General features: G+C 38.7%; 8 protein-coding genes and 10 pseudogenes across 11 annotated transcripts in view; 9 read left to right on the top strand and 9 right to left on the bottom strand.

Moving 5' to 3' along the window:
• The first annotated feature begins 2,716 nt into the window (after positions 1-2,716).
• LOC149099126 (uncharacterized) lies at positions 2,717-3,778 on the top strand. Its single transcript, XM_089276760.1, has one exon. It carries the CDS (start codon positions 2,732-2,734, stop codon positions 3,776-3,778), a length of 1,047 nt encoding a protein of 348 aa, XP_089132886.1. The 5' UTR covers positions 2,717-2,731.
• Positions 3,779-7,425: 3,647 nt separating this feature from the next.
• On the top strand, positions 7,426-10,179 carry LOC149099125 (uncharacterized; annotated as a pseudogene).
• A 1,009-nt stretch (positions 10,180-11,188) lies between these two features.
• On the bottom strand, positions 11,189-12,925 carry LOC149099124 (uncharacterized; annotated as a pseudogene).
• A 7,839-nt stretch (positions 12,926-20,764) lies between these two features.
• LOC149099123 (TNF receptor-associated factor 6-like) lies at positions 20,765-23,251 on the bottom strand. The gene is made up of 3 exons (XM_089276759.1): positions 22,971-23,251; positions 21,381-21,429; positions 20,765-21,025 (listed from the first exon to the last, which is right to left on the bottom strand). Exons 1-3 carry the CDS (start codon positions 23,249-23,251, stop codon positions 20,789-20,791), a joined length of 567 nt encoding a protein of 188 aa, XP_089132885.1. The 3' UTR covers positions 20,765-20,788.
• Positions 23,252-29,101: 5,850 nt separating this feature from the next.
• On the bottom strand, positions 29,102-36,236 carry LOC149099121 (uncharacterized; annotated as a pseudogene).
• On the bottom strand, positions 33,392-34,466 carry LOC149099122 (uncharacterized; annotated as a pseudogene).
• Positions 36,237-49,714: 13,478 nt separating the features above from the next.
• On the top strand, positions 49,715-50,915 carry LOC149099120 (uncharacterized). Its single transcript, XM_089278218.1, has one exon. It carries the CDS (start codon positions 49,730-49,732, stop codon positions 50,909-50,911), a length of 1,182 nt encoding a protein of 393 aa, XP_089134344.1. The 5' UTR covers positions 49,715-49,729; the 3' UTR covers positions 50,912-50,915.
• A 6,509-nt stretch (positions 50,916-57,424) lies between these two features.
• LOC110069324 (uncharacterized) lies at positions 57,425-60,455 on the top strand (annotated as a pseudogene). The gene is made up of 6 exons (XR_016203434.1): positions 57,425-57,598; positions 57,683-57,944; positions 58,272-58,488; positions 58,791-59,145; positions 59,411-59,608; positions 59,966-60,455. The product of XR_016203434.1 is annotated as an uncharacterized LOC110069324 (transcript).
• A 1,135-nt stretch (positions 60,456-61,590) lies between these two features.
• LOC149099119 (uncharacterized) lies at positions 61,591-62,417 on the top strand. The gene is made up of 2 exons (XM_089276758.1): positions 61,591-61,608; positions 61,923-62,417. The coding sequence occupies exons 1-2, from the start codon at positions 61,591-61,593 to the stop codon at positions 62,415-62,417; spliced, it is 513 nt and encodes a 170-aa protein (XP_089132884.1).
• A 13,042-nt stretch (positions 62,418-75,459) lies between these two features.
• LOC149099118 (uncharacterized) lies at positions 75,460-81,204 on the top strand (annotated as a pseudogene). The gene is made up of 4 exons (XR_016203758.1): positions 75,460-75,943; positions 76,085-77,774; positions 78,629-78,846; positions 79,706-81,204. The product of XR_016203758.1 is annotated as an uncharacterized LOC149099118 (transcript).
• A 2,924-nt stretch (positions 81,205-84,128) lies between these two features.
• Positions 84,129-85,432, bottom strand: LOC149099117 (uncharacterized). Its single transcript, XM_089277927.1, has 2 exons — positions 84,740-85,432; positions 84,129-84,575 (listed from the first exon to the last, which is right to left on the bottom strand). Exons 1-2 carry the CDS (start codon positions 84,827-84,829, stop codon positions 84,219-84,221), a joined length of 447 nt encoding a protein of 148 aa, XP_089134053.1. The 5' UTR covers positions 84,830-85,432; the 3' UTR covers positions 84,129-84,218.
• Positions 85,433-91,702: 6,270 nt separating this feature from the next.
• LOC149099114 (uncharacterized) lies at positions 91,703-105,069 on the top strand (annotated as a pseudogene). Its single transcript, XR_016203433.1, has 11 exons — positions 91,703-92,074; positions 92,166-92,496; positions 92,920-93,110; positions 93,362-93,495; positions 93,541-93,633; positions 93,774-93,998; positions 94,220-94,405; positions 94,586-94,850; positions 103,243-103,414; positions 103,583-103,734; positions 103,812-105,069. The product of XR_016203433.1 is annotated as an uncharacterized LOC149099114 (transcript).
• Positions 96,276-98,136, top strand: LOC149099116 (uncharacterized; annotated as a pseudogene).
• On the bottom strand, positions 98,410-101,739 carry LOC149099115 (uncharacterized). Its single transcript, XM_089277932.1, has 2 exons — positions 100,945-101,739; positions 98,410-100,743 (listed from the first exon to the last, which is right to left on the bottom strand). The coding sequence occupies exons 1-2, from the start codon at positions 101,356-101,358 to the stop codon at positions 98,410-98,412; spliced, it is 2,748 nt and encodes a 915-aa protein (XP_089134058.1). The 5' UTR covers positions 101,359-101,739.
• On the bottom strand, positions 104,646-106,378 carry LOC149099113 (uncharacterized; annotated as a pseudogene).
• A 2,971-nt stretch (positions 106,379-109,349) lies between these two features.
• Positions 109,350-112,839, bottom strand: LOC149099112 (uncharacterized; annotated as a pseudogene).
• A 3,790-nt stretch (positions 112,840-116,629) lies between these two features.
• LOC149099110 (uncharacterized) overlaps positions 116,630-125,000 on the top strand; it is a 19,833-nt gene continuing 11,462 nt past the window's right edge. Inside the window, exons 1-3 of the mRNA XM_089276757.1 lie at positions 116,630-116,866; positions 117,728-117,813; positions 118,238-118,320. Coding sequence (XP_089132883.1) covers positions 116,630-116,866; positions 117,728-117,813; positions 118,238-118,320 — 406 coding nt within the window. The remainder of the gene's footprint in view (positions 116,867-117,727; positions 117,814-118,237; positions 118,321-125,000) is intronic.
• Positions 123,345-125,000, bottom strand: part of LOC149099111 (uncharacterized) — a 2,226-nt gene continuing 570 nt past the window's right edge. The window contains exon 1 of the mRNA XM_089277931.1: positions 123,345-125,000. This exon is cut by the window's right edge and continues 570 nt beyond it. Within this exon, the coding sequence (XP_089134057.1) occupies positions 123,345-125,000 (1,656 nt within the window).

Below are 125,000 nucleotides of genomic sequence, written 5' to 3'. Positions count from 1 at the left end.
GACTTTAAGGAATGTGCAAATTACGGAGTGACAAAACACTTTTATATTCATTTATTAATTTCCCCTGAAATACAAGTTAAAATGTGATGCAGTTGTACTCCACTCCTGCCTACTTCTCCAGATCAATGATTGAAAATAGTTTTAACATAAGAGATAGGCAGAAATGTCGGCAAACAATATTCGAAGGTGAGGTAACTTTTCGCTTCGTTATTGTTGACCAACCGTAGTATATGCATATTCAATTGCTGTGTGTGAACACAAGCTACGCAAATTTGCATATTACGCACTAGTGAAATCATGGAAAATCCTTTGACAAGATCTTGAAAAGTGGTTCAGTATACTGTCAGTTAAATGAATACATCTCTACTTCACTGTTTTTTTGAATGAAATGTCCATTTTACAGACGTTAATAACCTAGGAGTCCTTGACTTATTAGTTTGCATCTCGGTTCACTGACAAGCGCATTCTTCTTTAAGCGCAACAATCTACGTCGGTAGCTATAGGGTCGAATCTTAATTGTTTGTTTCACTTTCCTCATATATTTATAAATGCTTGATCCATTCTAAGTTTATAATTTAGATGTATTTCGTTCCTCAAAGATGAAACTCAAAGAGCAAAACAATTTTGTATTCAGAATGGCCATTGAGGAACACGGCCAGATTACAGGCGACCTCTGGCATGCGTGTGTTTTTATTAAAATCCACAAATATATGACTAGTTCACCAGTTTGAAGCCTCAACAATCTTCTTCACGTCGTTGTAGAACGAGGTTTAGTTTGCTATTGGTTTAAACAAGTCTCTATTTCAAAACGCGATGCCTTTAATTTACTGTGTAATTTTGTCACCTAAAGTTTCATCTGGGACTTGTGTCAGAGGGTCGTTCGCATTCAAAATAGTCAGATGGCTTCCAGCTTATCCCAAATTTGTGCCTTATGCAGTACCTTGACAATTTCAAGCTTTCCACTAGAGATAGAGAAGAATATACAGGCCATGAAAATCTCTAGGTTTTTACAGTAGCGGTGAACCCGAGATCGAAGAATCATCAATGGCTCCCTGGCTTTAGCTTCACACAGATCAGCCCACTTCTTTGGTCTTTTTCTCGTTTCTGGTAGAGTTTCATCAAGATAGAGGTATTGAATGAAGAGGAATAGTCTATTCTACACATCCTGTATTGCTATGGCCTCTAACACACACTATCACATGTTTGCGTACATTCCTCTCAGAAACAAAATATTGTTATTCCCAAAGTGATGTCAAAAACCAACTCATCCCATTCTCCGCTATTCCTCGGTCGTGAACATGGAAAAGGGCAAATTTACAAACTTTAAAAATCCATAGGAAATGAATGAAATAGCTACAACAATAACTTTTTCGCAGTGGTGATCTTCGCACTTTGCTTGGCATCATGTATAAGTTGCCAAACATGCAGAACCCTTGTCTTCCCTTGTGTTCTCAAAGAACAAAACTCTCCATCTGAAACAGTGCCTGAAGAGAAACAAACATTGACTTGTATAAGGTAATAAAGAAATTCCATTCCTCAATTACTCTAGAGTTACAAACAATACCTAGACTTAGGCAATAAATTCAAAATTTCACACTGACAATCAACTTGAGAATGCCAAGACTGCCCAGAGTATTTTGCCCAATTTCACTTAAGAGTCCCTGTCCATAAAAATGGAAAATAACTCGGCAATGGTCAAAAATTCGATTTCGCTCATATTTTCATGGTAGATAGGCTAGGGCATGACAAAAAGTACTGGATAGTTTTTTTGGCAAAATATCCTTTTATTTCAAAGAAATATGCAAATTACCAAATTCCGTTAAAATCGTCATTTGATGCACCATTTTATTAAACAAGTTTGAGAGCCTCGCATGCAAAACCACATCATTCTTCCATCTTTAAAACACTCAAATATTTTGTGCAATGTTTAAATGTGTACTGGCTTGCTTTTAGGGAATGTTGCGTTGTCTTTTTGGGTGCAAAATAATTAAATTTCGAAGACATGTATTTCAGTCACTTAAAAGTACTTCGTAAATATAATTGATTTTCACCATGTGTGAAACCTTCGAATGGATTAAGCTTCTGGTGGTTGAATCGCAGAAGGATGGTCTACAGATTCTTGTAAAAATTTCTTTGGGCAAATGATTCTGAGTGACGCGACAGCTTTTCAAAGTATGTTCAAAATGCAAATATTTGATCATTCCCTCGTTAAATTTCAATTTACGGGTTAGACGTATATTTTAGCATGCGCCACATGACTTGACCAATGTTTAGTTGAAATAGACACAGAGCTGATAATTTTGAAATGTTCTAACCTCATTTGCTGTAAAAGGCAGGTCCAAAGCCGATTTGACGTGTTTCTCTCACCATTCGTCGCACATAAAGCAGAAGTTTGCTTTTGTTTACATAACGTCCGATGTACATCACCAACTGTCAACTTATTTAATGGTCGAATACCATGAATCTGTGACCCTCTTTCGACATGTTACACTATGCACATTCGCTTGCACCTTTGTATGTTTTAATCATATACACTTGCACCTTAACTGCACTATACAACATTGTCACGCACGTATCCAGATAGCATGTATTTATTACTTGCAGCAACTTAATAAATTCAGTTTTTGAATGTGTTACCGAACGACAAACATGGTGGCAGCGGTGGGATCTTTTTAGTAATCTAACGGATCTAGTGCTTTACCGACTCAACTATTCTTCAGTCTACAGCGATATGGCTTCGAACACCCCATTTCCTGAGTTTAAGACAACAGGAGATGACAAGCACGACCTGGAAACATACATAGAAGATTTGACAGATTACTGCATCATGCAAAATTGGTTCGATCCATCGAAAGAAACTGACGCACTGAAATGGACCAAGCCTGATAAAGCCATGGCATGTCTCCGGGCATCTCTATCTCCGGCAGTGAGAACAGTTTATAAATACAGCTTGGGTTTGGATGAAGCCAACCAAAAGAAGCCTCATTGTCTTGTCGCCGCATTGAGAGAGTATTATGGCGCTAGCGTTGGAGTGTCAGGGGAGTGGCAAAAGTTTCTTCGTTTGCTGCAGAACGAAAACGAATTGATTGCTTCCTGGGAGACGCGAGTGCGTAATCAAGCAACACAGTGTGAATATGAAGACTTCGCTGACGAGCTTATGAGGGACCAATTTATCGCCAGTTTAACGTCTGATACTCTTCGAGTGAAACTTATCGGGAAAGGGCATAAACATAAAAACACTGCCCAAACAAAGGTTACGCTACGAGAAGTTGTCGAAGTTGCCAAAACGTTCGAAGCGATTTTGTTCGCGAATCAGCTCATGAAAACTGCCAGGAACACACAACAGGAACAAGTGAATTTTACGAGCAAATCAGCATTTGCAAATCCGCGGCAAAATCTGAAACCAGTACAGCAATTGTCACAGTGTTTCTGGTGTGGCAGCAACCATCAACAGCCCCGTCAACAGCACTGCCCAGCATTTGGCAAAAGATGTGGAAAGTGTGGGATCTCTGGTCATTTCGTGCGCGTCTGTAGAGGTGGAGCAAGGCGACAAGGACGACAGCAGCAATCAAATTTTGTCGATGAAGACAACGGTGAAGAAGCATTTGTGGTGGATTGCGAGACACCCTCACAACCTGCAAGGAAATTCTTTGCCCATTTACATCTCATACATGGAGAAAAAACAAAAGTTCCAGGGACCAAATGGTCGCTACAACTACACTCGCATGCCATTTGGGATCGCCTCGGGACCGGAGGAGTATCAACGGCACCAACATGAATTCTTAGACGGCTTACACGGGGTAATAAACATTGCCGACGACGTCTGTGTTTTTGGATGCGGAGATTCAAAAGAGGAAGCTGACATCAATCACGATAAAAATCTTACAAGCCTGTTAGAAAAGTGCAGCAACCATGACCTGCGACTTTCGGTGAAGAAATTACAGTCACCTTTATGGGGCACAAGCTTACCGACAAAGGCGTAGAACCCGATCCAGCTAAAGTAGCCGCAATTACAGAGATGCCAGCGTCCACTGACAAATCTGGGGTACAGCGATTTCTTGGCATGTGCCAATACTTAAGCAAGTTCTGCCATAACTTGTCAGAAACAGTTCTTCCATTGAGGGACTTGACTAAGGACTCTGCATTCCTGTGGTCAAACAATCATGAAAATGCATTTAACTTGGCAAAGAACCTCATCGCTTCAGCAACTACATTACGCTACTACGACGCAACCCTTCCCGTGACGCTACAAGTGGATGCATCTGAAGATGCCATCGGTGGCGTATTGCTACAAAATGATCAACCTGTTTGCTTTACATCACATACCCTCAACAGCACAGAGAAGAACTATGCCCAAATTGAGAAAGAGTGCCTTGCAATCGTCTCTTGCATGGATAAGTGGCACCAGTACCTATACGGAAAGCACGACATAACGGTACATACAGATCACCAGCCACTTGAGACAATATTCAAGAAGCCTCTCAACAAAGCTCCTCGCAGACTGCAAAGAATGATGCTGAAGTTGCAAAGATATCAGTTCACTGTCCGATACAAGAAAGGAAAGGAACTCTACGTTGTGGACACCTTGTCTCGTGCAGCCGTCACTGGTCAGCCCTCCTCCACTGCCAAGCGAGAATGCGAAGTGTTCCGTTTGGAAATAGCTGAGATGGATCTTGAACCAAACCGAGTTACACCCGACACACTCAAATTAATAAGATGAGAAACCGCCAAAGACCCAGTTCTAGCAGCCCTACACACGGTGGTATTGAATGGGTGGCCTTCAGAAAGAAAGGAAACCCCAGAGCACCTGAGACTGTACTGGAATTTCAGAGATGAAATTTCAGTTTATGATGGTGTCCTCTACAGGTCCCATCAAGTTATTGTTCCAGCCACTCTACGAGACGAGATGTTACAGAAAATACACAAAGCACACCAGGGAGCTGACAGCAGTATAAGATGGGCACGCGAGTCCCTGTTCTGGCCAGGAATGCAAGCAGCAATCAGAGAAAAATGTTTATCATGTGGACTTTGTGCCCAATACCTAACTGAGCGACTGCAAGAACCAATGAAATCCCATAAGATACCCACTAGACCGTGGTCCAAAATAAGTGCTGACCTTTTTCAGCTGGATGGAAGCAACTACCTCGTTATGGTCGACCATTACAGCGACTTCTTTGAACTAGACCCCCTCAGCGGGAACACATCAGCTAACACAGTTATTCGAGCCATGAAAAGACAATTTGCTCGACATGGAATTCCAGACGAGTGCATAACCGATAACGGCCCACAGTTTGAAAGCCATGAATATTCACGTTTTGCTCGAGAATACGGTTTCATCATACGCAAATCATCACCACCATACCACAGCCGAGGAACGGAAAGGCGGAGTCCACAGTCAAAATTGCAAAGAACATTCTGAAAGTCTCGCCATGAGGACCCCTATCTGGCCCTCCTAGCATACCGAAACACACCCCAGCAGGGATACAATTACTTGCCAGCACAACGCCTAATGTCTAGAAGACTGCAGGACATCATTCCCACAGCTCCGCGTCAACTTGTTCCACAGACAGTGTCTGCAAGTCTAGTACAAGAAAAAATTGCGGAAAGAAAACAGAGATCTAAGGCTCAGTACGACAAGCGGGTGTCGGCGCCGCTAACCGAGTTCTCAAAAGGAGAAAAGTGTATGTGAAACCTAGGCCTACGAACAAACACCAACCCTGGATCTATGGGGAGTTAATTGGAAGACCCGCACCAAGGTCCTGCCTCGTGAGCACAGCAATGGGACCAGTCCGGCGAAACCATGCACAAATCAGGGAGGCAAAGGCAGAACCTGCAGTGGGCAACTATGATGAAAAATTGGACCGATTGGAAACTGCATCCCTACCATCTGAAAGTGGACAAACAGAGGAAATGGATCAGCCGTTGGACCAAGAGCCTACACCGCCACCTCGCCGTTCAACAAGAGAACGTAGACTTCCCTCACGATTCAACGACTTCCTTATGGAATGAACACTTTAATGACTTTCTTGCAGAGATGTAAAGACTTTGTTTACATGAACACTTTAGTTTAATGACTTTCTTGCGGAGATGTAAGGACTTTGTTTACTCATGAACAGTTCAGAGAAATTATGTTTAGGTCCACTATATAATGGACATTCTATTATTGATTTTATCTTCCGAAAGGGGAAAGGTGTTACACTATGCACATTCGCTTGCACCTTTGTATGTTTTAATCATATGCACTTGCACCTTAACTGCACTATACAACATTGTCACGCACGTATCCAGATAGCATGTATTTATTACTTGCAGCAACTTAATAAATTCAGTTTTTTGAATGTGTTACCGAACGACAAACAGACACATATGATCACCACTGCATCTAAGTCAAAAATGGCTAAGTCATTTGTAGATAGTTGCTTGCTTTGCACTACACCAAAATATTATGTTTGATCATCATGGTTTGATGGCTCGAATCCTTGCTTCCAGCGGTTCCTTGTTCGTCGCGCAATGCTGTCATCCCATTTTAGGGGGTAGGGGTAGGACAATTTCTATCCTCATACATAAGGCTCTGTAAGGCTGGGAACCACTGGAAGCACACAATCGTGTTGAGTAGGAAGAGATTAAATTAAGGAATGAGACAAATGAATAGTTTACCATTGCCCCTGTTTTTATCTTTTACTCGACCACCGTTACCTACATGCCCTGGGTAATACTGTAACGCTAAACTCATACCTAGGTCTTTTCGCGCTGTGCAATTATGTTTGGTTTACATGTAATACAGTGGGCTACCCCCGGGGAAATGGGTGGTGACCGTTTAATGGGGCTAGCCGCTTAAATAGAGGTTGGTGTACCTTGAATATTTAATTTTTCACTATTGGGTTATAAATTTCTTGGTGAACATGGAGTCAATTCAAGACAATCATGATAGACATGTATTTGAATTATCACTCGTCATGCACCTTCAATTCCAGACTCTTATCTGCCATCGCCCTTTCCAAAACAGAGTTTTTAAATTTTGGGTGGCCACTTAATAGGGGTAAAGACAATAATGAAACCCTTATCGGAACGACCAAATGGTGGCCGCGGAGGTAACCAGTCAATAAGTGTTTTATTTACAATATTTTACTGACAATAAATTTGGACTGTATTGACAACAGTCCTTTATTTTCTGTTACAAACATACCAATGCCTCACCACTAGGCAAACAAAATACGCCAAATAAAATGGCATGGCCAGGGTTATTTACTGACATAATTACTAATTAAATATAGTCTGTTTTTCTCACGAATTAGACATGTGATTTCCTACTTTTATTTCAGTTAGTTCTTGCTTCATTGATCTGTAATTTGTTTCATGGCGATTTTGTTAAAATTCTAGTGAGTACAGGCACTAGCTTTATCAGCTGTTGTCTGAAACATCAAAATGTACAACAAACGTGATTTGGACCAAGGCCAAGTACACTATAGAATACGATTATATAAATATACACATATTATTATATACATGAACAAACAGATGATTAAGTTGTTTCATTTATCCTGAGAGTGCTCTATACAAAATATATCAAAATGTGCAGCATATGGCGTGACAGCATTGTGTGACGAACAATAACGGCTGTAAGTCATTGTGCTGCGCCGACACACTTATCAGCAATGGTCAGCAGTCGAACAAACGTATTATTTTGGCGCAGTGCAAAGCAAGCAACTATCTACAAATGACTCGGCCGTTTTTGACCTAGATGCAGTGATGTTCATATGTGCAGAAAGATGGTCACAGATTCATGGTATTCGACCAATAATAGGCTGACAGTTGGCGATGTACATCAGACGTTAACCTTGTAATAACGACATGGATCGACTCTCTTTTTGTATATTTCCCACAAAGCAAGGCCCACAAATGGAACAAAAACAGACTAGAGTGCTCAACAATAGAGTTCTTTGAACATACCGCATTATGCAAATTTGAGAAGAGACTGTCGCGAACTTTTACATTTTACCTGTGTGAACCTCGATTACCCAGAAATTTTTTCCATATTATTATAGTAGAAACGACACTCTTTCGCACAGTACTTGTTTTAGTTCCATATCGGACATACCAAGATGCGTTTTAAGCCCGTAAAACTACGCAATTTTTGCCGTTTTCATAGGGGCTTTAGAAGGCAATTCTTCAACGGTCGACGGAATCCTTCAAAATTCTCAAAAAATTTAAAACTTCCTATTGTTAGATAGAAGAAAAGTAAAGCTCTTATGCTAAGTTTACCCCAAGTTCTCGTTTTGCAAATTGTTTCGATGCGAATACCGAGAACTTTGTCGATTTTCCAGATGTTTTTTGCGTATTTAATGAGGCAAAAAGCTATATTTTCGTTTTTTGCGAATTTCTTGAAAACTTTAAATTCTAAGAAAATCGGAATAATATTTTCGAAAGTGGCTCCCTAAAAGCGTTCTTTAGGCAAAGTTTCAGGATCTTCGATTTTTCTATCCTGGCCAGCCATTCTCAATATTTTCAGTCAGTGACTCTTAATTTTTTTTAAAGCAGTTTGATGTTTATTATTTTCCATTGTTTCCGATATTTATCATAATGAGTATAAAGCAATGGAAAATAAACATCAACCTGGTTTAAATAGGCCTTCTTCACAAGTGTTACACCATCAATGCAGTAGGATACATTTTAACACTCAAATACAACAAAAGAACAAGGAATTTTATTGATAGTCATTTCTGTGGTAGCTAATAATAATAATAATAATAATAACAACAACAATAATACAGTTATTTTTATTTCTATTTTTATTTCTTTCAAAAACAAAATATAATAATAACAATAATAACCACCACAACAATAATCATCATCATCATTATTGTTATTGTTGTTATTATTATTATTATTATTATTATTGTGGTTCTTTTTGTTGTTATTAGTAACAGTTTATTGTAATTGTTTTCCAACAGCTCATATATTCCAGATTCTTCAGTGGAAAGTCTGATGTGGATACCTGTACTATGTTTGCAGACCATACACTTATCAACAGGAGGAATGTGACTGGTGACACACATTCATCACACCATGCAAACAGGGACTTTCTGTCTGTTGTCTTCCAATCCAGAGTAATTGCAGCAGCTATGAAAGTGTTGGGTTTGAAGACCAGTCAGGCATGCCTACAAAGCATCAATTACCAAATTTTGAACTGTTGAGAAAATCAGAAAAGCTTGAATGTTTGCATGAGCTTGCTGCTAAGGTTGTTGATGAATTTGTGTCCCAGAGCAGTTCAGTGGTGAATGACATTATAGACAGTGTTTTAACCCAGCAAGGAAAGGATAATCTTTTACAACAACAAGAACTAACACCAGAAGGAAGATTTCCATGCAGGTTTCCTGGTTGTGACATATCATTTAAGTACAATGGAACGAGCAGGAGAAGTCATGAACTTTCCCATGAATCACCAGTACAGCTTGAAGACCAACCCCCAACCCTAACCCCTTCAAAGCCTGTTTCACCTCCAAAAGAAACCAAGGAAAGCGATGATGTATTCAACTACAACTGTTCATTGTTGACTGACAGTTTTCTTTTTTTAATGTCCTTGATGGAATCAAAGAAGGGGATGGGGCAAGAATTTTACAGCAGTATAAATATTTTATGCTTTACTGCAAAGCAGATAGGGCACACAGCACTAAGTATGCTCTCAAATGTTTGTACCAGTTTTTTCTTGTTTATGCTGTGTTGTCACCAAGGGACTCTGAACGGTTTACTTGGAACCAATCAGTAAATAATACTGGTCAAAAGGGTGCAAACATTCCACTGGATGAAGATACTGAACATAGTAATAATTTCACCAAGCAAGGTATCAAAAACCTGGGACCTAATTTGACAGAGGGGGCTGTTCAACGGCTATCTCATGCTCAAAAGTCATCAAGATCAATTCTTGGAAAACTTGATGAAACTATCAAGCGCTCAACAAAATCAGGTCAACACTCACAGGGATCTACAGCAAGGGATTTTGACAAGCTAGTAAAAAGGGCAGTCCAATTTGACATCTCAGAAATTGAGGGAAGGACCTACAAACACTTCCATGACTTTCAAAGGGACAGATTAGACTCTGTTAACTTAAAGGCCTCAAGTGTATATCAGTAGATCAACAAACACAAAAGATATATTACTTGGGGAATCAGAGCCAGATAAATATGTTTCCTGCATCATTCCAATCTTCTCCTGTGACTGAAGGCTAGAGAGAACATGTTTCTCACTTGATTTTTCAAATAATGTAAATTACATTTGGGCCCAGTTAATGTGGATACATGTATATATGAAAAATATCCTCAGTGGAATTATTTAATTAACAGATGAGGCTTCCAACAATTTATTTCAATATAATTATGAGTCATCCATAGTGTTGTTTTTGCTTTGGATGATGTTTTCCATAATGGCAAATGCAAGCAAAGATGCCAATTCACAAAATGTTGGGACACTTTTAGTTAATAAGCAAAAACTAAGGCAAACATTTCAAGTGTATCTTTCTATTATAATAACCAGAAATTACTTTTTTATTAATTAAAGCAAGCAGTATCACTATTCTGATGTATTCAGTGACAAATATTGTCTATTTTGCTTAATAAGGAATCTTGACCTTTAAAACTTGCGTATTAAATGCAAAAGATGAGATATTTGCTTACCTAATAAATGTGATAAAATGAACTCTAGAAACATTTTGGAACTCTAGAAACAAATTTAACCCTATTATATGCTTTTTTATGACATTGCTTCCATATATAAAATGAGTTAAGAGCAAAGCCAGTAGCTGAAGTCTTCTAAAAGTGTCAATAAAATTATTAAAAACTTAGATAAATAATTATTCAAATGACACTAGTCACTGAAATTCATTGCCTTAATGATTTCTAAAGCAGCTGATGGTAAACCAGCCTCAATTGATCCATCTGGAATGTGTTCCTCTTAAAACATTGAACTGTGCAGTTGGGACAATGATAAATTGTCGACAATCATGTCAAAGAGTTCATCATCCTAAAGAATCTCATTCCACTCATTCAGCAATTCATCTTCTCAAACTCATTAATTATTCATGAGCTGATGACCCAATCAGCTCGCATCAATTGGGTCAGGTGCATGTATGTTGATACCCAATGAACATACTGATCAACACACGGTAGATTAGTTCAAAAACTGATCAAGACACTGATCAAGAAACTTGAATTTTAATCAGTCTTAATTATAATTCTAAATACAGCATTTTTCCCGCTTAAATCATTGCTTACAACAACAATACAGCAACATATTCCTTCTTAGACATCGTTACATTAATTGTACAGTTTTTGAATTTTCCTTTCTGGAAAACAACATCCGTTAAAGATTGATCCTGTTTCTCTGTGGTAAAACATGTAGTTGTACTAACAACACTTGGACCTAGGATCTTTGAAACTTTAGACACATTTTCTTCTGTAGGCTTTTCATACTGCAACAATGCATTAGAACGATGCCCCAACCTTTCGCGAATCAATTTTTCTTCAACCCCAGAATTGAACAGGGAGGAAACACAAGTAACGCGCAAACTGTGAGCGATTTTGCGTTTAAAGCCTGCCGCGTCGCACATGTCAGGCAAAATCTTGTTCAAGCTGTTGATGCCTACGGGCGCTTTATCGAATGCGAACCTAGTTTTTGATGGCTTAAAGTAAAATGCAGTAACTTCCTTTGCATGAGTCTCAACTAACCCTACATACAATCTGAATATCTCAACAAGGCACGGCTCGTGCTTTTCCTCAATAGAATGACAAACGTGCTTGACCACTCGCGGCACATACTTTAGATCACAAAGACCTCCATGATAAGTTTTAGAGGTATTTTCTTCAAACTTAATAAAATTTGGACCAATTTCAAAGTTGTTTACAACAATATTTCTGTGATCTCCCCCCCACAACCCAAAAACTTTTCCGTTGTAGAAATAGATCGTGTTCAATAACGACTTAGCTGATGTAGTTCCCAGCAATTTCTTTTGCCAGAATACTGCTTCTTCTTGCTCGCTCACAAACTCCTTTTCCTCTTTCTTACACTTAATGTGAAGCCCTTCTCGAACGCCATTCTTCATCTCGGCATCTAAGCAACGTCGGAAAAGGACAAACCTTCAAAAAATAACACACAAAATTAAAGTCCTGAAACAGTGCATTTTAAATTACTAACCAATTCGCTCTAAAAGTTGTCAAGTACCTTTTGTCACTAGCGTCCAGAGGATTCAAAGCTTCTGATCCATTTTTCTCCTCCAAATAATGCTTGAGGGCACAAATGATACCATAAACAGACTTCGGAGGGTATCTTTCATCGGACTTTTTAGCTACCTCCATCACAAATTTTGACAACCAATAGTTCAGCGACAGAGCGTCCATTCCAGCAATATCTACACTCACAGCGGTAACATTGTGTAAATTGTAGTCCTTGAAGAGACCGCCACAATCTAATACCGGAACTTTAACCTCTCTCAACCTCTGCCATTCGGCAAAAATGTTCACAGCCCACTTGTTTTTATACTCAGTTGAAACTGGAACAGCATCATTCACCAAAACATTTTCTCGAGAAGAGGTTTTTGGACCTCAAAAACGTTCTGATCTCCACTCGATCTCCATCATGCGGCATAATGTTAATTTATTAAAAATTCAACCTTTAAGACTTGCCCACATGGCCGCATATAAAAGATTCATTTCATTTACCATATGAATAAAAAACAGACAATAGCCTATTGAGCACGCCTACTAATTACCTATTCTTCGAAAAAAATTCTCATGCTACTTTGAGAAGCCAGCTCAAAAACTCGTGCTTCGTTTTTCATCACGGGTTCCAAACACCTCGAAACAATAAAAGCACTCCGCCTTCGGCGTCGTGCTTTCATCTGTTTCTCGGTGTTTGGAACCCCTGATGAAAAACTCGCACTCATTTTTGATCTATTACATCAAAAACATAGTCATCGTCATTGTCATCTGGTGAAAGACAATGTGACTGTTTGTCCTCTTTGAGATCTTGAAACACATCATTGATAACTGACAGGATTTTGCAAGCATGCCACTTATCCCATATCTCAATAAATTGATAAACATCTGATAATGTGAAAAGCATTCCTAAGTTCTCAACAACTTGAGATATCTGGTGGTCTGTAAATCCTAACATGAACTGCAGATTAGTAACAGTTTTAACATCACCATAAGCAGTTGTGTTGACTAATTGTCTGACTACTGATTTGTGATGTTTTGTCAAACTTTCTTCAATGATTTTCTTTTTTTCTGGAGGCACTTCCCTCTCTCTCACAGGATACAAACTTGTTTCTTCAATTTGATGCGCAGGGTACTTGGCATATGTACCACAATCTGTCATTCCACATTTACACCCAACTGAACAGTTGTCAAAACAAAGATGAGCCTTTTCTGGTTGCATCAATGCTGAATCAAAATGTCTCATAAATGCTTGTCTCCTGCATTCGCTAGTTTTAATGAATGATTTCATCTGCCCTTCGACGTGGTTTAGGAGAATCCCATGGTACAAAATATATGCAATGCTTTGTTCTCCATCTCTTCCAGCTCGTCCTGTCTCTTGGACGTATGCTTCCATTGTTTTGGATGGTCCAAAATGCATAATTCTGTGAACTCCTTTGCAGTCCACCCCCATTCCAAAAGTAATAGTTGCAATTAGTAGACGTATTGACCCACCTTCTGACTGGAAGGAATGGAGAATGTTCTGTTTGTTGGCAGCAGGTGTGCATGAATGTAGCATCTCTACAAGGACATTTTTCTCATTGCCAGCATACAAGTTCTGTCCTAGCATATCTTTTATTGTTCTGTAAACAAATCCACATTGTTTAATGGTTTGACAGTAGATAATTGTTCTCTGGGAAGAACACTCATCAATAAGCCATCCAAAATAAAATTCAAGGTCAGTATCTTTACTCATGCATTCAACAACATAAGTAAAAATTCAGCTTATTTGGACTGTCTTTAATTTCATATGGGTCATCCATAAGCAAAACATTTAGGATTGTATCCTCGGTGAGCTTGGTTGCTGTGGCAGTCAAAGCAATCATTGGAACATTGGGGGCCAGTGATCTTAGCTCGTGCAGATGAGAATAACATTCTTGAAATGCTGCCATCTTGCCATCTTGTGATGTTCCCCTTACAATTTAACAGCAATACCATTTTAAACTCTAGCATAAACTAATGCTTGAAATTAAATATTTATTGTGTACAATAAATGAAGTACACTTAATATATTGATAATTCGAAGTATAAGCGAGTTGTAAAGGAAATTCACATAGGAATTGCCCAAATCCACTATTCATCAATAAATAAAGCTCTGGCCTGTGTATTATGCTTATGCTTTTTCTTTTTCTTCTCAGGTAAGCTTAATAAAAACATCCCGGGTGCGAAAAGTGAAGTCATCAACTCACAAGCTTAAGATTTCAATTCCTACAGTATTTGTAAATTAATTCACCCAGAATTTCCTATCTAAAATGTAACTTCAGAAGCTGAATTGACAGACAAAAACAGTGTCCAATTGACTCTTAACTTACCACTGCTTTATAACATGAGCTTCAGCAATAGCCACGGCACATAAGTTTCTACTGTATACATCATTGCACAACATGGTTCTCCAACGATCATTCATCAGCCACGCTTCTGGTGACTCGAAAACGATGGAATATTCTCCCTCCTCAATCCTAGACAATTCAATGTCAGCCTGGGAACTTATGTTGACAGCACATATTCCATTGTCTTGTAACTGCTTTAACTGGTCTTCCACGAGGCTTATCAGCGGAGAAACAACGACAGCAATGTGCCCCGGAAGGTTGGTGGTGTGATCAAACACAAGTGGAAGAGCTTGATAAATAAGAGATTTGCCAAAGCCGGTAGGCAGGTTTACAAAAACATCTTTTTTATTTGAAACTATTTTTACAATTGCCAACTTCTGATGATAATTTAAAGTGGGGATTTTGACCTTGGAAGACACCAAAATACAGGCTTCTTTGAGTGACACCATGTTGGTTTCACTATCAGTAGCCGATAGAACATGAGTTGTGATTGGACAATTAGTCCTGACGCGACCGCCTCAGGAATATGTTAAAGATGTTGATTGGCTAATCGCAGAAACAAATGGGGTTTGGGTTTAAGCAGTCATTGTTGGGGGAGAAGCGTTGCGTGACGACCCTAATAATGGCTGCGGAGGAGACTAACAGCCTCTATCAAGAAGTGAAACACTACTTTGAAGATCTACTCAACAAGCAGATCATCACAAAATCACGGTCATCATATTCATCTCCAGTAGTGTGGGTCAGAAAAAAAAGATGGAACTTCACATCTGTGTGTGGACTAGAGAGAATTAAACCGTCGTACCACTCCTGACCAACACCCGATCCCAAGGATCCAAGAAACTTTGGATAGTTTAGGCAGGAACTCTTGGTTCACGGTATTGGATCAGGGAAAGGCCTACCATCAGTGGTTAATTTCACCAAAGAGCCAACCATACACCATACGGTTCTACCTGCCAAATATGAAGGAAGAAAGCCTTTATCACAGCTCAGTAAGCAGTTGAATTGAACAACGTGTAGGCATCGTCAGGCCGATGATGATGAAGACCTTCTGTCCTTCACACCTGACCAACTGCAGGTTGAACATCCGAGTAACACTGTTGAACACCCAGAAACAGGAGAGTTAACTACACAGGATTCTATGGCTACCGATGGTACCGCTGATCAGTTACTGGAAGTAGAACCTGAGCTACCTGACAATGACTTGGAGAATGAGTACACACCTCATGTAGAACCCGAGCAGTCCCAGTCTCCTACATCTTAACCTGTCGAAACCCGACAGCAACAAATCAGAAGACCACCTGTTGATATGACATATGATATCCCTAGCCAGCTCTCATTCTAACTACTAATATGCATATAGTTTCAGCTGCACAAAATCTGCCTCCATTGTGGCTAGGCATGCCACCTCACCGCCAACCACTTTGGTACTGTACACAGTATGGATTTCCAGCTATGCCTGTGTACCCAGTTGGCTGGTAATCAGTAGAACAGTCTTGGAGGATATCTGAACTATTACCAAGACACTGCATGAGAATATTTTTTTATCTTTGTTGCTTATCAAAAAATAGGACCAAGTTAACATGTCTGCATTGACATTATAAGTACTTTGTGCCATTGAAGGAACAAGGACTTCTGTCCACACTTTTGCAAAGTGTGATAACTTGAAGATTAGCTGTTAATCTTGCATTCTGTGGACCTGCGCAACCCACAGATAGCAAGTTGATTTACGTCTACCAGAAGTATTACATGTAGGATTTGTAGGACTCAGGTTTGAGGGGTTTGAGGGGAGGAGAGTGTGAGGGTCGTGACCCATAATCCCTCTAGAGTTGTAACTCCCATAAGCCCTTGCGGAATAAGTGTAATAGACAAGAAAGTACATGGTCGAAATGTTGCTATTTTTGTGGACTAGTTCACTGTTTCCCACTCAAAACACTGTCAAGATCCGGCTTTGAAGCTCTATCGGCGAGCAAGTAACATTTGTTGCCAAGATCCTTAAGTTTTATTTGCTCACTGTAAATCAGGAATCTGTTCCCCTTGTGACGGGTGATTCTTATAGAACTGCTGTTGATGCTAAAGGTAACATGATGAGGCATCCTCCTAGTGACACGCCCATCATCAAACCATTTGAGACATGTTCATGCTTTCAAGTGAAGGATCTGAATAGGAAGGTGATGCTGCATCCATCTCAACCTGGAAAATTTGCCCTTGTGGATTCAATCAGAGCAAGAGTATCAATTCCTCAGGTTGTTGTACCGGTGTTTCCCCAAGTGGGTGATATGGTGTTGGTACAAGAAGGTGACGATGAATTGTGGAGAGTGGAAGTGCCAGGTATCGACCACGTACATAAAATAGTCAGGGGTTACTTTTTTGTCAAGCATCATCATTGGGGAGAAAATCAGGGGAATCAATGAGTCACGCTATGGACACCATTCACCATTGTTGGCATGATTGAAGCACAGTGGGAGGGGGCTTACTGGAAAGACAGCCACTAGACAAGGGCATATATTTTTTGAAACTCATGCACCTTATGACACATCTTACAAAAAAACTCTTCTTTATTATTGGGTTGTAAGGAACTTGAAGGAAAAGGTTAATGTGGACACTTTATACTTACGTCAACCTGACACTTATGCTTTAGGCTTTATATTCTTTCAAACACATTGTAACCCACTCAAATATGTAAGCTATTTTTGTCACTTAATCATAATTAATTATGCATGTTTCGCCTAGTTGTTGTATAGTCCTACCGGTTTTTTAAATATTCTGTAACTGACGATGTTAGTGACATCGAAACGTCTTATAAATTAAAAAATGTTGTAATCTTCTTAAAAATTGGGATCTTTATCAGTAGCTGGGCATATACCCTTATATAAAAACAGTATCAATGTATAACAAAAATACCCTTAAGTAATTTACCTCAAAGAAATTCCCTTATATAACAAATTGCTAAAACCGCCGGTTGAAGACTCCTTAAAATGCCGGTTATAACACCCCTTAAAACCGCCGGTTGTAAGACCCCTTAAAATTGCCGGTTATAAGACTCCTTAAATCCGTCGGTTACAAGACTCCTTAAAACCGCCAGTTATAAGATTCCTTAAAACCTCCGGTTGTAAGACTGCTTAAAACTGCCGGCTCTAAGATTCCTTAAAACGCCAGTTATAACATCCCTTAAAACCGCCCGTTATAAGACTCCTTAAAACTGCCGGTTATAATATTCATTAAATCCGCCGATTATAAGATTCCTTAAAATCGCCGGTTATAAGACTCCTTAAATCTGCCGGTTATAAGACTCCTTAAAACCACCGGTTATAAGATTTCTTAAATCCGCCGGTTATAAGACTCCTTAAATCTGCCGGTCATAAGACTCCGTAAAACCGCCGGTTGATTATAAGACTCCTTAAAACCGCCGGTTATAACACTCCTTAAATCCGCCGGTTATGAGACTCCTTAAAACCGCCGGTTATAAGATTCCTTAAAACCGCCAGTTATAAGACTCCTTAAATCCGCCAGTTATAAGACTCCTTAAATCTGCTGGTCATAAGACTCCGTAAAACTGCCGGTTAATTATAAGACTCCTTAAAACCGCCAGTTATGAGATTCCTTAAAACCGCCAGTTATAAGACTCCTTAAATCTGCCGGTTATAAGACTCCTTAAATCTGCCGGTCATAAGACTCCTTAAATCCGCCGGTTATAAGACTCCGCAAATCCGCCGGTTATAAGACTCCCTAAAACCACTGGTTTTAAGACTCCTTAAAACCGCTGGTTATAAGACTCCATACCGCCGGTTATAAGACTCCTTAAAACCGCCGGTTATAAGACTCCTTAAATCCGCCGGTTATAAGACTCCACAAATCCGCCGGTTATAAGACTCCCTAAAACCGCTGGTTTTAAGACTCCTTAAAACCGCTGGTTATAAGACTCCATACCGCCGGTTATAAGACTCCTTAAAACCGCCGGTTATAAGACTCCTTAAGTCCGCCGGTTTTAAGACTCCTTAAAACCGCCAGTTAATTATAAGACTTCTTAAAACCGCCGGTTATAAGACTCCTTAAATCCACCAGTTATAAGACTCCTTAAAACCACCGGTTTTAAGACTCCTTAAAACCGCCGGTTATAAGACTCCTTAAAACCACCGGTTATAAGACTCCTTAAATCCGCTGGTCATAAGACTCCTTAAAACCACCGGTTAATTATAAGACTCCTTAAAACCGCCGGTTATAAGATTCCTTAAAATCGCCAGTTATGAGACGCCTTAAAACCGCCAGTTATAAGACTCCTTAAATCCGCCGGTTATAAGACTCCTTAAAACCGCTGGTTATAAGACTCCTTAAAACCGCCAGTTATAAGATTCCTTAAAACTGCCGGTTATAAGATTCCTTAAAACCGCCAGTTATAAGACTCGTTAAAACCGTCCGTTATAAGATTCCTTAAAGCCGCCGGGTATAAGACTCCTTAAAACCGCCAGTTATAAGACTCCTTAAAACCGCCGGTTATAAGACTCCTTAAAACCGCCAGTTATAAGACTCCTTAAAACCACCGGTTAATTATAAGACTCCTTAAATCTGCTGGTTATAAGACTCCTTAAAACCGCTGGCTATAAGATTCCTTAAAACCGCCGGTTGTAAGTATAAGACTCCTTAAAAACGCTGGTTATAAGTCTCCTTAAAACCGCCGGTTACAAGACTCCTTAAAACCGATATAATTCCATACAATTGTTGGTTAGACTCTTTAACTCCCACGACCCCTCGAACCCCTCCTTATGTCCGTACTTGACCCCACGGATGTACTTGTTACCCCCTGAGTGGAAGTATTTGCAGATTTTCAACCCCTGGAAGTACTTGGAACCTCTACATGTAAAGGTAACTATTGTAGGTAAATGCTCTAAAAATTGAAACTAGGTGTAAAAAACAGTAGCTCTTTATTGTATGGTTTTTGTACAAATGTATATTAATAATGTCATGTCATAGAACATATCACAATCAACCCCTAGATCATCAAATCTCAATAATTTAAATCATTTAGCGCTCTGGATAACAGATCTCATCTTTATTTCAACAGGTCCCAGTAGTCATGTTTATTTAAAGAGATTTACATATATTTCGTTTTCCAATAATTCACCAAACTAACATTGTCAACACAGAACACGATTTTATGCAAGCAAAAGTTTTGGGATATTTTCAGTATTGCAGTGACCATGTTATAACAAAACCAGCAACTATGTAGGTTGACAATCAATGTTTTATACTGAAGCCAGGTTAACTCTTCAAACATTTAATTAAAAAGAAAAATTCAAAAGCTCAAATGGAAAGATTAAATTAACTTGTGTATTTCTCTTAATGTTTCTCTTAATTTCTCGGGCTGAAATGTTAATTACTATTCTTAGAGCTAACATGAAACGGAAATGTCGAAATGTTGCAATAAAATATATTTACCTTTAGTAATTGATATAAACTGCACATTTAAAAGGAAAGCAAATGTTCCCTAGGTGTCAAAAATGTCAAGAGTTTGACGTTTTAAAAATCACAAAAAATAATATTGCCGAAATTTATGCTCCACTTAATAAAACAACATGGAAATAAGCACTCAAAAATCATCTCCACTTAAAATCAACGTTAATTCAACGTTATAAGGTATATAGGATGGAGAATAATGGAGATACATTGAATTATTACCAAATTGCTCTTTTGCAATTTACACAACCATTCTCTGAATCACTGTTCCATTATTTCTGGCTCCATTATCTCAAGTTTGACGGTGATGGAAGTCATGTGGGAAGGAATTTTTCCAAGCTCCACCATTTTGCTTTCCTCTAGGTGTACTATGTGCATTACATTGATCACTCTTTTAGGTGCTTCCATAATGCAGCTGTTGCAAAACAAAAACCACCTCCTTACTTCCGCTCCACATAATTATCTTGTGATTTGTCTAGTGATAGCAAAATTTATAGACATGTACTTGTAAATGGCCAGGCTATGCAAAATGTCCCATTTAGAAAGCTTTCCTATCTTGTAATTTGTCTTCTGTAAATTTTTCTTTTATACTGAGAATTTGGGCACATGCGTCATTATTTCCTCAAACTTTCAATTAAGTGAGTTTGTGTTTGGTACGTGTTATTTGGTAATTGGGTCAATGCTGCTTGTAATTTTGTATAATTCAGGAGTTTTAGTGACCTTGGCATACTAGCCTTGAACTTTCAAGGTTGATGCAAATAATTAACATTGCTGACTTGAAATAGTTTGTACAAGATACCTTACAGTCAGGTGGACTGGATCAACACCCTGTGAGTATTGAAGATATGTTGACCCATCAGTATCGGTTAAGATGCGCCAATTTCTTTCCCACTTATTGAAGCTCGGGGAGCATACCACTGTGTTTGGTCTAACTGAGGGCAATGTCCACGTGAATGCAGTCACCATTCCTGTGGCTTTTGCTTTTACGCTTAGTGGTATCTAGAAAAAAAAATATATATATCTTCCTTTTTAGCTGAGACTAAGTGAATTTAAAGTTACTGCACGAGTAAAAGTGGATTGTGTGAAATTTTTTACTTCTCTTACAGATTGTTTTGTATTTGTTTTGCTTTTATCATTAGTATTTTTATTTATCATCACATTATTAGCCCGAGAGAAAAAAAAACATCTTTGCAGGCAAAGATATCTTGTGTTAATCTACCAACCCTTTTAAGAGCGGTCCAAAGGAGGTTCTGGCGGTCTTTGCTCACCAGCGAGAAATGGCACATTTGTTTCCTGGCGTTGTGGTCCTTTATGTCAGCCCTTCTTAAAGTTTCCTTACACCCTCTCACAGCACACACAGTAACTGCGCACCACAGTCCATGGTATGCGATGGAATCAGATACCTTGAAACAAAAAGGACGCCTCCTTATTGCAAGTAATGAATGATGCGAATGTTTAAAGATGATTTACATGACACGGAACAGTCGGCACGAGCGCTCTTAAAGTTTATAAGCATATATTACCGCTTTTTCAGGCCGCATTTGTAAAATTTTAACTGAAATGAACTGCCAGACCGATGAGGGAGCCAATCAGAATTTTCCTTTTCCTCTCAGACCAGTTCTTTGTGTAATAAATTTATGCAGGCAAGAAAAAATATAATGATATAATGTGCTGATGTTTCGACGCCATTATCAAGGAAAGAATAAAAGGAGCGAGTTCAAAAGAGTTAAGACGTGTAATTTCACATATATAAAGTTACTAAATACTTTTGCGCGGATTGAATCTGTTTGCACATTTGAACGTGGTCTTAATGTTTTGATGTAAAGCATTTCATTAATTAGACGGTCGAATTTGTTTTTATGCAGTGAAAACAGTTCATCTTGGCCTGCGAGCAGGCTCACATTGGAGCACAAGCGCGCACGGCATTGTGTGAAATCGAGCGGCGAAGTTGTGAGACTTATTTCCACCCTGGAAACCGCAGAAAGAATAAGTCAATTAATTTTTACCAGAAGTATGAACTTTGGCAGCTCAGAATTTTCGGGAAAATTGTAACTCGCTTTTTCATATAAACAACATGCACACGCGATATCCGTTGTTAAGAAAGTTTTGCCGAAGAAAAACTGGTAAAGTTTGTCTATTAAGGACACACACTTGATTCTCAGTGACCTTACTTTGGCAGTCTGGTCTTTGATGATGCTGGTAAATGGCCAAACGCCTTCGTGTTTTTTCGCTGCCCCCTTGCAATCATATACATTTCTAATAATCAACTCTTCCCATATGCAGTTGGCAACACGACAAGTACGTATTGATCATACTTTCAACTGCTATTTCCTGCTCCCTATTTAGTCTGAAATTTAACCAGAAATAGACTGGAACTTTGTTAAAACATCATTAATATGCGAACTCAACCCTTCCTCTGATTCCAAATGTGGACGAGTTTTTTTTTTTTTGTGCGGCAAATTATCGACTCAATGGAGATTTAATCGCTCGTCATCAAACATAATCGATTGACAGTGTTCTCGCCTTTCCCGCTTTTCGACCAATGGTATTTCACTTCGCTCAGATGAAGCAGAAATGAAAAAATTACAGAAATCCAGGCAGGCTCACTTTCTGGGCGCCTCTTCACCAGACTGGTGAGCTAAGTTCGTCTTGAGTTTAGAGTTAAAAATGCACGCTGTTTTTACCAGAAAAAAACAAGAAATTTTGTCGCCAATATGACCGGAAATTCACGCCAAGTTGTAGTACCTCGTGATATGGTATAACTTGTCCTGGTAAATGCCACAGCCAATCACATTGTGGGTAGTGACAAAAGCCTGCCAAAGAGTCTGGCAATAGTATTTACCAGGCGCTCGTATTGTGGTTTTGTTAATATACAAAAATTTTTGAGTTTAGAGTGTCGTGAGTGGTGTGCTGAAAAATAGAGCATGATAAAGACTGAACCCACCTTTTGACTTTTTTCCCGCAGTGAAGTGGGCAAGGTACCTCTGTCAAACAGCACGTTGTTTCCTTGTGGCTTTCTTCGTTTGCCCTTCTAAAGACGATTCCACATCCACACATCATGTCTGCCATTAGGCATGTCACTTTGTGGGCGTCTCTATCCTTGCGTTTTATGGCAATGCGGCACTGCTTGCAACTGATTTCAATTTCTTGACAAAGTTCTATATGATCTCTTGCCGAATGTAACGGGAATGTCCCCTTACACCATTTACATTGCCCGTCAACCATAGTCAGAAAATTGTTGGCCAAATGGTTCTTACAAAAGGCTTTCACAGGGTCTCGACACTTCTCACATTTCATCTGCTTCCCTCAATCTTATGACTTAAAAATGTTGACACAGAATCCACCAAAGGTATGCCCACATGGTATAACCAATTCAGCGTCTAACAACGGATTCTTGCTGTAAAAGGAAAAAAGAAAACATTTAATGTCCGGAAATCACTGCATACTGGCATTCAGTTTGCGTTCCGATTATCCATTCTCCCTGCACCATTCGGATTTAACTTATCAAACATCACACAGGTACTGCTCTTGAATTTGTTCCTTGAAAGTGATGTGGTTGAAGACAATTTTTGACGGAGAGAGATCCACGCCTGTGCGTTTCCCAATGTCTCGACCTTTTCAGTTTTTCTCGAAGACCGAATGTAAAATGATTCCCTGCCAAACATGTCACATTCCGTCCAATAACAGTGACATTTTACAGCTAGGTGTTTGTACGGAGCACTGTTTTTAGTGCCGCACTCTTTATCGCCCTGGCGCCGAAAGCGCGAGGCCTTTTTTGTAAAGGGGTCTTATATTAATTGCTTTGCGTAAAAAAATGGTTGACTTGACCGGTGGCTCCCAGGCAGATTCACTTCAGTGAAAGGGGTTTCCTTGTGGTCATGAAACAGAAACTGTAAGTGCATTAGTCTATAGACAAGGCATATAATATTGAAAATATAATTAAAAAGCTTTTTACAATAATAAAACTATAACAAAAATATAAGAAAAAAAATAGCTTCTATGGAAGGAACAGTCCCTAACTGAAGACCAAGTACAGAGATGGTCTATATCAAAGATAGAACTTAATAGTGAAAAATAAAAGTTTATGACAAAGGTCTTGAAAGTTGAACACTAGAGAATCAAGAAAAGGGAGCAACAGGGCAAATTATATGCCATAACTTAACAATCTCATGGAAATAGGAAGCCTGAAATTTTATCGTTTTTAAAAAAAACTAGTTTTTGCCGTAATACTGTGGTTTTGCATTAAGTGTGCACTCCTGTGTTTTACAAAGGTATTGCAGTCATTAATATTTAAATTTATGAGTCCTTAAAGGGCCTTGCAAAAAACACCAGGTCTTTAACTTCTCTATAATAAATTTGTGGTAGTAGCGTAACGGTCACACAACGATCATTGTAGGAGGTGTCACTAAGGCCTGCTCCAAACGTGGTGCTAATACTGTGCCAAGCTCAAATGACTGAATTTGGCCCAGCAGTGGCATGACAAAAAAAACAGCAGTGGTTTCAAACTTCGAATTTAATTCAGTCGCGCCGAGGATCGGAAAGAATTTGCTCTGCTGCAGACCATTTGAAAGGCTAGAAAGTAATGGCAGATGATACAGCAGATCATGCATTCAATTCGGCACCGCAAGAGCACGCCCTTTGATGCCAAGTCGCGTTACTGCCGTGCAGCACGGCAAGGCCTACGGTGGTGAACTGAGTTGTTTTAAATGTCGCGCTACTGTCGTGTTAAGTCGAACTTAATTTTTGAATTTGGTTTGGCACGGCGGTAGCACGTTTGGAATAGGCCTCTGGTTTTCAAAATCCATGTTGTTGCTCGCCTCTGTACGCTCTCGATTTTGTCTTTTTTGCATGGCACGAAAAGGAGACCACACCCGTGAGGCATAGGAAAATTTGAAACTTGACCAAGGACAGCTACAAGGAAAAAGTTGTAGGTCAACACTGGTAAAAGTTGTAATTTAATTAATGTGACTTTCGTTTTTTACTGACGTGTGATTAAATTTGGTCGCCTTGACAATACGTTGATTCCGAGTAGCGCATCAATTCTAAATTGGAGAGATCTTTGCTGTATGGTTGGATTCTGCGATTTCAGTGCTTTCTGATCTACATCGCGTACAAGTATAATTCTCCGTTCCTTGCTTTTCTTAATATGTATAACACCCTTAGGAATTCCTTCCCATTTAGAATGATCTCGAGACATGAATGAAATATTTGGATATAAGATTCACTTTTTCAGTTTTTAGTTCTTTTTTTTTTCTGCTTGTTTAACATCATTTGTTTGAGTTTATTTTTAACTTAATATAAGATTAGATATTTTCAAAGAGTATTGCTACACTTGAGATTTGTTTATGGCGTAATATTCGTGTGCATCATCATTAAGCTCTTGAGGTTCCAGCTTTCAGCAACATGGGATATGTGGAAAATACGGCATCCCGCTTGTTTTAGCCAAAATATGAATTTGTCCTCTCTTCTTCCTCAAAATTTCAACTTGGCAGCGAGGCCTAGCAGACACAAACAAAGGAAATTGAATGACCGATCCATTTCCATCTTGTTCGCTCTACCTGCCGTGAGATGGCTTCTCTCCTTGTTTTTGGGTGAAGTTCGCAGTTTGGGAAAAAAATTGTTGAAAATGTTTCCCAGACATCTGGTCTGGAAAACTTCCTCTTTGTGACCGTGATGGTCTTCGTCATCCTCCAACCAATTTCAATGTATAATAAAATGATCAAGGTGGTATGGTACCGTGAAATGGACCAAAAAGTTTGTTTAAATATGGTGAAGAAAGATCATTTGTGTGCTATTGCACTCAACAAGAGAAAATAAATTTTGAAAGTTTTACTCAAAATGGTTGCTATGTAAACCAGCCACAGCCTTTTGAGGTAGTGTTTTATGGTATTGACGCCAACACTTCCTGCTCTTTTACAGAACAAGATTTGACTGTCAAATAAGCACATTGTGCAAGTTTCTATTTTGTTCTGTGCAATGAACCTAAGTTTTGACAGTTAACTCTTATTTTCAGTACTTTTTACAGGTTTTATTTGGAAATAACCTTATTTTATATCACACCCAGTGGACAAATCATCTCATGTCAAGTGACAGATGTGGAAATGTTACGATTTTGTTGGTTTATCTATTGGTCTTTGATCAGCCCAAGTTTCAGAAATTCTACTTGAACACCTTACAAAGTAGAATTGTTGGCACGAAGTCAGGCGGTACAAAAGAAAACCGGTGAGAAAAATGCACCTTAAGTTTCTTACATGAAAAATTAAGCATTTAACAAGTCACAGATAGCAGGGGGAGGCAGATTGGATCTCGGGGGAGGGGGTGCAATGGTTGCTCTATTTTGTAAAAAGTTTCCGCAGTTGTGGAAAATATTCCTTTTCATAAGGGAAATGAATGAGCCTGTGATGGCAATTCGAGGCAACACTTTTCACAACTAATTATACCAATCGAGTTGCACATGTCTTTAAGGTTTTTTCTAAATAGTTCCATTCATGTTTTAAAAGTAATCTATATTTTTGGTCGCGTTCTTATAATAAACAGCCATTACTATGGCCGTTGCTACATGAAAAAACTTATACCACTCTGTACTTTCCTTAAATTTCACACTCACCTAGAGGAAAATTCGGCAAGATCATTTCAAAATGTTTTTGACAAGTTCTCAAGGGTCTTAAATCTTGTATTACCAAGAAATTGAATTTTTCAGGAACATCGCCATATCTTAGGGTACCATACCCCCTTAAGGCGTCGCTCTTGAGTAATCTTGAAGGATCTTATTGTGGTTTTCTGGTTGATGCTCCTCAAGCTATACAATCACCAAAGCAAGACCAAAACCTGGCATCCCTTAAAAGTGCGAGTTTGTATTTCTTGCTCTCAATCTCCGCCGGTAGACTCCTTTAATTAAAGGTAAGTAAAGTGTTCAGCCTCTTCGACCGCTTTACAGTTCTACGTGTTTGCTTCCCTGGTCCTGATATTTTTTCTTACGGTGTGTTTGCTCAGCAAATGACCAATTACAGATAAAGGAAATTAAAATATTATTTTACCTCCATGACTTTTGTAAAACTTATGATATTGCACTGTTATCGTTTTGTTTTAATTAGTCGGTACACGACCCCACAAGCTGAAAGCATATCGTGTTTAAATTTAAGCATTAGAGCACTTTCTCCGTGTTTACATAGCTCATGCAAACATGAGGGAGGTCGAGAGAATTCTATTGAGTTATGCAAAACCCAAGATGCAATAGAAGACCTGCATAACTTTCCAGGGTTCTCTCAACAGTCCTCGTGTTTAGATAAGGCTATGTAAACACAGAAAAAGTGCTTTATTGCTTTTGTTTTAATATTTATCAAAAGTACGTGCAAATGGAAAAGCTCACAATTGCATTTACATACTCTCATATAAACACACCTATTGACCAATTAGAGCGTGCGCAGTATCTCAATTATTAGTAAAACAAGTTTGACAACAGAAAGAGAGATTCTGAATCCTACCAAACCTTTGCTCAGGGAGGGCTTTTATTTCGGTTTAGGAAGAAAACTATTGGGGTTCTGCGGTTTTGGGTGATTTTTTGGGCGGGTTTTCGGTCTCTAATAGGCCTCTATGTTCCCATGCTCCTTTATCTTTATCACGCTATTTCTGGTTGCTAACCAAAATTTTCACTCGAAGGTTAAACTGGTAGCTACAATTATTCAATACAGCTGCTTTAACGGGTAAGTACTAATAACGCAAGGTGTAACTAAAGACTCTTGAGTGGTCTGAAACCCAAGTTTCATTGAATAAACGCATAGATTACGACTAAATTATTAGCTGTTCTATGAAACTGATGTAAACATGAAACAACACCCAAGTTGCCAAAAATTCTGAACTAAAAATGGATATATCTAGAGGATACATCAAAACTTTGTTTTCTTGAGTTCTTTGGTTCATGCATTTTATGAGCTTTGGTAAATTAACTAAAAGCATATTCATAATTATCCATAAACCTCAAAACGGAGCCACCATATCCCGAAATGGATGGAGCAAAATAAGCCAATTCCATTATCAGTAAATACTGGTCACGTAGAAAATCGGGCAACTTCATAAAAACTTTGAGAACGAAAACTCGTCAAAGGTAACTGGATTCCAGTAAAATGGGCGCTGCCTATACCTCAGTCGAGTAGCTACAGAAATATTGATTTTATTCCACCAATGTTTCATTTTTGTGAAAGTGATTTGATATTTGATATTTAACAATGATAGAAGTTACCAAAAGTTTTTAAATCGCTAATTGCTGTAAATTCATATTTTCAATGATCTCACATAATTTTTTTACGTAATGAAATGCAATTCATCCTGCGACACTTGGGTCTGCTTTTTGTTTCTTGGCAAAGCAGGGTTGTCGCTCAACGACTTATTGTTTTGAAAAAGGGTTATCTCTCTCCCAAAGAAGAAATTGATTTCTGCTTAAAAATTAGTTCTCGCGTGGTTCCAGGTGCTGTACTATTCAGAAAGTGGCTGTGTGTAGTGACAATGTGCCAGAATAAAGACTACTTTTGCTTGGAAAGGTGGCATTGCTGGATTTCCTATTGAATTCCAATAAATGCAAGTTTTTTCTGGCTGTGTTTCTTGACCTAACGCTAAAATAGTTGCTTGCTGGCAAGCCACTTTTTTCGTGGAAAACAAGATAGCCCCACCCCAACGTCAGCATGCTCAAGGATTCCTTTTGACATAGAGCAGCCAACTAAGGTTGGTAGGGCTACAGCTCAACCCTTTTTGCTCGGGTTTACTCTTTAAGGCCCCAGATGGCATGGATAATTTTTTAATTTCACAACTTGAAGACAAGACTCAAAACAAATATTTCTTTTGTGAAAGTTGTGAATTTTATTTCATTTATTTAAAAAATGGAAGCATTTTTGTATTCGATAATTAATACAATCATGCATAATGTGTACATGTGGACTGAACTAACCATTAGATACCATTTGTTCGCAAACAGATGTTTGGTGTACACGCTTTGTTGGTCTAAGTACAATATTTTTTCTGATTTAAGTACTCTATTCTTTACATTGAGGTACAAGAAAACCACTGATTTGTTTTCAGTCACTACAGAGGATAATAATTAACAAGAACTGCAATCAAATTATTGAAGACGTTGTCCAATCCTCTCTAATCCCTCCACATTTGCTCATTAAGAAAAGGTTGTAAGTCCCCTCCTCTGATACCTTTCTCCCGTTTAATGTGGTACTTCAACCTAGCCCAAGCCGATTCTATTTCTTGGGTGTGAATCCCAGTCACGGGATCCACAAAATTGTTCCGGTGAACAACAGTCCTGTGTAATACAGCATTAGAGGCATGACGTGGCAGGTGATGGTAGGCAGCCCAATCATTGGAATGCACTTCTGAGCTTGGAAGGGAGGACTTGCTGCAAAATCTGGGTCAGAGTTGCTTGGTCTCTCCGTGGCACCACCTGATAGTACCCTCTACATGGGCGGTGTTCAGTTGAAATGACACCAAACACCCACAGTCCGCCCCTCGCTCTCCTTCCTCTTTGATACTGTATAAAAACAAACATATTTACTAAGTTTATTTTCAGCAACTATAAAACTGGTTTCGTTTTGCACAAATGTAGGCCACAGATTAGACAGAATATATTGTATTGCACCTTCATAAGGATATATTCTGTTCTGCTGCAAGTTTCCATTCTGTTGGTATCTTTATATTTGTGTGTGTGTGTGTAAGTGTGTTACCGACCGATAACTGTATGAATGATCTATGTAAATTAATGTCTGCCCATTCTTTTTAGCCCTTATGGTTATTTTGGGCAGGCAGTACTCTATAGTAATTTAATGTTTATTGTAATTATTTTATAAATTATGAGTACAAATAAATGGTTTTTGTTGTTGTTGCACCTCCCTCCGACCAGATTTAGTATATTACCAATTCGAAATCAAGTACTGAAGGAAAAGTATTGAAGTAAATTGGTTTTGTTGGGTCTTTCTAGTTTAAAGAAATATTCTTTATAGAGCACGAATATTTCATTTACTGTAGTGTTAACTACTCCGGATGGCAAAAGTTTTATTGCTTGAACACACACACTAATAATGAATGAAATGCCGAGCTAAACCTACAAGTTTTTATACTTATGTAAATCTTAGAAAGTTCCAGAAGCGTCTCTGCATATATTTGGGCTTGCGGGACAATGCATACTAATTATCAAACACTCTGCATTACGACTACGCCTGAAAGTTGACAGAACGAATAGAACTACATAAGCTGATTATGTAACATCTCCCCTCTAATCGAAAATAGCTTAAGGCCTTAAATGAAATGCTGAAACTAATTAAATTGTCTCTATAAGTCATTTAGGTCTTGTAATCACACGTCTTGGTCGTTCACTGCTAGTGCTGTCGTCACGCTTTACACTCTTGGCAGGTATCGGAACAGTCTCTTGAGCTGGACGAATGAAGCGACGATTTCTCACTAACTGGGCTCCATTAGTAGTTTCGACACTGTACGATCTCGGTTGAGACGCTACTGGCGTTTTGGTAACGGTTGCTGGGGTCCATTGGTTACACTGGGGGTGAACTTGTACGTACACTCTCTGATTCTGTGGCAGTGAAGGTAGATCCCTTGCAGTCTTGTTGTAGTGCTTGCACATTTTGTCCTTGTCTTTCACCATTTGCTCTTGGACAACCTGACAATGGGGATTCTGGATAGGGGATCTGGTTGGAAGTAATGCTCTGTACCTTCATCCATTCAATAGCTCTGCAGGTGATGGTATGCTGGTAGTAAGGGGTGTGGCTCTGTAGATCAACATAGCTAAGTTTGGATCATGTCCTGTGGCTGCCCACTTTCTCATGCACTGCTTGACTGTCTGCACCATACGTTCCATGAAACCATTACTCTGCGGGTAACGAGGGCTGGATGTGATGTGGTCAAATTGGTACTGGTTTGCAAAGGCTGCAAATTCCTTTGATGAGAACGGGGGGCCATTGTCTGTCATAACGATTTGAGGTACTCCATATTCGCTAAACACCTGCTTCAGAATCTCAGTGGTAGCGCTTGCAGTAGTGCTGGATACTTTTCTAACCACAGGAAACCTACTGTAATAGTCCGCTATCAGGAGATAAGTGGTAGACTGAAACTCAAAGAAATCAATTCCTAACTTCTCCCAAGGTACTTGAGGAACTTCATGGGGCAACAATGTTTCACGTTGTTGGCTCCTCGAGAACGTCTGGCACACTTCACAGCTCTGGGCTGTCTGTAGTAAATCTGAGGTTATTCCTGGCCAGAATACTGCTTCTTGGGCTCTCAGCTGCATCTTCTCAAAACCAAAATGACCTTCATGAATGGTTTGGAGGACTCCGCTACGCAGTTTCTCAGGAACTATGAGTCTATGGCCTTTGAACAACAGACCATTCTCTGCGCTGATCTCTTCTCTGTACGTCCAGTACAAGAAGTGGGTGGCAATCTTTCTTTAATTCAGGCCAACCATTTATTACCACTTGCATCAGTAAGCCGGAAATAGTGTCTTCTGCAGTTGCACGTCTGAAAACTCCAATTCTTGTGGAATCGGTGGGGATTTCGTCTGTGAGCATGTGAACTGGGATGAATTCTTCCTCGTCTTCTCCTTTAGGTGATGGCTGAGGAGACACTCTGGATAGTGCGTCAGCTCCGACATTATCCTTTCCTTTCAGGTATTCAATGCTCACATCATACTGGGATAGTCTCAGCAATAGCCTCTGAAGGCATGGTGAGTTAGACACTATGGATTTCTTCCACACGCTGACCAATGGCTTGTGATCTGTTTGCAACGTTGCTGTGTATCCATACACATAATGATGAAATCTTTCAAGGGCAAAGATGACACTGAGCAGCACTCGTTCAATGGTCGAGTAACGTTGTTCTGTCTCGGTGAGGGTTCTTGATGCGTAGATCACAGGCTTACCATCTTGGAGTAGGACTGCTCCTAAGCCTTTCTTGGATGCATCTGACTGAATAGTGCTAGCTTTGGACTGATCAAAGTATGCCAACACTGGTGCACTCGTAATCTCCTTCTTAATAGCCTCAAATGCTGCTTGCTGTGAGCTCTCCCAGGTAAAGAGGGTGTCCTTCTTACAGAGTGCTCTAAGCGGTGCTGTTACATCTGCCAGTGCTGGACTGAACCGGTTTAGGTAGTTCACCAGTCCTAGGAAGCTTTGCAGATCTTGAAGGTTCTCTGGTGGTTTCATTCCTGTGATGGCTTGCACCTTTTTAGGGTCCATCTTGTACCTGGCTGGGGTAAGATTTCCTCCAAAGAATGCACAATCTTGAGACTTGAACACAAATTTGTTTGCATTGAAGGTGAGATTGTTAGCTCTTGCTGTTTCTAGCAGGGTGATGACTGCAGCATCATGGGTAGTTTCTTCGTTACCATGGCAAAGGATATCATCAACGATTCCAGCGCTATTGGGGACACTTCTCAGCACTCTGTCGATTCTTTCCCGAAAAACATCTCCTGCTACCTTTAGCCCAAAGGGTAGGCGCAGCCATGGGTACTTCCCACAGGGTGTATTGAAGGTTGTCAGGAAACTGCTCTCTTTGTCAAGAGGGACGTGCCAATACCCCGACTTCGCATCAGGCAAGCTGAAGTACTTGGAATGTGCTAGCTCCGGTAGGATGTCATCAACTGTTCTGCTGTACCACTGATTCCTCTTTATCGCTTGGTTGAGATCTTTTGGGTCAAGACATAGCCGTAAGGAACCATCTGGTTTCTTAACTGGGACAATCGAGTTAATCCACTCAGTGTGCTCCTTTACTTCTTTAATGACTCCAAGCTGTGTTAATCTCTTCAATTCTGCTTTGTAGGGCGGTTTCAGGCTAACTACAACTTGGCACAGTGGGTGTTGAACGGGTTTGTAGCCTTCTTTTAATTGGATGCAATAAGGTCCACCTGGCAAAGTTCCTATGCCTTGAAACACATCAGCGTATTCCTGCAGTAAATAATCCTTAGTTGTAGGCAACGAGTGTGTCTTTCTATTAATAGTGATCTCTTGAGAATGCTTTTGGATCACTGGTACCACTGGATCAGTGCATTTCTGAACTCTTGGAATTGCTGGACCATTAGTGGTTTTCGCCGGCTCTTCGAAGAGTGTCTTGATAGACCTATCTGTCTTAGCCTGGATAGCAGGTTTCTGGATCTCAGTGAAACTGACGTATTCCATGACTAACGCTTGTTTCCTGCCTAGGATCATATGGCCTTTGCTGTCTGTGACTTCGCACAAAACTCTGAATGTCTTGTTACCATGGTAAAGGCACACAATGCAGGATCCACAGTTTTCCACTGGACTGTCATTATAGCCTTTGAGATTCACGGTTGGTTTGTCCAACTTCAAGTCTTCTCCGAAGAGTGCTTTAGCCTTGTAATGGCAGAATGTTGCAACTTGCTCCGGTATCAACCTCACAATCAATCTGGAAGATTTGTGATGAAGATTCCTGGCTGATCCATAACAGGCAGATGTGAGATTCTGATTTTGGATGATTGAGACTTTCCACTGTTACTGTCTTGAGGTGATGAATAGGCACGTCGAAGTAAACTGGATCGTATTCATGCAGTACGCAGTCCACACACTCGGGAGCTGTTGCAGACTGGACTTGTAACTCATTGACACATGCATCTTCACTCTTTGATCTGCACACGGAACCGTAATGCCCTTCCTTCCCACACTTGAAGCACTTTGCCTTCTTTGCGGGACACTCACTTTTGGGATGGGATGGTTTCGCTCCACAGTTGAAACAACTTTCTTTTTTGGACTTTACTTGTTTCTGATCCTTGGAACCGGGTCTTTGGGGCTGCTGTCTGTTCCACTTGGCTCCTGTCTGCCTGTTTCCTTCGAGTTTATGAACTTCCATTTGTAGTGGATTGCCTTTGAATTCCGGTCGCATGTAACCAACCTGGTGTGCTGTGGCATCCTGATTCTGAGCGATTTCTATTGCCTCTTCCAGCATCAATGCTGAGCCTTTTTCAATCCACTTGTAATAGGCCTCTTTGGAGCGTAGCCCAATTACTATTGCATCCCGAAGTAGTCGATCGCGGGCTTCTGGAGGATATTCACACTGGTTGCACAGAATAGTGGCTTTGTCAATGTACTCTGCAAGGCTAAGATCACCTTGCTCTAGGCGGCAGAAGTTTCATGCGGCTGCGAGTGCGTTGGATTTCGGCTTTGTCCACTCCACAAACTTTTTTAACAACATGCTTGGATCTCCCTTCTGTTCTGTGGTGAGATTCAGTGACTTTATGTGTGTTCTTCCAGTTTTTCCTGCCCAAATGAGAACATAATTTGCTTTCATGGCTTTGCTCTTCGAAGCTAACGGACCATTCAAAAGGAGTTCACATTCCTCAACCCAATCTAAGCACTTTTGGTAACATTCGGGGCCCGGCGTGAAGTTTCTTTTCGGCGCTGGTAAATGCTCCAATTCAGCCATCGTGGATTGAGAGAATTTATCTTTCCAAAAAGCTGGCGGTGATTGCTGTCAACACTAGTCTTGGCTGGGGTTTTAAAATCCTGACACCATGTTAACTACTCCGGATGGCAAAAGTTTTATTTCTTGAACACACACACTAATAATGAATGAAATGCCGAGCTAAACCTACAAGTTTTTATACTTATGTAAATCTTAGAAAGTTCCAGAAGCGTCTCTGCATATATTTGGGCTTGCGGGACAATGCATACTAATTATCAAACACTCTGCATTACGACTACACCTGAAAGGTGACAGAATGAATAGAACTACATAAGCTGCTTATGTAACATGTAGCAAATGGAATATGTCTCCTTCACTCAGAGTCATCCCTTGCCCCCGCCTTTTTTAACATATAATTGAAAATGGGTCAACCTCGTTCCCAGGGTCCCCTGACTTGGGGGTGGGCCCCACCCTCAAGCCAGGGAAAAGACTCTGGGAACGAGGTTGTAAATGGGTTACCTTGGACTTGTGCTTGAATTGGCTTTCATCGCACTTTACCACATAAACTCGACCTCCAAAAGGAACGACCGATCAATCTTGCAAGTCGCGACCGCAATAATGTCTCAAAACTGCAAATACGTTGCCAACTGTGTTCTTTGTTAAACTCAGCATTGCAGCAGCAGTGGTACGCAATTCACACACTCCAAAGATACATCAAAACAACGAGTTTTCCTAAAGGAAGTCTTGGAAACTCACTGAAAAAAACTTCCACTATGCAATGATTATTTGTGGCGACATGTAGAACACCTCCTTTAATATAATAGAAACAAGAATGGTCAATGATATCAAAAATATATTGATGACATAATGAAAGCCAGCAGAAACCCCTGTGTGCTTCGCGCTCGTTTCCCTTCCCTTTTCTTTTGCGTGTATTTAAAAATAGAAAGAATTGCCGCTTTTCATGCGACGTCATCATTTTCCAAAATAAGAAATTACCAATCCTTCTGAAGTTTTCGTTTCATCAAATGTAAGACCCTTTAATAACTTGCTGTTTTGCAGCGTTTAAGCTCGACAGGGTTCCTCATTTTGAAATAAGGCACGTTTGAATTTCCAAGTTTATGCGTTGTGTGACATTAAAATGACGGCCCGATAAGGCTCTCAAATAGTCAAAGAGATGAGTTGTTGCTCAAGTTTTTGCTAAATAAACAGTTGTTGCTATAGAAAAAGTATTAATTTCAATTTGTCGGAGCTCTAGGGTAATAACTTTTCGTTTCAATGGCAAAACTCAATGACAGATGTTTCTGTTACTTTACAGCCGCCATGTTTGTGTCCCCCCGAGGGGCACAAACATGGCGACTCCATACAAAGCTCTGTAAATTTGTGTGAAGCACTTCTCCAAATAGCGGGACAATGAAAAACTGCACAGATCTAAATCTTGGCGAGGTTGTTTATATATCAATCATCTCTCATATCCCAGCTTCTTGACTTAATTTATTGAATGGTTCTGATATTTATTTTTGATGGCATGACACTGCAAACCAGCCATAGAGAGACTGAGAAGTGTTATGTAGCCGCGGGGATCTCACTAAGGGCTACTGAAATTAACACAACTTTATTTCATGTGCACTCACCACAAATATCCATTGACATGTTCTTGATTTCTCTCAGTTAAATCCATCACTTGATTGCAAGGTAGACAACTTAATGGATTTGCCAGGAGATGTTCACCTTACAGCCACCTAATAAGTTCCAAACGGGGGCCATTTGCAAGGTTTGTCGCCTCCAAAAGGTTCATTTCTACGTTTGGCCAAGGATCTTCTCAAGATTGCTCGGTGAAATTAGGAAATGCACACAACTCAACTCGGTTATAATTGACAACAATCAGAATTCGACCAGGTTGATCAAACTTTGTGTGTAGTTGTGAAATATATGTTTAGGCATCACTCAATTTAGACCAGTCATTAAATTTGACCCTACCCCGTCAATGCAGCCAAATATTCATGACATGTTAACATGTTGGCGAGCATATTAAGGTTACTTCCCACCTTCAAGGACACAAAAAAATGTTTTTCCTTTTATTTGACAAAATTTAAGTCAGTCATTTTATCTAAAGTTTACAAAAGGAAAATATTTAAAGTCTCAAAAAACGGCCGAGTTATTTAGCAAAAACGTATTTTGAACTAAAGTTAACAAACCAGGAAGGTGCCATAATCGCCTAAATGGACAAAACCGCCCCCGGAAATGTTTGCGGCAAACGCTCATCTTGAAGCTCGAATGTCAAGTTTCTGCCTGGTGTTATTGTCGTGGTATTGTTTCAGTACATTCACTGCATCTTTGCTCTCTAGTATAAAACTTTAGGAGCTTGTATACACCAGGAGAAATCATGCCGCCCTGTGATGTTACAAGGCGATCTCGCACTCTACAAAGAAAGTTTGTTCTTTTACGATTTTGCGATAGCTTGCAAGTGCCGCGTGCCAACATCCTGCGTACTCTTGAAAGTAGTGGCCACATAAAAGATATTTTGTTTTCCAATGACGCCACCACAGCCCACATTCAGGACTCTCCTTCACAATTTCCCGAATCATCTAACTAGGGAGAACATCTCAAGGTAAGAGCATTACAAACATATTGAAACGTAATTTTATTGTATTTCAAGCTCGTCATGTTCGTATTTATACTATTTGTAGATTGATATTTTACACGACAATATCTGGCTCAATGCTTCTGATCTCGGCAGGATCTGGAGATTCCATGTGTGGAGCGATTCTCAAACTTGACTTGAGGAATCGCACCAAGATGTTTATGCGATTAAATGAAGGTGTGTATTTAGTCTTGCTTCTACAGAAACTAATCTGAACCAATTGAAAGATGGATAAAAGAATAACATACATCTAGACAATTCAGTGATTTGTTTTTATATGAGGTCCTGGACTCAATTTTAACCTTTGGTATGAAGTGATATAAGTAAAAAATCGGAATTTACAGAAATTGGTCCCACTTGTGGTTTGGGAAGTCAAGGGCTCGCGAAAACGGGACTCAAGTATGTATGTGATATTCTTTACGTCGTGATCATAGTTAACTGAAACATGATGTATAGTTACATGATGTATCATTTTGATTTCAGCTGCAACATCAACAAGGGTGGATGGTGGAGTCAATGCAGCTAGTACACAGCCAGCAGGAAATGTTACAGTTACCAATAATCCCCTGGGTATGTCAGCATTGAAGTTGAAATAAATAACAATTGCTGTATAATAGGTTATTATAACTGATTGAAAAGGGCATGATTCGGCATTAATTATTGCTTGCATAGATATTCTTCTCTACCAGCTCTTATCATCCGTAGGTAAACTAGTTAAATTTAGCCTGTGGTCGAAACAGACTTGGCGAACCAACTTGTTGTCAAATTTCCACTAGGACACCTTTGGCTAGATGAAGTCGGAAAAGTCCGGAAATGCAGTGAAAACAGTTCGTCGTGAGTTTAGCGAGCTAAAAATGCGAGCTATAAATTTCACCTGTTTATAGAATACTTTAATATAATATATGATATTGAAGTGATAATATGTTTTCATTATTTTAGCGATTCATTTTCTCTTGTCTCTATTTCATTTGCGGTAATAATTATCATAACCAAACAAGTTATTCTTTTCTGTTTTGTATTAGCTCCTAGTAGAGTTAATGGAGAAAGTAGTTTGTGGTTAAGATAAAACATGCTGCTTGTTAAGTTAAACACTTCAAATATGTGCAGTTCTGTCCAATGGATAAAGTTGCATCAGCAGCCATGGCCTGAGTTGGGCACTAAGTGAACAAATTCATACCAAGAAAACGTAATGTAATTGCCAACTGCTCTAGTCAGTTTTTGGTCTAGTTAATATTTATGACTATAACATTAATACAAATTACTAATTAATTTAGATGCATAATTTCAAAATGAAATGTATTTCACATGTTAATTTTCCAAATTGTTGATGGTGATGTAAATAAACAAGTAGAACACCAAAATATTTCAACTAATTTTAAAAGTGTAATTTGTTTGATGATTTCTAGTCCACAAAGCGCAGTCTCAGCACCCTTAATCTCACCAAATGGAATGCAATCTTTGAGGCCTTTCAAATTGTTTTTCCAACATTATGAGTGATCTCTACTGCAGCAAAATTGTTTCATCAAGCGATACAAGAAAGAAGAAATCATAAAGCTTCACATCCATAATAGCGGTTGACATGAAACTTTGAATTTCATTTGTGCAAGTAGTTGCAAAATATTCACATTTTGTGAGATCTTTCATGAAACAAAACAAAAGATGTAAACATACTCTTGAGAGTGCGCAATACGGACTGGAAATCATCTTTAAAATGCTGTTCGTGCAACTCAAATTAAAATTGTTTTCTTGTTATTTCTGTCAAAGCCTCTCGGCAAATGGCTGAAACGTTTGTGGCAACATTATATGGTAAGAATTGTAGTCTTTAGTCTCAAACAATGTGAGCAAGATCCACTTCAAGTGTGACACTATCCTCAAATGGTACACAATCTGAGACAATGCAAAAACACCTTAAAGAAATAGTCAAAAAAATTGTTTCATAAGTTTTGATTAAATAATATTTTTTAAATTCAGTTGTGATAGTGAGCTGAAAACTGTTGTTGATTTTGTAGATTGTGTTGGCAGTTCTGGAGCAGGTAGCAAGGAAGGACATTCATTGGCTGCCAAGGCAATAGAAGGTTTGATATAATCATATAAATCTAAATGTATGGTATTTCACTGTTTATATAAATTGTAGAGCTAAAATAATTTTTGAGGCACCATTGAGTCGAATTTTAGCAATATTATATTATAGTTTTTGCAACTTGCCTTAAATTTTCAGTTGCAGTTACAGAAAACATGTAGGCAGTCGTGAAATCACCCAATGCAGGGCTTCTGAATGTGATTAAAGCAACTGTAAAATGTTTTTCAGTTGGAACTATAGAGGAGGAGCTGGACCACCTGATTGGTGCAGAAGCAAGTAAGTTATGTTCTTCTAAAACTGTGACTTGACAGTAAATTTTAACAATCAAATTGTGACAAAAGTGTTTTTTATTGAGACATTTGGAAAAGGTTAGAAAACATTGTCATCATTGTCATCATTTCACCTTCTGTCCATCTCTCTCAGGGCTGTGTAGGTGCAAAGTAAATAATATTTTAATATATTATATCTCATTTTCTGTAGACCCAAGAAGTGGACCTGCATATGATTTACAGGTCCTCTGAAGACTCATGTCTGTTCACAATGTCCCACAAGTGGTGCCATTTATGTGCTTTGATGCACGGGAAGTACGTATGGGAAACTGAAGTTTGCTGGTGTTGTTTTGAGGGAGGGAACAGGGTGGGGATGGGGGTGGTTTGAGAGAAAATGGCTTTTCACTGCCTAAGGAATGAATTCCTTGCACGATTTCAGTAATTTGAATGGTTTTGTTGTTGTTTAAATAACAAAACAACGACAGAATCAGGAAAAGCTGTTATGCTAATAGGACACAGGTGACATCTTTGTACAGTAAGCACAGAACTAAAACAAGTATGTGTAGATGGTCAATCAAAAATGGTGTCAGGTATTATGAAAAGTCAAGAATAAAGTAAACACTTACATGTAAACATTTTCAACACAGTAAGAAACATGGAGATTGATCTAGAATTAAGCTCCTCACTAGCTATTACTTTCACTTCCTCGGAAATTGAGGACTGTAGTGTGTGTGTGTGATGTGTTATAGTTTGTCATTGCTCATTCTTTATTTTATTGAGAACTATGTTTAAGGATTACCGTAGTAAGTCAGGAACAAAAAAAAATGCAGTTATTACAGATTGAAATTATTCAGTGCAGAAATTAAAAGATATGCAAATCAAGCTTCGAGCCTGGAAGTCAACAGTTATTGTATGCTTCTAGAACAAACTGCCTTTGTCAGTAAATTACAGTCACTGTGATTACAGATGCATGTTGTTCACTAGGCTCTGTTGTTTTTTAACCCAGGTGAGGAAGCAGTGTCATGCAGATAGCACTCCTTTGGTGCTTTTTCGATACAGGCCAACAAAAAATGCCATGACTACATTAAGGTCAGTAAAGATTTACACATGGTCATGATACCCAATTGTTGTACTTCCACTGCAATATAATTGATAACATTTAACAGTTACAAAAAAATTAACATGATTGTTTATCTAAGAACTTCAAAACCATGTTCTTATAATTTAGTAGTTATGAATATTATGCCAAGCATTAACGATCAACCACCTAGTACTTAATTTACTTAGTAATGTTGTGGAGCATTCCGACTAAGTGGGAATGAGTAAGCAATCCAAATAAAGGCTGGTTATTTAAAAAATAATGTTTATTTTCAGTAACACATTAGAAAAATAATTATTGCATTGAAGGAGATAATTAATTAATGTTTTCTTTGTACTTTCAGATCATTACTGACTACAGGCCTACTTGAGTTGTTGATGAAGTGTAACCTCCATGCTGCACTCCAAGGGAGTGACTTTGATGACAAGGGTAAGCATAGGTAGCAAACCTTAATGACTCCCTTTACTTTGTCAAGACAGAAGTGAAACCCTCACGCTAATTAATTAGTAAATTAGATAGGATAATATTAATTAGGTAACAGCTATTGATAAAATTGTTTTAAAATTATGTGAGACTGCGCAGATTTTTATTTAGGGGCAGTGCCTGTCTTTGATACATTTTAAATGTAATTGGACACTGTATCAAAAAAGTGGCTTCAAATACACCACACAGGGGTGTTCATATCTAGGGCTGTAAACCGTAGCACATGTTGTAGGTGAGCATGCTTGATCGGTCCTTGTTGCTTTGGGAGAACTGGGCTGTAGCTGGTACAATTCAACCATAAAGTAGCACGTTTGTTCCAGGTGTGAAGATCACGGCTACAGGTGAATCTCAATTTTAATGACAGCCCTGACTACAGGCAGTCATATAAAATAATCCTAAAACAGCATGCTCCTGACCAGTGTTATGAATATTATGTCTTATGTCTATACAGTTTGTGAAAACAAAAAATCAACATCAACATCCACCAACATGGATGACATGGAGATAAGGATACTGTATCCCACATTATCTCTAAACAAAATGGTTGTGGGAAGTATCGTGGCAGGTTCGTTACAAAAAAGTTTGATATATTTAATTTCTTCAGTCTTGTTTTTCTAGCTTTTTTTCCAGATCACACTAAGAAGCGGTTAATTAGCATAACTTGTTGATATGTTAAGAGTGTAAGTCAAAAAGCAACAGAATCCAGGACTGAAGTACGTTTATGCTACGTAGAAACAAAAGGTTTTCAATAATATTAATAAAAATAGCATAAATATGCATCTGTTTGAGTCTTCAAACACATTTGCAATTCTTAACACATCCATACAAAGAAAAGTGTTGTTCTTTAAACTCTGGCAACTCTTGCATCAACATATTAATAATCGGCTGTTGCTCCTATGCTAAAAACCATTTCCAGTAAGATTATCTGGATATTTGGTAATACTCTTAATACTCCAAAATCCAATTTAAAATAGTGTGGAAATTCAAATTTCCATATTAACTGTGGAATTTTCATTTTCCATTGTTGGGATTCAAAATAATTTTCATGATGGACTTCCAAAATCCAAGTTAAAATAGTGTGGAAATTCAAATTTTAATATTAGCTGTGGAGATATGATTTTCCATTGTTAGAGTTTGGAACAATTTCCATTGATGGAATTTAAAAATCCAAATTGAAACAGTTTGGAAATGATAACTGTGGAGATAACTGTGGAGTTTTCAACTGCCATTGCTGGATATCAAACAGTTTTCCATACATGGAAATTGACATTTTTCACTTGGTTTCTCTCATATCCATGGTATAGATGGAGATTCAAAAGCCCCATTGTGGATTTTAAGAAACATCTGTAGGGGTCGGCCTCAGAAAACCACAAAATAACCATGTTTGGATTTTCATTTACTATGGAAATTGCAATAACCATACAAATACCACGCCAAAATATTTGCGGAATTTTTTTTTCCCAGTGTTCAGGGGGACTGGTAGTCATGGCCAAGCTCCTTTCCAACCTGCATATTCTAGAATTGGCAACATAAAAGCCATTCTCAAAGTTCTAGTAAGAATGAGGGTTGGTAACGTTTTTTTATCCATTTATTTTTTTATTTTATATTTTTGAAAAAAACAAGTGACAAGTTCCAAGTTGCATTGCATGTTGCGACTTCTGTCCTCATCACTTTCGCGTTTTTGGAGCAGTTTCCACAGAAACATTGAAGTGACTTTTCTTCTCCATTGCACATCAAATTAATTGCAGTTTCAATAGACTATTGCTATTTTAATGATGGACTATTGCTGATCTATCTATGCTTTTTCATAACAACTTAACTCAGATCAAGCATAATTTATCTTTCAGAAAACCTCTGATATTCCTGTGTTGTTGAACTCAAATGAGATGAGGGCTTTAAAGAGAATGGTGTTTGGAGTCTGCAAAGAGTTAATGGGACTTCAAAAGATCTCCCTTCCCATTCTGGAGTATGCTGTACAATTGTCTCCAGTGATGGAACTGACAGCTAGGGAGCTTTCTTTTCCTGTGATTAAATTGATGTTGAAAATTGATGGAAGACCGTTCTGGGGTAAGGAGTCAATAGTAACAGATTATTCATCTGTGCAGACATGTTACTGAGAAATAAAATAAACCAAGCAAAATGTTGGTATTTGGATTGAAAGGAAGGCAGTTAAAAGTGATTTCCAGTCCACACTACATATTCTCGGGAGTTTGTTTGCATTTTTTGTTTCATGTTGCATGTAAGAATCACAAAATGTAAACATTTCCAACTACTTACATCAAGTAAATTCAGAGTTTCAAAACAACAGCCATTATAGATGTGAAGCGGTAGAAGCTTCATCCTTGGTTCTTTCTTATATCACTTCATGAAACAACTTTGCAGCTGTAAACATCAATGAGGCCATGGGAAAAAGAATTTCAAAGGCCTCAAAGATGAGGTATGTGATTCGTAATGAATAACATTGATTCGCATTCCATCGAATGAGCTGTTATAAATGTTTATAAACATAACGGTGCTGAGACTGCACAGTACGAACTGAAAATCATCTATAATATGTTTGCATACTGATTATGTCCTTGCATGTTGTCCAATGGTATAATTGCTCATATACCATGCTGGTTTAGCCATTAAAAACTCTTAAATTGAAATCCAATGATCCAGTTTTCAATATGTGTTAATCAGCTTTTCCTGAGTTAAATATAAGTGGTACTTCTATTTTTGTATCTCTTTGAAAGGTGAAATAATATTGGTACATTTCTATGCAGAAAGAATGCTGTTCATGCACTATTGTTTCTAGGTGGGATTAAAATCGGTGAAAGGTACCTTAATGAATTATAAATTCATGAACTATAAACTCAGCTGTTACACTACATTTATTTCAAGTGGTAATATGAGAGATGTTGTGGTTCTGTGAAGCTTTGTACTTTTTACTGTTATGTTTCTTTTCGATCTCCAAGTAGAACCCACGAGCAACAGACCCTCTTTCAGTTTTGTTTCCATGGTTGTGGCTGGAAGTCAAAAGATTCTCTTGGGACAAGAGTGAAATCCTTTGGCTAAATATTTAATACCCTCTCCTCCAGAAATCTAGACAAGCTTATGTTTTTACGTCTGTTCACCCAGAGATATTCTCAAAAGAACTAGGCTTTGATATTTATTGATATTTAATGAATTGAAAAATTTAGGACCCAGAAATCTTATACCAGAAAGTCTTATATTTCTTCGTGTGAGAATTAAGAAAGTATTGAATTATGAAAGAACTTGATTATTGTTTTGTTGTGCGCTAGGCAGCTGTGTAATTCCAGCTGTCTGGCTGACAGTTCGCTGATTGGTTGAGCATTTTACCTGGCGAATGCTGGGCTCAAATGTTCCAATCTCTTTGAAGTCTGTTCTATATACCTTAGTTGTAAGACAGTGGTTATTGTACCTTTCTTTTCCCCCTGTCCAATGAAGGCAAACACGCCTGGCTATTGTTTTGCTGCATGTAAGGCAACTGTGACATTTCAGCTGTCTGGCTAACAGTGTGCCGACTGCATGCACTCTTTCCCCGGCAAATGCAGGGCTCAAACGTTCGCACATCTTTTAAGTTTGTTCTATGTACTTTAGTTTTAAGACAATGGTTATGGTACCTTTCTTTTTTCCCCTGTCCAATCAAGGCAAACACCCCCAGCTATTGTTTTGTTGCACGCAAGGCAACTGTGACATTTCAGCTGTCTGGCTAACAGTTTACTGATTGGGTGAGCATTTTTGCCAGCGAATTCTCAGCTCAAATGTTTGCACTTCTTTTAAGTAACTTTTGCTGTAACAAGTGTGCATTTTACATTATTTTTAAGATAGACTTGACTATCTGTGAATGAAAGATCCTGTCACCACCACAAAATGCAAGGGTCCACTGATTATTATTGACTCATTAACTAAAATGAAGCAATTACACAAAGCTTGACCTAACTGAAATCTGGTTATGTGAAGATTTCTCTACAGTGCAGGGTTACTGACTGCCTTGCATATTTCAGGGACAAGGTTTTGAAAGCTTGCTGGCTGCAGAGGTCTCGTTTTGAGGTGGCCAGGGGCAGGAGGCATAGAGGTCATGAGGCTGCAGACATATTGCTGATCACCTTCTACACACATATCCCACCATCTCGTGGTTTGAAGATGTGAACCTTAGAAATATTGCACGCTGAAAACCTGCAGGTTCCATTTTGTGCAAGTGACTATCCTGAACAAAACATCGCTCTTCTGCAGCAGTCTGGAGCAGTCACAATCCACATACAGCTATACAAGACGAGGAGGTTCACTGGGCATGATCAGCTCAAGTTGGAGGTTACTAGTGTGAACAGCAATGTTTAAGTTGATGCTATGATTCACAGGCACAATGAAAACAACCACAACTCTATTCTGCCTAGGTTACAAGCACAAGCCAGGGCAAATTTCACATACAATGACATGAAGCATTGTGTGAGAATCGTAGCTTGGTGCTTAAGTTCTTTTTGTGGGAGCTTTCAACATAACTTTGGTTCTGCTTGAGCCTGACACTGTCTATTTTTCTTCAGAGTGATTCTCAAGGAAGCTAATGACTAATGTTACCTCTCCCCTCTTGCAGATGGACAGAGAACTGCGAGGGCTACTCAAGCAATACGTCGAGGACTTTAGGCCAGACCTCTGCAGCCCTGACAGCAAAAATTACTTCCTCTTTTTGGTGGGTTCAAGTGCAATAAATTTTCTAGTCTAGTGCACTGCTAACAAGGGCCAGCTGACCACAGCCCTGTCAAAATTAAGGTTTGGCTAGTGCATTTAATGAAAATTATTTTCAAGTGTATCCCAGGTGCACATTGAATTGCAAATATTGCCCTCGACAAACAAACTGCTTGAATGGAACTTGTGTTTTTGAGACAAGAAGTAAAAAGAAGTCATTGTTATTAATCACTATTATTGTGCTTATTGTTGTCGTCATTGTCCAATATCTACCTCTCTTATTTTAGAATATCAAGGGGGAGCCTTTCTTCAGCAATGCATTTTCCAGGCATATCGGAGGCTTGTTTTTGAAATTAATGGGCTGCGCAGTTAGTGTGAACGGTCTAAGGTCTGCCTTCGTGTCTTGGACGTATTCCTAAAGGTAGGTTGGCTTGTTTACTGGAAATTGACAATCTGACTAGCACAACCAAATGACACCCTTATCCTAACAAATAAAGCAATATGAAATAAAATTTGGATACATGTATTTGACACAAACCTCCCTGCTAGGCTACAGTCAGTTGCGAATTCTGCACTTGAAAACCTTGGGCAATTGCTTCGTGCTAATATGTTCTCTCTCGATATTACAGAAAGCCAGCTAGCTCAAAGTTTTGAACTTTTCAAGTTTTTTTCACATTTTATTTATTTAAAGCAGACACTTAAGTTATTAGTAGGCTGGCTTGCAAATGGCGAAGAACTAATTGCAGCAACCCAGACTGTACACAGAATAATTTCAATAAATAAACATTGGATACAATTTCAACATGTAAACATTACGGTCTGGGTAAAATGTGAAGAGGATTACAACAGACCAAAGTCCAGTTGGAAATTTAATCTTCCATCATGTTTCCATAAGTCTCATGTCTTTTTGTTGCATTTTCAGCAATCGTGACGATGCCATGAAGGACAGCTTGGGAGTTGCCCTGAGACACTCACAAGAACAGGCACAAAGTACCTATGACGGTAGGACTGCCAATCAAAAAAAGGCACCTGCTGTTCAATTTCCATGTAAAAAGGCAGAGGTGGAAATGGAACAAGAGGATGATGACGGTGAACAAAGCTCCAGGTCTGACAACCAATCAGGTGGGAGATTTTGTCAGGCTAGTAATAGAAGACTTGACTTTAAATGATCCTTGTGTGTTAGTGGGTTGCATGCAGGAACTGTTGCCAGGCAGCCAAGTCTCCCTCCTGTGGTATAAGCACAAGGGTGGTCGACTTAATTTGCCGGAGGTGGAGGGAGGTTGGTGGATTGAAGATTTGAGTGCCCTTGTTCCCACAGCCGTCAAGCCTGCTGGAGGCAAAGTTGATTGCTACAGGCTTGCTAGCAGCCTACGCACCATCCATAAAGCAGTTTTTGACTCCCTTTCATCATGAGTGTGAACATTTTAGTTATAGAACATTTCCGCTTTAAAGTTTCTTTCAGAACAACAAAATATTTTTACAAAAATTTCATGAAGTGGAAATTATGTTTCTCTATGAAGCCTTTTTCATCAGGCTAGTAATGGCAGACTCAACTTTAAATGATCCTGTGTCTAGGAGCTGTTGCCATGCAACAATTTTTTTCATGAAGTGAGATTTGTTTCTCTTTGAAGCCTTTATCGTTAATTTTAGACATGGAGCACAAGTGCTTTGTTATTGATGAAGAATACAAGTGAATTAATTTACTGCTGTTGCCTGTAGTTGATCTGTCTAAAGTTGTTCTTGAGTTAGAGATAAGTGGTACTTATATTTTTGTGCATATCTCTTTGAAAGGTGAACAGATATTGGTACATTTCTATGCAGAAAGAATGCTGTTCATGCACTACTGTTTCTAGGTGGGATCAGTGAAAGGCATTTTAAAAATTTCCATGAACTATAAACTCAGCTATTACACTAAATTTATTTCAAGTGGTAATAAGAGAGATGCTGTGGTTCTGTGAAGCTTTGTACTTTTTACTATTATGTTTCTTTTTAATCTCCAAGTAGAACCCATGAGCAACAGACCCTCTTTCAGTTTTGTTTCCATGGTTGTGGCTGGAAGTCAAACAATTCTCCTGGGACAAGAGTGAAATCCTTTGACTAAAGATTTAACACCCTCTCCCCCAGAGATCTAGATAAGCTTTGGTTTTTGTGTCTGTTCACCCAGAGATATTCTCAAAAGAACTAGGCAAGGGATTTCTGACTTAAGCCAAATTTCTCAAATGAATCGAAGACACGGGACTCGTTTTCTCAATTGTCGATCTGTGCTGTTCGTTCCTGGTGTAAGAATCCAGGTGTAAGAAAAATCACTCCTTGGTGGTTTTTTCATTTCATGTCATCAAAATTACCAAAATGGAAACAGATTAAGGCCAACAAAAAGCTCCTCTTTCAATATTTTGTACATGCCAGTGAGACAGGGTGAATTTACTGCAAATTTTAACCCTGACTCTGTCTGAAAGAATGTAATAATTTAGTGCTGACAAAAGTGGCCGGGGTGCATTCTAGGTTTGCAACCATGTGACAGGGCGGCCATGTTAGGGGTCAAAACAATGGAACTTTTTCCAAGAATTTACATAAAAATAGAATTTAGTTGCTGGCGGAGAGAAAGGACATTGTTCCCCCAACAGGGACGCCACTTGCAAAACAGCAATATTTTTGTTGCTTCTAAAAGTGGACCAGAAGCTGATGTATTTTTGTGATGATCAAGTGGCTACAAGACTGTTTGATGCTGATATATTGTTTTCACTCTCAAATACATTTTGAAATTTGATCCTCATTTTAATTACACTTTTCAATCATCTTCACTTGCTGTTGGTGGGGAAAAAAGAAAAGACGTCATCAGCAACCACCGCACCAGACTGCCTAAAATGTGGTCATGCAACACTTCAAGTGTGACTTTGAAAGGGCATAGAAAATCGAGGATTCAACCAAATTCAAAAATGTTCTCGCCCAAATGCTTCCAATAAAGTGTGGATTCGTTTTAGCAGAAAAAAAATTGAGGGTTAGGTGCACTTTAAAACAAACATTCAACATTTCTGATTCAAACAGCCACGTTTGTCCGTTCTGGAAGAAAAACTGTATTTAAAATCACAGTTCAAGAAACAAATACCTGGAACAGATGTCATAATGGTGCATGTTATGCTGTGTTATGATTGTTTTGAGCAGATTGTCAAGGAAACTTTAAACGATAGCAATAAAACCCACACAACGTGAAAGTCCACTTACAGTTTTCACCTTAACAGTGAAGAAATTTATTTGGAAAAAGAGACGAAATGTTCTCTTTCAGAATTTACGTTTGATGGGACTACTAATGTTGACAAAGGAAATTATGCAACAACCACTGTGACAGGTAACGCAACACGATAACAACAGGCAATCTATATCAATTGCTAGGAAAGAACGTCGCATTGTTGTGGCAACTACGCAATAATTATTTCGCATATTACTTCTATAAGGTATTCCACAATTCTCATAATTATCAAACTCGCAAGACCTTCAACATGATGGATTACGATTTTTTGACAGTGGGGAGATCGTAGCAAAGGTTAAGAAGTTTCTAGAAGATGGCTGTGGGTGTTCTCGAGGAGTGAATGGTGGCTACTGCTCTCAGCATTTTTAGGATGAAGCTGTACTGTCTAATTTAAACAACTGCCTGGAACTGTCCAGTGGAGAACTCGACCTTGTTATATTGGCATCCATCCAAGTGTTCACCAGGATCGACATCATTGGTGAAAAAAGAAAGCAAAATGCAAGATGCAGTTTCCTTTACCTGAACCGTCCTATCTGCAAAGAAATGTTCTTAAACCTTTATGGGATAAGCTATTTACCTTTTCGCGGATTAAAGAACACGGAATATGTCAAAGGGTCCATGGAAACAACAAAAGACTACCTCAGAACACTTTGCCACAAGCTGAAACTGAAGATGTTTGGAGTTTCTTAACAAATTACTTTGAAGAAAATGCTGTTGTTCTTCACGGCAGAATCCCAGGATTTAAAAACGACATTCGTCTGCTCTCGTCATCTGACACAAATGAGCGTGTGGCAGGCTTTTCAAAGAGCATGCGATGAAATGGGCAAACAAGCGGTTTGCTACACTAAATTTATAAAATCATGGGAACAGTTTCATCCTAGTGTTGTTGTGGCCAAGCCCATGACACACTTATGTCTCACTTGCCAACAGAACACCTCAAAGCTCACGTGGTCTGCAAACCTACCAGACAGAGAGAAGTCCGAGTGCATCTTGGCTCAGCAAGAACATTTAAACTGCGCCCAAACACAACAAGATTTCTACAAGGACACTCATGCAAAGTCAAAAAGCAACTTCAAACGTTTTGAAGACACACTCGAGTTGGATGAGCGGCACGAAGCATGTTCCTTAGATACAACCATCCACTGCTCATTTGACTTTGCCCAGCAAGTTCACATCCCCTGTAACCTGATGCAGCCAGGGCCTATATACTTTAAAACACCTCCTGAATGCGGAATCTTTGGGGTTATGTGCAAAGCAATCCCACGACAAGTGAACTATTTAAGAGACGAGGCAAGCAACATTGGTAAAGGGGCAAACACCAGAATAAGCTACATTCACCATTACCTTCACAACCATGGACTTGGAGGAACTTATGCCAGTCTTCATGCAGATCACTGTTCAGGACAGAACAAGAACAACTTCTTTCTTTGGTACCCAGCCTGGAGAACAATAATTCAGCTTCATGACTCAATCTGTTATTCCTTTCTAATCACTGGTTATACAAAATTTGGCCCCGATCACTGTTTCAGACTCATCAAGAAATCATACAAAGTGAGTTATGTTTCTTCTCTATACAAGTTTGCCCAGATGGTCAAGTCATTGAGCGCTGTTGGTGTAAACAAAGCTCAGCTTGTCAGGACACATGATAGCCAAGTAATTGTGCCAGTGTATAACTGGTCAGCATTTCTACAACGGTACTTTGTCAAAGTTCCAAACATCAAAAAGTTTCAATATTTCAGATTTTCAAAAGTCGAACCCAGCAGACTTTATTTTAGACAGTACAGCACTTCTCCTGAACAGTCTCTACAGCTTCTGAAGAATCCTGCCATTCTGCCACCAGCCGTACTTCCGCCCAAGCTCAATCCTCCAGGATTATCTCAAGAAAGGCGGCAGTATCTGTTCCACAAGATCCATCAGTTCTGCAAGCCTGGAATGGAAGATCTCATTGCTCCAGCACCGTGAATGCAAACAAAACAGCTCTTTTAAGAGCTTCCACCCTGCATGCACTCTGCGGGGAAAAATCCTGTAAGTCGAAGGTTCCACATTGCACCTACAGGTAACAACAACTGCTCCTTTAGGAGCCACCACTTGCAGTAAAAGTCATGATCTACACTGAGACAACCTTTACTAGAAATGTCAGGAATTGCATAGTAATAGTTTATTGTCAGTGATATTGCATTTCCTGCCATTTGCTTTTCTTTTTTCTCTAAAAAAATAGTCATCAAAAGGAATGGGTAAAAACGGGTGCTAAAAGTTTTACTTTTATTCAGTTATCCGAAATTCACGCGTGTAGTGTTTGACATGTAATTGATTTGAATCAGCTGTTCCTTTATCGATCAACTTAAGGCTGCTGCTCAGTTTCTGTGTCCATCAAAAATTATATGTTACAAAATTAAATACAGCAACAAAAAGTTTCACAGCTTACATTTGGAAAACAAAACAATTATAGCAATACAAAATCGCAATTGTATTTAACTTACAGTGAGACACTCTAATTTTGTTATTTTTAATTTTTCTTGTCTTTTTTTGGTAGCGGCAAAAGGCAGGAAATTTATTTTGTTAATGCATTTTAATGATGATGCGATTTTGCTTTTTGTCGCGCTAGTGTGGACAGGGTGTTATTTGCATATTTCAAAATAAATGTTGTCTATTGAAACTTGCTGCTGGGAAACCCCAAGAGATAAGTAGATATGTCCCCGAGTCCCATACATAAACCAAAAGCCGGCGTGTGTAATCAACTCATCAAAGAATTAATAAGGTAGTAGTAAAGTTTATTGCATGCTTTTTTCTTTAAGAAAATCTAAGAAGCTCTCAGAAAAGTCGCTCAATGAGATCCATTGAAGTTTCCATATCATTGCCAGCAAGGTGATTGCTGTTTACAACAATTGTGATAGAATACATAACAAAAAATAAACCATCTTTGCGGCTAAGTTACACACATACAACAACATTATTAACATGTTGAAATATTTAGTCGATGGGAAACCCCCCACTACAAATTGGAGACACTTTAATATAATTGAAGGGGTGAGTGGAAAACCATGCTAAGTGACGATTTGGGTGAAAAACAAAATTTTTGCAAAAGGGCTTGAATCGTTGCATGTGGTCTTCAATGTAATAGAAAAACATGGTCCTGTAAAATACCCTCTGGTGAGTTGTGGCCCATTTGCCAAGCCTTGCCAGCATCAAAATTTGGAATGCGAGAACTGGTTTTAGACTTATAAAATTTGTCTTATATCAACTGCCATGTTTTTCCGCACGTGAGTTGTAAAGACCCTTTCCAGCATGCATTGCGATCACGTTCCGTGGACATTTCTTGAACTGGTGACTAGATTGTTTAAACGTAATAATGGCCAAAAAGTAGCAATCGATTGTAACATAGATCTGTGATCCAGGTTGCGTTGATTTTATTTCAAATCGGCATGATTTGTAGTGTGTTGAGATTCTGGGATCAGTGGACATGCAGATGTATGGAAACCCGTATGTTGTGCAGAAGGGTTAATCTGTTAATCTGTCAGCCCTATTTCATGTGAAGTCATCAAATTCTTAAATCCAAAACTAAACAGCCACCAAAGTTGTTATCCTCATCAGGCGTGAGAGGTACCAGCACATTTTGAACTTCGAAGTTATGGCGGTGCTGACATAAAGCTACAATCGCATTTGTTGACGGAAAACTTTGTATTTACCTCGTGATTTTTAACCATTTAAGACGTTGCTGTATTTAGAAAAGTGCTTATTGAAATGTTTATTTGTTTTATTTTATTTCTATTTACACCTTTTTTGACCTGTAATCAACATTTTGAGCTTATACGTTGCATGAAATTACCATTTTCAGGAGCCCATCATGGGCTCCTGCCATTTTGCTGTTTTCTGAGTGAAACCAACATCCTTGCCATCACGCGTTAACGTCAAATCAACTTTTTACCTTATTTAGACCTGAAATCAACATCATTGAGTTTATACGTTGCATGAAATTACCATTTTGCTGTTTTCTAGGTGAAATTAACATCCTTGTCGTCAAACGTTAATGTAAAATCAACATTTTAACCTCTTTAGATCTGAAATCAACATTATTGAGCTTGTGTGCTGTGTGAGATTGACATTTTGCTGGTTTCTAAATGAAACCGACGTCCTTGCTGTCACGCGTTAACGTGAAATCAACATCATTGAGCTTATGCGTTGCATGAAATTGACATTTTGCTGGTTTCTAAGTGAAATCAACATCCTTGCCGTGATGCATTAACGTAAAATCAACATTTAAACCTTTTTTGACCTAAAATCAACATTTTTGAGCTTATGTGCTGCGTGAAATTGACATTTTTCTGCTTTCTAAGTGAAATCAAAGTCCTTGCAGTAGCAGCGGGCTGATCCTTTGATATAATAAACCAAGGCGAGACTTCGAGTTATAACAAAGGCTTGGCTTGGCTATTATAACAAAGGATCGGCTCTGTTTATCATAACAAAGGCCCAGCTTCGTTTACTTGAAGGACTTGGCGGTAAAAGGGCGTTAGGTATTTTAGTCACAAGTGAACTTTGTTGAAAATGCTCCAAATTTCACATGCAGTTTTGTTTAGGTATGTTTAGCAATGTCCCGTAGTTTTTCCGCTAAGCTTCCCTTCCTTTTCAAGATATTGCGTATGCAAAAAACCACTCGGTTTTCCTAGTGGCGTCTTTATAAAACGAAGCAAAATCCAGCAGCAAAAATACAGGACCATGTTTTTCTATTACGTTGAAGACCACATGCAAAGATTCAAGCCCTTTCACGAAAATTTTGTTTTCTCACCTAAATCGTCACTTAGCATGGTTTTGCACTCACCCCTTCAATTAAAAACCTACTATTGTCTAACTCACATCTGAAATCCTATGTTATAACAGAAAACCATGGAAACAGTTGTCTGAATAGTGACCGCTGCTTGTAATAAACAGGAAGAGGTCTGTATTGGAGTTATATTAAACGAGGTCTTTCATTTTTAAGAACCATACCAATATTCTCTAATATAGACCGAACAAGCTAGTTCAATTAACTCCTTTTAATCTGCTGATAAATCAATGCCCCATCCATTATTCTCAGTAAGCACGCGCACGAAAGGTGTAAATTATGTTATTTGCCGGCTGGGAGCTTGGTATAGTAAAAAACTGTGACAGAGCTTTTTCACCATGCGGATTACAGTTTTTATGCAGATCACAGTTTTTCAGTTTAAGGTTTTCATATCTACACTTAAATTAAAATTATCACGGAGCAAAGTAACTCTTATTGTAGATCAACTTTTATTACTCTCCCACTTCACTTCAAACTTGTAATTTTGATTGTAACATTTCTTTTCAAGTTACCAGAGATCGCTTCAATCTTAAACTGAAAAGATTTTAATGATGGAAAAAAATTTCACAAGGCCTATTGAGTAAACTTGTGACTCTACAGCAATATACTAGTAATTCGCATCGCATAGGTGAGACTTTTGGCATTGAATGGGACATTGCTTACGATTGCAAGTGAGTAAAGAAAAACACATTGGCCAATGAAATAGCTGTGATATCAAATTTCAATCAATCAAAGGAAGTTGACAACAACATATAAAAAGGTCTTGCAATCTACACATAACTTACCAACTTTATTTCACCTGTGCTTTCATGTGTCTATCATTGTTACTGTAGTCATTTGCAATCAAATGTCTCTAAGAAATTTACAAAGAGTACCCAAGTATGGGTTATTTTACTTTATATCGGATTGACGAGTATCGTTCCAACTAAAAAAATTACTAAAGTTGTCAAAGGGTACAGCAGAACCAATGGGAGTGAAGTAATGATGATGGCAGCAACGATGATTAGAGTTGCAGGTGAGATAAAAATTCGATCTTTTTAAAATACTATACATACTTTTTCGAACGAGGCATGATTGATGTTCCTAATTACAATGTAAAGATAATGTAGTATCAAATGTAGCCCTCGTGCTTTCTGGGTTTCCGTGCTTGATCCAGTTGGGAATCAAGTCTCACATTATTAGTGTCAGCAGATGTGATTTTTTTTTCCAAGAAGTGAATTTCTACAAAGGTGCTTTTTCTTTCTGGGTGCTAAATTGGGGTTGTGCGAGGTCACAAATATTTGTTTGAGAACAAAGGAGAGTTTAAAAAGGGGTGGCTTTACCTACAGGAAGAAGACTTCAAAAGACAGCATTTTCCCAAAAACTGGGACCAATATCTTAACTCTTTTGGTGAGGGGCACAAAGTTTGTTTTCCTCTTAAATGTGCTTTTTTGTTTCTTGGTCTCCAAAGAAATATGTAAGACAGGACAATGGAGAGTTCAAGCTTTCCAGCAGAGCCTACCAGGAGAGACTTTCTTTTTTGTTTGGTAGGCCACCATGTTAGCATAATGCAATTGTAGCTTGCAGCTGATTTTCATGACACAAGTGTCATTTTGAGCAACAGACACAGAAGAGTAGTGTTAGAGACAGTTTGCCTTACCGTGCCCCTCTGTACCCCCCTTGGGCGGGTCACGTGATTTCTGCGACCATGTGCTCTTAGCAGTTTTGATGTACGTTGTTTTGTGTGTAGGCAGAAAGTTTGCTTTTACCTTCACCTTTTACTTTCTCAATGTTGACATCTTGATTAGGCCTGAAGATGCCCAAAAATATGTAAGTGGTCGCTCATTTGTATTGTTTTTTTTGTAATTCAATATTTGTTCGAGTCGCAAGCTTTACATTTGTAACTTTCAGCTGTACCAAACCGATGGAAGGATGAGTAACAGAATAAACATCTTCAGTGTGCAATTTGTTTGTGGATTTCTTCAACAAGTAGTGAAATGATCAAGAGTTACTTCTGATAGGAGTTTGTGGAACAAAAGTTACTAATTAAAGCATGTTACTTAACTACATCTGCTCATGTTGCTTGTGCATTTATGCTTGTTTCAAGTAGTCCTTCCAGCCTCAAATACATGTAAGATCCAAAAATACCAATATTTACTTTTTAAATGAGGCAGTACAACTGGTTCCCCACTATAGAACATTTCGGAATGTTCATTCAGTTTTAAATCTATTGGATGAGAGAATGAAAACATAGTACATTAGCTGAATGTCTTAATACATGTCAATCATGCCGAGGTGCATCTGCGTTTTGCTCTAGATTCTTTAATTTCAGAATCCCAATATCTTTCATTTTTTTGTGTATGTCCTAGGGAGTCTTTCTAGCCCAAGTCCAGTTTCTGTTCATACAATGTCAGTGGGACTGTCCCAGTTATTCGATTTATGTCTCAAAACTCTTTGTGCATCGTCATTGTTCTTTTCTACTCCTGCAATTGAAATTACAGCAGGTAGTGATATTTGAAACCTCCAGGCAGGCATTGAGATATTGGTAAAACATGTCTTATTACAAGTTTATTCAAAGCTTAAACCACGTGTGAACAGTAAGTAGTTAAAAAAGACCTAGGAGACTCATTTTGTTTGAATTCCATTCAGCTAACCGCCGACTGGTTAGCTCAGTGGTAATGCACCGGACTAGCGTGCAGGAGGTCGCAGGTTCAAACCCCAGCCGGACCAACACTCAGGGTCTTTAAATAATTGAGGAGAAAGTGCTGCCTTTGTAATGACATCTGCAAATGGTTAGACTTTCTAGTCTTCTCGGAAAAGGACGATAAACCGTAGGCCCCGTCTCACAACTCTTCAAAAATTAATTCTGTGGGACGTAAAAGAACCCACACACTAATCGAAAAGAGTAGGGGACGTAGTTCTTGATGTGGTGGTCTATCTCTCATCTGATGGTTAAATGCTCGGAGATATTAGCTGCATAAGCTACTCTGAAATCCGAGGGTAAATAAAGTGAGGTATGTATGTATGTATGTAGCAGAATATTATACACTTAATGTATGGTCCCGAGGGAAACAGTTAGTTTTGTTTTCCAGAGAATCCTGATGTTTCTTGAGATGAAGGCGAGGGAAACATCAGGACCCGAGGGAAAACAAAACTAACTAGTTTCCCGAGGGACCATACATTAAGTGCTTTGTTATATATTTAGACTTTCCCTTAAACAATTATATAGCACAAACAAACAAAGACGGCACAACTTCTTTATTCGAAACCGTCAATCCCACTGAATGAATAAGTCTTAAAGTGCACCTAAGCCCTAAAAATGTTTCTCTCTTAAATAAATCTTCGTATTATTCAAGTCCAAGTGAAGCAACAATTGTAAGGAATGGGACTAGTGACGTCAATTCCAGAACCTATTTCCCGCGATCTCAGTGAAATCCACATAATTTCACTTATCTTCACTTGTAGTTTCTCGATTGCGTGCAAAGGAAATGCCTACGATTTGCGTTGCTGCTGGTTGCAGCAACCAAAAAGACGACGTTCAAGGTATATCGCTGCACGTGATTCCATTTTTCGAGGACGATCGTCCGGAAGCAAAGAGGTGAAGGAAGAAGTGGGTAGATTTTGTCAAACAGAAGAGAGCGAAGTGGCAGCCATTGAAGCGCTTGGTGATATGCTCCATGCACTTCAAACCTGAGGATTTTGAATGGAGATTTGTCCTCAGTGAGCCAGGAGGGAAATCAAGGCCATGCAGGCTTCGTAAGGATGAGTTTGGTTGTTGTGTGTTTCCAACAATCCACACAATTGGAAAGGAAGACGCGATAGAAAAACCTTCAAAGCAGGAGAAGCGCATGGTGAGTCATTGATTATCACACCTTTCAACTTTTTGTCTTTTGATTTTCAAGTCTTCCTTATTGACAACACTTGTGTTTTCCTAGGGTATTAAAGCAGCAATGGCAACTCAGAAGGCTGCTTGCTCAGATCAGTCACCACAAGGAGAACCCATTGCTAAAAGAGCAAAACCCGTGAGGGTGACTGAAACATCCACCACCACAGTTCAGTCTACAATGGCATGCTCTGGAGAGCATAAAATCATCGAGTCGCCCGAAGTTGAAGTATCGGAACTTAATGAATGTGTCGATGAGCAGCACGCAGAAGTGATCAAGACTGTAGTCCAAAAAGCACTGGATCCTGTGGAAGGTACAGGTTGCAGCAACTGCACTGTTTTGCAAAATACAGTGCGAAAACTAAAAAACAGAATTGTGTCGTTGGACGACAAAGTGAAGAAGTCGAAACTGTCAAATCGACGATCAAACTACCGCATTGAAGGTGAATGCAGTGTTTGTTATTGCATGGTGTATCAGCTGATTTGTGTAAATAACGAAATGTGTGGTAACTTCTTCCTACTTCCTACTCCTCACTTTCCCTTTTATTTGGTGTCAGCAGAAGTGTACTTCTGGTGTCAGTTGATATGCCTACTCTTTTTCTCTATGATTTTGGTATGAACTTTATTTTTTCTCTCTCTAGGAAATGATCAAGAATCCCCTCAAGTTGAGGCAGATAGAGAAAAGAATGTCGGAGAAAAGGATGATGATGATGGTGCAGGTTACACAGGTGAAGGAGACAGTGCACAGGAAGAAGAGGGTGAAGATGAGGATGGCTCTGTCTTCGAAACCAAGACAGAAGAAGAAACAGAAACCACTGTAACAGAAACAGATGAGGATAGTGGGGGAAAATTTAATCGGTAATATTTTTTATAATAAATAAACGTATTATATTAAAATAATAATAATCATCGTTATCATCATCATCATCATCATTGTCATAATAATAATGATAGTAATAAGTACTGGCAGTTTAATACGACATGGTATGACACTGGAAGGGGGCAGTCCAGATATTTCATGAAATAAGTGTTTTTGGTTACAGTATGACACTTGTGGTTTGGCTATATGACTGGTGGTCTTAGGAGAACATTTTTACATACCGGTATATTGTTATAGTTTCCATAATTATTACAGTTAATGAATTTTAAATCTATTATAGGTTGTCAGTCAAGAACACCAACATCAGAACAGAGCCAAAGCATATTGTCTTCCTCAGTCAGCTGCTTCTTCTATTCAATTTGTGCCGCACCTGCAAGGCAGATAATCCTACTGTAGAGGCCAGTGGAAATGGGACACAGGCGATTGTGAGAACATACTGCAACAATCCAAAATGCAATAAAGAGGACATCTGATACAGCCAGCCCCAGATACCAGGTCTGAAAATACCAGCAGGCAACTTTCTCCTATCACTGTCAATTCTCCTTGCTGGAAGTTCTGCAACCAAGGTTTTCAAGATGTTTTTGCACATGGGTCTTGGTTGTGTCTCCCTCAACATGTACTTTAAGTATCAAAGGGTAAGTTCAAAATACACTCAGACTATAGGTCTTCATGCAGCATAAGTTTAAGCATGTCATGCCACTAGATGTCCGTTTTTAATCTTTCAAAGGTTCTGAAAAATGCAATATAACTACATGATATGGTGTAGCGAAATGGGTAAACTGGGTTTTCTTCTTTTTTTTTTAAAGGGGCACAGTACTACACATTACAAAAGAGTACAAGAATTCAATACAGTATAGTTTACTCTTAGCTGATCATGCTGTTTGGTATGTTTTTTTTCAGACCAAGCTTTTCCCATTGATCTATCTTTATTGGCAAAAATACCTGAGTCAGATGCTTGAAAAGTTGAAGTCCCTCTGAACTGGTATTACCATTGCAGGAGATGGTCAGCACGACAGCATGGGCCATAGTGAAAAGTTTGGGGCGTACACTATTTTGTGCTGTACTGTCCCAATGATAATCCATTTCTCTCTTGTTCAGGTAAAAATTCATTTTTTTATTTATCACTTTTATCCTTATAGTGACAAATTATTATTATTATATACAGATTCATTGTTGTGGTTTAAGAGCGGAAATTGTGGCTTAATTTATGGCATTTATGACAAGTTTATTCCTGTCAATGAAACAGGATGGTTATGTGAAAAGAACCCTTCCTGGATTGGAAAAGTTAATATTTCTACTCCCTTATTATCATCTGGTCAGAAATTATACCGTGAATGGTGTTTATAGTATTACAACCTAGTTGGAATTACAATGGTACCATTTTATCACTTGTATTAGTAACTTAACTTCTTATTCTTACATAAAATATATGTTTGTCTGAAAATGTTTCTCTAGAGGAACCAAGCAGGAAGCAGCCCAGCAATAGAATTCCTTGCCTTCAAGCAGTGCATGGAGTTTTTAATCACCTATGGCCTCACTATTGGTACATTTATATCCGACCGACACGTCTCCATTGCTAGCCACGTGAAAACTGTTCTTAGTCACAGTGTCCACTACTTTGACATCTGGCATCTCAAGAAAAGTAAAAATGATTTTTTGTTTTGTTAATTTGTCTCAGTTACATGCAGCTAATAACATAGGTCAAAGTACTATGTGTAGATTACAATGAATATATTTAAGCTAGTATTTCTCCAGTGTGTACTTGTAACTAAATTTGTCCCAGCCCAAATGAGGTTTATGGTGTTCTTTATAAAAAGATCTTTGCATATCTTGATGCAAGTTATGCAAGGTTGTCTGTGAACTTTGATATATAATCATTTCACCACATTTTTACTTTGTCTTCGCAGAAATTCGTAAAGTTCTCTCCAAAATAGCAAAAACAAAAGGGTGCGAGGAGCTGGCAGCCTGGATAAAATCATGCGAATGACATCTTCACTGGAGTGCTACATCTACATTCAGTAGAAATGGTAGAGTTATTTGGGCAAAGTTTAAGGCCTTTATGAATCATGTGGTTAACAAGCACAACAATTTTGAGGATCCCTTGTTTAACAAGTGTGCTCATGACAGCCTTGAACCAAGGAAATGGTTAAGAATTGGTAATGTAGTAGTCAAAATTTTTTCAGTTGTTGATTTTTGTTTATGCCATTGATAATGAGTGTAACCATTTGTAGCAATGTACAAAATAAACCCTATATGGTTCTTGTAATTGACAACTGAATACCTAAAAGGGCTTTGAGTAGACTGTTTATTTCTTCCACAGGTAGTGTTGTTTATGAATGGTTATGTGAGGTGCTTACGAATAATGCTCTAGTAAAAGGCATAAAGCAAGCTTCCCCTCTTGCTCAAATTATTATGTGATAAGTAAATACATTCACATTTATGTGAGTTTTTTTTCTTTTACAGAAACTGGGAAAAAAGGAAACAGATGGTCACTGGCCACAATCAGGCTTGGTAAGTGATCATAACATTATAATTACTATTGACTATGTTTATCCAAGTCAGGACCAAGAGTATGCTCTGACTGGCTCCCTACATATAGTAAAGGCTGTCAGGTCCTAAAGACATTGTGTAAAAATTCAGGATTATTATCATTCTCAGCTTATAGCCTGAATGGCTATCAGCTGTGTACACCTTATGAGCTACATGTATTTTGCCCATGTCCCTTTTTTATGACCAGACAGTTACTCTTGTGTTGATGTAACCTCGAGTTCACTCCACATGAAAATCAGTTGGTGATTTTACCTGTTATAAGAAGATTTTTTCTAAACATTTTATGTGCAAACATGTCATTTTCAGCTCTTGCTATATATAACCGAAGTCCTTCAGCTTACGAGGCACTGCACAACCTCAGCATACTTCAGCTTCCATGTACGAAAGTACTAAAGAGAGTTTTAAAGGATGGTGCTGAGAAACCTGGAATTGATCTTCATTATTTTCAAAGCCAGCAAGGAAAGTTTCAGGCTTACCAAAGACTGAGGGAAAGTGATGGGCACCCCCAGCCTCTTGGAATTGGAGTTATGATGTGGGATGAAGTGAAGGTAAAGGACTTTGATTTATGGTACCAAACAACATCTTATAACATAAAAATAATAATGGAGATGTGTGAGTGCAATTTAATCCTTTTGCCCTTAATATTTCTAGTTGATTCCATCTAAATATTTACAAATAAAATTGTTCTCAAGTTCAGAAGTACCTACAGTACTAAAAAGATTTGCAAACATAATGACAATATAAATTGCCCTACCATACAAAAGGGTATGTAAGTACACCATAGTAGAGAACTTTTGTTCAGCTTTTTTCTACATTGTCTGGAACTGCTTATTACAAATAATTTCCAAATTTCTTATTTTAGGTTCAGATGAAGGTAGCATGGAATCTGAAAGGTGGTGGCATTTCTGGCTTTACCATGACACCAGATGAGTTACCCATCTTGCATGATGTCTACACATCAGCTATCCAGAGTGGGTGCCAAAAGGCCAGTTATATTGTGCGGTTTCTTTGGAGGGACCTGACCTCAGGATATGACATGATTGGCCCTTACTTCCTTGTCCCCAGTTCCATGGATTCTAACATCCTACAAGAGTTCTTTATGCTATACCTAAAGGCATTTACTGCATTTGGCTTTAGAGTGGCCATTGTGCTCTGTGATGGTGCATCTTCAAATTTGACACTTTTGAAAATTCTATGTGGGTGTCCTAGGGCAACACTTCCCATAGATGATCACGCAGAAACCCCGAGAGGACAGTATTTTGTCAACATGTCTTTCACTAATCCAGAGGATCCTTTTGAAAGTCCAATATTTGCCATGATTTGCCCAAGCCATCAGGTATCTACCTTTTTCTTGTGAAAACAAGCATGGAAGGATTGTGTTACATGCCTTCATTTTGAGATACTACAGTTACTTACACAAACACTTCCTTCTATTTTATAGTCTCTTTTGAATTGACAATCCTGTCCTTAATTAGAAATAAACACCTGGCCCCAGTTGTTCAAAGAGTGGGTAACTTGGTAGGTATGTTGCTATCCAGCAGAGTACATTTTATCCACTTGATTGCGATATATTCAGTGGATAGAGTGATCCACTCTTTGTTCAGCCAAGGCCTGGTTATATTATGATATGAAGAAAGCCTAAGGTCATACTTCAAACATATTCATAGTGATATACACAGCAAGCTATGTGACATTAAAAGCATTTAAGTACTTAAGTACTCCTTACAAGGCACTGAGCTATAATAGCTTGAATGTCAAACCCACAAAGTTATGTATCCTGTGCTAAAATGAAGTTGATTGATAAATATCTTTGTTTAATTATCGGAGAGGCTCAATCTTAATATGACTAATAAATTAAATTGGTCAGTGAGGACAATGATAAAAAATCAAGGCTATTGTTGTATGACTGATCACTACTGGACTCTCCCTGTCAGTGGTTTTGTTTTAGGGCTTCCATGCACTGTGTAGAAGGTCTTGGTCTCAAGAGCAGTACCATGCTCATGACATGTTATTCAACTTCATTTAGTGATGATATGGATGTTTGTTGTTTACCAGAACTAATACATTGTGTTGTATGGAATTGTATTGTAATTAATTTTTCTTTAGCTACAATTGCTTTAACTATCTCTAATACACCAGAGAACATAAGCCTGATCCGTCCAACGTAATAATAAAATCTCTTACTGCCTTGACAGCTTCAGTAACTTGCACAAGAGTTAGGGGCATAGGTTCAATCACTGATATATCATCATCAGTCGGACTCGTCCCGTTGAGAGCTAGCATGCGCAACTGGTTGGACTGCCTCCAAAGCCTCCCTTTCCGCGTCATTTTCTGTCATTTGATTTTCTGTGGTAACATCTTGGTCTAGAGATGCAAACTGGCTGAATGACACATCTGCCAGGGAGGGATACTGCTGGACTACCCTTCTCCATAAACTAGATTCTCCACCTTCTTCTACGCTTTCCTTGTCTGGGTCAAATGGGTCCTGCATTGGCTCAACCACCACGCCTGGAAATCCGGCCTTTCTCCAACAGTTTTGGATAGTGTCAGGGCTCACGTTGTCCCACGCTTTGGCTAGCATAAAAGTAGCATCCTTAAGATCTATCGCTTTGATGGGCTGATCCTCATCCAAATACTGCAGCATTCTTCGAATCATTGCCTGGCGGTAGGAGACCTTCAGGTTCTGAATAATACCCTGGTCTGCAGGCTGAAGTCTACTTGTACAGCTTGGTGGGAAAAATATCAATCGCATGTTTGTGAGACCATTGACTGACATGTGTGCAGTGCAATTGATGAACAGCAGGATATGCCGGTTTGCCGCTTTCATCTTCCGATCAATTTTTCGAACCCATTCTTCGAATAAAGCACTGTCTATCCATGCCTTCTTTTGTGATTTATAGGTCACTGGAATCAAATCCATATTGCTTCCCCTGAAGCACCGGGGTTTGGTGTATTTCCTGATAACTAACAGGGGTAGCTTGTCTGTTCCGTCTTGGTTGCACACTACAAGAACAGTAACACGTTCTTTACTCTTCTTTCCCCGACTGCACTCTTGTCCTTTAAAATGGAGGGTTTGTGTTGAAGTTGCTTTCCACAGAAGGCCTGTCTCATCTGCATTACATCAATCTCTGGGCTCGTAGCTACGGCAAATATCTGGAAGACGTTCTGCCCATGTGTTCACTACACTGGAGTCAACACTTTTTTCTTCACCGCAAACATTCTGGTCTGTGATACCTTGCCTTTCTTTAAATCTATCTAAAAATCCATTGCTTGCTTTGAAATTTTCGTAACCGAATTGCTCTGCAAAGTAGCGAGCCTTCTCTGCCAAAAGCAGTCCATTGACTGGGACATTAATGCTTCGCACTTTTTTAAACCATTCTGCTAGAGCTTTTTCCACATCAGGGTAAGATGGCTGCTTCATTCTCTTGCGCTTGTCCTTGTACAGGCCTCCCTCATAGGCGCTTATGATCTCCTTTTTAGTCCGCACAATAGTCGCAACAGTTGATTGAGATAAAGGGGGGGTCAAAAGACCGTGCAACTTCGGCTTGTTTCTTTCCACTGTTAATTGCCTTCACAACTTTATACTTCTCTTCCAAACTCAAAACTCTTCGACTGCTCTTCTTCTTCGCAGTGGCTTTCTTTGCACCGCGTTTCTGAACAGGAATTTCATTGACTTTCTCTCTGCTTGACATCTTTAAGTCACTGTTTAGTGTAGCTCTCCGTGACTAAGTGTACCACAGTACTGTAACACATGTTTACTGTTGTGTCATCTAAGATTGAAGGAATGGTGTGCGATATGACCTTTCTTTAATATTTAGTTTAGAAAACAAAGCCATACTTCAAAACTTATTTAATTCTTAACAGAGGACTGGAAGCATTGGGGCTCAATGAAAGGATCACCCATGTCATTTCTTGATGCGGTAGGCAGTTTCTCACACGCTGAGCTGTAAGCTGCAATACAATGCAATATTAGCTTTGGATTATTTGACTGCAAACTTTTGACGAGAGAAAAATCAAAACATCATGGACAAATGTACATATTCATTCAAGTCTTGCATTCGATGGTACCACGAATACAAGGACATTTGGGACGCAGCCATTGGTGAAGTTCTTGACTGTGAGGTAGGTTTATCCACTTTGCGATATCAAGATTAGCAGAAGGCAAAGATAAAAGCAAAGATCATGTTTGGCCATGTTTTTAAGCCAAATTACCTTGTATTTTGTCAATAATAAAAAAAATTATTTTGTTTTATTTTGCCACAGCACGAACCAAATAATCCTCACGATACTCATGCTGTTGCCATAAAATGGAGGGCAAAAGAGAGCGCAAGCAAGTCATCGTCGGCCACCTGCCACTGACACTGTCACAAATCTTTCATTTATTTTTGAAACATGGTGGGCAGACTTCCGTTAAAGTTACAGGAAAACGCAGAAACAAAGGCATCGGCCTTGAAATCCCAGCGACGTATACATTTGATCACAAGAAGGAGTCAAAGATACTAAAATTGAGTGAACTATTAAATGACAAGGAGGATAAAGGGGCATCGTAGACTGAAAGCTGTTGACAGAAACGTTACAGATTACTGTACTCGATTACCATAATGTTATTGTATTAAATTCAATTTTTATTTAAATTGTAACTGTGTACTGATACTGTAATATCAGGGAAGATTTTACGCTTGGTCCACTCAATTCACATTGTTATATCGGGAATATCTTTATATTGAAGATCATTCTATCGGGGTTCTGTCCCATACATTTGCCGGGACATAGCATATTCATCGTTATATTGGGGATATTGTCATATCGAGGATCGTTATATCGGGGTTGCACTGTGCTAAGAAAAAGAAGGTTCAACCTCTTCGTGAACAGGAGGACAGTGAAGGAATGAAAGGAAACCAAGCTTGTGGACAGTATCCTTTGAAAGCAATTTTTAAATAATTTTTTAAACAGATAATTCAGCATATCCTTCTGACACTAAAAGTACCAGTTGAGCATCGGCTTCATATGGAGAGACAATATTTGGAATCTCCCTCTGAACACAAACCTATGGAAAGAAAAACAATCATAAAAACCTCAATGCTGTGACCTAAAATTGAGCTTTTAAAATTAGGATGCGATGGACACATGCCATTTCAGGAATTATGAGAAGTAGGAGAAGTAAACTTCACCGTACCACAATAAAACCAGAAATATGTTTGTAGGCAACTTTAACAGCCTGTCCTTTCAATTTCCACACCTGTTCTCTTTTCCCTTCTCTTTCCAAGACTGTGGTTTTTTCCATAAGTTCTTCTTGCTTTCTAGGGGTAAAGTTTTGGATATTTACAAGGGAAGCAAAGCTAAAATAACTTAACACTAAGCTTGATGTAAGAAACCAAGGTGCAAAAATCTAACACCTCAGTAGAAGCTTTTAGGCAAGCTACAAGCTTACATTTGGTGCAAAATTAAGCTTATGAGGGAATGTGCTATAGTTGTTCTTCAAGGTTTCTCTTGCTATTAGCTTACCCTTTACCTTGTTGTTTACTGAACTTTGCAGGAAGTGGGAAATCATCAAACACAACAAATGGTTTTACTCCACGATAAAGAAAAAGTTCCAAATATCCTGTGCAAATACCAAGATAACTGTGGCCATTGTAAATCAAAATTAATCAAGATAAATCACTCTTAAGTAACTGGCATGGTAAAGAAAAATGTTACAAGCAGTCGAGGGAGTTAAAATGACAAAATTTATCAACATCACTATTCAGCTGCTTTCTTGCACCTTTCAGCCGGACCAGTTCGTTGAACACTTATTGTCAAAGCCTTATGCAGCGAACGAGAAGCATCCACAACAGCCGTTTTTCCTTTATAATGGCCAATAAGGGATTCTCTTGTAGCCTCTTTCAAGAACGGTGACAAAGTATTGATACCCATATGAATTTTAAATGCCTGAATACCAGGACTCGAAAAATCCTCTTGTGCTCACTTGAGCCGAGATGTTTATGCTTCTGCAATCAAATGGAAATGGGCTCAAAATGACTTTTGACCCAGAATGCACCGTGTTCATCAACACACACTTTGTGACATCTGTGCAGAAATGTGCAAGTGTAGAAGTGGCACCTGTCCTGATTTATGGACCCACCACATTGACAACATTCCAGAATTAACCATTGGTGAGTATGTCAGTGATACAAGCAGCCAGACAAGAATGGTTTCTACTACGTCAAGGAAAATGTTGCAAAATAAGCCCCTAGAATACCACAAAGAGTTATCCAATCAGGTTAATCTCCACTCAATGTTCACATGCCCAAACATTTTGCTTGAGTTTAACTCCTTTCACATCAATCAAATTGTGCAAAATTGCCATTTGATTTTCAGCTTAAAGGATGTGACTGAGATTGTTGAAATTTGGAGACAGAAGTATGCTGTGCCATTATTCATACACTTAGTGACATTTTTGGAGGTATTGACACAACTACAGAACTTCCAGGTGTAGAGAATGAAGCTATTCATGAATAAGATTCTATTCCGTCTGAACGGGGACAATTGTGGGATGATTCATCATTGAATCTTTCGATTAACACTCATGATTTGGAGAACTTTGGTTCTTTCGCTGAAATATTAGATGACCAGGATGATTCACATAATTTGGAATTGCTTGCTGATAATTCACAGACCTATGTAATGCTATGGTTTTAAAACTAGCTGAATGATGAATGTTCCTTTCTAATTTTGTAACAGAGGATAAATTCAAACCATTTAATAATACAGCATATACATCTGGTTCATTGAATATCATGGGTTTTGCACTAAACTATTCATAAACTAGACTTTGACTAAACAAGTGTGAGGTCAAGATGGCTAGATATCTGCTAAGTTTGTTTTCCATGTTATGGACTGAGATGAAAGTACTTGAGATCCATAACTTAGTAAACAAAACCTCAGGGCAAAATATCCTGCAATCCTGACCAAGGAAGCTGGTCACTAAAAGACTGTTTTATCTGACAGTCAGTTTTAAAACACCATTTTTTTCTAAAGGCACTAAGAGGGTAACCTCAAGCAGTCAACATACAGAGCTAGCTCTGCATATGTTACTAAAGGAGCTTTAAGCAAAGAAAGGTGCCCAAAGCTTCAGGGTCAACAAAAATTTTAACATCTCCTTATGTACTCATGTCAACATTGATTTCAGTGCAGCTCCATAGACTGAAACACTAAGAATTGAAAAGGATCAGTGGACCGTTTAATTGTTAACATATCCAATGCTTAATGTAGCTATCTATAAATCTCTTCATTCAAATTCAGATACTTCAAATTATGTCAATGTAGCTCTTGCAATATACAGTTACAAGTACATGTATAAAGAGTTTGAGAAATGTTCCTAATGAGCTATATATACATTAAGTATGTTCTGACATTATCGTTTCTAAGAAAATCAATAGTAATTCAGTTACTATCAATCACATAGAATATTTAGAGCTTTAATTTCTGCCAAAATTCAAAGAGTTTTTCCACTTTTCTCCTGTTTTCTATTACTAACAATGATAGCAATTTCTTGAAATGTATATAAAAATGGCAAATAGCACTCTCCATACTTAATCTATTCACCTATTGAAAGTAAGCCCTATTTAACTGGTTCGCCAAACTGTTATTGATAGAGACTAATATTCCCTTTTTGGCAACAACACCTGCAATTGCTGTTGCTTTATTTGCCATTTGAATAGAAAATTTTATATGAAAGTTTATATCAACTAAGATTTGACCTTATACACCATTTTGTTGGAGGCACGGTGGCCTCTTGATCAGTGTGCTTGTCTCTGGATCGAGTGGTGAGGGGGACATGGGGATTTGCGGTGTTGCAGTGTTGATGTTTTTTATTGCGATGATGCGGGGAATAAAATCTCAACTTGCGGTGTTGCGGTGATCTCAAACCCTAGGGTGTGCAATGTTTCTGTTTTTCCCGCTACAGTGTTCGGTGAAATGAAATTGTTTGTGGTGCTGGGGTTTTTTGATTTACCTTTCCCAAACCTAAATTTGACCTAAATTTAGCATGTAAACTTTGTTAGTCCTGGCTAATTTATGACAAACACGTACCATTGAGTTTAATAATTTGTAACAAAATACAGACCATCACTTTCTAGTCAATCTTCAATATGCTTCAGCTACCAATCCGAAGCTGTTTTCATTTATACGTAACTTGACAAGTAACTCGACCTCTGCCACCTGGAGCTCAGTGTTCAGTAGACACCTTGAGAAGCGAGGACAGAAACAATCCTGGAAATTCTGGAAAAACCAAGGCTGAATATAATGTATTATTGACAGCGCAGTTTTTTTCTGTGAAAAAAGGAAAAGGTTTTGAAAACTACCAGCCACAAAATATATTCAGATGTTCCGTCAGCAGGGAAGAAAGAAGGCTTTCTCAGCTAAGGAAGCTTTGTAAATTACACAAGTTTACCATTTTTTTCCTTTTGCTATTCGGCTTCGTCTATAGGTCATTGTGATACCGGTGTATACCCGCTCCGAGGTCCTGTAACTTACTTGACCTTCTATTTCTTCAAACGACTATTGATATCGAACACAAACACAGCAAGCTCCGGAAAGCAATGCTTTCAGTCATGATAGGGCTTCATTCAGTGGGTTCATACACCAAGAAAAGTGAGCAAAGTAAAAGAAGAGAGGGATCTGGGGGTAAAGGCCATCTCTCAAGGCTCCTCTCTTTTTTCTTCATCCGCTTTGCTTCATGCAAGGTTTCTTCACAAGAGCAAGAAAACTGCTTTACAGGCATCAGCAGTATTGACATATGCACAATGAAAAGTGTTGTGATGTGTTTATTTCGAGGAAAATTGTTGAGGTATAGAAGTATTATTTTAAGTGTAGATGAACGAATCATGGGACTAAAAATATGTGTTGCGGTGACGCTGTTTTGCTAACTTTTCTTGTGGTGATGCGGTGTTTGTTAAATTTTTTCATGGTGTTGCAGTGTTCAGAACCCCACTTTACATTCACAGTGCCCCTCTAAACCTAGGTGTATGAAGTGGTACCTGCAAATCTAATGCTGGGGCTAACCCTGTAATGAACTAACATCCTATCCAGGGGGGAGAAGAATTATTCCTAGTCACTTCATGCTACAGAAACCAGGATAAGCTCTGGCCTGATGGGCCACTTGGCTCGTATGCAGAAAAGAATGCAGAAAAAATGATTGAAACGATTAATTACATGCACAAACAGAAATGACCAGTGCTTACAAATGACCAAACTAATCCACACACCAAGAGAAAAAGAAACACAAATAAGGCCCCATCTTTTGAAGGACTTTTACCACTTCGCTAGAAGAATGTGCTTACAATACATTTTACATGGAGAAGACAATGAACTGCATCCTTTCCATGTGAAATCAAACTGGATTCTGCCAGTTCAACCATCGGTGGCTCCTGAAAGCTACTTAGAAGAGATTAAAGTTCAACTTGCTGAAATACAAGTTCAAAACATAAGAATAATCTGTCTAACATGGAATGAAAGGCATTAAAAACACAAGAAGATCCCGACATCAATCTTAAAAAAGCAGACAAGGGGATGCAAATGGTTGTCTTAAACACTGAATATAAAATTATTGAAGGACAAATCCAGTTAGACAACCTTAAACACTACAAACCCCTTGAATGTCCTATGGTTGTAGAGACATCCCTAAGGGGACAACAATTAGTTAAAGAACTCCACCAGCACAACTATATTGGTGACATGACCAACCTATGGTTTTGCCAAACACCTAACCCGCCTCACACATCAATGTTCTACAAGCTTACAAAAATTGGAAGCCCATCACTGTCTGCTTGAGAGCACTGGGGCTGTTCTGCACTACCTAGACACCTCTTATTGGCCATGTATTGCCTTTGGTGGACAACAGCTTCACAAATGCTTTTCCTATGGTCTTTACCAAACTCATCAAGTTTCTTGTAAAGATATGAGTGGCTTGTTGTTAATCTTCAAGTTTTTAATCTTGCAAGTGTTGCCTGTTTAACATTATATTGTGAAAAATTAGTGTTACTTAATGTAACTAAACTGAGGATATTTAACTGAAATTTAAAAAAACGCAAAAGCGCTGGGCAGTTTTACCTGACAGGGTGTTGCAAAGTTGTGTACTTTAACTTAGTATGTTAATTTTATACATCAAAGCACAAGCCAATTTATCAAACGTGGTGATTATTCTTAGGGGAGAGGACAGACTGGGGTAACATAACATAATAGGGTCACACTAAGAACCTGAGATAAAATCACAACAACCAGAAGGTTGGATAGTTGCAATAAAAATATAGATCAGCCTAATTAATATAATGTATCAACAAAGTATAGATACAGTACAGCCCAAAAATAATGCATGCGCAAGAACTTCTTTTTGCGTCCGCAATCCGTCAACTTCTTGCGGCTTGTTGCGGGTCGCTTGCGCTTAGATCCTGCAAGACGCAAGAACTTCTTTGCAGTTAGGAGTTAAAACCGCAAGAACTTCTTTGCACTAACATCTTAGCACGTGAAAATCCGTATCAAGACAGTACCGTCTTGGCGACGGGTTCTAAAAAACACAACTAACAGACACAACGAAAAAAACAGAACTAGCACTACCATAAGAAGCATTAAAACGACAAATTCTTAACTCTTGACAATTTAAACTCTAAAGTTCAGTTCAGACAATGAACTTTTCATGAGTCTAACTTAATTCGAATTTGGACCGATCCCTGGGAACGGCCAAAGAAAAAGTAATGAACAGATGTGCGTTTGATGAAACTTCGAATTCGTTGATCGGCATGAGCTGCAGTTTACATGTTCTACAACGCTGTATTTCAATCCATCAAAACGTAAACAAATATAACAGAAGAAGAAGTTGATTCTCATCCGTACCGACTAATAAACAAATCATCGACCTTACTACGTATACGGCTACCGTTACACAAGAGATCTTGGGAAGCTTCTTAACGATGTGACTAATATTATAAGCTCTAAAGTGTAAGCTGTATTAAGTCTAAACACTGTTGAGGTCGTCCTTGGAGAGAGTTTTCGTTCACGGATAAATCAGTCGGTAGATTTTCACTGACAGTGGGAAGATTTTGGTCACGTCCCAAGCAACCTGTGAATCGAGAGTGTCTCAAAATAACTTTACAGATGGAGACAGAGATAAGGCGTTTGGCTTTTTGTTGGTTTATAATTATTTTCATCAGTTTAGTAACAGTACATTTTTTATCGGTTGGTTCTGAATTAGATACTAGGTTCACTTTGTTTTGCTTTTTGGTGACATGGAGGAAATTTTACTGTTTACAATTATTATTACGATGTGTCCCGGAGTCCCAGACCCGCGGTGTGATAGCAGCACGAAATGAGCTTATTTGAAATGGCTTTTTCTGTCCGGAACAAAGGTTAAAAAAAAATATTTACTGGGAAGTAGCTTCCAAGTGTAACCCAAATTTTGAAACAAGCAAGTTTCTCAGTCGGCGAAAACAAGCACAGGACTACATGCATGCATGACAAAAATGTGACTTTTCATGCATCAGTAATGTTTGAAGAGTTTATGCAAATTCAAGGCGTCACAACAACATGATTGTTATCAGTGCATGCTGTCTTGAAAGATTTCGTTCAATGGGATTCTCTTTGAAATAAGGGGAATGCATAAGGCAAACTCATGAGATTTCGTCGTTCAGAAGATCATTTATGTGCTTATCACAACCATAGTTATACTGGTAATGTTTAAACGCATTGCAAACAGGGTAGAATTTATGAAGTTCGCTTCCATAGGCGACTTTCAAGTTTCCTTGATTACCGTTTGTTTAGAAACACAGAATATATTTTCTGCAAGGGCTTTTCACCTGTAATACTAACTCTGCAAAAAGTTCTTAAAGAAAGTTACAACATCATAGTGCACATGCAGTCAGCGGTTCAGTGTGCGATTTGAACGATTTTTCTACGTGGACTGTTTCTTCGTGAGCTTCATTACTTGGAAACGTTTTGTGACTGTCGCATAATCTGCAAGCAGACTGTTCAAGTGATCGAAGGGCTTTTTTCCTGTAGGTGTCATGAACACGCGAGTGCGTTCAATATTATTTTCACAGTATAAGCAAACATAACTCCAGATCTGGTCTCAGCTGTTGGAAATATATCTCTTCCCACTGCAGTGACATATCTTATGGATAACATTGCAAACAAACGCTGAGCATTTCGACCACCAACATGGCACTTATAAGTGAACAGACTGTTTGACCTGCAACAACTTCTTGTGCCTTCTTGTGGCTTGTGGTAAGATTCATAAGTTCTTGCTGTTTCTTGCGGTTAGATTTTCAACTTCTTGTGGCTTCTTGCGGTTAGACTATCAACTTCTTGCGTTTGGAATGTTCTTGTGGGTAAACCGCAAAAACACAACATTTTTACTTCTTGCGGCGGTTTGCATGTTCTTGCGGCGTAAGAACTTCTTGCGCCACTTCTTGCGTGTGCATTATTTTTGGGCTGTACTGTAGCACAGATTTATTTCATTTAATTACTTACTAACCAATTTGAATGATTGTTTGGAGTGTCAATAAATCTTGTAACAGTTATTCTGTCTACATGGCTTTCCCCTCTGTCATTGGAGCTTAGGCCTCTCATTTTCTGGCCAACACGAGAGCAAGTGCGAGAGTGATAAAAAGACTTGTCAAAGAAAGTGAGATCCTATCCAAATTTCAACCAGGAGACACTGTCCTTGCAGATAGGGGCTTTAACATACCAGAACTTCTGCTTCCTTATCAAGCAAACCTTGCTATCCCCCTTTTCTGAAGAAAAATAAGGAATTTTCCCTGGAGGAAGATGCTTGCATTGAGCAGTTTTGTTGTTATGTATTGGTGAATGAACTATCATTCTTATGACAGTGTTATTCAACCCTATCATCCAAGCCACATTCTGCTCTTCGAGGAGCGTTTATTTCCCAGTTAAGTTGACACGTTGCCAGTGAAGCCACAGGTTGCAACTTTCACAGTCAGCACTCATTTCATGAAACTCTTTAGGCTCTTCAGGGCATTCCAAACCACATTTTCCACAAGGGAAATCTAGTTGGGTCTTCTCAGTGCTATCATCAGCATGCGACATTGCAGTCATTGCAGCCACATCTTGCATTGACTTTTTCACATTTCCAGTAATTAATTCTGGCACCACCACTTCCTTGAAGAAAAGTTCTGCTTTTGCCACAGCCTCCTCTAGGAAATCAGTATTCATATACACCTGTTGGCAATGTAAACTAAATTCAGGAGCAGCCATTCTCACACAAAAATAGCCTACCCCTGCTCCAGTGGCAAGGATCTGCAATTAAACCTGGGTGTACTACATGTGGTCATATTTGAGAGATTGTTCCACTTTCATGGATTTCAAGGCCACAATCCTTTACAATTTTTCTGTTTCTTATAGGAAGCAGTTTCCCCTAACCTTTCCCTCCTCAAGATCTATGTTATCTGCACAATTGTTTAATTTACTTGCAAATAATTTGTCAGTTCTGACAGAAAACCACAACTTGTTGGACTGTTGCCTCAGATATCCTTTTAACATCATCAAATGAGAGGGGTCTTTAAGCAGCCTCCACTATCTCATCCTCTGAATCACACTGCTCAGCTATTTCTGGTATTGTTTGTGGTAGTGGCTCTTCTCCTAAGAACTATGAGCATCTCTTTTTTCTTATACAAAATGAAGAAGCAACTTGCTCCAACACACTCAATGATCTTTATGATTGCTGGTGAAGGCAGAAACCACAAGCCATATGTTTTGAAGTGAGAGTTATACCATACAAGGCCATGAGAGAATGTAGATTATGAGAGCTTGCTGAGGAGTTAAGAAGGGTGATGGTTGGCCTGGAAATGACAGTTGTTGGTAAAGCTTTTATTCTTTGTTATTGTTTCCTTATTGCCAGCTTCTTTATAATTATAATATAGTTGTAAATCATCAAACAAAGAGTGGAAAGTATGAATCTGCTTTGAAAAGCACAGAAGGCCTGCTAAGTTTTGTTTACCTTGTGCATGACTGTGTACTTAATTACAGCAATGGGCAGAAATAGCTGAATTCGTCAAGTTGATGATTTACAGAAAATTATCTTTACTTTTTAGGGTGTATTTTTAAGGATTAGTCACAGATGGGGAATTTAGCACTCTTCATACTATATGGAGAATGAGCATCCTCTTTCCATCATACAGCTGATTAGCAATGCGAGGCAGAAAGCAAGATCAATGACAGCAAAAAAATATGCAAAATCTTCGAATTAATGCCCAAGGTATGATTTCTCTTTAAGTAACGCATCGCGTAAGAAGGAAAGAGGCGGTGCGCAACGCATGAGCAGTAGTGACCCCCTTTAATTGAATTAATTAATTTCTGCTTCTCTTATTGGCTCAAAGCATTATTTCCCCGATTTTCTAACGAAGACTGTCGATTTTAGCCAAAGTATCTTCCTTTTATGGTATAGAATCTATTGTTCTACTAGTCGGTGAAGTTTCGAAAGATTGGAATGTGCGGAAGTTAGGTTTTCGGAAGTTACCGAAGTCAGTTCAACTAGACCGCCATCTTTGATCGATGATATCCACGGCTTTCTCTCAAAAAATCTCGCTTGTCGATATTGTAAATAGTGTAGATATTGAATATAGTATAAATAGTGTATATAGTTTTCATTCTATATTTCGTTTCTTCTTCTGGCTGTCGTTTTGTCTGCGAATGGTGTTCGTTGGTAAATGTGCGTGTGTCAAACACGACATGTGGCATCACGGAGATATTTCTTCGGACAGTTTGCGTGTTGTGGCTCCAGATGAAGTTCGCTTCTGCGACTACGACTCTGCTAAAAACAAAAATAGGAAGAGGAAAATCTGCCTGGCATGCCGAGGAAAAATTGTGCTGGAAAAAAAGTGTAGCAAGTTAGAGGTAAGCGAATCATTGCACATTACTGAACGATGAAGTCGAAATATTTTGAAGTAATTTTTGAGCATACATTACATTGAGCTTAGCAGTCTGCAATAAATGAAATAGCGAGAAATTAATTTTCTCCTTGTTGGTTCTGTTTAGGAAGAAAGAGCCAGTCCAACTGTTTGCTTTGATGATTCTGCCCCGGGAAATAATTTTGACGATTTCATTGTTGACATTCCACCATTTGATGACAGCATTGACAATCCAAGTTCTTGTATGGTGCCTTCAGAATCCAAGCAAGTCCAGGTTCCAGATCTACCGCTGAGGCCTTACAAGAACGTTGAAAAAAGAACTCAGCAAGTAATGAGGGCTAAAACGATTGATCTTCTGGCAGATTCTGCTAATAAATTTGTTCACTTCAAGAGTGAGGACATTCCTCACTTTATCAGTGATTTGGTCCTCAGTGGAAAGTGGAAGGGAACATTTGGTGAAGTTTGCCAGACAAAGCCTGACACTGATGATTTTTTCCTGCGTAAACTTGCAGCTGAATATCGCAGTTGCAAAGACAGAGCTGAAAACAAAGCTATCCGTTTGAATTCTGCTAAACAGAAGCAGAGAGTACTGATTGGGGGCAGTTTGAAAGGCAGTAGAATCTCCTTCAGTGGCATGACCTCAGACATCTTCAAGTCCCGTGTTGAGGCAGCACAAGATCTAGGCAGGATTCGAAGCTATCCTGATGAGAAAAGACGGCTTCTGTCAATTGTTGCCATGGACTTTTCCTATTCCACCTTGCAGCGATATTTCCAGTGTTCCTCAAAAACCATAACAGCAGCAAAGGTGCATTGCATACTTTTTGGTCGTGGAGGTGTTCCATCAGACAAGTACAAGTTCACCCGCCAATGTGTCAGTGTGCAAGTACTTGAGGAATTAACTGGATTTCTCTATCGAGATGATGTTTCATGGGCATTGTCATGCCGTAGTGTTATGGTGGAAGGTGAGGAAACAGCAGTCAGGTACTGGCAAGATACAATCAAGGGACTTGTAGACCAGTACCTCCTGGAATTCCCCAATGGAGTCAAGAGGACATATATTTACACCCACCTGCCCACCAATTTCCGTATGGACACGATGCTGGCAGGTTTGTGTAACCTTTGTGACGATTTTGGCCACAGTAATTTTGATGAACTGTGTTCACTTATTGACGAGGTATCTTCAATGTGTCCGGTTCTGAATGCATCATCCATGATAAAACATGTGCGTATTTATCAGAAATTTTTGAAAACCAAGTTTTCGAAACTGGCACAAAAACATTCGCCCTGTCTTGAACTGTGCATGTCATATGCATTTGATGCCTGCTCAGAAGACCATAAAGCAATGTGTGCAGATATTTCACCCTTCTGTACTATGTACAGCTCTCTATTAAGAGAGATTGAAATGCTTCCAGATGCTAGCAAAACAGAGCTGAAGCCAAGGTTAACAGAGCTGTATGGAGTACATTATGACTATTTGTCACATTTGCTACGAACAAAACATCAGGGTGACTACTACCAGTTTGTTTTGAAGAATTTGAAGCCTGGAGAGTGTGTCATGATAATTGATTACAAAATGAAACTTGAACTAGGAAAGCGAAGCAGAGAAATCCAGAGGGACTGGTATGGGAAGAGAGGTATTTCTTTGCATGGATGTTACGTAATTGCAAAAGTCTCAGATAATGAGAAGAGCAGTGAAGTTTTTGACTTGTGGTCAGAGGACACCAAACAGGATGCCTTTTTTACCCAGAGTGCATTGGATGTGTGCTTTACCTGGCTAGAAAGAACCTTTCCGGGCTTTGCTGTGTACCTCTTTTCTGGTATGAAAGTTTATTTAATTCATAAACATGTTCTTATCACTTCTTATCCAGGCTACTGTTTACAAAAATCATAATTTCCAAACATAAGTAACCCAGGTGTCATTAATTGATCATCCTTATTCAAATGTGGACAGGCTTATTTTCATGATGGAAATAGGACTGTTTATTCAATGATGCTCAGCGTATCTGTGATGTTTTTATTTTGCATAAATTTGATACTGCTTGCCTAAGATTTTATACTTTCTTGTCCTCATACTCTGCTAGTATAAATTTAGTTGAAGCATAGGCACTGTGTAGAAAAGTGGGGAAAGGGGTGATCATTTGCCAAGGAGGGCTTAATTTCTGGGGTGCTATCATGATTAAGGACACACACTTTCAATATGCAAGTTATTGTACCTATTTATAACAGTAAGTGACTACACTTGCTGCTAGTTGTTCAGGACTATTTTATCCTCCTTTGTCAACATATGCTCAACGCAAGCTCTTTTAAGTAACACAAACTGTGGTTGGTGACATTGTTTACATCCCTCATTTTTTCAAAAATCACATTGAATTTAAGAGAATGTATGAAAAGCACCAAGGAGAATTTGGATTCTCATCTTACTTGTAGCTCTCCTCACTTCATAAAGGTAAATGTTATAAGTAACAGGCCAAGTTTTTACACTGAAGAGCAGATTTAGGGGGAATCACAATGTAAATTCTCGGTCTTGAAGGGATCTCACAACATGATTACTGTATATGTCAATTAAGGTTGGGGATATGAAAATTCTCTAGAGGTCACTTGTTCAAGATAATATGAATATTTCTATGCTGACTTCTTCATGTTTCTCTTACTTGTCTTCTTCTATCTACAGACAATGGTCCCCATTACCACAATACTGCTGTTCTGGCCTACCTTTGTGAGGTGAACGAGGTATTCAACCTGAATCTTTTGGAATACAACAACTTTGAAGCTGGGGAAGGGAAAACTGCTCTTGATACCCACTTCGCACACATTAGCCACAAGATTGTGCGTTATGTCCGTCTTGGCAATGATTTGGAGACTGGCGAGGAGCTGGGGCAGCTTGTGCAGGTAAATATATAATGTGTATTTGCTCAATTTTAACTTTTGTATGTTACAGCTGTTTTCATATTCCTGATGAATATGTAGATGTAGATGAAGAGAGTTTATCATTTTATAATGTAATGATTTTAAAAAGCACCCAGGGCAGTGGACCTGGAAGAGAATCGTTTGTTGAAGACAAAGAAATACATTTGTAACATCAACAACCTTGTGCATGTATTTGAAGTAAAATAAAAAATACTAGTGAAGTGGCCCATCAGGCCAGAGCTTATCCCGGTTTCTGTAGCATGAAGTGACTAGGAGTATTTCTACTCCCCCCTGGATGGGATGCTAGTCCATCACAGGGTTACCCCCAGCATTAAGTTCGCCGGTACCCATTTATTCACCTGGGCAGAGAGAGGCAGTGTGAGAGTAAAGTGTCTTGTACACAATATACTATTTGTACACAACGCAATGTCCCTGGCCAGGGCTCGGACCCAGACTGCTTGATCCAGAGATGAGCGTACCAACCATGAGGCCACTGTGCCTCCCATGTATTTGAAGTAAGGTGATTATCACATTTCTGGTGTGCTACTCTAGCTGTAAACACTCAAGTGAGTTGGGGACAATTTGTTTGAAATTCAAGTTCTTAGGACAATCTTAACTATGCTTACATCTTGCACACTGTAACTGTATGTAAACACAGTTTGCAGTTAGCATCAAAAGTTGAAATGAATGTTGAAATATGCTTTGATCATGCCACCAAGACAGTGCAGGATCTTATACCATAATTATTTTTATGTGCTAGTGTCATTGCACAGCAAACATAGTAGATCAATTAGTGCTGACATGTGAGTAATTTCTTTTTATAATTATTTTTCTCCTACAGAGCATGAAAAATGTTTCCTGTTTTCAGTTGTCCATTGATAGAAGCAAAGCTCCCAAGAAAATGGGGACCTTCAAAGACATTTCCTTGTTTGGAAACTTTTTATTTCCTTTGGAAGGGGAATATGCAGGAGGAGTAATAGCACGCTCATTGGCTGGTACTGGAAAAGTTTCAAAGAAGACCAAAGAACATCTTAGCAAAGTTTCATCAAGGTGTTCACCTTTGGCTGGGTCAACAGGTGCATCTGTGTCCTCTGAATTACCACAAGGCAGTGATGAGCAGCTTCATAGCACCTCTTCCCAAGGTGATGTGTACAGCATACGGTTCATAAATCATGCTCCTGAACCAATACAGTTCCCATCACTACTTGATACTGATAGGATCCTGACGCCTTATCTGCCTGCAAAGGGGTTTGGGCTAAAGAGGAACTCTGGCAAGAGGGTGGTTTTCTCACTTGCTCAAAAGGAGATAATGATCTCCTTTTACAACCGACAAGCATCAACTGGTGTCAGAGCAGACCCGAAAGCCGTAATTGCTTGTATGAGAGAACGGGTTTGGAGGTCCTTAAAGAGACACAAATTTGTAGCTGGTGGAGTACATATCATCAAAAGAGGAAAAGATCTGTTGGTGTCTTGCAGGAGGAAGCAGCTCAATTACAAGGCCTCCACCCATCGCAACACTCGGTTCTGCAACAGCAACCAGTCGCCATGTCACAACAACAGCCTATTCCTGTAACACAAGTGTCTGCTCCTGCCACCCAGTCACAACAGCAGCCCATTCCTGTCACACAAGTGTTTGCTCCTGTCATCATGTCACAACAGCAGCCTGTTCCTGTAACACAAGTGTCTGCCCCTGTCACTGTGTCACAACAGCAGCCTATTCCTGTAACACAAGTGTCTGCTCCTGTCATCATGTTACAACAGCAGCCTGTTCCTGTAACACACGTGTCTACCCCTGTCACTGTGTCACAACAGCAGCCTGTTCCTGTGACACAAGTGTCTGCTCCTGTCATCATGTCACAACAGCAGCCTGTTCCTGTAACACACGTGTCTACCCCTGTCACTGTGTCACAACAGCAGCCTGTTCCTGTAACACAAGTGTCTGCCCCTATCACTGTGTCACAACAGCAGCCTATACCTGTAACACAAGTGTCTGCTCCTGTCATCATGTCACAACAGCAGCCTTTTCACCCACAAGGTTCTACTCCTGTTAACCGAATGTTGCAGCAGTCACCAGTACTTCAACAGCAGTCAGTCTATGTCCTACCTCAGACAGGACCATGTGAGAATGTTATGGTTGGCAAAACAGTAACTGGCCTTACTGATGTTCTTCAGTGGAGTTTCCTGTCTGACTTTTGTCAGTCAGCTATCGCAGGAAGATGTGGAAGCAATGCCTGTACATTCATAGCTTTGTACTTTGGTTACCTCTATCTTCAGGACAACTTACTACCACCACATGGCAGTGTTCTCTCAATGGAGTGAAAGTACGCATTGTACAAGGCAATGAAAAGAGGTAATGAAATACATGATGAACTTTTTGAAGGAGAGGGAGTCGATGTGTCAGTGGAAGATGCTGTAAGTATGGCTGGAATGGAATGCTTTGTGAACTCCATAGGCGAGAGCATTGATGTTTTTGGCCAGGACTGTGAAGATCAGCTGGCATCAGTGTTTGACACATTAGCCTCGACTCTACAATCAAGGTGTAATGCAGTTGTTACCACAGGCAGAACCATGCTTCTCATCATCAACCAAGATGGTTCATGCATGATTGTTGACTCCCACAAGCATCAAAATAATGGAGCTGTAATAGCTTACTGCCCTTCAAATTCTGCTAACTCTTTAGCAAAATGGCTGACAGCAATGTTGCAAGAGACTTGGCAATGTACTTTAAGAGTTTGCTCAGTTACACCAATTTCCTATATCACATCATAGGATGTTTACTCGTCGCATAATTTTTAGTATTTTCAATTTAGTGCTGTAGAGTCAAAACCAAAGTGTTAGCTGTGGCCAATCATAACACATGCAGACATTGACAGAAGCAAATGAATGGCAAAAAGTTTGAGAAAGCAACTATTAATGATAGGTTTATATTTTCCTTCCAATTGGCTAACCAATCACAGTGAGACATCGAGCAACATTGAAGCAATTGGTACAGCATGTTACAAAATGTGATGATGTGATGATTTTTAGAGCAGTGGGGCAAACAACTACTACCCTGGTCAGTGCTATCTTGGTTTCTATGATTTTCCAAATTGTTCCTCTTAATTTCATTGGAAATGCACTGGGTCTGGTAAATGTGGCTTTATGGTTATTTAATCACTGCAGATGCGGGCAAGTTACACGGTGGCAATAATAACTAAGAATGTATAATCACAGAGGATGTATTGTTCTAATATACTACAAAATCGTGGTAGCTAATAACATGTGTCATGTTGAACAATCTGAATTGCACGCTTGTCAAGTGGACTCTCTGAACATAACAAGCATTTGACTACTTTTCTAACCAAATGTCCGGAAAATATTGCTTGTAACAACAAGGAATGTCAAAGTATTTCAAATTTTCAGAAATAGTGTATTTCAGTGTTCCTTGTTTTGATATTTATATGTAATGACAATACAACCATGTAATTATAAGGGCCCAATGATTGAACATGTTTGGGGCCAGCCTTGTGTATAATATGTTCTAATTTTTTGTTTAGCTAAAAAAAAACACTGGAACAAGATAACTTTTGCTCCAGGCAAAGGGCTAAAAATATTTGTTTTGATTTACAACAAAATTATTCTAACTACCAATATATGACATTTTGAACACTCTATGAATTATGTCAAGTGGACTGATGTTGCATCTCTGGTTTATACTAATAATATTATTACTGAATAAGCAATAACTGCTGAAATTATTTCTGTACTTGTAAATTTACTTTGGTGAAAGGTTGGGTAAATGCGTTATCTCTGGAGTCATTACACGGGGAAACTGATTCATATGTGGCAAGGCTGTTCCTTAAGCGTACACATGAAGTTTTTTGCAGCAACAAATCCCTGGTACTAATCCCTTCAATTACATTAAGACAAATTTGAACTTGTGACCAAAGGCGTTGACAAAATTCAATGGGCAGTTCAAATGAAGGGTCTAACAAATTTGGCAATATTTTGAGGTAATCGTTATAAATCCTTTATGATCCTAACCAAGATTTGCCAAAGGGAATATTGCCAACATAAAATAACCTTTGTTTTTTTGTCATAGCTAAATTTATTCTAATAAAATGCATATAACCGGAAGTCATATCTACTAATCAACATTTTCCAGAATTTGACTGAAAATATCTATTTTATTGATTACTCTGCTGTTAAGGTTTTATCTGCAGAATTTTGTTATTGCCATTCTCTAGCTGCAGTTCAGGGTAGTCCATTTGACTTTCAAGGGTGGGAGAGGGAGGGGGGGGGGGCAATTTTGAGAAAATGGATCCTGCTGTGCATTCATACTTCTATCAAAACAAAATTCATACACACGACCTCTACCGAAAGAAAACGTCTCTAGAAAAACATTTACTGTATAAAAAGGTTAAAAAAAATCGTGACTGTACAGTAAACACCCGTGTATAAGAACCTAGTGATTTAAGAACCTACAGGCTGAAATTGGGCATTTTAATACCCAAATATATAAGAACCTATTTAGGCTGGCAAAGAACAATAGGTTCTTATACAAAAAAACACTCTTATTTTGTAGCCAAAATACTGGATTTTAATTGATAGAAATTGTGAAATTTCTGAGAAACACCATGAAAATTATTTGTTTAATTGAAAATCTTTTAAATACAGAGTATAGAATACTGTATAAAATTATACTGGTGTAGCCTTGGGACTTGAATCTGTAGAGTGCCCTGACTTTTGCTCATGTGAAATACACATTACTGCTTGTCTTTTTCCTTCCAACTGTAACAGTGATACCCAAAGAAAATGTTTGTTCTTTCTGTGTACAGTACAATGCATCTTTATTTCAATACGCAAGAAAATTAATATTTTGTTTCACATTGTATTTGATTATTTTCAAATTGGTTCAATTTTAATTCCCTAAATTGGGTTTTTATTTATTTTTGCTGTTTTTATTTATATATTTATATTGCTGTTAACAATTTACATTATTATCAAATACAACTGTAAATATGGTAGCCTATGATACTGAATTTATTATTGTTTAAAAAATAAGGCTTGGCATTTTTGCGGTTTAAAATACAAATGTTCAACCATTATGACATACTAGTACTACAGTAGCTCTCTGAATGGTATCACTATGACAACTCCTACAAATAAGAACCTACTAAGAACCTAATCAGCCTGAGTTCGGAAAAACTACCCCAAAATATAAGAACCCATTCAGCCTGAACCCAAAAATTCTAGGTTCTTATACGCGGGTGTTTACTGTACCAAATCACCCCCCCCCCCTCCTTTCCCCCCACCCACCCTAAAGTTGTGGTCAGACATTCTGTTACACGATGGCTTCCGGCTTACGTCGAGCCTTACAAACTAAGGTCCCTGATCATACAGGCTAAAACAAAACGTATTTGGTTGTACAAGAACAACTCATGCAGTTCGTCCCGTATTGCACGCAACTTGGGGTCTTCGCCTTTCTCAATGCAGCTCCTGATTCTTTCAAAATTTTCTTCAGTCACCTGAAGAACTTCCGCCAGTCGCACGTGGTCCATGGGTGCTCCCGCGGCAAAAGCATCAATTCCATAGACCTCGGCCGTAGCTTCAGCAACCTTCAAAATTTTGCCGATAGTTTTGAAGTCTTTGCCGCTTCTAAACTGCTGCACTGTCCTTATCTTTCCATTCGACTGCACATTCTTGCCGTACAAGTGAATTAGACGGGCTTTCTACAAAAGAAAACACAAACACAGCCAGGCGGTTACGAGAAACACTAAAAATGCTTTTACATAAGAACAAATGCAATACAACGATCGTTAAATATTTGATGGTCATAGCTGTACTCTATTTTCATTGGATGTCAACTCTTTCAAAGAAAGGATTTTTTGCTTACCGATGTTATGAGTTTCGCTCTCTTGGAGCCATCGGAATGATTGTCTTCCCCCGCTGATGTTGATGCCAAGGTACGTTTTCTACAAAACATATGAAATCCTTGTACATAGAATTGTCTAGAATTGAATTAATTGTTAATTCAACATTTTCTTACCGGTCAGCCATTTTTTTTCATCAAAAACAGCCTTGAATGGGAGGATTTCTCAGTCAGTTTCTTTGTTTCGGACGTGATCGGTCACCGTGAACGCAAACTCTGTCCCGCCGTGCACACGTGTTTTTCTCGCAGATTCCCCATGAAGTTGTGGATCTTGTTTCAAAAGATGTGACAAAATGCAGGCATACCTAGCATCAATTTACTGTATCTGCCAGGCAAGTAAGCTACATGTTGTTTTTGAACTGCTTCCGCACATTCGATTTTCTCGATAATTCGCACACTAGCGTAGAATACCAAACAATTGACTCAAGTCTTTTTTCGTGCCAAAAGTCTTTCTCGAAATTTAGCATTTTAAGTTTTCGATTTGAATTTCGCGCTAAATGAGCTTTCAGCCAATCGAAGTCAAATGATCAATTGGATCAGGCTGGATACTCAAACGGTTCCCGCTTCACACTCTCCATTGTTTTCTCGGTAGCTGTTATCTGAACCATTACTTAAACATATACCTGTCTTACGGTATATTTCTGGATGTAAGTGGGAGTGGTTAAACTGATTTTTGCAAAATGCCCACTAAGGTTAAAAGTGCATCAACACATCATAGTGGGCTTAAGTGTTAACATTATTATAGTATTGATAGATAATTGATCTGGCACCAGTTTATCTATTCCCACTGAGTGATAGAGAAAAAGAATAGAAAATGCTTAATTTGGCTTCCAAATCAAAATTGATATTGAAACAGGAGTACCCAATGGAGCTGCTCAACAAAATACCCGCTCTACAGGGCAGAATTGCGCTGCCTGGGAAATTGAACATTGGCTACTTAACTTGCTGGAAAATCTATATAAACACCATGCTGGCTGCAAATTTATGTTGCAACGCTGGTTCTACCTAAGTAAAAAATGTCTAATTTGTAGAGTTTGTTTTTCTCCCGGTAACCGTACTACAAAAATATATCTTTCTTCTATGAGTGGTCCCTCATTTTACAGGCAGAGTAGAGTGAGCAAAACAAGCAATTGTGAGAGAAAATCAAGCCATGCAAGAAAGGCGAAATGCGATCTCACGTCAACACCTTTGAAATTGCTCTTATCGACGTATTTTGTCAGTACAGTATTGTTTTGCTATTTATTGACGGGTGTGTCAATTTCAAGTTATGCAATAAAGCAAGGCATATGTCATGCTGTAAATTCCTGTCAAATAGTATCACCACACATTTGAGCGCACAGCACCGCTGGCAGTCTCGTATTGTTTGCCTGAATGTCTTGTTTGCCCGGTTTCGCTTTCGTTTCATATAAATCTTATGGTAGCACAGAAGAAACCTCCTGCTTCTTTGGTTCAGTTTTTAAGTTTAAGTTTTTATCTGTATCTGTGAAGTCAGCCAAAAGGTGAGCAAAATGTTGTCTGATCTAGTCAGTCTAGGAAACATCACTTATGCACAGTGCCGTAAACCTCTGAAAAATGTTTTTGCAAAACAATTCTCTGCCGATAGACGCATCTTTTGTCAAAGGAGTGATCTTTGTGTACTTTGTTGTAATGAGATCCTGTTTTGTACCACTAGATGATGTTGTGAAGTTTTCCAACTTAACGGGACTTTTTACTTTTTGCAGTTCACACAACTCTGGCTGGTTATCTGGCACAAAGCAGACAGCTCTGACAACCTTCTTACTTCGCACAGTGAAGTTGAAGTATTTTTTTTAGATGAGGTCGCTTCCTGCATTGGAGAAACCTCATGTATGAAACACTGTAGCTCTTTGAACGTATTTAATTCAGTGTCAGATAGTTGTGATGACAAAGAAAATGATTCAGTGAATACTGCAGAAAATAAGGTTTTGTAACATAAAAGATGACTTTCTTAGAAACCAATATTGACTATTGTTATTGTTAAAGTATTGAAGATCCGATACCAGGATTCATTATAAAAGAGGTAAAAAACGTTCTCTGGTAAAATTGTGTATAAAATTGTGAGCTTTCAACAGCCAGTCTGCTGTCTTCGACAGACAAAAATGAAATGATAAAATAGACCTAAGAATTTGAATATAACAAGCAAATGGCATATATTAAATAGAATACGTAAGAAAAAATGTGAGAATGCTAAAAGTGTGAGATTAGTGTTTGTTTAAAAGAATATATTGTCCCGGCAGAGGGCACGAATTGTTGTTGGCCTCGACAGTTTTCGCTGTATGCCAGGATTCCAGCGTCTTTCTAATGCGGCTCATAATTGAGATGATTGACAAAGGCAACAGCCCCATTAGAAAGATGCTTTGCACCCACTAGGACGTGTGCCTTTGTAGCAACTGCTTTGTGTGTGCAATCAAAATGTGATGGTTGTTCTTTTTGCCTGTTTATTACGTTGGTGGCAGCAGACGGGATCACAATGAGCAACACTGAGTGGATAGGAAGTAGCAACTGGTGGTTCTAGTGGAACAGGGACAAAAATTTCTTCCCACAAGCCCAATGAGAAAGGAACGATCGGTGGCCACGCTGTCAAAACTGAACTGACTTCAACTACACTGCAGGGAGAAACTGGTGCTATGATAAATGAGCTGATTGGTGCAATGACCCGGGTTTTTAAACAGTCTTCGGATAAACCAAGTTTCTAGAGATTCAATCAGCAGAAATTCTCACTCTGGGGATCTTCAAGAGTTAGATGTTATGGTTGTCAGAATTACAGTCATTATGCTGGAGATTGTATCAGTTCATTAGGAAACGGACAGAGGGGCTTGCCGAGGGTCAACCAGTCCCCTTAAACAATTCAAAGACCCACAGTTCATGCACCGAAAAGGACTTTAGAGAGGAAAAGCTGTTTGTATTGAATGGCTGTGATGTTTATGTTTCCGGTCTGATTAATCACACTTGTGTGTCAATTCTTTTTGATACTGGCGCAACTTTGAGCATCCTAAATGAAGAAATGTAGAAGAGTGGTCAATACTGCCCAGAAAAGCTTTAAACCTTTGATGCAACGCTGACTGTTGCAAATGGAGAGAACTTAGCTGTACAGGGCAGAACAGTAATAAATATGAGCTTTGAAAATTCAATTTTCAAAGTAACCATGTTTGTTGTTTGTGACATTCCTCACGCTTGTATTATGGGATCAGATTTCTTCAAACAGGCATTTTGCTAAATCTTGTACAATGTTGTAATGCTCGTGGTTCAAGGCAAAGAAATTCCAATCTTTTGTCAGCAAAAGGCCCTAAACATCTGTTGTATTGTGGTTGAAGAGGAAGTTGTAGTTCTTTTTCCCTGAGGCTCTGCTTTCTCTTTTTATTTTGTCCAAAGAGTTGTCAATATAGTCGGACAAATCCACCCTCACAGACAAAGAGAGATCCTAACATTTTTTCCACCAGAGAATCCTAACCTGAGAATCTTCCATTTGATTGGCTGTAGTTGACGTAGTGGCATATCATTGGAAGGTGTATTGACAGATGTTGTTTGGTTTGTTGTTGGTGTTTTGTTTTGTGGTTTTGTTGTGTTTGGTAAGGGTTAAATTAGAATTGATAGGGTTAAATAAGAATCAACTAAAACTGTTTTTTTTATAAAGGGGCAGATATTTTTAGTAATTTTATATGAATCTAGTTCCAGTCTTTATATCTCTTTTTATATGTATATTTTTAGATTTCTTATATAGCTTTTTAGATTTTAGCATATTTTTTATTTTATTTTATTAATTATTCATTTATTTATTTTGCACAGGACCCATGTTGACAGCAGTTTTTATAACTGAAATGGTCATCCTGCATAAATATGTTTATTCGTTTATTTTTTATTCGAAGGGAACTTTGATTTGAATGTTGCCATCAATAAAGGAACCGTTGATTTTGGTCCTTGGAGATGGCAGAAAGGAAAAGGTATTTTTTCAGCATTCGTTTTCTCCATCTAAGGCAATTCCTAACAGGAGTTTGAGACAGTAAAAAGTTCATATTATCAATAAAGAGTGTGAGGATCAATCGTCACCTAAAGTTGAGAGACTTTGCAAGCAGTTGACGCTACTTTTCTGTCACTTTATGAACACGGAGGGCATGAGGGTTACGTACAATATCATGATGTTGCATCCTCAAGTCTGGATTCACCGTGGGGTAAAAAGCTATATTAGAATAAAGGGCATACATTACTTGGGCAACGTTCAGTTTTATCTGTATCTTGGGTCAATATGAGATGATTATAGCCAACAAAGTGCATTTCTACCATCTCATATCCTACACACTCTTGTGGAATAATTGTTAATTATTTATTATGTGGCCACATCTCACAAGGACTAGAAACTACTGAATTCAGGAATTTGATTGACTGAAATTGATATACCTCCTTCTCAGTTAATAAGGACTAAGTACAGCCTTCACGCTTGGTTGGCACAGACATACAGGCACCCTTGGATTTGGGGGGACAGTGACCTTCTTGCCCAAAAAAATTACACAATAACTGAAGGTCGGAGAGTAGAAATGGGGATTCAAATGCACTCAAATTGCTATAATTTCTAAAATAGCTATATTTGAAAGCTTTCATACTCTATGACCTCTATCAACAGTCTCAATCTTGCAAAATCTAGTGTGGCATTGTCCAAAACTGTTAATAATCTTGTCCCTACTGTTCACATAGTTCTGACACATTTATTACCATAGGCACACTCAGTACAGATAATACACATTTAAAAGATTTGTAGCTAACAGAAAACCCCAGGTACCTCATATCATTTCAATCTAAGTTTGATCAAATGTTTGACATCATTTAAATTTCATCAAATACGATCAAACCCGATCCAACAAGATCAAACAAAGTGTCCAAAAGAGAAAAAGTTTGATCCTGTTTGATCAGCAAATGTTTCCCATTTTGAAAAGGCCTTTACATCTGTGTCATTGCTTACTGCTTTTTTAATGATGATTTTGAAGTGAACGAGATCACATACTTAGTACCTGTCTTCAAATTAAATTCCATCTTTTTGACAGGAGTGTGCAATGTAAAGCTTGTGCTGAGGATGAAAGAAATGTTTCTCTAGTGCAAAACAAATGTTTTTCTCTATTTTGTAAACTACTCAGGTGATAAGGTGGACGACACTGACCTTGCTTCATCTCAAATGTCAGCTGGCTTCACCAGCAATGAAACTTTATACATCAGTGAAGAAGAGGAAGATGAGGAATGTAAATCATATCAACAACAACGAGTAACATCCTGATAATGACTTACAGTAAAAAGTTCAATTTGATGCAAGAGGCTTTTAAGACTTTATTAACTTGATTGGAATACATTGCCCCGAAGAAAACAATTGTGTATCTACCATTCTTTGGAAAACTACTTTCAGACAATGGTTTTCACACAAAACATGTAAAATGCTACAACATTTGTCAGAGGTTCGTCCCGGAACACAACACCACTTGTGGCGTTCAAGAATGTTTGGGTTGATGTGAAACACTTATCTCCTTTGACAATATATAAATTGAAAATCAATCACAGAAACTTCTAAAGGTTAGTATGGTTTATGTTCAAATGGTCCAGTTGTTGTAACTGAAACATACAATGTAGGAACACTTTCTGTTGACATCGAAATCAACAATCGTTGAACAATTGAAAGGCCACGGGCAAGAACGTCCCCTACATTTTTTGGCCATTTTGAAAGTGCTCAAAAATAGCTGAATTTTTGGCATGTGGGCTTCGTTTTCCCTGAGAAATATTGCTCTGAAGTTTTTTTCGATGGGGTGCTCTTCGTTCTCGAGAAATAACGTATGCAAAAAAACCTCTGTTTTCCAAGGGGCATCTTTTGGAGATTTTTTGTTGAATGAAAAACAAAAGAAACCTTATTATTTTGTTGAACAGCAAACAAGCAGACTGTTTATATTGTATTCCACAGAATCTTAGCTGTCTTTAAGTCAATGGAAAATAGTATATACAGCAGAAATCTGGGAACAGATTCTTTACATCGGTTATTGTGACGTGAAGACAACACATGAATTGATCGAGCGTCAAACAAAATACCATCGAACAAAAAAAGAGATGTGCCGCATTAGAGCTCTGTCACCTAATATCTTAAGCATTGTTTCAAAGTACCTTGTATGCCTGCCTGGTGGTTGAGAGGCATCATAAGGCCTTGATAAACCCGTAAGTCATCAGCAAGTTTTATACCCTCTGGTGAGTTGTGGCCCATTTGCCAAGCATTGCTAGCATCAAAGTTTGGAAATGGAGAACTGGTTTTAGACTGATAAAATTTGTCTTGGACTGACCGCCATGTTTTCCCGCACATAAGGTGTAAAGACCCTTTCCGGCATGCACTGCGATCACATTCTGTGGACGTTTCTCGAACTGGTGACTAGATTGTTTTTCTTTTTTCATTTAAACATAATAATGGCCAACAAGTAGCAATTGATTGTAACATAGATCTGTGATCCAGGTTGCGTTGATTTTATTTCATATCGGCATGATTTGTAGTGTTTTGACCTTCTGGGATCAGCAGACATGCAGATGTATGGAAACCCGTACGTTGCACAGAAGAGTTAATTTGTTAATCTGTTTGCCCTATTTATTGAGCGTTTTCATGTGAAGTCATCAAATTCTTAAAGTGCACCTAACACCAAAAATTTTTTTCGCTAAATAATGAAGCTTATTTTTTGGAGTAGTTTGCTGCAAAAATTTTTTGATTTGGTTAAATCCTTGATTTTCCATGGCTCGTCAAAGTACGTCAAAATGCTGCCATCTTGGTTCGTGACCAAGGGTCAACGGGGCATGGGCCGAGCTCCGGATGTGACGTAAAATCAAGAACACGATGATTCTGTATTTTGCACATTTACTTGTTCTTGAGGGAAGGGCTGCGAATGTAGTTCGAAAAAAATGCCAGCTAGGTGTGTTGTAGGGGGATGTAACAACACAAGGAACATACAGGAAGGTATTGCGCTTCATACCATACCGTTTTATGGCGATGATCGTCCTGAAGCGAAGAAACGGAGAAAGCGATGGGTGGATTTCGTGAAGGCGAAACGTGCGAAGTGGGAGCCGTCTAAGAGTTTGGTGATTTGCTCTAAGCATTTCAAACCAGATGATTTCGCTCGACACCTGGATGTTCAGGAAGAGAATGGGGTCTTGCTGACTCCATGGCTTCAGCGAGACGAGTTTGGGATAAGCGCATTTCCATCGCTTCATGCAGCCGTTGTTGCATCTGAGAATCAGCAGTCAGTCAGTGGAGCCAAGAGAGACAGAAGAATGGTGAGATATTTTACTGAGCAAATGTTCTCTACCTTGATATATCAGTTTCCTTTCTTGTTCAATTTTTTTTAAAAAGAAGTAGTTTTTGTAGACTGTGAAAGTGGCAGTTAAACGAAATGTTGGATCAGCAGCGACGTCAGATGAACCGCAGTTGAAAATGGCAAAGGTTTGTCAACGTGAAACACTGGAAGCTATTGCTAGCACAAGTGGAGTTTTGTCCGAAGTACAACAGGAGCCACTGGCCGAACCACCAGTGATCTTAAATGATTTGTCTGATCCATCTGAAGCTCAGAATAACATCAAAGAGTGTGAAAATTGTGCCCTTCTAAAGGTGGAGAATAGGAAACTGCGAAATCGAGTGAGGACATTGCAAGAAAGTCTAGCAAAGCGGAACTCAGAAAGCAGAAAGCTTCACAGAAAAGGTAAATTTGATTCGAAATGGAAGCTTAATATTTGAACATATACACTCTATATTATTCAAGTGCATCTTAACGATTGAAGTTTGAGGCTCTTTAAATAGTAGTTAAGTGTGGATTTTTGTGACCAAAGTATCAAGTTTGGGGAGCTGTTTTCGTCTGTTTTGCCTACTATTGTACTAAATCACCAAACATATGTGGCATGCTGACTGCAAAATGAATTTTTTCAATCACCAAAACTTTGCGGCAAAATCCTGTTAGCCTGTATTCAACCTTTACACTTACATGATGTGACAGAACAGATACAGACTATATGACCAGATATATACCAATTTACTTTATTGCAGATTTATACACTCAGTGTCTCTACACTTACTTTACATGTACCTTCCTTTTCTAACTTTGATCCCCTCATATTTGTTGTTTTAGCGAGAAAACCTCTCTTTGAAGCTGAAGGTTCTGCTCGGGATTCGGAATATGTTGAGAATGAAGAACTCAGTGAAGATGAGGAAGAGCTATATGAAGAAGAGGATGAGACTGTGGAATCTGGGTCAGTGTATGACACAACAGAAACAGAAACTGAGACTGAAACAGAAACAGAGGAAGAGAATCATGGAAAGGTTAAACGGTAATGTTCAGTATATGAAAATTTGGCATTTATGTATAATGGAGAAGGGTGGTACTTACCTGTTGTCAATGAGTGATTACAGTTATGAGCCATGGTGTGATGAATGTTATGAAAATACTGTTGTATTTTTTTAATTCCATCAATTTAACATCAGTTTTACACAGGTTGTCACTAAAAAACACAAATCAGTGCACAGAACCAAAACACATTGTCTTCCTATCACATTTGTTGCTTCTTTTCAAGTTCTGTCACGTCTGCAAGGCAGACAATCCCACTGTAGAGACGACAGAGATTGGAACTGAAGCAGTTAAAACCACCTGTAACAATCCAGAATGTCAGAAGGAGTACACTTGGTACAGCCAGCCCCTCATACCAGGGTAATGGATCCCCGCTGGCAACTCCCTGCTTTGTTTGTGTATACTCCTGTCTGGTGGGTCAGCCACAAAAGTTTTCAGATGTTTCGTCACATGGGCCTTGGTTGTGTCTCACTCAACACATTCTTCAGATACCAAAGGGTTTGTGTGTTTATAACTATTTCCAGTTTAATCTTTCTTATAAAATGAGAAGGTGTAGGTATATTTCCCTCCTGGAGGGACAACTAGTTTCCTGGGACCTAATATAAATTGCATGATAAAGATCTAGACATTTCATTTAGAGAATACATGTTAATCTAGTTTTTCAGAGCAAACTTTTCCCAACCATCCATCTGTACTGGCAAACTTACCAAGAGTGTATGCTCACAAAGTTGAAATCTGTTACGTCTGGAATAACTATAGCAGGAGATGGCAGGCACGATAGTATGGGCCACAGTGCCAAATATGGGGCCTACACTATCTTCTGCTGCACTATTCCGATGATCATAGATTTTGCCCTGGTCCAGGTATGAACATAAATACTTGATTGTAAACTATTGTCTCATCCTTTGCACATCAAGTGCATTATTGTCTCATCCTTTGCATATCAAGTGCTCCATGTGCAGTGGTCCACTGCCATTGCTGTTGAAGGTGTGATACACATACATGAAATCATGTAATGCAGTTTTTAACTCTTTTTTATTTCTGACAAAGCTAATGACTTTGCTGTTTCCTTCTATCTCTTTAGAGAAATGAAGCTGGAAGCAGTCCAGCTATGGAATTCATGGCTTTCAAGCAATGCCTGGATTTCCTGATTGGATATGGACCGCTCATTACCACCTTTATATCAGATAGGCATATCTCCATTGCCAGCCACATGAGAAAAGTCCTTCACAAAATTACGCATTATTTTGATGTCTGGCATCTAAAAAAAGTGAGACTGATTGCATTATTCTAAAACGACCCTCGCTTCACCCTGGTTTTGTTGTTTCAATAATCATAATAATTTGTAGTTGTTAGTACCTATCCAATTGCTGTAAATGGGAAGGTATTTTGTTCTATAGAAACCATTATGGTCATCATCATTATAGTTATTATGTCATTTTGTTAAAAGTATATGAACTTTCCTTTTTTTGAAACAGAAGTACGCAAAGTATTGTCCAAAATATCAAAAGAGAACGCTTGTGAGCAATTGGCGGAATGGATAAAGCCGTGCGTGAAACGCCTCCACTGGAGTGCCACCTCGACATTCAGTGGGAATGGAAGGGTAATTAAATCCTTTCTAAGTCATGTGGTGAACAAACACACTGGTTTGGAAGACCCATTGTTCAACAAATGTGGCCATGGAGAAATTCAACCAAGGAAATGGCTAAGAATTGGTATGTTTAGAACCCTCTTTATTTGTAGATATTATCAACATTCAGGAACATACAATGCCCAGGCCCAAAACAATTTCTAGCTGTGTATGCATCTGTTTCTGCACAAAGTCAATTGAACTTGTAATGTATTATAGGTTCATAGAATCAAGAATCAAATTTTAATAATTAATACCTTGGTAACACAGGCATATGAGATTGCATATCTGGTGACTAAATACTCTGGCAAATGGGGACACGTTGTTCTAGAAACATTGATGGGAATAAATATGTTTCCCTCTTTGCCCAGCATGGGAAACATTGTTCTGGCCCCAAAAATGTTTCTGAAAAATATTATTTCTTTCTCTATTGGATGGTAATGATGATTATTGTTGTTATTACTATCACCATCATCATCATCATCATCATTATCGTTGTCGTTGTCGTTGTCACCATCATCATTGACATTCCCCAAAATTGATGACAGCAGAGATTTTGGCTTTTAACACCATCTTTTTCGTCGATATTTTTTTGCCCGCCTTGTTGGTGTATTCCTTAATTTAGCAAGTTTTCAAATCATGATTGTAATTGATGCGACGCAAAAAATAATGGCTTTCTTGAAAAGCTACCGTTCCGCGAGTTTTACTGCTTTGTTCCTCTAATTGTTTAAGGAACAAACTTAGAAGACACCAATAGGAACTTGTTTTTAGTCCGAAATCAGTCCTAGGAACAACGATGTCTGAAATCGGAACAACGGGTTCCTTTTGTCTTAAACAAGAACACGAAGTTCCTTTTTTATTGTGAGTAAAGGGAACTCTTTGTTCCGTTTTTATCTTTTCAGGAACAAATGTTCCTTTTCGAATGGTTCCGATTTTGTTGAGTGTTCTCTTTTACACAATTCTTTCCCATTGACCAGCATAGTAAGTTCCGGAGTTCAATATTAAGGAACGATTGTTCCACTTTAGTCTTATCTTATTTGCAATTAGGAACGTGCTGTTCCTAATCGCTGCTTGTCATTCCCAAATGTTTTAATTGGTCCCTTTCAAAAGCAATTTTGGTCCTTTTTTCTGCTGAAAGCATGGAAACAATAGTTTTGTTTCCAAACTGGAATTAGTTCCGCTTTAAGTTAAAGAGGAACTAGCATTCCGTTGTTTTATTTGAGTCACTTAATGGGAACGAGGGTTCCTATTTAGCGTTGGTGAACACGAACACAAGTTCCGAGGTTACTTTACCATTCTAACATGCGCGATCGAGGGCAAATTCAATTTCTAGCCTGGCTTGCCTGCTGCATGCTTAATCAGGTAAGGGCAGGTTGGGACAAGATGAGACCTGCCCCTTTGTTCCTATGTTTGGTTTTATTGTGTGAGAAGCGGGCCAGATGGATAACAAGTCAGCTATTTATTATAAATACAGTAGTCTCGTGAGAAACTTAAAGAAGATGAATAGAAGATGAACAAAAGAGGAGTGGAAATCGACTGGTCAAAGTTAGAAAACGCATCTCCTAAACCCAAACGACTTCAATTAGAAGAAGACGATTCTGATGGCCTTTTTCACTGTCCAGTGCAAGATTGCAATCATGATGGGTTTACAATGGCAAGAGGATGCAGAAAACACGCAAAGAACAAACATCGTTGGTACTTTTATTTCGACGAAAAGCCAGACATCACTCAGATTGAAGCAGGCCAACAAAAAAGCAACAAAATGGAGGTCAGTGATCACAAGATTCCACCTAAATCTAGAAGAGTTGTCTCTTTTGCCATGTCAAGTGAAATCGCACAAGATTTCTTGTCCTAGCTCACCGGCAGTGGCGGAGGTTGTAAAAGTGATCGGCAAGCGCACCAAATTGTCAGCAAGTGTTTGAAGTTTCTTAAATTCTGTTGCGAAGAAGAGGAGGATCTTACATTTGAAATCATTGACTTTAGTCTATGTTCGCCCAATCTACTTTTCAAATTTGTTGACATGATGCAAGACGAGTGGAATCTCGGGCACGCAGGGCGCATAGGCTATTTGGACACCATTGCAGAATTAGGGGATTTCAGAAAAGTCAATGGAGCTTCGGAATTGGTATTAAGAGGATTATCTTCCACAGAGCTGTACTTAAAACGAGTCCGCAAGACCGTCTCCAAGATGATGCGATTACAATGGACGAGCGAACTCGATATCGAAGCCTTAGAAGCCAAGGGACACTGGGCTACGCTAGAAGAGCTCTTGGAAGTCATAGGGCGTTATTTGCCGTGCTACGAAAGCGTGCTAAAATCATGCAAGGATGATCCAGGTACAATATCCCCACTAGACTTATCGTTTGCTACCAAATTTCTCGCCGTATATTTGTTTATCAAGGTCAAAGGATCGCGCCCGATGACATATCAATATTTAACTGTTGAGATGGTGAACAACGCTAAAACCAACGGCGGATTTATCAACCAGAAAATGTTCAAAACAGCAGGAAAGTTTGGCTTCGATTCTCTTTACCTGACTGAGACTAGCATGCAAGTGTTAGATGGCTACATCAATCATATACGCCCTCTGCTCAAGCCGAACTGTGATTATGTTTTAGTGACGAGAAATGGAGGACAACACAACAAGCTAGGAGAACTAATGAGTAAACTTGTCTTCGATGCAACAGGCAAGTACGTTCATCCGACTCGCTATCGACAAATAGTCGAGACCGCAAGCTGCAGGCAACTTAGTAGCAACGCGCAAAGCACAATATCCGAGGATCAGAAACACAGCTGTCGTGGCAAGGGTTCACTATCAAATGCAACGATCGCGTGACGTTGCTAGTAAGGCACACAAATGTTTGAAAGAATTGCACGGTGACAGGGGAACAGAATTAGAAATGGAAGTGCGCTCGAGGCTTTCAGACCTGTCAAGCTCTTCACAAGATCAAAATGCTGACAATAGTGACACTCCTTCTACCGACGAGGTCGAAGTGATCACGAAAAAACAACCCGAGCGTCTAGCAGGCGTGCCGAGACTAACACGCGAAGATGCTTTCAGGCCGAACGAAATTGGCGCGAGAAGAAAAAATGTGATGTTCTCTCCTGAAGAAGACAAATACCTAAAAGCTGGACTTAAAAAACACGGCTTCGGTCAATGGGAAGCGATCCTAAGAGACCCCGAATTTCGTTTTCAAAAGGTTAGGACAGCCAACTCTCTGCTGGGCTGGGTGGCAAGAAAATTCGGTTCACCTTCTAAATTATACGACAGATAAAAGGACTTTGAAAAAAAAAATCGTGGTGTGCTCTAGTTATCATTGGAACAAAACCAACTCAAACTGATATTATCCTCTTGAAATAGAAACAAGAAATGTTTTATAACGGCGTACTTTTCACCGAATTAACAACAGATAGATTCCAGTTATTACGATATTGTGAGTGTTGCAACTAATTTATGGGAGATTGTAGATAGTTTAATTAGTGGTACTGTTGGACTACTCTCGAACATTCACACAGGTATTTGTCTTTATTGAAGTTCTGATCACGAGGAAAATCAAACTCTTCTCACTGAGAAAATCGCTTGAAATTGATTCACGCAAGCTCTTGGCTTCATTCCAGTTCTGATACATTATTACAAAATGGAACTACTTCTGACTGGGAAAAAAGCTTGCAATTGACGGCTGGGAAAGTTTTTTGCTTGGATTTCCCTTTCTTCCCTTGTGTTTCCTCTTCTTCTGGGAGGTTGGGCAGGGGCTCTCTGCAGCCGTTCCACTCAATTGCAATTGCGTGCGAGGACCTTGGGTGATGAACAATTCGTTTTCGTCGTCACTGCTGTTTGTTCGTGCCAGCGGAGATGGCGAAGATTCTTTTGGAGTTTCTCCTGACGATTCACCGAGTTCTGCGATAATCGGTAATGTCTGGAAAAGACTAGTTACAAGATATCTGTGTTCTTTCCTCAAAAGACCTTCCGCGCAACACCACCGCCTACGTTCCTCCAAGGCAAAGTCGCACTTTAGAGTGCCCAAGTTGAGATGATGGTTCTTCATTTTGTCCTGGAGCACTTCTCGGTGTGCTTCCATCACAGCTCTTCTCCCTCGATCTACCACTGAGGCAAGGGTCATGGTACACTGGTACAGTTCTCTCTCGGTTGTTTGCAGCCACGCTGCTTTGAATGCTTCACTCGCCCTTTGTCTCTTGGTCAACAGTTCTTCTCTACGGCTCTGCTCTCTTGCTGCCTCTAAGTCTTGTTGGATTGGCGTGGGTAATGGGTCTGATGTTTCTCTAGGGAGTAATGCCGCATGCGCCTTTGTCACGCCTCTGGAAACTAGGCTCTCCTGCCTGTCTTGGTACGTCTTCTCCTTATACTGACGCAGTTTCTCGACTTTAAGTTGTACTTCCAGCAGACGAGATACTTGACGGTGACGGAGTGACCCTTCCGAACAATTCTCCACCGCTTTCCTTAAGGCAATGATGGTTTGGTCCTGACTTGAATCGGAACCATCTTGACTTGCTTCTACCACATTGATCTGCGAGCTTTCTTCCACATTTGGGCAGTCACTCTCGTCTAACACTTTGTCTAAGCACAGCGTGCAAAGCTCTTCCTTTTCTTGCTCCTCTAAACCACCATCCTTTACATCCTCGTCACTTGGGTCCTCTTCAGCAGGTTGACTAGCCATCTGTGCCGCCCAGAGTACGCAATCCATGGGATGCTGTTTCAACCATTTAGCTGCATTTTTGTCTGGATGGGGCAAACTTTTAAAATGATAGGTCGTCAGACGCCTGTCCATTGCTGGCTGATCGGCAGGACCAAAGTTGAGTCTGCGCTGGGAAGTGATGACCATTGGGCACCGGTTGATGAAAGGCTTGGCGGTCTGGTATTTGACATTGTGGGCCGAGTAGCCTCCTTGTGTCAACGTTTTCCAGTCGTCTATATTAAGCGTCGACTCAGTGGCCTCGTCTATGAAAATTACTTCCGTGAATGGCGATATCATCGACTTGTTAAATGCGCGCTGTTTCGTTACAGTTGCCACGTTTCCGTGGTGCACAAGACCGAGGATGGGGAAAAACAGACTGGTTTTGCCACTATTGGCGTCACCCACCAGGCATGGGACTTTATCTTTGTGCCTTTTCTTGTTGTAATAAAGCAACCGGACAAAATCTTCACAGAAGCTGGAAATCTCCTCTGGCCAGAGGCTGTTTTCAAGGATCTCGCAAAAGTACTTCGGATCTGGTGGTTTGGACACATCGTAGGGACAGAACGCTCTGGGAGAAATTTTCCCCACTTGCTCTTTGGAAATGGCATCATCGACGAAAGACCTGTTCTTTATTGACCAGCAAGTCCCGTTGCTCACTTCAATTAGGTCGTAATTGATTGTGAGGGGCCGAAACAATTCACAATATGGGTCAGCTAAGAGATTGATGACGTTCTTCATTTGCCGAATGAGCCTTGACTTGAAAAATTCGTTTGTGGCGAGGGAGTTAATAAAGACCTTGGCCTCGCACTTGTACGAGTAGGTGTATTTCGCCCGAATCTCTTTCTTGTAGACATTTCCTCGATAACTCGCGTAGTTCAGCTTTTCCATACCAATGGCAATGTCATTTACTAAGATGGTAAACTTGTCGGACAATCTCTTTCCTTCATTCGATTCCAGATTGCTTGATGTTTGCGCTGTCGTCATGTCGGAAGTGAAGCCAAACGTGTCTATCTGGAGCTTTGCTTCAATCAGATGCTTGATCACGATTGCCAAAGACGTTTGAAACTTTGAGTTGATAAGGGTAATTCGCACAACATTTTCGTTACCACAGGCGTCTAATTCTTGGGTGTAAAGGTCATCGCCCATCAGGTTTCTTGCTTCTTCTTCATAGCTCCGTTGAAATGATGAGCTTATGAGGTCTTGCATGTATTGGTTTTTATGGTCTTTAAGAACTTTGTACAATTCCTTTATAGCTGGCGACTCCTTTCCGTCTTGAAACTGAACCTGGAAGACACAAAACAAATATTTTTTTAACTGTCGCAGTTTAAGTAGAAATAATACCTCTGTGAGAAATGATCTAGTAAAGAAGAGCTCAATGAATGTTGGTTGTTTTTTTTTTCTGCAGTCGCTCGATCGATAACATGACGACACTCTTCGATGCAGAAAACCCTTGTAAGGAAATATTAAGCGTGAATGAATGCTGACCTGTTGTGTGGTAACCTCCACTCCACAATTTAGAAATGCTTTGTGGACGGATATTGGGCTGGCAGGAGCGCCGTTTCGCGTAGTTAAAGCCACCCAATACAAAACAGCGGGACAAAGGAACTTGTTAACACTTGCCAAACTTCCATCTAGCCATTGTTCGCTTGTGGTGCTTGGAATCTGGCTGGACTGGTCATCATCCTCACTTTCACTGCTTTCTTCGGCCGTTTCCTCAATAATGCTGGCTTTCTTCTTTTCTTGTGTGGAAATTGCACTAAAGAAGAACGCAATATTGGGTATACCTAGAATAAAGAAAAAAAAACATGCATGCGTCAACGGTTGAAAATGTGCCGTAAATTGTGCTTCCAAAACAATCCTCGAGCAGATACTAACCTGAAATTGCACGGTCACAGGCATCGCGCTTCTTGCATATCGAGCTCCATGCCTTCAGCAATGCTTTTTCTTTTACGTTGCAAACACATTTGGCGCTTATAATACTGCACTTTCCACTGATTACTGGCGTCAGATAACAGAGTGCAGCGCTCTTGATAGCCTCGCTGTTGAGCTGTCTGCAAGGTTTTTTTGCTCGAAGCATTCTTCTCTGTCCATCAACAGTTGTTCCTGAAATGACTGCAGTGATCCTGTTTCTTATATATAAGATTAATTGTGCGAACTTATCATGAATACATCTGACAGAATAAAGCCACACCTTTACAAGTTTTCGATGGATTTGTTTTCTCTATTTTCGTGACTAAAAATGGACGTTTTAGCTGATAAAATTATGCATAAAAAGTGTTCAAAGGTGTGTTTTTATTGAATCCGCAAAGAAAGAAACTTAACACTCGGTTTTAGTGCAATCAGAAGCATTTCATACGCCAACAATAGATCAGTCTTTTCCAGGACAAAGCTTTTCACTGATTCCCTGCGGAGGCTAAACCTTGACCTTTTGGCGAACACATTAGTCCGTACCGCGTAATCAAGCAACCAGATAGCATTTTTAACGTATTAAATCAACGGCTTTATTTACGGCAAAAATACTCCAGATATATATTACTTTGTCCTTTTTATCTTCATTCAAAGCGTTTCTGCACCACAGGGTTTCCGATTTTTCGAATGCAACTAGTGTAGAAATCTAAAGGATGTTTTAAAGCATTTCCACATCTTAAATTCGATAAATATGTCAATTCTCTATGTAAACCGGAAAATCCGTCTTTTCCATCTCCAAAAAGAGAATAGATTGACGCTTGGGAACTTGCAGTATGGAGTGACTGCTCATAAAATCAGTATGCAAGACATTTAGATTTGATGGTGGAAAGGACGGATTTTCCGGATTTCCTGGAGAACTGACTTACAGTAATAAGGGGAAGTAATATAATACTTCTCTTTTTTACTGTAAGTATACTTACAGTAAAAAAAGGAAGTATTATATTACTTCCCTTAATTACTGTAAGTCAGTTCTCCGGGAAATCCGGAAAATCCGTGTTTTCCAACTTCAGAAAGCAGAGTAGATTAATGCTTGGCAACTTACAGTATGAATTGACTGTTCATGAAATCATTAATGCAAGACACTTACATTTGACAGTGGAAACCACGGATTTTCCGGATATCCCGGGAAACTGACTTACAGTAATACTTCCCTTTTTACTGTAAGTATACTTACAGATATAAAGAGTAGTATTATATTACTTCCCTTAATTACTGTAAGTCAGTTCTCCGGGAAATCCGTCTTTTCCGACTTCAAAAAATAAAAGAGTTGATTGATGCTTGGGAACTTGCAAGATAACTTCTAATAGTAATCTTTTTTGATTGATGGTGGAAAAGATGGAATTCTCGGAATGACGGAAATCAAAGTGAACCTTTCAAGTTTACATTAAGAGGAACATTCGGGCTTCTTTTTTGCGTTCCCTTAACACAGATGGCGAAGCACAAAGTAATGCTCTTAAAAATGGGTTGCAAGTTAAATTTATTTCAGAAACTGTTAAAATCTCATGTTTACCTTCTCCTTAGATAGACAACAGGGTTGAAGCCAGAATCAAATGGCTAATTGCCAAGATGAAGATCAAACTTTGTAAGGGAACAACAGTTTTGGGAAACGATCATCTTCATTACTATTATTATTATGGTAACGATGATTATTGTTATTGTTATTACTATCATCATCATCATCTTTATTATTATTATTATTATTATTATTATTATTATTTACTTGTCATTGTTTGCCAGGACCTTAGAACCCATAAGAACCAATATTTCCTAACAGTAGATGTTTTATCGTAGTTCAATAAATTTTGTTGCCTCTAGGGACTGTCGTTTATGAAAAATTATGTGCTGCTCTGAAAAATAATGCACTGGTTAAAGGGATCAAACAAGCTTCTCCCCTGGATCAAACCAGTTGTTTGGAGGGTTTCCATTCCGTCCTTAACCACTTTGCGCCAAAGATGATTGTTTACTCTTACATTGAGATGTATTGCAGGTAAAATAATGGTATCCCTTGTTCATGTAAATCATTTAAGTTTTGGTATATGACTGCTGTTGCTTTCATGCACATGCCCTCACTACTCCAGGACCAGTTGGTCACATTGGCTATCTGACTTATGTTTTTTTAAAATCAGTGATTATGCTATTATTTAACGTCGTATAGGCATATTTTAGCTGCTGTCCACTTCAACTTCAACCTGCACAGAGAAGTAAAGCAGAGAGGGGCTAATGGAGATGAGAGGCTCAAAGTGTCCTATCCAAAATTCAAAAATGGAGAGGCAACTGTCTGAGATGTAAAAATTTCACAAAACTTTGGTATGTACAAAAGATCTTTATGTAGTAACAGATACCGAGGGAATGGCAACCAATCTCTTTGTTATGCTATTTTGCAGATTATGTCGAGGAAATAAACCAGACATTTCTAAATGCAAGCAAGGATGACTTGAGGGATGCTGCCACAAAGCTGAATGAGAAGACTCCTGCTCCCATGAACAGAATGCTGGAGAAACAGCCTCGAGAAGAGGCTATCCAGAAGAGAGTGGAGAGGAAAAAGATGACTGCTAAGGATCTCCCACCCACCACACCAGGTGAATTTTGTTCTTTTTTATTGTTCATTATCACAATGTTGTTTTGATTTATACCTGTAGTTCTTAGTTTTCAATTATTGAAACCATGAAGCAATAAAAAACTTTCCATCACCCAGCTGAGCATCTTAATAACATAATTTCTCAGTACAACTGGAAAGTCCTTTGGGTTTGGCCCACACTGACACTACCAGTATTTGTCATACAAAACATTGTTATTAGGACAAAACTAAATGTGTTCCACTAAGTAGATAACAGTTGTTGCCCTTTTCTTTTTCTTCCTATCAGTGTCTCAAGTCCCAGAAGAAACTAGTAGGCGAGATAAAGAATCTACTAAAGGGAAAGGACGCAAGCAAAGTAAAGAAACAAGCAAAGGAAAAAGATGTTGTCAGCAAGGCAGAAAGGCAACAAAAGGAAATGCCAGTAGAAAGCCTACCAAGAGCAGAGAATCATCTAAAGGAAGTAGAGGAAAGAATACTGAATCAATTAAAGGAAAACAAAAAAGAAAAAAGAAAAAAATAATCCACTAAACTACATGATTTTATTTTGTGGTCCAGGTTGGTTGCTAAGTGTCAAGTGAAGGGACACAAACATTGAATTTTCCACTTGACAGAAAAAATAAAAAAATAAAAAAGCAACTGCTTCAAGATTGTTAAACAGGATTTTATTAAATAGAAACACTTTGTGTAATAATGCACAATTCAACTATAATTGACTTTTCCAAGCTCAAGCTCAAAATGGCTTTTTCAAATTTTGTTCTGGGCCATTATAATCAAGCCCAGATGTGTCCTCGTGAAGGCATTTCTCGTATGGTCATAAGGCCTACATGAAGTAAGCTTGCGTTGCCTGTGGTTCAGGTGGCCACTTAATACATGGTTTGTTTCCCTAGTGTTCTCAAGAGGACAGGTTTTCAAAATTCACTTTTCTATGCATCAATAACTCAGTTGTTCTAAGACTGAAGATGACTGATATGTTTTTGAAAAAATGCGATATTTTTGCAGTACTTTACAGCTGTAGATCAGTTTGTGTTGCAGTTTGTCAAAATAAATAATTAAGTTAATATCAAGCACACTCTAGTCTTCTTCAAATTCCTCATTAAGGTCAAATCCTGCATAGCTTTCGTCCTTTTCAACTGGAAATTCCTTTCTAATTGCTACATAAGCACAAGCAGGTAAAGAAATCCTCTTGTTCCCCAACATCCCGTAAACCAGCCTCGAGAATTCTCGGTATGAAACACTTCGTAAGAAACTGAAAAAGATTAATGGAACCAATTTTTCTACATAACGTGCAGCAGTGGGCATTGTACTGGGGTGGGGGGGGGGGGGGGTAGGGTGGGCAGCAGGAGGAGTAGAAAACACAAAAAATAACAGTATTATTCGAGGAATACTAAAGCATGTTTGTAACAGTGATGTAGGACTAAACGGTTGTAACCTTATCATAATTCACACTCGACTAACAAACATTTGCCATGACATAACCCGCCTCTAGCTATCTGCCACCCCACCCCCACCCCCCACTCTTACTCAGGAACTTTGCAATGATTTGTTTATAACTGATTGTTTTCACAACTCTTCTTGTAAATTGGAAGAATCACTGTCAACAAAATATTCCATGCATGCATGTTAAGAGGTATTCGAAAACATTTTTATACAGCCTGGCTGACTAACCTTCCTTCACTGCCAGTTTGACGATAGGTTTGCTTCCCTTTTGTTTTGTATTTGCCCGCTACTAATCTTAAACTCCATTTCTGAAGGCAAACAGGTTTAAATCCTGGGTGTTTAGTGACACACGTTAAGGTGACATCAGTGCCAATATCTTCAAGAACAAGATCACTCTTCATTGACTCTTGACAACCTTCTAACTCACTACAACAATAACATTCGCTGATGTTTTGAAGAGAAGCGACGATACAGTTTCCACACTTGAACCTAAAGAACACAAACACTGTGTCAAGGGATCGTCATTTTGATATGCATTGAACACATGAAGTTAAAATAATTCAAGAAAGTGAACGGACTTGAGTGTTAATACAGAAGTATATTTTAATGCGAGATCGAAGAAGGTGCGAAAATATAAATAAACATGCGCCACACGCTGCAGTCTTAGCATTCGTTGACTTCTATATTGCCTTTGAGTCTGTCATTCAGAGTTTGCTCGAGTTCTTTGTCAGCATCCACCTCCTGATATTTGACTGTCCATTCTTCGTTGGCCAGAGGGTCATCAGCATATAAATCAGCTTGGTCGTCATCGCTTGAAGTTTGCGATATTGACAAGCACGACTCACCATTCTCTTCGGTTTCTACTTCAGCGATATAATAAATTCCAGAGTCTTCTGAGTCAAAACTCATTTCGGAATCCGACAAAGTACAAGACATTGTTCGTAAAAACAGAAATCTGTAGACTCTGGACCCCCAGCGAAAGAATTGAGTTGGAAAATGTCTTCGACCCTCGTGCAATTTAAAAGACCTGACTGAGACGGCTAAAGCGTTCGTTCTCGATTTGACGTCACAGCTTTAACTGTCCCCAGATTCCCCATGTGCAGTTGCGAACCATCTGAGACTTGATCTCGACGGGGCATAGAAAATCAAGGATTTAACCAAATCAAAAAATTTTTGCGGCAAATTACTCCAAAAAATAAGCTTCATTATTTTAGCGAAAAAGAATTTTTGGTGTTAGGTGCACTTTAAATCCAAAACTAAAGAGCCAGAAAAGTAGTTATCCTCATCAGGCATAAAAGGTACCAGCGCATTTTGAATTTTGAAGTTATGGTGGTACGTGACATAAAGCTACGATCGCATTTGTCAAAAAATATGTATTTGTCTCGTGATTTTTAGCCATTTAAGATGTTGCTGTATTTGAAAAAGTGCTTATTTAATGTTTATTTGTTCAGTGCAGATAATCATTGTCCCAGATAACCAAAGTAAGTTTCTAGATGTTAACACTATTTTCCGGCCACCATATTTACATTGGTGTACTGCAGAACATCAACGTGGCAGCTCCATACTAGGCTCTGTAAATTTTATTCTTTTTATAGTGCAACTAACAAACTTGACTATTTAGTAGGGAAATCAACCTATGGTGACTGTTGCTAGTTGCCTAAACAAACCACAATGGAAGCGCTAACTCTGCTGAATAATGTTGGACTAATCTCTAATCCTGATTAACTTAAACCCGAACCACAAGAGCCTTAAGCATTTTACTGACCTTATGCAAGATGAGCATCTCTGTGGTCACACGTTCTGATGAAATCAACATTTCACTGTTTTCTAAGTGAAATGAACATCCTTGCCGTCACACATTAACATGAAATCAACATTTTTACCTATTTAGACCTAGAATCAACATTTTTGAGCTTATACATTGCGTGAAATTCACATTTTGCTGTTTTCTGACTGCAATCAACATCCTTGCCGTCACGTGTTAATGTGAAATCAACATTTTTATCTATTTAGACCTGAAATCAACATTTTTGGGCTTATACATTGCGTGAAATTGACATTTTGCTGCTTTGTAAGAGAAATCAACATCCTTGCTGCACGTGTCAACGTGAAATCAACATTTAAACCTTTTTTGCCCTAAAATACACATTTTTGAGCTTACCTGTTGCGTGAAATTGACATTTTGTTGCTTTCTAAGAGAAATCAACATCCTTGTCATCACGTGTTAATGTGAGTCAACATTTTAACCACTTTTGACCTGAAATCAACAAAATTGAACTTATATACATTGCGTGAAATTGACATTTTGCTAGTTTCTAAGTGAAATCAAAGTCCTTGCGGTTGCAGCGGGCTGATCCTTTGCTATAATAAACCAAGGCGAGACTTCAACTTATAACAAAGGCTTGGCTTGGCTATTATAACAAAGGATCGGCTCTGTTTATCATAACAAAGGCCCGGCTTCTTTTATTTGAAGGACTCAGCAGGAAAAGGGCATTAGGTATCTTAACCAAAAGTGAACTTTGTCAAAAACTTTCCAAATTTTGCATGCAGTTTTGTTTAGGTATGTTTAGCAATGTCCCATAGTTTTTCCACTAAGCTTCGCTTCGTTTACGAGATATCGTGTATGTAAAAGGCCACTCGGTTTTCCTAGTGGTGTCTTTACAAAATGAAGCAAAAACCAGTGGCAAAAATACAGGACTACATTTTTCTATCACACTGAAGACCACATGCAAAAATTCAAGCCCTTTCGCGAAAATGTTTTTTTTTCACCCAAATTGTCACGTAGCATGGTTTTGCACTCACCCCTTCAATTAAAAAGTTATTAAAAATGGGCTTTAGTTAATTGAAGAATACAACCAAACAATGCAAACAGTAGCATTTGCATTAAAATACATGTTAAAAAATAAATGTCCAAAATCTTGGTGCAAATTTTTTGCTTTGTTGCTATTATCCTCCTTGGCTCTCATGTGTCCAATCCTTTCACTAGGGGAAATGCTAAATTTAAGTGGCATTTCAGCAATATTAAACAAGCATTAAATCCAACAAAATATTTATATCGTGTTTAAGAACATTGAATGTAGCTTAAAAATACACCCATATTTAAGGGAGGCTTAAATTTGAATTAAAAGTGCATTAAAAATACACCAGTATTTAAGCCATGTTTAAGTCTAAATTAAAGGTACATTACATCTAGAGGTAGATTTAAGTCATGTTTAAGCCCCTATTTTTTCATACTTAAATTCATGGAAAGATTTAACCTCACGTAAGTCTTGTTTAAGTCCTCATTACATGTATTGAAAGATTTAGGTCTTGTTTACGTCGTCTATATATATTATTAAATATATCAATAGATTTTGGGGCACTTTAAGCCTGCTTAATTATAAAACTAAACCTACTGAGACATTTTATATTTAGTTCAAGTAATGTAAAAAATTACATTATAATATAGATAGCACACTGCGCACGCTCTGATTGGTCAAAAACCCGTGTTTTATCAGTGTAATTCACGGCTTAGGCTTTTTTATTTCTTAATTGAACCTCTTTCAAGGTTTAAGTCATAATCACACATTAGATTTTAGGTTTCACAAAAACTAGCACGTGGATATAGGAATTAAATGTAGATGAGAGATGGCTATATATTCAAGCAAATATGTAAGTTGTGTCCTTGGATATTGATTACCGCTGAATTCTAAAAATAGTTATTAGAAAGGGCATTGAAAAAAAGCCAATAGTATCTCATTGCATTGATTGTAATGCCCTAGTCTACTACTTTAATTGTTAGAATGGTAATGAGCAAGGATTAAGATCAAGTGTAATACGTGTACCGGTGTTGTACTAATTATTTAAGCAGTTCATGCACATGTGTGGGAGGTGCAGTGGCCTTACAGTTAGTGTGCTGGATGCTAGATCAAGAGACACAGGTTTGAGTGTTGGCTGGGGCTACTCCAGTAAAAATGCTATGAATCCTGTGGACAGGGAAAAAGCAGTTTGGGACTCTAGCTTCAAAGTTGCTGCCATCCCACACACAAAGGGAGTTAAAATTGCCTAAGCATTGTTTGTGGGGGTGTTTTTTGAACCGCCAAACATAAGCAAAATAATGTTCTCTTTCCACCCCATTAACAGTCAATATTGTGGCACATAAAATAATCAACAATTCCACAAAATAATGGAGATGCCTCATCGATTTGACCCTCACCATCATGCCATGAAGCCAGTAATCTAGCACTCCTTAAAGACCTAGATTCAGCATTGGAGCCAAACTTTTCTGCACCAACAAAAATTGATGAAAACTTCTTTATGGTGAAGCGAAGATCACAAATGCCAATGTTCCTTTCTCCAGGATGCAAAGCATTGTAAACAATCAGCAAGGCAGCAATGTCCTCAGATGTCAACATATCTGTTTGGAAGGAGCCAGGGACCCATATATTGGTATTGTCATACCATAAAACATTGGCAAAGTTGGTCAATTGAGACAATAAGTAGTACTGTTGCACTTCACTTTCTGATAATGATGTGGGTCTTTTTTCTTTTCACCTGTTGAATATTGGCATAAAGTCCTTGTGGTAAACGGTTGGCAGATTTCCTGCAGATGGCATTAGAAAGCGCTCCTTTAAGAAGTCTTGCATAAACTGAATTTCCACGGAATGATTGTTAGCTAGTGTGGATCCTAATTGTCCATTATAACATTCAAATGAAAATAACCAAAATCCAAATACTGGTCCATAGTCCAGTAACACAGAATGCAGGTGGCAGTAAAGATGCATATTGGAGGTCAAAAATTGCTTTCCATACAATTTTTCCATGCCAGTACAAAATTTAACTAACAGGGCATCAGCTTTCATAATCTCTTGCTTGGTGATGACCGGTTGGCAAAGTAGTCTGCATGCAATAACAAATCTTTGCCAGACTCGTGGGTGGCTGTCTGGAAGACTTCCATACCGAGCATACATGGACTCCATAAAGGCTTGACAATCGGCCATATTCTGCTTGGCTTTTTGCAGCTTCGAGTCTCTCACAGTTCCTTTTGTGACTAACTCCATCCCTTTTAGGCCAAGAAGAGCATTGCTGAAATCCTGAGAAGTCTTTCTGTAAATGCTTCCACATTGAGTTGAACAGCAGTATATAGACAATGAGTTGAAGGCGCTCCAAGAAATGGATGATGATCAGATTAAGGCAGAGTTTCTAAAGGATGACATTGACTGGGTTAGGAATCCTGCCACAGCGAGCAACTTTGGAGGAGTGTGGGAAAGCCAAATTCTGTCATGTGCGAAACATTATGGCGGCACTCATGAGAGAACATGGCCACAGTCTGGACGATGAAGTGTTGAGAACCTTAATGTGCAAGGCCGAAGCGGTTGTGAACAGTGGCCCCCTTACGGTCGACACCTTGAGTGATCCACTTTCACCACTACTGCTTACTCCAAACACCCTTCTAACTGGCAAATCGAAGCTCATTCTTCCACCTCCTGGAAAGTTTCAAAGAGAAGATGTCTATTGTAAGCGATGTTGGAGGTGTGTGCGACACATTGCTAATGTGTTTTGGGTCTGATGGAGCAAAGAGTACTTACAGAGCCTTCAAGTGAGAAACAAATGGACAAGACAATGTAGAAATTTTACCGAAGGTGATGTTGAATTGCTGAAGGACAACAACACATGCAGAAACCAGTGGTCTTTGGCTAAAGTGCTCACTACTCGTCGAGATGATCAAGGTCAGGTCAGATCAGTAACTGTCCAAACTTCAAAGGGATCCACGCTGGATCGACCTATCAACAAGTTGGTTCTTCTGCTAGAGTCATCGCAAGAGAGACCGGGAATCCCTGATGAGGAGCCATATGAGATCGCAGAGTGAATTGAAGTATAAACATTTAGCAGACACCGTAAGATCTAGATACAGAGACATAGAATAGGATGAAGGACTGTTTTGTTTAAAATGATGAACATTTTAGAGGAGCCATGTAAATGCTACCGCTCTGAGTTGAACAGTGGTATTGCGCACTAGGCGTCAGTTTTCCCTCGATGTAGAGTCACATGACAAAAAAGCACATGAGTTTTGCTGCTCCGAACAAGGTCGAACCTCAGCAGTTTGTAAATGTACTATTTTCACCTCGGTTCTTTCGTCAAAGATTGTGATAATTCCGAACTACACGCCAGAAGTCTTAAGGCAAGGAAGGTACGGAAGACTTGTGTATCAGATGTAGCAAAATTAAACATATGGCAGTTTGTTTACAAGCCGTGAGTATGATCTCTTGGATCTTACCGACGGTCACACTTTCTTTCCCTGAAGTCTCCAGAGAAAAACTTAAAACTTTGAGCATGCTCTGTTTGCAGAGTGCCCTACAAAGCCACACACTTTGCATGTTGCAGGGATGTCTGCTGCAACACAAAGTAGAGCAGCAACTATTCTCAGTGGAACAGGAGAAAGGCTGGTAGACAATAAAATTCCTTTCCACAATCCATTAAGTTCATCAACACATGGTTCTAAAAAGGCGTGCAATTTTGGTTCACTCTCTAGGGATGGGATGATTTCTCCTTGGATGACATTCTCAAATTTGAATCTCTTAGAGCGAGGTAAGTTCATAACAACAAAATAAATAACACCAACAGGATAATCACTTCTGCGTTTGAAGGGCTGGAACCAGTCAACTTTTAGCATTAATCCATATCGACACTCCAGATTCAAGAAGTGACTTCCATCTCTCCACTTAAAATTCTTCCAAACTTCACCATCATAAACATCACTGAGCATGGATTCCCCAACTTGCCTTTTTCTCCAATGTTCACAGAGTTCTGTCATTCCTGCTCTTTGGAAAATGTCCTCTAATTGATTTATAATGCTCTTCCAACAGTAAACTTTCAAAGGATAATATTTACTGACACCTTTCTTGAAAATGACTTTATTTACAAGTTTATTTCCACAGTGCTTTGCTTTTCCAAGAGGAAACAGAATGTTAGTGCACTTCTTTGGGAGAACAGTTCCATGCTTTCTTTCAAGGCATTCATCCAAATGATAAAGTTTTGTGCACTTAGAACAGACAACAAATTTTTCAAATTCATCCCTCTTCAAATTTGAAATTTTTTGTAACATGTAGATTGTAGTTGGAAAGAACAGCATCAAATTACTGAAAAAATCAGAGTTCAGTCCATAATTTAAGGTGTGCAGGAACCTTCCCAAAAAAGTAAGAAGCCACTCGACAGCTGCATTGTTTACATGAGTAACAACTTGCCAGTACAAAATGAAACAACACAGCCAGCGAAGAAGTACATTGACCTGGTTTAACTTTGGTTGTGGATGTAGAGGTTCTGGTATTGGTTCATTTAAATCCTGCATCATTCCTTGTAGGTCCTCTTCACTTCAATGAAGTAAACTTTCTTCACCATTTTCAAGGTCATCTTCTTCCTCACAGGATTCAGTGATAGGTTCATCCTCTGATTCACTTTCAGAGATCTCTTGAAAGGAACACTCCTGCAAAATGTATAGATGTATAAAAAATAAAGGACACTGCTTTTGAAAGGAATCTTTAATAATACACATGAAGTCAGATATTTTACGATATCTGCAGAAATTCTTGCACGCTAATTGGCTAATTTTCATTGTAAATAAACGGACAGACACTTAACAGTAATAGCCCACATAAAGGAACCTGAATTTTTCAATTTAGCCTAAATAGGTTCTTATATAAATGTTACTTAAAGCAAATTTAGGCTACCACGGTTCTTAAAATAGTTTCTTATATTTTCATATGAATTTCATCTGAATATACTATATATATTATAAATATCATCTCATGAAAGTCTAAATCACTTATTTGTACCATAGAGCAATGCCTATAGGCAGTTCCGTGCAGGTATAGTAGATGTCCTTAACAAAACATAACAAAGAAACTCATGTTGATACCAAATTCATGACAAGTTCAAGCAATGAGGAGAAATGAAAAAAATGAATTAAAAACTGTATGGCTCTAGCTCCTGAGGTTTGATCATTCATCATCCGAGCCATCAGCTGTCATCAGACAACATGAAGTACCCTTCATAAACACCAGTGAAGCGACAAAAAGGTCGAGGGACCGAACAGAGAACAGCAAATGTACAAATGTCACAAACCGTAGAAGTCGTGTAGGCTAGTCAACCCCATTTTACACTGTCAAGTTACTTTTAAATAGATAATGATCTTAATTCAGCAGTTTCTACCCATACACTTTTAAAGCAACCCCACTGATTAAAATTTTAGCCTTAATGGGTTCTTATGTGGAGGGGACTTGAAATGAAAATTTTAGCCTAACAGGTTCTTAAAACCCAGGTTATATGTGGGCTATTACTGTAATTTATAATTTATATGATGGATCAACAAGTGAGAGTGGACAAATTCCCGCTTGGAAATCGCCATTTTCTATGCATCTGACCTGTCATTGGACAGGAATTTTGTCATAACATTGTCAAAGAAGTTGTGAGTTATTCAGTGAAAGCCCACCAGTAAGAACCTAGATGTAGTGATTATGAACCTGCAGGATATAATTTTGGCATTTAAGTGCCATTTTTATAAAAAAAAGGCTTGTCAAGCTTACAGAGGGAAACAGGTTCTTAAATCTATTAAGTTTCCTTGCAGTGTATTGAGCATGAGGAACCTGAAATAAATCACAGGATACTGAGCAGGGAAGCTAGATAAGTGGAGAGTCTTCGGCACCTTTGGTTGGCTTCATTTTAATCAATTTTGTTTACCAAAATTCCTGCCTGCTGGTGCTATTGCGAAAACGTTTGAGCCAAGTTAATTAAGATGTAATAGTAGACTTTACCTCTTTTCTATCATCACAATCTGCAGTTTCTTCACCAGAGTCCTGGTTATCTAGGTCACCCCTTGCAATATCTTCTTTAGTATTTATTTCACCTTAAAGACAACATCATAATTATCCATAATTATCCTCGTAATCACATAGTCTAGGTTTTAAAAATTTTAGAAAATTCTCTATGAAGTAAAACAACCTGATAAAAAAAAACTTATAACAGGTGACTCCCATGTGGGGTAATCCTGCAGAAATCCTGACCACTGGGCCATTGTGGCCAGCTTCCAGTCAGTGGTATTATAAGCATATATCATTTTACCATTATAATTATAGAACATTAACCATAAACAGGGTAAGGGAATCTTGACTAGAAAACAGTTTTGTTCCAAATCACAAGTTGGTGTTTGTGTTAAATTGTTTCAGTGATTTGAAGTTAGCAATTTCCTGTCTGTTTTAAATGCTGGGCATTTTGCTTCTGCTTTGTTAGGATTTCAAAATTTCCACTCGCTGCCATGCTTATTTTTGCAAAGCTTAATGGGAAATTACAACAATGTATGAGGTCAATGCGCAGTTGGAGCTAAAAATTACAACACTGAGCTCTTTGTGATTTGTTCAGAACAAAAGTGAGCCTCGTAGTAAAGGCAAACGAAACAGACAAAAATAATATTACCTTCAGTTTCACATTCAAGTGTATTTAAAAGAGGAGCAACTCCGTCATCTTCATCTTCCTTGTCAGATCAGTCAGATTCATCGGGCAACCAAAGTAGTGTACCTAGACATGAGCAAGGCCTTCGACAGTATCAAGCATGAAATTTTAATAACGAAACTAAAGAACATTGGCCTCTTCTCATCTGTGTTAACATGGTTTTGTACCTATCTGTCCCAAAGATCTCAGGTAGTTCGCATAAACTCAACGCTATCAGACGCCCTACCCGATACTTGTGGCATCCTTCAGGGCAGCGTACTCAGGGCTCTGCTGTTCAGTATCTATGTAAATGACCTTCCAGCAATCAGGAAAAGTTGTTCAACCAAATGCTACGTGGATGACACCAAATTTCTTTTGTCTTTCAAAGTTGGTGACGCTGACGAAGCAAAGGACACTATCCCAAAGGATTTACGTCTAATCCATAACTGGTGTTTTGATAATTGTCTTCTGCTCAACCATGAAAAGACAAAGCTCATGATCTTTGGCAGCCGCTCGATGATCTGTAGGCTATCTGATTTTAAGCTTTCGCTGCTCGGAAAGGAACTCTTGCCGTCAGAGTCCATTAAAGATTAATCGAGCAAACCACGCATTTAACTCCGGCCTATTAGTGACTGTCATCAACACACTTGTTTTCAGTAAGTTGTACTATTGCTCTACTGTATGGTCCAGTACCACTGCTTGTAATGTGCAAAAACTTCAACTCGCTCAGAACTTCGCTGCTCGGATAATTAGTGGTACATATAAATTTGAGCATATACCTCCACCACTCAAGAATTTGAGGTGGCTTCCCGTAAAAAAGCAGCTTTACCTTGGAGACGCTGTTTTCGCTTTTAAGTGCATGACGGCCTTCACCCCGACCTATCTGACATCACAATTTGTCAAAAGGCAACAAATCTCAAGCAGAACCACAAGAAACTCACAACAACTGAATATTCCTCTGTGCAAAACCACTGCTGGTCAGAGATCCTTTTATTACAGAATAGTAAAACTATGGAACTCTTTAGACAAAGACTTAAAACTATGCGAGAGTCATGCAAATTTTAAGAAAACTCTGAAGACAAAGCTTCTCAGCAAGTTCTTAAAATAATTTTTTCTTATTTCTTTTATTTTTCTTCCTTTCTATTTTCTTTTATATAATTAGTGTACTTCATACATAATATATAACTAGTGTACTTTGTACTTATCTCACCTCATGTATTATATTGTTCACTGAAAAACCTTTTAAGGAGTGTACAATAAAATTTTATCGTATCTCATCTTATTTTATTGTTTGAGAATCACACTGTGTTCTTGTTGGTAAGAAGAACAGTGTGCAAAAGTCTTTCTGCAAGTATCGCACTGATTGGTGAAAACAGAAACCGGGGTTTCAGCACTTAAAGAAGCAAACTCTGGGTTAAAAGAAACAGAAGCCATCTTTCACACTCGATTGTTTATACACAACGATCCTCCATTCTGCGTGAAATACGTGCGAATGCATGCAAATTTTTATGCGCACGCATGTGAGAAGTCTAACATTCCCCTAAGTCATAAATTATTGCGTTGAACGTCCAATCAGATCTCCACAACTATAATCGCGGGATGATTGATCTCTCTTGACAAGTCACCTTCACAAACTCACCGAAAATTCAGTTGTTTGAGTTCCCTTCGATTACAGAAACCTGTGCTTTCATCAGCTTTCGTTGTTTTCACATGTGTACAATTGCAATGGCTACAAACCAGAGCAGTGCAGCTCAAGAGAGGCAACTTATTCTCATGGAGAGAATGAACAGGCGGCTTGATTCGATTTTGGAAGGCCAGAAGAATCTGGAAAAAAACAATAGCAACCTTCAGCTCGAAAACACGAAGTTAAAGAACAAACTTGCTAAGCAAGAACGAGTTATGAAGAGCAAACAAGCTTTGAAAAGCAGAGCATCCAGTGTGGAAATCCCTAAAGATTTAAAGGTAAAGTATATTTTAATCATCTAAAGATCGTAGAAATGGCTTTCAATCTAGCATTGTTGCCTTTGTTTCAAACTTTCCCACGGGCTACAATGTAGATCACAAAGCGAAGTAGACACCAAAAATCGTGTCTTAAAAGACACCGCCAAGCCTGCCATGATGAATATCCAGATCATAGCTTTCTAATGTGAAAAAATCATTGAAAAGGAAAGGACTGATTGTAATTAGTAATGTAGGTGAACAGGCCTAATGGTAGACAAGTCCTATCCTCAAGAAACGATAGGAAAGTCAGGTTGTTGTTATTCTTGGTCGCCTTTGACACAGTCAAACTGGATGTTATTGATCATAGCTCTGCAATGTTGGGATGCAAGGCTGATTGAAATTGTAAGTGATTGAAAGGGCTTCCACTTGCCTTCCATATATTTTTAAAACATAATGTTCCTTTTTACAAGTTCAGTTAGTGTGGTATTCAGGAACATTGCTGAGCTTATTGCTTTCCTCATCCAGGCTTGAGTTGTGTTTCAGGAAGTCAGGAAGCTTGGTTTGTTATTTTTTTATGATCCCTGATAACCTGTTGGTCCTAAAGAATTTTTAAAAGACTCTGTACGTGTTTGCTATGATTTATATTCTGTGCAAGTGGAAAAGGTTTCATAAATTTCTTAGTTTCAAGAAACAATTTCTATTTTATTCTCAAGCAGGATGGCTTGGATTATTAAGATGAAGGGTTAATATGATAAGAAAACCTCTACTAAGCATGTAAAGCAGAACAGCTGAGTCACAGTTGACAGAGAGACTTAAAGTGAACGTTTCTTGATTTTGCAAGTTACAGATTGTTTATGACATTTTTTTAATATTATTTTTCAGAAGCGGTTTCGGTTCATCTACCGAAAGATGGTTGAAAAGAAAACCACCCAAGGCTTCACTGTTGATGAGGAGTATGTTTCCAATTTGTTTACAATTTGTTTATGTAGTCTGCTACAGCTGCCCACACTGAAAGTCAGAGAGGTGTCTATGTGTTATTGTTGATAATCATGTCCCTTGCAAATAATTATTCATGCATTAAAACCATCAGTGTCACAGCCTGTGAAGGGACATACAGGACAAGAAAAAAAATAATTTCAATTTGCCATTGCCTTGTTCATACACTGTAGATAACATTATTTATTTATTTATATCATGACTTACAAGTGAAGAATGTAAGGATTACCATTGTGATTTCTGATGCCAAATGACCCCTGAAAGATGATAAACTGTATGGCTATGTATAGTTCATGTAACTGATGAGAGTTTGTCACTTTGTCCACATGTAATTTGATAATATTACCTTGGCTATCACTGAATGAACCATTCTGTTTTCTGACAGTCCACAGTCAGAGGGAAACCAAGAAGAATTAAGGACATTTTGAAAAAAGGCCATGGTGGAGAAAACTACCCATGGACAGATTTCCAAATGGAAGGTAGGCTATACATGTAATGACAAAGAATCAATTTTTGTAGTTTTACAATAACAAAAATACGATTATAGGTCTTCTGATAGAGCCAAAACCAAAAAAGTGAAAGTGTGCAGATAAAGATTATTGAGTGACTTTTCATCCTAGCAGCTTTTAGTTGAGGCCTTATCTGCCACAGGCTACAAAGGGCAATGAGTGAGTGAGTTAGTTGTCCATAATCTTTGCAGCGCAAACATCCCTTTTACAATCTTTAATTTGTCTTCGACGTTTTGCCCTTCTGTTCCTAAACCATGTTGTCACTTTGGCTCCAGAAATTCCTAGCGAATTGGCAATTTCGTCTCTGTCTGAAGGGGAAATAAATTTTTGGAGCACAAACCGTGTTTGGAGCTGCAGTATTTGTTCATTGGTAAAGCGTCGTTTCGGCTTGGTTTTCTGCTGGAGACTTCTTGGAGCTAGGAAGCACAATATTTACTATATTAACTTTATTGAAATCCTTTTTTTCAAACAAACCTCGTATCATAAATGAAGACAAAAAGTCGAGGAAATTCACTCAACTCTTCTGCTTGAGCTTGAGCAATGCAAATCGTGAATGAACAAGAAATCTAAAACTACTTTTCAATTGCTTCAAGATTGTTCCAGGGTCACTAATATTTATACTACTCTGTACCAGCCGATCTGATTGAGAGTACAAAATTTTGAGACATGCTTCCAAACGCGAGAGAGAAGAACTTTCAACACAGGTAGCCCAAGCTCCTTTGGAGCCGTGAACATTATTATATGACACTGCGTAACAGCGTAAATATAGTAGTTTGTATGGGAATGTAACAATCGTATTAGTAACAGTTCGAGATATGGAAAAGAAATTGAATCAAAGGAGACGATGAATAAGTCGCGGATAGATTACGTTTGAATGGGTTTTGAAAATAATTAAATTTCTTTTGAAGTCAGTTTGTCGTGCGTCTGTCCTGTTATTGATCATGAATTAGATCAGATTAGGTTCCTTCTGTCAACAACAGGCTATGCAGTTTATTGGCTTTAATAAGCAATATTTTAAAGCAATTACGCGGCTTTGGCGCTGTTTATCGCGGCTTTGCTGCTCTCAGAGCGCTCAAATTGCTTAAAAAGCATCAGGTAGGCAGGCTACGTGAAGAATAACTTTTTTTTTTGCGCAGTGGACCACACTAAATTATTTTCATACGAGATCTTGGGGAGGAGAATGGGGAGGGGTAAGGGGGGCGTGGTTTGTATTATTTTTGTTAACCAATCAGGACAGTTTAGCAAAGGAGCGTGTTGTCGTTTTCAAATTTCGCAAATATGGCTTCGAGAGTTTCTTCGTCAAGAAGGAAGAATATGGAGGGGAAGAATACTCAGTCCTCGAAGAAGGGTGCTCAGCATGGTAAGAAGGATGCAGAGGTTACAAATATAGATGTTCAAATGTCTGTTCCTAGCACTGGGCCTTCCAAGAACGATGTTGAACAGTGCACTCCCGCGTGTGCTGAACCTCCCAAGTCGAAGATTGAGCCTCGCTCTACTGAACAGGAAAGTCTAATTGGCTACATACAAAATCTTTCGCCGTTGAAGCGTAATCGTAAGAATACTTTAGATTACGCTTCTATGACTTTGCAAACAGCAAGTGGCAATCGTGAGGTGTTATTGTACTCTCCACCTAAAAGGTCACTCCTCTTGGAGAGCGAGAAGAGTCGAAGACCGATCAAAGTGTCATGCTTGACTTGTACTCCCGACAGGAAGAAGTTAATCATAAACGATATGACAAAGGTTTCCTTTCCAGATAGTACGGAGTATTCCTTCCAATTTGAAGATGTGCGATTGGCTACTCCAGATCCGATGACGATTTTACAAGTTTTAAACGAAAGTGATGAGTGGAACTTGGTTACCGTGAAAGGCAAAGTTATGACCGTTAAAGACCCAGTTATCGTGGGAGAAAGGAAACTGAAACTAGCGGAGGCTGTCTTTGCAGATGCAAGTGGTAGTATTGTCTTGGATATTTGGGAAGCGATGATAGACACAATAAAAGAGGGAAACTGTTATTGTCTAAGCAATGTGCTAGTACGTATATGGTCAGGGAAAAAGAAGCTATCTACTTCATTTCGCACCACTGTTTCCTCGATCACAGATGAAACGGCGACTGTCAACATCAGTCCTGATTTAGCTGGAGGTGAGCAGCAAAGTATTGTGGTTGAGTCAGTTACTAGCGATGTCGAAATTTTTTCTATCGAGAAAGTAGAGAGATTTCTTAAGTGTTTAAATTGTAAGAAGAAAATTATTCAAGTAAGTTCCAGCTCAGTAGTGCATTGTGATAGATGTGGACATACAATGAAATCATTGAGGTGTTCAATCGGGTTTTGTGCAAGAGTCCTCGTCAATACTGATGAGGGAAGGCGTATAACGTTGAAATTGTTTGAAGATGTGTTACAGAAAGTCATTGGAGATGATATTTGTCAATTAAATGAGAGTGAAGTGGCAACGAAACTACTTCTGTTTGACAATGTTCATGTTACGTACAATTCTTCAAGTGGAACTGTGTCTGAACTTAATACAATCAACTAATAAACTAGTTGGCAAGTAGAACTGCATGTGTTTTATTTACACTGAACCATTGAACTAATTGGTTTACTCGACAACGTTCATGTTAAGTTTGATGTTATAAGTTGTTTTCTCACATTTTGAATAAGTTAGCTACTGGATACGTTAAGTAATGTTCATGATAAGTTGTGTTGTTCCACATATTGAAATAGGTTATTTTCTCGCGGTTTCAGTGAACATATATTGATAATGTTCATGTTAAGTTTGATTTGTTATATTTTGAAATAAATATTATATTTGATCTTTCATTGTTATTTAATACCAACTTCATTAAGTTTGTCACCTTCACAACTGCTTATTAACAACTACATGTACACATGATTGTGTACTTTATGGTAAATTCCTCCAGACAAATTGACTTCTGTGGTTAATTTTGTCCAGTTCGGTTTGAAAAACACAAGTCCACTTGTTATAAATAATGTCAATACTCAGCCCTATTTTTCTATTTTAGTGGCTATGGTTGTTGCTTTTAAATAATCGGTCTGCAGACTTTGAGTTTGTTTTCTGGTGGAGATATCAGTAGCACCATTTTGTGGTGATGTCTTCTCTAAAGAAGTTGTTGTTGAGTGGAAATGTTCATTTGCCAAATGGAATAGATGTGTCGTTGACAGCATCAAGCACATAGTTTGTACAATGTGGTCTTTTCATTGTTGGTCCACTAAAACTGACATCACATGAGTTCATAGTTGATTGCTTCGATGGGATGTGATATCTTAGTTTGGCAAGTTCTTTTGTTTGTTCCTCATTGATCTTATTGTCATCCTTTGCTGCAATGTGATGGTTATGACTGGGGCAGTATTGACTTCAAATGGTGTACACTGGTGCACCTGTAAAGATAGGGGTGTTGATTTATTGATATGAATGAATGAAATGAATAATAACAGTTAAAATGTAAAAGTCCTTTCCGAGTCTTACCTGAACACAGATGATGGCGCCGGTGTGCTGATGGGTACCTGTAAGGGACTGGTACCACAGCAGTGGTCCAGAAGGAAAATTTTTTGTAAACTAGTTCACCACTGACTGAGTAACAGGGTTGGCATGGTCAGCAAAAAGTCAGGGAAAATTATATCTTATTCAAGGTCAGGGAGAAGTCAGGAAGTTTCTAAATCCATGTTCAAAATCAGTTAAAAGTCAGGGAATTTTATCTTAAGGTTGCTGCAAATTATTTTTAGATTTTTTTGTGTAGTAAAGGCAATTTTCTTTTAAAAATTATCTGAGCTATCCTTATTTTTGTTGATTGATGGCCAGAATAGTCATCCTGCAGGGTCACTGAAAATTGCTTTACAACTGGTGAAAAGTCGGATTTTTGTTGTCTTGGTGGGTGGCAATCCTGGAGTAAGCAATACAATAATGGTAAATGAGATGCAAATAATATGTGATGTTGGTTTTACATATTTTTAAATATGGATACTTTCATCTTCATAGTGTAACAAATACTGATTTTATACTAAGCAAACAAATATTGGCTTGTGATCACTATAATAGGACTCGAGAACACCGGCAGTTAGCACATGATTTGGTATATTGGTATAGATATGGTCAATTTGTGTATGATAATCTGTAGTAAACTGACTTATCAGTTGTTTGTAGGTTCTTTGTTGTAATAAGCATTTTGTTAATGCCCTTTGTTCTGATGAAACTTCCAACAAATTAACATTGAAGTCACCTAGTATCACAGTAGGTGTATCTGCATCAGGAATTATTGTATCAAGGAGATGATTTATAGTTTCAATTAATTTCTGTTGGTTAGCTTTGCTTTTTGACCTATAGATGCCTACTATATGTAAGTTTGGAACTGGATCATTAAGTACACATACAGTTAGTTCTATATTGTTCAAGTTAGATCTGAATGGTGTAGTTACACAATCTATATTGGATTTAATATACATAGCCATTCCATAACTACTTCTGACATTACTATCTGGGTTAAAGTCATTTCTAAAAAGTTTGAAATTAGCCATTTCATAGGTTGTATTGCAATCAGAAGGGCATAAACGTGTTTCAACAAAGATATTAACCTCAGCTGCTTGAACATTGTAGTCACATGCAACATCATCAAAATGAAGATGAAGAGATCGAACATTATGAAACAGTAGTTTCATTCTAGAAGACTGGTTGTATAAAAGTGGTATAGAAGGGAGTAAACATTGCTGTCTAAGTCTGGACATTTCTTCTTGAACTTTTTGACTAACACAGATTTTTTTCATTTAGGTTGATTATATGTAGTGTTGAACAATTTTTTACTCTACTTAAAGCAACATAATGCATGTGCTCTCTGGTTGATGATGGTAAATCAAGTACTGCTTCATTAAGTGTGTCACCTTGGCAACGATGGATAGTCTTAGCTGCTGCTGGCCGTAAAGGATATTGTCTACGAAGTATCTGGCATTGATGTCGCTTTGAAATCTTGAATTGTCTAGTTATCTCTAAAATTGGTGTCCAGGTTCTATCCACATTTTTGTAAAATGTGCAAATTCATTGCGATGGTTTTGACCTATGCTAGCTTCTGGGAAAGATACCCAGATGATACTTGGCCTAGTGGAGTCTTTAACTCTGTAGTCTATCTTCTCTATGACACACTCGGCACCATTTGTCATACCATCAGTTACATTGACATTTGTTGTCAAGTCATATTTTGCTCCCACAGCAACTGAAACAACATTAAATAAGCCCATAGTTTTAGTGTGATCATCTGGAATTTTTTCTTTGACTTTGTTTTTTAGGTCATCAGACATATCTCCAACAACTATGTCAATACATTTAATTTGAGCTTTTTGAGTATGTGCAGTTTGATACATTGCATTGTTGTGATCATTTACTTGTGCATTTGTTGAGTATAGATGTGTTTTATTGATGGGATAATTTTTCTCACCAGGTTTAATTTTTACAATTCTTTCTTTAAGGACCTTAATATCATTTTGGTTATGTTTTCCTTCTCTAAGTCTGTTTAATAGTTCTGCAAAGTCCTTGTCATCTTTTTGCCTCATGATTTCCCTGAGTTCAAACAAGGTAAAATACTCCTTCCAAATGTTGGTTGCTAAAGCACTGTAAGAATCATTGGTATTTTCAAAGATCCATTTATCAAATACTGGTTTTAATTGGAATAAGTCTCCAACTGTTATCAAGCTCAGATTTCCAAATGGTGACTTGTTTCCCATTATTTGCTGCAGTCGTAAGTTAAGAAAGTTGAACATTCCATTGCCTACCATTGAAATCTCATCAATAAATATAACTTTCAGTTTTCTTAACTGTGCTCGTATTGTATTAAGTCTATCTGTATCAAGTGTGCAGTATTGAAATCCCCTGTTGGCAGGTATTTTAAAAGCAGAGTGAAGTGTGTTTCCCTTGATGTTAAATGCTGCTTTGCCCGTGGGAGCAACTTTCAGTACTTTTGCTTCATCTGGATTTTCACCTGGGACACTATTTAAATATCTTGTGAGTGCTTCATAGAGAGCACTAGTGACAGTACTTTTACCAACTCCAGCACCTCCACTTAAGAATAATCTGAGTGGGTCATCATTAGTTTTAATAGAGTGTAAAACATGGTAAAAGAATTCTTTCTGTCTTTTGTTTAGTGAGCGAACAAGCTGTCGATAATCACTATCATGTAGGCAATTTTGTATAAGTTCTTCATCATCATTATTCCTTGGTAAAATATTCATATCCTGAAATAGATCATACTGACTGTGTTGTTTGTTGGTACCTGGATCAAAACATTCAAATAACTCAGTAGGTTTTGATTTAGCTGCAATATCTTGTTCATTCATGTGTTGTGTATTGGGAGCCACTGGTGCAGAATAGTTATCCTTGTCATTTAGGTCTTTGATGGCCTTGTCAAGAATATCAGAGTGGTATTCATACTGCTGTCTGTTGCTTTTGATGATTTCTTCTACCTGTTGGTATCTTTCTTGGTACGTCTCACAGTCTTTTATGAGATCTTTTTGCTCATTTCTCCATGGGATATAAAGCATAAGTTGTTCTCTACAGTAATTCTCAGGATCATTTTCTTTGTTAAACCTTACAGATCTTATTATCTTTGCTTTTTTTCTCTTGACAAGCTTCATTCCTCCTTTTAATTGGTA

The sequence above is a fragment of the Orbicella faveolata genome, unplaced genomic scaffold, assembly GCF_042242905.1.
Source record: "Orbicella faveolata isolate gen_17 unplaced genomic scaffold, um_ofav_v1 contig_46, whole genome shotgun sequence".
NCBI classification, from domain to species: Eukaryota; Metazoa; Cnidaria; class Anthozoa; order Scleractinia; family Merulinidae; genus Orbicella; species Orbicella faveolata.
The sequence above is the reverse complement of the archived record's forward strand: the minus strand, read 5'-3'. Positions and strand labels throughout refer to the sequence as shown.

Bases quoted from the DNA above. Each gene is read 5' to 3' on its own strand.
- LOC149099117 (XM_089277927.1), bottom strand. From the start codon at position 84,829: ATGTTTTGTAGAAAACGTACCTTGGCATCAACATCAGCGGGGGAAGAC. The intron at 84,576-84,739 runs GTAAGCAAAAAA...TTTCTTTTGTAG, and splicing joins GAGCGAAACTCATAACATCG to AAAGCCCGTCTAATTCACTT.
- LOC149099123 (XM_089276759.1), bottom strand. From the start codon at position 23,251: ATGGTTGACGGGCAATGTAAATGGTGTAAGGGGACATTCCCGTTACAT. The intron at 21,430-22,970 runs GTGGGTTCAGTC...TTTTGTTTCAAG, and splicing joins TGCGGGAAAAAAGTCAAAAG to GTATCTGATTCCATCGCATA. The intron at 21,026-21,380 runs GTGCTGTGAGAG...TTTTTTTTCTAG, and splicing joins GTGGTGCGCAGTTACTGTGT to ATACCACTAAGCGTAAAAGC.
- LOC149099115 (XM_089277932.1), bottom strand. From the start codon at position 101,358: ATGCCTGTGACCGTGCAATTTCAGGTTAGTATCTGCTCGAGGATTGTT. The intron at 100,744-100,944 runs GTCAGCATTCAT...TGTGTCTTCCAG, and splicing joins TGGAGGTTACCACACAACAG to GTTCAGTTTCAAGACGGAAA.
- LOC149099120 (XM_089278218.1), top strand. From the start codon at position 49,730: ATGAGCGTGTGGCAGGCTTTTCAAAGAGCATGCGATGAAATGGGCAAA.
- LOC149099126 (XM_089276760.1), top strand. From the start codon at position 2,732: ATGGCTTCGAACACCCCATTTCCTGAGTTTAAGACAACAGGAGATGAC.